Here is a 106,259-nt window from a genome sequence, read left to right on the forward strand (position 1 = left end):
TAAAATCAAGGAAATTTGAGATCGATAGAAAAAGAAGACTTACAGAAGTATGACGGTACTCTTCAGATAGTGTACAAGTCCAACCAGATTCAAATCATACGCGTCAATAATTGTAAGCGCGAAAATGATGAAATCGAGCGGTTCAAACAGGTACTTATACTCCCCCTTAGGTTCCCCAAATGTAACTGCCTGCTCATAAAGGCAAAAGATCATGCCGTTGAAAGTGGAAAACGTGGTGCCACCAAAATTTAATGTGGGCACCCATTAAGTCTTGAAACGCTAAAAACGCGCATCGGGTAGTCAAAAAGCCGCCAGCGTTAGCACAAACCGAAGTGGGGCGACTCGTCTAGAGAGCTCGCAGGTATCAAAACCCTCCTCCCCATCCGAGGAAACGTGCAGCAGGGTTTTGAGGGGCTATTGTAGGGCCCGTGGGCCCGATAGCCTCAGCCCATCAGGTATTAGGCCCAAGGCCAACACCGAGGAGGACTGACCAGCCAAGGCTAAGTTAGACAAAGCCTCTTTTGTGACCCACGCCGAGGACCTGTTCGTCCTCGGCATTCTAAGGATAATCTTTGGGAGGGGATAAGCTCAGAGCAAGCTGTCACATTCGCACTTAATGCATTCACCTAACCTCTCTGGCTGCATTAATGGGGATATAACCCCTTAGCAGGGCAACGTTGGTCAGAGTGAACCACTTGAGTACTGATAAGGCCTCTGATGGGACAGACGGCCAGGAGAGAGGCAAATGGATGATCAACAGATGGAATAAGGAGATAAGCAGATGAAAACTATATAAGAAAAGCAAGTAAAGTAAAAGAGGGGGGGGGGAAAAAAAGAAGGAGAGAGAACAAAAAGGCCTCCTCGGCCACAGGCCGAGAAGCATTCCCCCATTTGTAAAGAAACTCTTAATATTTTTTGTAAAGAAAGTTCATGCTTGGTGATCGACGGCCAGCGCCTAAACCTTTAACCCACTCTCTAAAAATTTATTGTTTGGGCTTGATTGGGCTGAAAACCCATTCGTACTCAGGGTCAATCCAAATTGAGTCCCTACAATAAGACTGACTTCCCTTGAATGTGTTTTTATTGTGTAGATTTACTTGTTATTGTAAAAAAATTAGATGATGATGTATCTCATTGTATAATTAAAAATTTGGACAAATTTGAAGTTGGAAGGGATGCCGCAATGTGGAAGGCTGAAGATCTCCTTTTGCGTAGCAAGACTACTGTTGTTGGTGCTGCCAAGCGTGAATTATCCACTGGATTTAGGCCACTCAGTCTTGTTATTGGAGTTGTGATCATGATTGATTCTCACTAGAGTGGTCAGCGAATGGAAGAAAAGATGTCTAATGTGGTTGGGGTTGTGGCTGTGTTGTCGAATAATGTGAAAGTAGCTCTAGATGGACACTCCAATCTTGGAGATGAAGTAGCAAAGCTTGTAATGGAAGTTTCAAAGCTTTCTACACTCATTTTGAAGGAGTCGCCCAATGCAGAGGTGGAGAAAAAAATGGATGCTATTCTGGCTACAATCAACAAACTGGTTTCTAAGCATGCTAAGAAAAATGAGTAGAAGAAGACATATGGCTTGGGGAAGATCATGCATGATATTGTCACCTAGTTATTTGATGACTACGTGGCAACCATTATGTTAAAGCTTAAATTGTGTGGCCTCTCTTGTACCTCTCTAGGATGCTTTTCTTATATGCTGTTGAATTTTGATTACATTTTGTGAATAATAAACCTGTTAACTAGATAATCATAAGTTAGGTTAATTGAAAAGCTAATTGCTTAAATTTAAAGCTTGACTAACTAAATATCTGTTTGGGAAATGGTTTTTTTTTTTTTTTGTATTTTTTATTTAAATGTATTACAAAAACTAAAAGTTAGATTATTTGCAAAAAAGTTGAGACAAAAAGCAAACAACTTTTAGCAAGGTGCAGATTTGGGTTCACGTGCAGGCATGGGTGTGGTGCAGCGACTTGGCAATTTTTGAAAAAGTAGGGTGTGGGTGTGGTGGGATACGTTTATTACTAAATTATTAAATATGTTTTTATTTATATTTTCTATATATTTCAAAGCATATTTTTTCATATAATGGTAAATATATATCAATTTAAGAGCAATAGTAGATAATAAAGTGAAAAAAATTTAGGGTTTGAAATGACTTTAGGAATTTTTCTTTAAACTAGGATGTCAAAATGGTTTGGACCGTATCGGGTTGAATCAGAAAACAAGAAAAAAAAAAACTCGGTCACGAACGCGTGTCCAGCCGCGTCCGTGCATATTAAACTCGGGTGCACTGACCTTCATCTCGAAAGAGGTCTTGGCATTTGCGTTTGAGTTTAGGAATGTAGTATTTGTTGAAGTTTTCTAGACCTACGACCCCATCTCTGCATTGTTTAAGTGCAAGGGACATATAAATATTGATGAAATTGGCTGCACCTGTTACCAATATAAGGTTTTTTCATATGGGTTTAGTTTCGATAGCAGTTGGGTGGGGAGGGGGTGGGGGAGTAGGAGATGAGGGTTTGTAGAGGAGTGGCCAACCGATTTTTTTTTTTTGGAAGACAATTCCAGAATCAAAGTTGATAGTTGTTTTTTTTTTTAGGGTTATTATTGGGTACTCTAGGAGTATACTCCTCTCTCACACAGGGGTAAGTCCCACCTACCATGGGGCCCACCTTGTATACTCCCAGGCTACTTAATAAATTTCCTTCCATGTTAGGTGTGTTTTTCTTGCTATGTGTGAATGGTAGTCAATAGGAAGGAATTAACGGACTAGGTAGTAAAGAAGCAGAAAGGTGCATGGCTTGTAAAAAACCTATTTGTAAAGGAAAAAAAAATTATTTTTCACACTCCCAGACACATACTTCATACGCACTGTGTAAAAAATAGGAACTAAGGTGTCAAATTTTTTTCATAATATCTATATTTAACACATAATGTATACAGAAAATTGTATACCAAGAATGTAATATAATCAAAGCCCTTTGTAAGTGGCATGGGCCCCAATTGTGTACCAATATGGCTTGTTATGATACAAAGAGCATACTAATCATAGTTACCTCAAAATTCTATTAAGAATTAATTTTCTAAATAGATTTTTTTTTACGTGGAAGAAAAGTTATAACTTTAGTTAATTAACTAGAATATTTTTTTTGAGGTTTTCTTTGAGAAAGTAATGCATTCATTATTAAATTAAGAATATTAGTCGCAGACACGCATAATGCGTGGAAAAATTTGATATGAATATGTTTTATTGGATAATTATAGAATTAATATATTAGATTGTATATTTTTAAAAGTCAATATGTGTTATTTGAAATTATTTTTTATATTAAAAGTTTTTGTGTGTGTGCGCGTGTGTGTGTGTGGTGTAACAACTAACAAAATTACTACACTGAATACTTTTTGACTTTTTGACACTCTACAAATAAGCACAAAAAATGTTCATTATAAATATGTTTCATATCAACATTAGGAATTTCCTCAACAATGATAGGCCAAATAAAACTACATTAACAATTCTAAGTCAATTAAAAATAACAAAAGTCAATATCATTGAAAATTTTGGAAAGGAAAACAACAGAATCACTTCAGAAAATGCTAGAATACTAAAAAGAAAGGAAAACGAAAAAAAAAAAAAAGATTATTTTTTATTGTGCATTTTGTTTACCTCAATGGCGTTCCTATTATTGGCTTAACTTTGAAAGTTTTAGACAAATATAATTGATGTTTTCTCAAAATGGTGAAAACTAAAGCTTGATTGAAAAATATGGAGAACAATTAGTATTGTGCTAATTTTTCTTGTTGTAGATGATGGGTGATTGTATCTAGAAAGTGCATTGGTATATATATTGTAAAACTTAAATAAATAATCAATGTATGAGTGAGAGAGAGATAAGGTTGTGAAAAACAGAAATTTTGAAAGAGAAAACACTATAACGGTAGATAAATGAAGAGACACTTAATGCTTGATGTCTTCTCAAAATGGTGAAAACTAAAACTTGATTGAAAAATATGGAAAATAATTAGTATTGTGCTAAATTTTTTGTTTTAGATGATGGATGATTGTATCTAAAATGTGTATTGGTATATATATAACATTATAAAACTTAAATAAATAATCAAGAGAGGTGCTACGTCCACAACATTTTTACAACATTTTCACAACAAATCATAGGTAGTTAGTTGTTATTGGTTCAAATTTGAACCTAACACCAAGATTACTTTTTTTCCCCAATAATTACAACCAGTAACAACCTACCACTTAAGATTTGTTGTAAAAATGTTGTAAAAATGTTGTGGACATATCATTTCTCAATAATCAATGTATGAGTGAGTGAGAGATAAGGTTGTGAAAAACTGAAATTTTGGAAGAGGAAACACTATAACGGTATATAAATGAAGGGACACTTGAAATGTTAATTTTATCCACTAAAAAGATAATGAATTATTCAATTTAAAAAAAAATTACTTGAAATTAGAAAGAAGAAAACAAAAAGTTGAAATCAATTTAGGTAGCTAAATAGTCAAATATTTGTATCTAATGAATAATAATGTTTGTCCATGATTTGTATTTAATTTTTTATATAAAAAAATTAAAAAATCATAAATAGAAAAATGATTTAAAAAGAAAAAGAAGAAGAGTATGAGGTGGCTAATGAGGTGGCTCAACAAGAGCATAGCAACGTTAAATACTAATTCTTTGCATTTAGATATATATATATATATAGATAAGATATGAAATCTGACATATAATACACTATTTGATTGCTTTAGTCCAAGGGTCATGGAATGAGTTTTTACGAATTATAGGGTCAGTTTGTTACTGTTGTTTAAACAATAGTTTTCAGTGTTTAAACAACATTACATGTTGTTGAGGTTCAAAATATTACAAGTATTGAAATCCAAAACTAATGAGCCCTCAAGGATAGGAAAGGCATAATCCATGAGCCAAGGCCCATTTAAAATGGGTAAAAGGAAGCCCAAGCTCATGAATGGGCAAGACCCAGGCCTTAGAAAAAAAGAAGAAAAGGTAGAGAAAGCTCAGCCCAGCTTTTGCAAGGAGAGTTTCCTAGGGAGCCTAGAAAAGGACTAGACCAGGACACCTGGGATTACCAGAACCATGGGATCCTTGGGAAATGTAGGAAGGGATCAGCTGGGATTTGGATAGCTAAGGGAAGCATGCTCATACACATAAGGAACGAGGAAAGACATGTCCCATCAACCGCCTGCAACTCAGAAGAAAAGACTTTGGAAATAGCTGATGACTTAGGAACCAGCACCTATGAAAGAAAGTCTGGTACCTCGGGAAGAGCAATAAGGTGAACCATAAAGAAAGGTGGCTGGAGATCTTTTAACTTGACTGGGGGGGAATTTGTCTATCTAGAGAAAAAAGACAAAGGATGAGGTAGCCAAAAGGGGGATTCTAAAAAGCCTCTCTAGAAGCCTTGGAAAAAGAAGAAGGTTAGTTAGGGACTTTTTGGAGGGAAACATCAAAAGAAGACTATAGTGAGAAAATGAGGAAAGGACCAGCCACCAATATTGCTGACGCAACATTGGTTTTAGTACCTAGAGCAGCAAGAAAAGGGATCTTGGTCAAGCCAGAGGACATGTAGTAAGAAGAATCAACATCAAGGCCCTAGGACCTTGATGTGTCTTTTTGAAGCCTTGAGAAGAGGACCTTAGCTGACACATGGAAAAGCCAAGATGTATGTTCAGATTTCCAGTAAAAGCCATTAAAAAATCCAGCAAAACCAAGTATTATCTTTGTAACCCATAGTCTAAGCCCATGGGATCCCGAGTTAGTCGTAAGGGAGAAGTGGTTTGGTCGGTAGGAGAGTGATTTCTGGTGAAAGGAGGATCCCGAAGGTTTCTCTTGGTTTATATATTTGCTTGAAATGCATGAACCAATGAAAAACTCAGTTCCTCCATGTGCATAACATCTCCCCGCAATTTCTTCTTAATTGTCATTTTCAATCAAAGCTGTCATCCATTACATTAAGCATTCCACCCACTCCTTTGACTTTCCAAGAAGGAATCTTTCATTTGTAGCTAAAGCCAAACATTCTTTTTGAGTTATAATTGCCTAATTAAGCTAAACCTTTACCCAATGTACTTTTTTAGATTCCAAAGGACATAGTTTTACCCAACAACTAAGGACGTCCTCACCCAAGGTACCAGACCATGTCCATTATAAAAGGAACACTAAAGCATAGGAGAAAAGACAGGGGGGAGGGGGAAGGAGGACTCGGAGGGAGGAAAAGGGGGAGAGTTCAGAGGTTCAAAAAAATAATTCTTAGAGCTTTAAAAGCCCAGTAAGGGAGAGAGGAGAGAAAAGGAACGAAATAAGAGAGCCAAAGAGGAGGAATTCGTCTCATATCCTTGAAATCATTCAAAATATCACTTAACCTTCAAAGAAATATATACCAAAACATGCACACATCAAATATCACTCTGTCCCATAAAATCCTTCTCACCTAACTATCTTGGAAGGCAATTTACAAGCAAAGCTACTTGGACTTGAGTTCCAAATCTCATAAGTCTTGTGTAAAAGCACTAAGTCTGTGAGAATTAGGGCCAGGATCCGCATGGCTGACTCATTCCCATGAAATTCATTTATATATATGTAAATGTTTTAGAATGTATATCCTAATTTGAGGAACTAACTATTATATAAAGATATGTATATTGTATAGTTGTTCTTGTGTAGGACCTATAGAGGTAAAGGGAAAGGACGAAACTCCATTGCATAATAAGCATGGAGAGAGGTCCTATAGTTCAAGGAATTAGAGATTCTGGGTTCCATGGATTACAGACCTAGTATACCTAGGAGCCATGACATCACGTTTGGGGTACCACGACATCGCATTCGGGGTACCACAACATCGCACTTGGGGAACCAAGCGAAGGAACTCTTTTAAATGTTCACACAATAAAAGATAAGCCCTAAACCTTCTATTTCAATCCCCTTCTCATTGTGAATATTATGAATATTTATTTTACTTATTTTGTAAGAGTAAAGGGTCATTTTATGACACTAAAACACTTATAATGGTATTTTATTACTTAAAAGGAAATCACATTTTTGCCTTGAGGAGTTTTATGTAACTTGCGCACAAACCGGATCATATAATGACCCCAATAAGCCGCAAAGAACCGGACCCAGTCCAACCATCCATCCTTGGAGGCCCAAGATCCCTTGTCATCAATGGACTTGGGTACTTTCCAAAAAAGGAACCCACACATGTATTTTTACACATTTTTTCACCTACACATATTTTCAAAAAATACAAACAACGTTACTAGAAATCTCTTACCAAATGGGCCCATAGTTTGATGTTCTTTTGGGCTTAAAAAGATACATATATGTGAGAGTTAAGTAACAGATGTTCAGTGTTTTAGTCCTTATTTAGTACATCAGATTTTATTTTCCGCTTCGTAGATGTAAGCAATCTGCCTAATCAAATGAATTCTTGTATTCTTTGTTGATTTATTTTTACCATTACTGTTGTTTGTTGGAATCTTGGGAGTGTCATAAGTGGCAGCAGATGAGTTGGTTATATATATACACAAGGCTGTGGAGTAAATAGCAAAATAATGATATAAAATGGCCTCAAAATTATGAATGTGCTCACAAATATAGCCCTTCCCTGCTTGCCAAATTCAGGACTCAGGAGGCAAGTAGGGAAGGGCTATATTTGTGTCTGTAGCATTACTCTTACTAAATGCAACATTTAAAAGATATTTTTGGCTGACATGATAGAAAAATAAAAGGATGAAAAATATGGGAAGATCTTCTTATGTTTGTTGGAGAAGATAAAATTAATACTTGATAGGAAAAAATGTAATTAATGTAACTAGATAATGTCCAGCGTGATGCACTGACACTTCACAATTTTATTTGGAAATAATTTTTATGTTTTCTTTTTAAGATCCATATATAATATTCATTTTGTTGTATATAGTATTTATGTTTTCCCAAACTATTGTTGAATGCTTTAAACCTCCATTTTCTTAATTCATATGTATAATTTTTCTTATTCTAGAAGTAGTTCCAAACTATTGATTGGCTTTTGTTTACTAATATTGATATTTGAGATTGAAATTGTACAGTTTTTAGGCATTCCTAGGAGACCATACCATATTATAAATAATATGTAGAAAAACTGGAACTAAATCATAGTTAAAGTATGTACAATAAGGTATAATGAAAATACTTACTTTTCAAACTGATGGTATGCCCTTTTCTTTAATTAGCTTTGTTAGAGTATCCGTGCAATTATCCTCAATGTTCATATTCAAAATATTTTTAGTATTTAATAGATTTGAGAAGCGAGCTCCCAAGCATTCAAATATAGCATAAGGAAATTCAGCAATATATATATATATATATAAGATTTTGTACCATTTTTTAAATTCATATAAAATAACTTCATAATAAATATTAACAAATTTTCGCAAATCATTTAAATTATAAACCTCATTCATTTTAAATACAATTCTAATAGTTCACACTAATAAGGGAAAAAATTATTTCATTTATGCATATACAATTCAATACATTAGTATCAAAGTAAAAAAAAGAAAAAAAAAGAAGACAAACGTAGAGAATAAATAAATAAATAAGTGAAATAAGGGTTAAAGGTTGATAGAATAGTATACAGTGACATATATATCTATCAAATCAAAAAGTCTCAAAGCCTATAAAAGGTTCTTTGTGGCTTCAACCTGTTGGAAAAAATCTAGTCACACATCATCGTAAACCTAGCACAAAAACTCCAACACCAAAAATCTCAAACAACAAAAGATCCATATCCAATCACAACTCTCACAAAACCCACAATGACCTCTGACCTCCGCATCAAAACCACAAGTCATTTACATCCTTTCTAGTTTGTAGAATCTCATATGTGCATTTGAGTTAGGATGACGTAAAAGACTATGGGTAGGGATATATAAAGAAGTAGAAGTGTAAGAGGTGAAAACCTAAAGAGAAAAAAAAAAATAGTCTTGAAACGATGTATCTAAGAAAATAAAGAGTCATCATCTTTTAATTTGTGTTTATTTAGTAAACAAAGAGTACTTATCTTGGTGAGAGAGAGCGGAATAGTCTTGAAACGATAAACCAAAGAAAACAAAAAGTCCATATCTTTTATTACAAGAGAATCCTCAAGGAGAGCGCTACTTGGCAAAACCTCATGCTCTCTCAAATGAGGTCTCTCATTTTATATATATATATTGATGACTAGTTTTTTTTTTTTAGAGGAATTAATGTAATTAATTAAATTAGTAAAGATGACACCACATAAAAGTGAACCTATCACATTCTTTATATTATTTGATTATTTTATCTATCTATCTATTTAATATATGATTGTGGGTTCCAATTAGCTCAACTGATAAAGTCTCTGATGGTTGAATAAGAGATCTAGGGTTCAATCCCCACCTACACCGAAAAACCGATTGGTATTTTAGTCAGATAATAAAGAACTATCATCAGAAGCAGACACCATAGGTTAAAATTCTCTCAAAAAAAAAATAATTAAATGAATTTGATTAAATGAATTAGTTAAAACCATACTTTGGTTCTCAAAAAATATATGAGGGGATAAAATCTTAAAGAACAGTGTTTATTACATACTGCCCTATTACACACAATTCAATTTTTGAACTAATAATGTGTTTTAAAACCTAGATTTCAGTTCAAAAAATAATGTGTGTATGGTATGTGTAGCAATGTGTGTAATAACAATTAGCGAAATTATAAATTTGCCTTTTTTTTAATAGGGAAAGTTTTCTTTTTTTAGTTTTCTCTCAACTTTAGAGAGAGAAAATTTTGTAGACTAGGGAAGAAAAGACTTCCAAACTCCTTTTTAACCGTTGAGCACTATTCTCCAACAAAGAAAATAAAATCATAATCACTAACCATAAAATTGTTAGCTCAATTGAAGGTACTACTACAAGGACAAGAAGAAGGCAGTGTTTCTATATTCAAAAACCAAATTAAAAATCTTTATGGGCCACAAGTAGTTAGTACATCAAGTGTCATGTGATATTTTTTGGGGAAAAAAAAACAACAACAAACGAAAAGAGAGAGAAAAAAAAGGTTGTGCAACAATCAATGTACTCTCTTAATTCCCATATAGGCCTTCCAAAAGCTACCTAATACTAATGGATTACAACTTTACAAGATAGGTTTTAATCAAAGATACGGAAGCTATAGCCTATATCATCATATATGAAGATGTCATGACTCATGAGTATGACTAAGCACATGCTTTATGCCCAACTGAACTGATCTTAGTCCAAATACAGAATATGACGCTTTATTCTAGTTCGTTCTAGTTTTAAACATATCTCTCTCTCTCTCTCTCTCTCTCTCTCTCACATCATGGTCATCCATGCACGTCTCTTTTTGGTTTTACGCATGCAAGAGGACGCGAGTCTTAATGAGGATGCCGATGTATCCCATACATAGAAACAAAACTGAATACTGAGAAAGAGAATCAGTACAAAAGGAAAAATGCATCGATCCCACAAAAACCCCCCCTCACCGGCTCACCGCAGCTTTCCTTTAAAACTACAAAACATGTCACTTTTTCCAATGCTCACTGCACCCCTAAACAAGGACAAGCTGCCGTCTCTCTTTACCAAGAAGATGAAGCTGAAATACATTTGTATGTGAGAGAACGAGGTTTGATTTCATTAGGTATTTTATATTATAGCCAATAATTAGTATACGTGTTCATCCATGGAAGTGCATGTAAGGGTAAGGGGGGGTTAACTAGAGGCTTTAAACTCCTAACTTGGTGAAAATCTTTGTCAGCTAACTCATATCACGAGATCAAAAGAACGCATCCAAAACAAGTGTATTTGTGAAATAATTTCATTAAGTATGTGTTGGATTGATTCTGGTGCATGCTCATCACTTGATTTTATGACTGACTCCAGCTAGTAGTATCTAGCTGTTTCGCTAGACAAAAGAATACAGAGGAAATGGTACAAGATTCTAGAGTGACCAATCATTGGTTCATTTTGGTACATTACGCCAAAAAATTTCTAACTTGGTTCATCTAAAAACAATTTTAACTAGGACCATCTAGTTTTCATTTTGAAAGGGACAATTTCTAACTTGGTTCATCTAAAAAAAAAAATTAACTAGGACCATCTAGTTTTCATTTTGAAAGGGACAATTTTTATTCGCGGAAAAAGTCTAAAATTATAACTAGATGATGCCTAAAAGTTGAGATTTAGTCTGATAGCCCAATGCATGCGCGATAAGGACAAGGATGGAACATTAAGTAAATGCATGTGAGAGAAGGATATAAACCCAAATTCTTTACCGTTTAAAAATTAAGTATAAATACTATTGATCGCCAGAAAGCTTTTTAACTAGTAAGATCATTTGAATGGGAATAGCTAAAATTTTAGCTAAATTTATTTCTAGAAGTTACTTATAAAAAAAATAAAAAATTCCTAGTCCAGTTACTCTATTCAAATGTATTAAAATGGAGGACTCTCTAAATAAAATGGTAAGCTTTATTCCTAGGGCTGGCTCGATATAGTTATAGGGGCTTAAAGATGAAAATTTTAAATGGAATCTTTATTTAAATATCAATTAAATAAATGTATGTAATACTAACGAAACTAAAGTTAATTTGATGAATTAAAAAAATAATTTTGTGAACTAATACTAGCCAAACTAAAGTTAATTTCATATAAAGAATCAAATATCATCATTTAAAAAAAAAATTTAAAAAAATTATTATTCGTTTAGAAAGGAGGTTTTCTTGACTTTATATATGGCGGATTTTGGTGTTAAAAAATAGATAAGGATTGTTGTGTGTGCGGCCACGTGAAAGATTAGGTAGATAATATTGACAATTTATTCTATAGAATATTGGCTTACGAAAATTAAAGTATATTAAAAAAAATCCCTCAAAAATTTTATGGTTTATCAATTGGGTAGCTTTTTTGTTGGTATATACTTTAAAAACATTTTTAGAGGTGAGAAAAATGGTACACACACTTATATATATATATATATATACACCCACACACATATATAAAACACTTATTATCGTACAATTTTAGAAAATATTAAAAGTATTACAAATTTTACTATATAAAACACATAAATTAATGTGACAATAAATATAATTGGTGAGATTTAACCACCTAAAAAATGAATGTTTAAATTTTTTTTTTTAGATTAGTGATACAAAAATTTGTAATATCACTAAGACCAATACTCTTCAACTTTGGGCCATTTTATAATGAGAGGGACTTTGTTTTTATAAAAGGTGAAATCATTAAAAACCTTTAAGTTACAAGCATGCTCTATTATGTGTGTGTGTGTGTGTGTGTGTGTGTGTGAGAGAGAGAGAGAGAGAGAGAGAGAGAGAGATGAGAAACTGACGCGTGGAGGTGGTTATTACTGAACCGGTATGATGAGAGGCATGTGTGATCCGAGTGGTTCATTTAATCAAAACGGTACCGTTTTTCCTATCTCACATAAACAAATTAAACAGTCTGTCTTGTTCAAAGCTTTAACATCATCCCAATATTTGATGCTTCATAGGTTGAATGAGAAAATGACTAAAAGTTTTCTCTAGTTTCCTTTCATCTTTCTAAATTATTTATCTATTCCATTTTTTATTCATCGAAAATTAATCGGACGGTTGGGGTTTCATTAGCATGATCCGAAGGAAAGGCCAACTGAAAGCCATCCATAACCAAACCCATTGAGTCCAAATGGACCCATTATCATTAATTACTCTCGGGAAAAGCTTTAACATGGCAGTCCTATTCCAGCCCTCAATAGTTCTTAAATCCAATCCACCTGCCTCCTTCGGTCTACATTGGACTAGCTGATTGTATAGATCTTATAGGTGGGTTCGGGGCTTGACTGAAAGAAATCCCAAATGCTCAATGAAATGGATTTCAAGATCTTCTCTGGAAGCCATAAAGCGGAAAAAAGGCAAACGCCTAAAAATACAAATATTTTGTATCACATTTTGTATTTTACTTTATGTTCTATCAATCACAACTTGTTATGTATTTGTTTAATTTTTCTTATAAAATAGCCAAAGTTTAAAATAGAAAAAAAAATAAATAAATAAACATATGATAAGTTGTGATTGATAAAACATAAAGTGAAACACAAAATATAATACAGAAGATTTGTATTCAACACACAACTCCAACAGTAAAGATCAGCCACTTTTAAGCCCGTTTGGTTTGTGTTTTCAAACAACATTTTTTAGTTTTTAAACAGCATTTCACGCATTTCAATACACTTTTTCACCCACACGTATTTCAAAAAATTACAAACAACAATTTTCAAACTACTCTACCAAACACCCCCTTTACCTACATCCTTTATAGCCAAGATTGTCCACCTCAAACTCAAAGCCCAACAGCATTGTGTCAAATCACTAATTCACAAAAAAAAAAAAAAAAAAAAAAAAAAAAAAAACCCCTAACCCCTAACCCCTCAACCCTCAACCCTCAACCCTCAACCCTCAACCCTAACCCCTAACCCCTAAACCCTAAACCCCTAAAACCTAGACCCTAAAACCCGAAGACCCTAAGACCCTAAGACCGTAAAACCCGAAACCCCGAACCCCAAGCCCCAAGCCCCAAGCCCTAAAACAAAAAAACAAAAAAACAAAAAAACAAAAAAACAAAAAAACAAAAAAACAAAAAAAAAAAAAAAGTACTTACATTTTTGGAAACTAGACGTTCCTTTGTGCTTATAAATCTGCCCTCCATGCCTTGTGGTCGTGTGGTGAACTAGATGTAGTTTGGGAGGACTTAACCTTATGGAGTTGCCATAATTCACTCACCTTCTTCACCTTCAAAGAGCTGTTGTCATGGCTGATTAAAAAACAGCACCACGTGGAGCTCTTTTCGGTCACGTTGTGGTCCATCTAGACTCAACGGAACCAGGTCAGGCTTAATAAACCCAGCTGCAATCTGTATTAAATCACCCAACTCGCAAAGGAACGTCTGCAAGAATTCGTTATAGTTAATATGCACCCTCCTTCAAATCAGACTGTATCTCCCACGGTGCAAAAATGGAAACCACCTAAGCATGGTTTGGTGAAGGTTAACTGTGATGGGGCCAGGTTCACAAAGGAAAAGAGAGCTGGGATTGGGGTGGTCATTCGGAATAGTGAAGGCTTGGTTTTAGGCTTAATGTCAAAGCTGGTTCTCCAAGCTTATACCCCTCTGGAAATTGTGGTGATGGCTATTGCAACCACTTTGGAGTCGCTTCTAACCTGGGTTTTCAAAGTGCAATCCTTGAAATTGACTCACTTGTGTTGGTGAAGGCTTTACGGGAAGGTACGGAGTTCCTTTCAGTCGTGGGCTTAGTGTTGGATGAGATTAGACATAAGGTTAATTTTTTTAATGAATTACACTACTCTCATGTAAAGAGAGAGAGTAATATTGTTACTCATAAGTTAGCTCGTCATGCTATTTATGTTTCAGATGTTGTAGTGTGGATGGAGGATGTTCCACCACTTTTATTTCCAATTGTATTGGTTGACATAGCCGGTTTTTCTTAAATAGAATGAGTTATGTTCTTCCTCAAAAAAAAAAAAAAAAAAAAAAAAAAATGACGAAAATATAATTTAGAAAATGTTTACTTTATTTCACAAAATCATTTATAGTTAAAATTAGATTAAATTTGCCGTACTCATTTCACACACTTTAAAACAAAACCATGTCATTTTGGTTAATTTGGAAGAGGAAATAATGTGTATGTTTGTAACTTTATGTGTCTGTGTGTAAGTGTAAGAGAGAGAAGAAATGGCTTAGTGGGTTTAGAAGTTGAGAGCTGTGGAGGTGATGAGGAAGCCAACGACTTTGTCCAGCCTCTTGATTAGGTGGTATTAGTGATGGGTTTGTTGATGTTGAATTAGAATGTACAACATCTTCTTCATTTAAATTTGCTGGGCCTACCACTAAAATGTGATCACCACCCAATGTTTGTTGTCTTTGTCTAGAGTAATTAGCATGGCATGTTGCCAATCGAATATTTCAACTTTCATTGTCTTCTCATTATCCTCTCAAGCAAGCATAATATCTCCATCGTTCTCGATGGCGTTCTATGTCATCGGTATTCACCATTGCTGTATTTTACGAGCTCATTTCTACATAAAATTAAATTAAATTTATAATGGTCGTTGTGCATACATACACAATAATCAATAGATTTTTCCTTGTCACAAATAGGGTGTATTAAAACCTCAATAAAGTGAACTAATTTTGAACAAATTAATCACATGTAAGAATTGTAATAATATGTGTAATTGTAATAAATTTTCAGTAAAATAGGAGAAATAAGTTACACTTCTTAAAATTATTAAATTATTATTTTGAGGAGAAGTTTTGAGAATATAGTTAAATTTAGGTTATGATTTGTTAGATCAATATGACGAAAATATAATTTAGAAAATGTTTACTTTATTTCACAAAATCATTTATAGTTAAAATTAGATTAAATTTGCCGTACTCATTTCACACACTTTAAAACAAAATCATGTCATTTTGGTTAATTTGGATGAGAAAATAATGTGTATGTTTGTAACTTTATGTGTCTGTGTGTAAGTGTAAGAGAGAGAAGAAGTGCTTAGTGAGTTTAGAAGTTGAGAGTTGTGGAGATGATGAGAAAGATGAAAGTCTTTGAGGGTATTTAAAGGATTTGAGTGTACATTTAATTTCTCACTTTACCAGATATAAATATAATATCAAACAAATATGCAAAGAGGCACCGAAGTTTGAAAAGAAAAATATTGTTGTTTTACGTTAAAACTTTTTTAATCTCTTCTTTATTAAAGTACCCTTAATTATCCATAAAAAAAATACCCTTAATTACATGGGACATACTAATACATGGCTTGCATTTTTGGATTGGGATTTGGATGCTTCTACTAATTTTTACATTAGTGAGTATCCAATATGTTTTAAATTGACAGACTATCATTATCAATACTTATATTGTCTTTTATAAGGTACGTAACGTTTTTTATGGAGTAGTAAATTAATAAGATTTTTACTAAAGGAAATACTTCTAAAAAGATCCTAAAATTTAGTAACTACCCATCCATGTTTGTTTTTTGTTTGTTTGTTTTTTTTCTTCGTTTTTGGTGTTATTGATGTTGTTCTTTTTTTCAAATTTTATGTATGACAATTGTCATTTTTTCTCTGATCCTTTTTTCTTTTCTTTTTTTGGAGCGAAACGGTAGAAAATATGTATTGCAAAAAGGAATAAAGGTTACAGATACACAAAGCAAGATGTCGTGCTAGCAGTCAACTCAGCTTATACTATCTAGGCTGAGTATGCAATAATACAACGTCAAACCTGATAAAACAAAGGAGTGAAAAAATTAAAGACCCTATATCCCTAAAAGGTGTTGACGCATTGTCATGTACTCGTGGATGTTCTACAAAGTCTCTGGTACTCCTGTAGCAGAGTCATCGCTCCCTGTAGAATATTGCTGGGCGTGCTTTGCTTCTTCTCAAATGTTGTCTAACACTAAAATGTAGTTTTTTTAATCTTAAAATTTAGCTAATTACTACATATCCATAACATAAGTAAATAAAAGCTTCAATTGAAAATTTTATGGCAAGGGATCCATGTTAATGGTGTTCAATAAATTTCACAATTTTATAAATATTATTAAATAGCAATAGAGTAATAAAAACGCATTCACATGTTCTGTTTTATGTTAAAAAAAAATAATTAATATTGAATCATTGGATGCGTGAGTTTTTTTTCCCCTTAGAAGTATAAGATTTCTGAGATTATTGATTCAAAAAACAAAGGAATAGAATTCTGAGATTAGAGTGAATTTGGTTGAAACTGTAGTAATATGGGTTTGATTTGATTTAAGTTGTTGGGGCTTGTAGTGGTTGTTTATTGCCATAGATTTCATAGAAAATAACTAAGAATGAAATGCACAACATGGTCTTAGTATTGTTTATGGTCATAGATTCTAGGATTCAACCAATTTTCTTAAAATTGTCAAACTGGAATTGTAGATGAATTGCATTTAAGAAATGTGTGCGCTTTTCAATCTGCTAGAGTTTTTATGTCTAATTGCAAGGTGGTCTGTAAATGATTTACCAACTTTTCCTGAATGCTGTGAAATCAAGATTTCTGTGAATTGACTCTAACAACTGTATGCATCTCCATTGCGTTTTAGAGATGTTACAATTGTTTTTGAAATATATAATGCTGGGTTAGCAATTAAAAGTATTGTTATATGGTGCTGGTGCATTTATTCATGTTTCTAAAAATGCATATCTAAATAGAAGACAAAGTGATACCCACTAGAATGTCATATGGATCAGAAGTGCTTAAGTTTAGATATGTTTTCAACACTCATGTATTGGTCTAAATTCTGAGTTTTATCAACTTTTTGTGACTATAGTGATTAGCTTGTGATAAGTTAATCGTTTTTCTTTTTTTTCTTTTTTTTTTGGTCTCAGTTGTTACATATTTTTGACTTATTCAATGTTTCTGCTATTTACTCTCAGATTGAAGTTGAACTGAAAACAGCCCCTGCTGATTTTCGATTCCCTACAACAAATCAAACCAGACATTGTTTCACACGCTACGTTGAGTTTCACAAGTACATTTTACTAACTTTCAATTGGGTTCAACAAAACACTTACTGGAAGAGTTCTTTTTATTTATGAAAAACAATTTCAACTGCAGGAGCTTGGCAGCAAAAGGTGAAGAGTCTGGTGCATGTGAGAAATTTGCCAAGTATTATCGTTCTCTTTGCCCAGGTGACTGGGTAAGTAGTCTAGCTTTGCAACTGGCAAAAACATTTCTTAATTGTGCACTTATTAAATACCAGAATTTATGGCAACATTTTTAATAAAGAGATTAGATTTTTTGAAGTCATGAAGCGTGTTATAAAGCATAAATTATATAATCACACTCTTTCTGAACATTTCTGCTCTGGTTCATCTTAGATTGTCCAATAACGAGACCATATTCAGTTAGCAGTTGGTGTTACATTCAACTTACTGAATTGTAAGAATCTGGCATGTTTGAATATGAGATCAAACATCCCAGATAAAAATAACTTATTGATAAAGGAGCAAGGGTCTCTTGACCCTCAAAATAAGATTAAAGCATTAAGGGTCACAAAAGCTTTTCGATGATATATGTTTCGAAAGTTATCAAGGGTCAATTGGTATATGGACTTAGGCCCAAAAAGCCCAAAACAATAAATTTGTAGAGAATGAGTTGGAAAACTGGACTTTAATGAATTAAGCAACAAACAAACAAATCTTGATGACAAAGAAAGGAAAATAACAAACTTTCACTAAGGAAAAAGGTCCTCGGCGGAGTCCGAGGAGACTGATTCTTATGTATTGCTTTTGAAATTTGATTACAAATCTGGTTCTAGATTGGTACAGTGTTTCTTTCCTAATTTTCCAATCTCCTTTCCTTCAGGGGTCTCTTATATTATATATCTTCCTCCTAGTGATTTTGGCCTTCCACTTGTTGATCATCCAAGCCATTACTTGAGTTTCACTACCTGAGTGCCTGTCCCATCAAATACTCCCTTTGGCTTTTTGTGAGTTGCGGTGGGAGTCTGGGATTCCTTCGTATGGGTTTCTGGAGTTCGAGATGAGGGAGGGATCTAACACAATGGAGGCGGGGAAGTGAGGAGCAAAAAATGAGAGGCGAAGTGAGGGTTTAGAGAGCTGAAGATCGATGGTGATAGAGTGGAGACTATGCTGTGGTGTGTCTGAAGTTGGGGACAGAGTGTTTTGTTGTGGAAAGGGTGTGAAGAGGAGAGAGAGAGAGAGACAACGCAGGTAGGCTTGGTGACCGTTCTGTTCACCTAATTTGCAATTGATTTTTGTGGGACCCAATGAGTGACATAAAGGTGAGTGTTGGAATTGAAAAACCCACTGCGATATTCCACCCAAACAACCTACCAGACTGAGTTATAAGAAATTGGGGTATTTTTGAGTGATGAGTTATGAGTGATGAGTGTCGAAAATTGAGTGAAGAGTGATGAAAAAAAAACCAAACAGGTCCTAAGACGTGACAATTTTATTAGGTAGACTGTCTCGAAGTTATCGAACCTCTGGTTTTGTCACACTAACACATATTATATAATATAATTCTGTGTTTGGGCATGTTGGGATCAGCAAGCAAGATCTCTTACGAGAGATAGCGGCATCGGCTGCTAGAGAAGTTATGCTCATTGAAGAAATTAGTTGGAGACAAAAATCCAGAGTGTTGTGTAAGGGAGGGAAATCAAAACACTAAATTTTTTCATTGAATGGCAAATTCTCACCGCAGAAATAATTTCATCGGTTCTATTTCTATGGAGGGAACAATAGCCACAACTCTAGAGGCCATACGTGCAGGTATCGTTTAGGTATTGTTCAGTTATATGAAAAACTTTATTTTGAATCTACCCTGTGGAGATCAATGCTAGATGGGATGCATTTTGATGCTCTTGATGTGGGTAAGGCAGAAGTGACCAGTTGATCACATAATATTTCCACATATATAAATAAAATAATATACAAATAATGACTGATATTAGTAGATGTTTAAGAAATTTAGCTTGATTTAATTCTTTTCAAAGGCATCTTCAATCCAATTTTATCCAATAGAGTTCTAAGAAAACATCTTCATGTAAAGAATCTAAAGATAGATGATTGATTGATTTCCTCAAAATTTTGGCTTAAGCCTTTAAGGTTGCAGCAATTTGATTTAAACAAAATTATTTGGGTGATTGTTAAATAATTATTTAAAGAAAGCATGCAAATCAGTAATTGAAATCCATTTTTAATTCTTGAAAAAAGTTAAATTTACTATCAATTTATCATTAAAAGTTCACAAAGAGATAATAAATGTAATTAATATCACATCAAAAACATATAAGAAATTTTTTTATCAGTTTTAAGAAATTGATATTTATCAATTTGTAAAACCTATAAAACAAAATTGATATTCTTAACATTCAGGTTTATTTAATTAACTTTATTAAGGTTGAGCACTGTGTTAAAAAGGACATGGACCCTAAAGTTACTATGCATACTGATCACGGGGTACAAAACAATTATCCCTCCCGTACTACATATGGCTCTAGATTCTTGTTCCATACGAGAGAAGTTAAAAATATACTGTTTATTATAAAATAATTTTTTTTTAAAAAAAAGAAAAAGAAAGGATAAAGAAACATTTTGCTACGATATGATTAATTACCTTGGCACTGATAGAGTAGAGGACCAATGGGTCCATAGTGGCCACATTGAGGTGAAGGATGGTGAGGTGAAGAGTCTGAAATCCAGCAACCAACTTTGAGAGCTGTCTAGGGCTTTTTCGCCACAGAATTCGAAGGTTTGCATGGGTTTCGATCAAAGTGACCTCGATATCAGCTATAGCAGCCAGTGTCTTAGATGTATACTTGTTAGGGATCTGTGACCAGGTGTACTGTGGATACGCAAAAAATTGTGCAAATGGGGGTGGCATAAACTTTGAGGCTGTGCCTGTGGTGTCTTCATTTACATTTAGTCCTCCTCCTCCTGCAGGTTGTAGAATTTGGAGTTTTTGAGCTTCAAGGGTCTGCAAGAGGTGCTCAAGTTCCTTCACAAATTCTATAGCACCACCTACTATAGAGGCCTGGTCACCCTACGTACACGGTACACAAACAAATTTTTAACATTAAAGAGTATTCGTTTTTAGTCTTACATCCAATTAATCCAAAGTATAATATGAGGTAGAACAAGTTGAAGATTGACGGAATATTGATTTACAAAGTTTATATAATGATGATGATGAAGAAAATTGAGAAACTAACCAACCACAATATCTTTGTATATTAAACATTATACATATAAATTTTTAACATTAGGTGGTGTAATCATTTTTATTCTTACATCCAATCCTAGTAGGAGATGTACTAAGTTATATAATGATGATGACGAAAATTGAGAAACTAACAACGTCTTTGTATATTAGACCTTATTAGGAAAGCTCTAACCCTCAGGTTATTCTTTAGAATATATGTTATCCAAGAATATATTAGCAGTTCATCCATATTTCTTTTTCAGATTGAGCTAGACCGCTCACCTAATACTTCCTTTTTCACGAGTGAAACAAACGAAAGGAAAAATCTAAAGAATGACAAATGAAGTAATAGTGGAATAAAAAATGACAAATTTCTGCTCAACTTTTACTTGACTGGTGTCTGAACCTTGTTGTATTACCCAACTTTACGCTGAACTTTTCCAGATGAATAATTTCTAACTTTGAACTCATTCAGTCCGACTTTTCAGAAACTTTACCAAAAGTTTCAAATTTTCTTCCTAGCCATGAAATTTTTTTTGATGTATAGATTTTTCTTAGACAATGATGTGTCAATTAGTGGAGCAAAAGTGTAATCGCATGGAATACTTGAACCATATATATTATAGACAGTTAGCCAAATTTTCCCATAAAGCTTAAACAGAAATTACACATCGAAAGTGACTCAGGGAGATATGAGAAGAAAGAAAACACACCCTTTGGACATAGGATTCAGGCATGAGGGAGCGTAGGACAGCGAGGTGCTCATTCATCTGTTTGCGGCGGTTTCTCTCAACAGCAATATGTGTCATCCTTTGTGTCTCAGCTTCTTCTTTGTTCTTACATACCCTCGGCTTTCTTCTCCTCTTCTTTATCCCTTGCACCCCCAAATTCTGCTTCCTCTCCACAGATTCTGAGCTTCCGGGGTGTCGTTTTCGGGTCATCGATGAAGAGTTCTTCAAAGGACTACCTTGGTGATCTTGGGGTGTAGTCATTCCATTCTCTAATAAGAAACTATTCTCATGATTGTCATATGGGGTTGCTGAGATAGTGTCATAGATTATGAAGTTGAATAGCTCACTGGAAGAAAGAGCTTCTAAAGCCATTTTTTACCAACTATTTTGTGTTAACCGAATCTTTTTTCTTCAACTAGCTCCAACACTACTGTCAACTTGTTCCAATTCAAACACAACAATCATTTTATTGCAGAACCCTATCCTTGAACTTCTGAGAGAGAGAGAGAGAGAGAGAGAGAGAGAGAGAAGGTCTAAAATGATAGGAGGGTACTGTATAGAGAAGGATATGATGCACGTGACTCGTGAGAGGGAAGAGAGAAGGAGTTGTGCTTTTCTGCTTCTCAAAAAGTGAAGAAAAAAGAAAGAGGTTCCTCTCTCATCCTTTTTTTGGTTTCCTTCCCGATTTCAATAGATGCTGTCAAAGACTGGCACAGTTTCTGCTATGAAGAAGAGGTGTGGGGGGCCCAAATCTATATAGAAATATGCATACAAACAACATAACAAGCTGTGCAAAAGCTACCGCTCACATTCAAATCTGTGTTGGGGTTTGCAGGAAATGACTGGTTCACGCACCCTAGATTCTCATTTATACAATTTAGACAGTAACTGTAATATACGAGCTGCACTACACATTGTACACTCGGTTTATCTAGATTTTTTAATGTTGGGAGCATAAATAATGTTTTTAATCAGAATCTAGGCCATATAACAATGGTTAAATTTTATTACCGCATACACCATCATCCATATTCCTTTGAAATAATGTTTTAAAAACATGATTTGAAAGAAGCGTGCACGGAATATGTGCAACAGTGTGTAATAATCATTCCTCTATAATAATATGGTTTAGAAGGCATATATACTAACAAAAACTAAGTATTTAGCAATTCCGTGATCAAGATCATCAAAGCCCTTCATTGTCAACACTAGCTGAAAATGGGTTATCTAAAGCGTTGAAGCACCGAAAAATATAAAGACTGCTTAATATAGCAATTGGAATGGCTGAATGCGTTATGTACAAGCAAGTTTGCTTATCAACTAGTCATCGTAGGCAAGGACGCAGTCCCTTTCTACCATAATAGGAAAGCAATGTCAGCGCTAGGGTAATCACTAATTGGGTAGTATTATCCCTGCCCATTATTATGATTGGAATTGCTATATCACTAGAAGAATTACAAGCAAAACAACAATTACTAGGTAACCTTAATCCAAAAGGGTACGCTACCCTTTAAGCAAAGCTTAAGCTACAATATTCATGTGCGCTTTTTTTTTTTTTTTTAAATGACAGTCGCAATTACACCCTCAAAAGTCTACGACTTATTATGTTGCATCTCTGATCGAGCAAGCATTAGGCCTACCATTTTGTTTTTAGGCTTGTCTTTTTGTTTTACTTTATATGTAATAATCACAGGGCTCTGATATATGTATATCATATGTGAGAGAGAGAGAGAGAGAGCGAGAGAGCATATACATCATGAGAGTGAGATTACAAATATGGTGAACTGTTGCCTAATCTGATGACGAGGACATAAAAGAAGGGCTGTCGACCTTGGACCACGGTCCAGACTGTCAGATTCTGAGAAAATCCATGTGACCATCAGTTTCGCCCCTAGAAAAAGCACATTTTTGTATAAATTAAACCCATCTGCAAATCTCATACTCAATTTCCAACCTAATTTTTGTTTTGGCTTTAGTTGATTTTAAGTTGATTTTTTTTTTCGTAAGTTATCCAGGGACAACTTTTTAAACAACATAACCTATTGCAATTGAAACATCATTTCACCTAGATTTACCACCTACTTCATTTATTTTATGCACTAATCACAACGAATCATGTCTATTGAAAAAATATATATTATATGCCTATATTTATCATTTTCTTTTCCTCAAATTGTTTCTCTATGTATACGATGCAAGGTTCATCATCACAATTAAATTATATATATATATATATAAACGAGGGAAAAAAAATGCATGCATACACCAAAGTATGAGTTATAGATTGTTTCATTCTTTTGAGAATAAATAGGATATGGACAATGTTTATTACACACAAATTTTATGCGTATTTCCAAAAACCAATTGAAATCATGACTTTAAGTCACAATTTCCAAGTGTCAAATTGTGAAAAACAATTTGTATACAGTAAGTATAACCCATGGGGCATATGATGATGTTATGAGTATTGGTGTGCCTGATATCTGGTGTTGCAATCCAAATATTTTATGATTATGATCTTGGCAATGGTAACCCAGGTAAGAATTTCCGATAAGAATATAAACGGGGGAGTGGGGTGACGTTAAACAGTATGATCTTAGACATTGCCCTCAAGCACAGCAGCACACTAGATGTGATGTGCGTGCTTGCGTGCCTCAACTCTCAAGGATCAGTTTCAATATTTGTTATCAGGCGCATGGATCTACATTAAGAATTTTGATCATTTCAACGAATAACTTGAACCAGAAAAAGAAAAAGAATTACACTACAGACTATAGTTAAAACCTACCAAAATTTTAGCCTAATGCCACAAAAATCCGCAATTCCAACAACAGTTGATAAAGTAGAGGCATAGACAACCAAGACAAAAAGAGCTGTGACAGATGATGCAGACAAGGTATCCACAGACAAGTTTACCAGCCCTGTAAGCACATTAGCCTGCAAATTAAAACGAGACAAATTGTTAGTTTGAGCTTGAGGAATAAGGTTTGTATAATGAGTGAATGGATCTACAGTGTATATTTCTTACCAGAAGAAATGCACCCAATAAGTTCCGGTTAAATGCTTCTTCAAGTATTGATGTTTTACTTCCAGGAATGTAATCAGAAAGCATTAGTATTGCCAGCACCTGTCAAGCAGGAGACATTTTTATTGGGAACAATATCATATTTAAAATTGAAAACTACATTACATAGCAGTTGTCTTAGCAGAACTAAAATAAATGAGTGCACAATAGGCATCTACTGATCTACTTGCCATACTAAGAGTATGACACTTGAAAAATAGTAGTCAGCTAAGGGCATGGATCATCTCCAGTATTTTATTCACCAGCAGCTTCCAGTTTACATTCAACTATGGACACATACACATGAATTAATCAAAGGTCATATAAGAAGCCTTCTTAAACAACACCTTTGTACATCTTCTACTATCTGAAAAAAGGTTCCATGATAGGGTGAATTTTAACTCATTTTCGATGTTGATCTCTATCTCCAACCACTCTTGCAGACCATTTATTCAAGCCCCAACAATAGCGATCATCTGGATTCATGAGTGCAATTTGCTATATATTGTTGCTAAATAATTATCGATCATACACAAGGAAAAATGAAGCAATTCAATCTTTTGAAAGAGGAAGACAATGGAAACTTCAAAAATAATAGATTAATTGCAAAATAAAACAGAAAAATGAATGTTTGTGTTTTACTTCAACTTTCCTTTCTTTTATTTTCTCACTTAATCTCTCAAGAAAAAATAAATTAAATTGAGAGAGAATCCAGTACCCCCAAAAAGTGTTACAAGGGAAGGAAAGAACTCTAACCCGATTATTTTTCCCTAATGTCTGACACTGTTTGTGGCTTTTATGTTTGCAAAAGTCATTCAAGTTTAATCCAGGCCTCCCTTCACTACTACAGAAAAATTGTTATATTATTTTATTTAGCTAAAATTTTCTGTAATACATAGGCAAAATTCTCAGCTACAAGCACAAAGAGAGAGGAAGTGGGAAAATGGTGTTTTCTTTTTTGGGTCTTCATAGGGTACAACTTTGAATGAGGTAAGAGCCACTATATCTACTTCATGAGCAACGAATAACATGGCATATTATCAGTCATGCAGCTTGCTTTTCAATATGTGGTGCACTGTCAACCATATAACCTGGAAGCTACTAATGACAAAATACCAGAGAGGATCTGAGCCCATCAGTTAAAGCCACTGGGATGTCTAACTCAATTTCAAAATTCTTTCCTAATGCAAAAACCTGAATTAAGAGGCAATCTCTCTTACAACCTTACCAGATTAAAAAACTTACCCACCCCCCTCCGTAAAAAGTCTTCAATTCAATACTAAGTGAAAACAATCATGAAGTAAACAATCTATAACATATGCATGGGTCACACTAACGCGCACACTTTAATGACAGAAAATGAAAAATTGTCAGATTTCTGACTCCTTTTGATGGATATCTTTAGAAGAAAACCACGACCTCTGTATGTGGTCCATTAAACCCTGGATGCATGATTGTACCAGTAAGAATTGCGCAGCAGGTGAGGTCCCTTATTGCCAAACATCAAGAGATGTTGAAAGAAGTTAGAGCTTTGAAGTCTCATTTTTAACTGGCTTACCCTAGAAGCTAGCTACCATTATTATTATTATTATTATTATTATTATTATTATTGATAAGTAACAAGATTTTATTAAAACCCCAAAAATATGAGTCACCCAAAGTATACAGGATGTTAGATGTATACAACTAGAGACAAGACAATCAAAGCCTCAAGTTACAAATATCCAACAAATCACAAATACAAGATGAGAAAATAATACAGACCCTAGTGGACTCTGGAATACTGACCCAAGTATTCCAGAGTTCTTAAAAAGAACAGTTTAAAATCTGGTTTCTTTTGATATCTTCAAAACTTTGAGCATTCCTCTCCCTCCAAATACACCACATAACCCAATGCAGAGCAGCTTTCCAAATAATACCATTTCTATGCTTTTCAAAGCACCAATGCCAAGCAGCAAGCAAATCAGCAACAGATTCAGGCATGACCCAATACACCCCCAAAACAGCCCAAACACCATAGACCATAATTCCGAGGCAATTGGGCAGTGACGCAATAAATGATCCACCGTTTCTGTTTTACCTTTACACAAATAACACCAACCCAACACCCCAATGCCTCTCTTACGCATATTGTCAATAGTCAATAATTTTCCTAGGGCTGCTGTCCAACAGAAGAAAGCTAATCCGGGCAGGATCTTTACCTTCCAAAGGCTCTTCCATGGGAAAGACATGTCACTGGGAGAGGCCAAAGCACAATAATTTGCTCCAATTCTCAAAGCACGAAAATTTGCTCTTCCATGGGAAAGAAATTTTACTGTCATAAGGACTTGTTCCAATCCAGTCATTCCCAGTCGCACCTTTCTTCCCACAGCCTGCCTAATTTGCTCCATTTCAACAATGCTGGGGTTCAACCCAAAGATAAGAAAAGACCTTTGGTCTCTAAAACCATATAAGACTCCTAAACAGCTAAACCAGATAGCTTTCAAGCAAGCTTCTTCCAGGAGAAGGTTTGGATGTGGTAGGCAGTTTGCTTTACTACCTGATTAACCTGATTAAGCATATACTCTACCTGCACTATCCCCTCTAACTTGAACAGAACACATTTACGTCATCCCAAAATGCTAGAAACCTGAGAACATAGGGCAGGCTGGCCAAAAGGGCTCTATGACACTGTATACAAAGTGGTCTCCAAAATTTGTCTGGACTGTCTTAGGCCAACCCTGGATGCCCCCGTTTGAGCCCTTCAAACCGGCTGCATCCCAGGACAAAAACAAATCCTTGTACAAAAAAGTGTGCATAAAATGATGAGTGTACAAGGAACAGCTGACATGGTAGTCAAGATCAACCTTAAGAAATCCAATAATAGCTTGAATGGTGCTTTCTCAAACAAAAACTCATTTGCACTTTAATTCTTGTGAGAGTTGGATTAAACTCATCATGTCCTGCCTATCCACCATTCCTCCTCATCCTTTTTTTTAAATTTATAATAAATGGAATTAAGAAGAAAAAAAGCTTAAGCACACAGGAAGTATTTTAAATTTATAATAAATGGAATTAAGAAGAAAAAAAGCTTAAGCACCACAGGATGTATAGCAAGCTTTCCTAAAAACAGAGAAAAATTAGGATAAAAAGGAAATAGAGCCTATAAAATCCAGAACTGAATGCTCTTTACTGTTTCCACAAGTACAAGACCACTCAAACAACACTCTCAAACAAATTCTTCAACTCCATAATCGAAAGCTCCACACCATTAAAACTGCAATTATTCCTCTCCTCCATATAGCCCACATTAGACACAGTGAACTATATTCCAAGCAAAAAGGTTACCTGAATACCAACACAAATCTACCACCCAGACAGTACATACACATCTTGCTCAGGTAGCACTACAATACAATGAATTGGTATCTGGCCCACCATTTCACCACCTCATTTCCACATACACCATCTAATCATCAAAGGTATACCCATTCTCATAAGGTTATTGTTAGTATTATGATTAAATGATTAAATTCATCATTTCCTAACAACTTAAACATTTAAGACAATCGGTAATTTATCATAGTATCAGAGTAGGAGATCCTAAGTTCGATCCCTATCTCCACTCTACCTCCCAATTGAAATGTTAAGAGTGAGTTTAGACCCACACGTGAGGGGAGTGTTATAATTATGGTTAAAAAATTATTAAATTCATCATTTCCTAACTATTAAACTTTTGAGACAATCGGTAATTTATTAGTTATCAAACTTATCATATGCAAGTATTTTGCTCCATGCTGCTATCTGGGCAAAGAATACCACATTACCACCACCTTTTTAGTAGCCTGTGTACGCCATGCATTTCTCTATGGAAAAACCACTCAATTGGTGCCTCTTAAAAACCTCATGTTAGGAACAAACATCAAACTTACCATTACTTTTTAATCTTCATCTCAACCGATTAGGGCCCATACCTCTTGTGATGTTAAAATACAAGGTTTCCAAGAACAAATAAACTCATTCCAATTCCCAATCATTAAAATCACATACAAAATTAATGCTCCATGAACGTGTCATCCCCTCATTGAATATCTCCAAGTAAGAATAAACAAAAGCATCCTTCTTCGTTGCTAAAGAGTATAGATTCAGTTATAGCACTGTTAAAGGCAGAGCTGAGTCCCATACCAAGCATCAAGCCAAAACCGTACCCATGACCATCTCCAATCACATATTGAACATGGCTTGCACTTTCCCAAGCAGCCTTAAACTCCTCCATAGACTACATCCATTGAACCCCTTAAACCCTGCAACAGACTCTAATTTTAGCTAGTGTCCTAAAAAAATCAGCAACTAGAATTCTGAAAACTTATCCCCTATTTTGCTTTTAGACCTCAACGGCTCATCCTCTGTCATATCTAATCAAGCTTAAAACCTCAATCCTTTCCTTCACCATCCTAACATCATAATTTTCGGGCAAACTTTAACCACAACAGCCCTATTAAGCTCTAGTCACATCTAAAAGTCCTTGAAACCATAGACATAGTTTTACATAAAATTAGCAATCCTCTTGCCTACAGTATTCACATGCAAACATTTTTTTTATATATAAGTAATGAGTTTTATTGATATCAAAAAAGTGACACCCTAGTACACTTCGGGTCAACAAATCAAGTACAAAGATTACATAAATAAAGTAAATCAAGAAGAGAAGAAAGTGATTGGTTACGCAAAGCGGACAACCAATCCAATAAGGTTCTAAAGAAAAATAACTTGAGGTCTGGCATGGATCTCTCATTATTTTCAAAACACCTGCTATTTCTTTCCTCCCAAAGACACCACATCAACAATGGGGAACAATAATCCAAATATGTCCATTTCGATGCCGACCAAACTAACCTTGCCAGAAAGGTAGAAGCCCAACAACTAACTTTGGCATAACCCAACTTACTCCAAATAAACCAAAAACCATAGACCACAAATCCATAGCAGCCGGAAAATGAAGGAAAAGATGGTCAACCAATTCACCATTACACTTACAAATATAACACCAATCCAAAATCCAAACCTTCCTTTTTCTTAAATTGTCTATTGTCAGACATTTCCCCAAATCAACAGTCCAACAAAGAAAGCCACTCGAGAAGGGATCTTCTACTTCCATATGCTTTTCCAAGGGAAAAAAGAATCATTAGGGCCAACTAAATGATAGTAATAAGCACTAACCATAAACCCATTATTTCTATCTAGTTTCCAGTACATTTTATCATCCCAAAACCCCCATATAGAAGAGCCGTAAATGGTATCCAAGAAGCTCGACCAAGCCTCCAATTCCCAAACATGGACAGCCCTAAAAAAACTTACATCCAATGAAGTACCCCATTAGTGAACTTCATAAGCTTAGCCACACTTGCCTCCCTATCTCGGCAAATTCTAAATAATTCAGGATAGTTAATAGGAAGAGAAACCGATCTATTCTAGATGCTGAGGAAGAATTAGACCATGGGTAACGGCCCCCTTCCAAAGGGGTATCCATCAGCCCATGAATTGAGATGAAATTAGAAAAGTCATACATAGATTGAGTATAGCTTACAGCTCCTAACCGCTCTGATGGAAAACAGATTACATTAAAGTCGCCTCCTAGACAGCATGGCAAATTCCACCAACTGATAAGTCCTAGCAGTTCCTCCCACATTTTCCGACACTTCCTGTTCAAATTAGGGCTGTATGCACCTATGAAAGCCCACTCAAACTGATCACTAACATTTTTAAATCTGCAAGAGACCGAAAAATGTCCCACCACTTCCTCCACCTTTTCTACAACCCTTTGATCCCACATAAGCAAAATACTGCCAAAAGCACCTTCAGGACCCAGATACAACCAATCTATATAAGGACAACTCTAGATACTTTGAACAATTCCTCTTGTAATCCACTCCAGCTTAGTCTCAGGCAAACAAACAATATCAGCCCTCCAAGTACGTAGCAAATTACGTATCTGAAGCCGCTTTTCCAACACATTCAAACCTCTGACATTCCAAGATAACAACTTCAATTTCATTGAGAAACAAGCAAAGACCTATATTCCAACTATTACCACTACACCTTACCGATGTAGAACCATAATTAATAGAGCTTAAATGTCCCTTTAGCTCCCTCAACCCTTTCATTCCTGAACTCTTCAAATTTTGTGCATTCTTTTCCTTAGCAGCCCTCTGGTGTAACTCAGCTTCAACAGCCAACAGAAAATTGGTTGCTTGCTCTTCCTATCCTTCATAATAGTTATCCATGGCACCCAAGGGCATAGGGAAAGCCAGTGGTTCAACAGATAGAGGCAACAAACGCCCCTCATTTGAGGATTCGGCATCCTCTGAAAAGGTATCTGACACCCAATCCTCCACAACAACTTCATCCCCACAACCTGGGCCTTCATCCCTTCACATGCAAACAATTGGACTTAAATCAGTGGAGTCTCTTAACAAATTTCTAGTAACTACAGGTAGCTCTCTTCACTTGGAATTCTTCAATTTTGATGGATGCATTCCCCACAACTGTGAAGACTAATTTTGTAAAGAGACACCTTTCAACTTCTCTATCTGTTGTATGATCGTAAGTTAATATATTAGAAAAAAATGCCCTACTCAATGCACAAGGCTCTCGCTTCTACAGGGTGTGGGAGAAGTGATTGGTAGGCAACCTTACCTCCAAAGATGCACCTTCCAAGAAACTTCCCACTTTACTCGCACAAGTCTCCCCCAGCACATGTGAAATCATCTTTCCCTAGGAGTATTGATTAGCTTTACTTTTACCACCCTTCTTTCTTAATAACCGTGAGTCCTCTTCTCAATAAAAAATTACTATCATCTCCATCTTCTTTCTATTTCTCTCTCACAGACCATAGCATCCACTCCTCTGTGTCTCTCCGTTCTCTTTTTTTTTTTTTTTTTACTAGCAGATATGATACACTCTTTTCCTTCTAACAACATTGACATAGTTGGCAAGTAAGGTACTCATCTTTTCCTTATACTTAGAAAACATATTTTGTTTGAGGTTTAAGGAGAAGAATACCCAAAACTCCATCCTGGCCAAATCTTCCATGTCGGCCGCTATTGGCCAAAACTCACCAGAACAGCCCAAAATTAGTCGACAGAGGCACCCGCATCCCGACCGTATCGGATTTTTTTTTTTATATATATAAAAAAATAATAATAAAAAAAAACGTATGGGACGGGCGTGCAGCCGCATCCAAGCCACACCCCGCGTCGCATACGAGTCCAACACGGGTACGGCTACCATTTAGCCGCACCCGTGCTTTCCTGGTATTAATAGACAACCACAATATGTGGTGACTTCAACACTAGATGGAAAGTGAAAATGTCATCAAACTATTAATATAAGTAAAAGGCAAGTTGGATTACCTGCAAGTTCAAAGCCAAGACCATGGTAACATATGTCAGGTTGCACTGCATAATGTGGTTATATTAGTTTTCTTCACACAATAATTAATATAGTTACTTTAACACACAAAAAAAAGAACTTTTAAAAGAGTCAGGATATCACACCATTCTACGGGAAACTCTTTCAACATGTCTGTCAAGAAGAACAGTTATTATCCTAAAACAGGAATTTAGAGAAAGTGTTAGGAAGTTTTTTTTTTTTTTTTTTTTTTGATAAATAACGAAAATTTTATTAAAAAATGAAAAACAGCCAACCTGAGTACATTGAGAATGTACTATGGGGGCAGAAATCAAAAACCAAGATTACAACGATCAAGTAAAACAGGAAGGGAAGAACAAGAAAAATGACAAAAGACCACACTCCAATCGAGGAGAGTGTGTAAAAAGAAAGACTTAATCTCTAACATAGAGCATTCAGAAAGTGTTAGGAAGTCACCTTCAAAGTGTTTTTAATAAGGATACTAGCAATTTTTTTTTATTTTTTATAAGTAAAACAATATTATTGAAAAGAGACTACATCGTGAAAATTAACATGAAATAGTACTAGCAATACTTACCAGAACAGAATAGAAAGAATCAAGGCTCTTATCCCTGCCCATCTGTTGCCTCTCAACATAGCAGATGAATTATTTCCGAAAAATAGATAGTAGCCCAACTGGACACCAAGAAGGTACATACCCCAATATCCTGGGAAGAAAAACAATAAATACTCAACTAAAATTTTGTATTAAATGCAGCGAGAATAAGTAAGAGCTACTAAAAAAGACTAAGTTTCAAATATGTTCTATGTAGTACAAATAACTGGTTTTGTTTACAGTAAAGGGATATGTTGTTGAAGTGATTGTTTTAAGGCATCAGTTACAATTTTCAAAGGATTTTGGATCTCAGCTTTTCAATCCTATTTGTAATCTTTCTTCAGTGGAATCCAAGTGAGTTTTGTACGGCATCATACTAACATCTCCCAGGGTTTTACTCCCAATTTTTATCACTAGTACAATTATGGTTACCATGGCTTTACTCTTTAACATTTTTGTATTTTCTTGGCAAAACTTAGGTACAATTACTTAAGTGCAGTACATTGGATTCTCCAATTAAATTCAGAAACATATCTGTATTGACCAATACAGCCCACACAGTAGTATCTTTTCCAAGGAGAATTACATTCAATCCAGTTATGTGTTTGAATTTAATTGAGGAATCACATATACTGCACCTAAGGAACTACACTTAAGTTTTTTTCCCATTTTCAATATTATTGGTAAGTTACAAATGCATCCAGTGGGTACCCTCAACCTTGCTCTTACAAGGGGAGGTGCCAATTTGAGCTAAAGATTATTGGCAACATTTTTGCAACTATAAATGATGACAAAGTACTATCCTTCTTTGGTTGGAAGAGCAGTCTTGAATACAGAACATGTGTTTAGGATCATCAGATTCAAACTTGATTTAGAATTCAGAACAAGACAGACGTTCATATAATAAGTGATCTTTATTGAAAAGCAGAATTCTAAGGTACAATAGAACCTAGCTGATGCAGCAAGCACTGCAATTATTGCTAGGATTGAAAAAATAAACAGTCCTTGGCAGCTCAAGAGTCCGTCAAAATGAATAAATAAATCAAGCCAATCTCTGCTGTTAAAATAAAAAGTGAGTCATTGAATCAAAAGTCCTAACGACATCTTATTCTTATTTGTAAAAAAGAGTATAATGTATGTGCTATCTTCTGTGCACTTAGAAATAGAAGTTAGAACTCCAGAACTGCTCACAGAGGTATTGTTCTTGAGAGATTAAATCTAGTTTGAGTTATTTTTGTTAGAGGCACAAGTTATTAATTTTCTAGAAANTCATTGAATCAAAAGTCCTAACGACATCTTATTCTTATTTGTAAAAAAGAGTATAATGTATGTGCTATCTTCTGTGCACTTAGAAATAGAAGTTAGAACTCCAGAACTGCTCACAGAGGTATTGTTCTTGAGAGATTAAATCTAGTTTGAGTTATTTTTGTTAGAGGCACAAGTTATTAATTTTCTAGAAATGTATGTTTGTGTATTCATCCATAGGCCTAATCTCATACGTAATAATTAGGGTAGAAAAAATTTTCTTCTGTCATTAATATGCTCTTGGTTATTGTAGCAAATCAGTTGAAGATTGGAGCAACAAATTTTTAGGTTGCATTATTTAATGAGAATAAATTTGTGAAACTATAGTAGATTATGAAATTTTCTAACATATTGTCCTTCAGATGGAAGGTTTCAATTTGAAGCTAATAACTCAAGGATGATATTAATTTAAGGGATCTTACGAAGAACATCATACGCATCATTTGGAGATTTTTACTATCAATTTCTTGTAATTTTCGAAAATTTTCTAGAATAAACTTTTTTTCTCTTGTTTTTAAGAGTTTAGAAATATTTTAGTCAAATATTGAGTCTTCTAATTTGGGCTCAATACTACCATCACTTTTTTACCCACCAATAATAGCTTGTCACATAAGACTTCTTGTGAAAATGCTACGAATGTAGCAATATTCCAAAAATAATTATGCCCCCTAAACATAATCCTTAACCCCTTAAACAAAAAAAAAAAAAAAAAAAAAAAGGTTCAAATAACAACAATAAAAATTAGATAACAGCAAAAATAACTCAAACAAAAACAAAACTAGGCCAAACAACAATAAGTGAACAAATTATTCAACAAAAAGCCTATTCAAAAACAAAAAATTAAAATCCATAATCATTCAAATCTATGACTCTTTCAACTCATTCCATGACAATATTCCCTAATTTCATTTTTCCTTAAAAAAAAGATCAAAAGAAATATTGTGATCGTGAGTTCTCCTTAGCAAAGTTGGCTCTTCTCGGCTCACAGTTGTAGCAAGTATCATCCATTACTCTCTCCCTCTCTCTTTTTGTCTTTCTCCATTTTTTTCTTCTCTATCATCATTTTAGACTCTCTCTCTCACTTTATTACCCTCATCTCAGCATTCTCAATTCCCATTTTATCTCTTGTCAGTCCCTATTTTCTTTTTCTCTTTTTTAGTAAAATGACATTGTAATACTTCATGTATTTATTTTTTTTATGAAATCAATTTATTCAAGTTCTCTCTTTATTAAATTTTATATAATTTAAGTTTCTTAGTGACTATCATAGAAAAAATTTCTAGAGCCACCATTGTGTAAAACCCCATGCCTGAGGCCAATCAAATAGAGTATGGATCAGTAAGGACTTCAATCGATCAATAGGTCTCACAAAATCCTCAAATGTGCGCTATTTCGTTCCTTCCACACTAATCACATCAAGCACGCCGGCACCAAATTCCATACATCAGAGAAAGGTTTCCAAAACCAGTTTCACCATCTAAATAGAAAGGATGCTATTGTTTCCTACATCACCCACTAAATCCCAAACATCAAAAACACTTCACTTCATAACTCATATGGGATCTCAAAATGGAGCAAAAGATGATTCACAGTTTCCCCACAACACCAAGTTACAATGGATAAACCCCTCTTGATGAGGTTATCAACTAAAAGAATCCTACCCCATGTTGCTGGCCACAAAAAGAACGACACCCTCTTTGGGGGCTGAACACTTTTAGGAATATTTTTACTTGGGAATTAAGTCTTCTAGAGCCCTTAAAAGAGTGATCAATAAAATTTTAGTCTACTCTCCTTTTTCTTGGTGGATGCCAGATCCCAATCTTGTGGATTCATGTGCACCATGTGCTCTAAGTAGTTTACACCTTAACCTAGATAGTTGGACCTCTTATACTCTTGGAAAAACTTCAGATTCGTGTGAAATCAAGCATCATGTGGGGTTTACATGCAGGCTGCAGGCCTGTCCATTTTCATGTTCCATGTCCATCTTGGCATAATGTGTTTACCACAAAACTTCCCAGACTATTCTAACTGACATGACTCACTAAAATTTCTTGATTTATATGTTAAAGGCACCTTTTTCCCTTTTTTTTCATTTTCAAATACCGATATTCTTAACAACATATTTAACATCTTTCCAAACTACTCAAAAATCACAGAATTTCTATAAAAGCTCCACATTCTGAACCATCAACACATCTAAAAACAGAACAAAATATATCCATGTCAAGAACTGTAAATTGTAAGGTGGAAATTGGTGACCTTCACTCCACTCCACCACTAATAAAAAACAATGACCAAATCATTAGGAAATAAACCCATCAATAATTTAACTATAAACCAGCAGTACTAACTAATTTGTTGATATACAATAAAGAATATAAATCATCACACCATTGTAAGCATTTCTACTTGATCCTCACCGAATATGCTAAAAATTCCCTCCTTGTTCTGGCTGATGATATCCATTCCCCTTTCATTAGAAAGTAGATATAAATTCAACCCACGCATCAAGCAAATTTCATAACCTGAACAATCAAGAACTTAATAAGGCTAAAAAATGATCTCTCCAAAGGAATAGATACAAACAAACATATTCAATTGAAAGCATACCTACTAGAACTAATGAACCAAGCATTCCCGAATATCGTGGGGGAACATTAATTATGGATGTAAGGATCGATGTGGCAGCAAGTGTGAAAAAAAAATTCCAGTGCACACCATATTCTCCAACATGGACCTAGAAGGAAAATGAGAAGACAAGCCTCATTTACAAGCATAAAAGATTAAATAATTGAGCTATTAATCTTTTATTTTCATGTATAAACAGTATGATGTGGCCAATTTATAAAACTATGAATGAACCATGTATCGAAATCATTAAAAATAAAATAAAATAAAAATTCACGTGAATTGGGTAGAATTTAATATCTAAATGACAATTCATATCAATAGGATCTTAGCGTAGTTGGTTCCACAAATTCTAATTACAAATAGCTCGATCTCTATGACTATGAAAATTACCACAACGAGAACACACATTTTAAGATATGTTGATTGAAGTAATAATACAAAAGGAAAATTTTTCTCATCAATAGAAAGTTACTTCTAATTTCTTCCCAGCATCAACCTCCATTTTCCTGAATTGGAACGATGTAGCAACTACCAGTCATAAATAAATAAGGGTGAACTAAGGTTAGCAAATCCCACCTGGACCCACTTCCACAAAAAGTACCTCAACAACATGTTGATGCAGCCATGGAAGTCTAATTTGTTGCTACTTCAAAATTTTGTTCATTTAATATCATTTATAATATATATATATATATATAAGGAAGTGGTGTCTAAATAAGGGTGAACTAAGGTTAGCAAATCTCACCTGGACCTACTTCTACAAAAAGTACCTCAATAGCATGTTGATGCAGCCATGGAAGTTTAATTTGTTGCTACTTCAAAAAATAAATAAATAATATATATACATACATATATATATATATATATATTTTGTGTCCCAATCTTTGGCCAGACTATTCCAAACCTACATGAGACATACCGAAAACCCCATGGACTGATAATGTGGTGAATTTGACCTAAGACCTCTGGCCAAGGAAGCACGGACATGGATACAGGTACGGGTAAAACACAACAACACGGAAATTTCTGAAAAATTAGGACACAGGTACAGCAGGGATACATATATTAATTAAATATTGAATATATTTTTATATATTGTTAAAGATTTATTTTTCATATAATATTAAACATATTTCAATTTAAGAGCAATAATGGACATTATATTTAATTAAAGTCTAAGAGTCTTTAATAATACATACACACACACACACACACACACATATATATTTATATATATTTTATAGAGATCTAAAATATTACATCCTTTAATAATTTAAGCTCATGTCCTAATTATATTTAAGCCCACGTCCCAACTATATTAAAGCCCATTATGTGAGTTTCATGTCCAAGTAGTTTCATAATACATTGAATACACGTTGATATGTGAATTGAAAAAAAAAAAAAAAAAGAGAGATGCGTGGATGAGAGAGGGGAAGTGGCTAACAGCTAGGCGCTCAAAAGTCAAATTGAAAGTTAAAAGAAGAGGCAGTAGGCCACACAACTCTAAAAAATAAAAAGATAAGTCTTGAAAACAAAAAATGAGAGAGAAAGTTAAGAAAAATGAAGAGACAATGTGGGAGAAGCTGAAGAAGCATGAGAAAGACTGAAGACGGAGATGCAAGGTTACACATCTCTTTTTTTCCCTTTTTTTTTTCTCTTTTTTCGGCATGAGCCATGTCCCTCCCGTGTCCTGGCCATGTCCGGTCTTTTTTTTTTTTTAAAAGGCTGCAACACGCGTGCAGCCATGTCACACACGTGTCCTGTGTCCAGTACGTGTCGGACACCAGTACAGCACTCAAATGCCATGTCCGCGTTTTCCAGCCTCCGGGCTTAAGTTACATCCCAGACTAATGAACCCCCCACCCTGATCTATGTAATCAAGTCAATTTGTAAAGCTCAATTGAAGCAAAAGTAGTATAAACATCTAATAAGTATTCCAGGGTTAAATAGTTTTAAATTTGGGCTTTTATTTTTAAAATTTTGCCAATTTTGTATTCAATGGCAGAACTTTATTTCTACAACTCCTGCAAATTAAAGGTATTTTAGTAATTTAGTGGAGTTTAGAATTTTGAGGAGATTCTAAGTATCTTACGCTTATTTCCTCAGAGACCAAGTTAGTCTTTTATTACCTTATTAGGATTTTAGTCTATTAGTCAAATTATCAGTCCCAACACTGCTAGTGCAAGAAATAGTCCTTGTATATATTTGTGCTAAAAGAATAGATAGAGTTGATTAACAGAAAAGTGGAGTATTTTCAGTATTCAAACACATCAGCCTTACTGTGTTATTTTTCTCCTTTTGTCCTATCTTTTTATCCTTATTGATATTCCATCATTCACATCATTGTTCAGGTGTAAGATCACCTTACTGAGATATTTTTCACCTTTTCCCCTATCTTTTTATCCTCATTGATATTCCGTCATTCACATCATTGTTCACGTGTAAGATCACATGCTAAACATTGAGCAAATTCTATTTCAAATTCTTCCCTCCTTTTTTGCAACCTAAGTGCCAATTCAATATTTCAGATAGGCTTTAAAATGAAAATATGACAGAGCTACAGCTTTTGAAGGCCTCACATTTTTCTAGGTACAGTTGAACTTTTACACAAAATATTTTTAAACAAAATAAACCAATGAAAATAAGCTATTCTTAACACACACTAAATTAGATCTTTTTCCTTGCACTAAAACCTTAGTTATTCTTGTACCATAAGCCTTCTTTCTAAAAGTTCTAAACCTTAAATTCACAAATCCTCCTAACTCTCAACCTACGATAAGCGCACACAGACAAATTCCTCAATTTATTCCATGTCACATGCTTTGTAGCAAACATATGTCAAAAACTAGCTTTTATAATGCAGCATATATCTGTTACTATATTAGCGGCAAACTGATAAATTTAGATAAAAAGTTCTACCTGATAGTCCACACCTGCTGTAGAAATAAGACGAACAAATCCTAGAATCATTAGTGGACTAGTAGATTGAAGTGCAGTCTTCCACCTCCTAAGAAAAAAAAAAACCAATTGTCATTATTACTTCTCAATCATTGAATTTTTTATAGGTAATTTACACGCACCCAATGGGTCATAGACCCACTACCCCACCCACCCTCCACCCCATTCAATATGGAGGGAAGAAATGCCTTCTAAGCTAGAGTTCATTAACTTCACAACCACTGAATTTTTTATCTTTTCATAATTACAATATTCCCTTTTTTATTTTTATTATTATTGGTTAGGTACACACCGGTGGGTCTTGAACACACCACCTCACCCTCCACCTTGCTCTTACAAAAGGAGGTATCATTTGAGTTAGAAGTCATAGAGAGGTTTAGATTAAATCTTCCATTTCAGGATATTCCATTAAGCTAAAAGTATGTGTGGTGTGTAGCCAGAAATGATAAACAGTCTATTATGTTTTCCCTTATCTTTCAACAGTTGGCAAGTATATTTGTAAACTATTGTGACCAAGATATTGTTAATCCATCCTTGCGATCAGTTCATCCTTTTATTCTACTCCTCTAACTTTATGAGTTTTTGGATTCTAAATCTCTAGTTCTCCCTTTAATGATAGCAACTGTTGTCTTAGCAAACTTGGCTCAACCAAACAAAACACAACCATCACAACAGTTTCTTGGCATCCAAACAAACAACCCCCTTATAAATAGAGCACCAAACAATTTCTCAACTCACCTAATCAAACCCCAAAATCACTGCACCCAAACACAAAAAAATTGCAAAACCCAATTCATTTGAATGGCACAAACCAAACCAAAAGATCCCTAATTAACACCACCAATGACCAACCTCCATCCACACCACCAACCAAACTAAAAATCCCATCCAATTCATACATGAACACCCAAAATCAAGTGGGACTGTTGCCCAGTCAACCATGCCCAAACACTACCAAATCCACCACAATATCCTAAATTGTCCAAATGCCCCACAACCAAACACAAAAACCCCCTGCCACCAATGACAAGGAAGATGGCACAAACAGTGGCCCAAATCTAGCCACAATTGAGCCCCAGACTCTCCTAAGCTAGTCCAACAACGATGGCGTTGACAGTGGCCCCTCATCTTCATCATCATTGTTGGCCTTACAAGCCCACTTCAAGAAGATGATAGGGGACACTCAGGACAATATGTGCAAAGCGATCACGGGCAACAAACAAGACGGAAAGTAAAAATAAGAAATAAAAAGCTTTTTTTTTAATATAAGTTTTCATTAATCAAACTAGAAAAGTGCCCCCCCTGTACACAGGAGGTATACAATAGGAACACTAAATTAAGCATGGAAAGTACTACAATCAAGCAAGTCATGAAAAGTAGAAAAAGAAGAAACACCCAAAGCATTTATCCACTAGAGGTATTACATAATTACAACAAACATGACACGGCAACAACGATTCTGACTAGTCTATTAAAGATTTATAACTAACCTCAAAATTTTGGAAACAATGCTCAGTTGTTGTTATTGTTATTGTAGGGAATTGCAACAAACAAAAGGGAAAGTAACAAGAAAAGAAAACATAAAAATTAAATTAAATTTAAAAAACAAAAACAAAAAAAAACAAAAAAAAAAAAAAAACAAAGAAAGAAAGAGATCTAACACAAAATTGATAGTACATGGAGGTGGAGTCAATATGCAATTGGCCCAAACTCCAAGGGTCTTTTTCAATATTACCTACTTAAACTAAAAGACAACCCATGGAAGTGGTTTTATGCATGATCAATCTCCCCATTCCTTTACTTCCCCCCTTTTTTTTAAATTATGGCAACTCAACTCAACTGGTAATCATATTCATATCCCCAACAAAATAAAATAAAATAAGACAATCACAATATCTCTCTTCCTCAGTAATTCATCATCTTTAACAAGCAACCCCCTCCTTTTCTCCCAGAGAAAATTTCCTTACTTTTTCTTTCTAATGATGGTTTAGAAACCCTGCACAGCAGAAGCCTCAACTGTTATCAGTGGAAGTTGTTACTTGATCTCAGACTATGTAGCTACCAAACATAACATACAAGATATTTATTCACTAGTCAGGGATAATAATAAAGCATCAGTTTTTTAACAAAGAAAAACAATAACTTCCAAAAGCATATTAGTTTACTAGCCTATACCACGACATAATGTTTAACATATTCTATAACCATTAAAATTGGTTTTTCAAATCAAACAGCATTTTTTCCCCTTTGGTTATCAAGTTTCACTTGTAAAGAATAGTATAAACCAACCAAAGAGTATCTTTCTGCCAAATTATGCTTATTCACTTAATCAAAATGAGAGTCATAGCAGCATTATAAAAAGGAAAGTTGCAAAACCAACACAAACATCTTTCTTCTAGAATCTTGAATAATTAAATTAAAAATTATACTTTGCTCAAACAAATGTGCGCACACACACCTCAAATTATCTTTCTGCCAAATTTTGCTCCTTCAATCAATTCAAATGAGACAAAATCATAGCAACGTAACAAAAAGCCAATTGCAGAACCAAACAAATTCCTCTTTCTACTACAAATCTTATGTAACTAAAATGGTCATTGTATTTTTTTTCATATAAATTCCCTTGGAAAAAAAAAAAAAAAAAAGGTTCACTAACATCATAGTCATACATCAATTTTTTTTCCATCCTTTTGGCTAATAAGTATCACTTCAATTCAATAAAATATATGCTTAAAGACGTATAATGCCTAGACATTTTCTTTTAAGATGGCCAACTTCCTCCTTCATTTGCCAAAATGTTTGAGGAAGAAAAGCATAATAGAACTTACACAGATGAGACATTTCGTGCTTGTCGTGAAACTAATGAATTTACCAGTACAAAACTGCCAACTCCAATATCCATCTGACATGAAATCAAATTTGAAGTTTATTAGTTCAAATGAACAAATTCAGATTTGTAAAAGTCCTCAACACAATAAATAAACTTACATATCAAGTAAAAAGAAATTCACCGCAACATTTTGAAAGAGAGAATCTACAACCTAATCTTTGTAAGCACTACTAATATAAGAATCTAAACTATATATTCCAAAACCAAAATATTTACTTATAAAAAATAAAGTATGAGGATTTCTCCTCTTATGTCTTTCCTACTTTCACTGTAATTGATTCATTCACTCAATTTAGAAAGATAAATACAAACCAATATTAATGCATGAGAGAATTTTCAGACAAGTAAATTGAAAGGTATAAAATATAAGACATAGCAACTGAAGAGTGCAAAGAACTTTAGATGCAGCAGGTGTTTAGACCCAATTCAAATTGTATCATCAGAATGTCCAATGCAAAGAATAACATTTATTCACATGCTAGACTTAATAAAACACATGGTTTCTACTTCTAACAAAATCCTGAAATCTAGGTGGTACATGTGTCAGCCCTTAGACTTGGCTGGCCTTGTGCCATGTCATCATCATCTATTTCATGCATTATACTCTTGCATCACTTGCCACCACCAGGGGAGGAATGCCATTTGGGCTACAGCCCATTGGCTATGAAAACATATAGTTCAACTCCAAAACCAAAGCAATTGAATAAATTTTAATAATAAGAAAACAAAAATAACGGTAATCAACATCTTACCAAACTAGTACCATAAGTCTCAGTCTTAGCATACTTTCTAGGAAATATTCTGAAGTCAACAGCCAAGATACACAAGCATGTTAAAATCATCTGCAGCAAATGGTTTCAATAACATGAGTAACAAGTTTTTTTTTTTTTTTTTGATAGGTAACATGAGTAACAAGTTAATGTGAAAACTTTAACATAGTTAACCATATTATACACGTAATAAACTATTTATTGATTGTGAGACAGCATACCATAGAAACCCTGTATGATGAGATAATTTCTTTAGTATAATGGACCCTTCTTTCCAAAGAAGGAGAAGGAAAATCAGATCTGTATCAAAGAATAAACAAGCTTGTCTTAGCTATATCCTATAGAAGTCAATTAGATGCTTATGGCCACTCATGCAATATCCTAAAGCATATATGCCTATATGGTCACATGTTAATGACATTGCCAATGAAAAATAAACAAAACAAGAGAACCATGTGTTTCAAGTGTTACCTTTTCAATGCAATAATAAAAAGCAGTACCATGATCAGCAAAATTGCCCATAAATATGTCCAATCAGCAAGAACCTGTCACAAATAATGATTACAAAACAGAATACAAAACTTACATGTGTTGAAGGTAAATTTTCTGAGATGATCCGATATCAACAAGCACAAATCCAAGCTAAAGAATAGTCGGTATAATAGAACGACACTCCTCAAATGCACATTGGTTAGCTTAGAGCAATGGTACTCACAAGTAGAAGCAAACACTTACAGTGAAAAATAAGATGTTAGGGAGAACAAGGACAAGAAAATCAACAGCCATTGTAGCCATGTAAGCCCTCCAATCCTTAGAACCAAGGATTTCATTATCATTTTTCTTCAATGACATGTCTACGAAAAAAAAAAAAAAAAAACCCGAAAAAACAAATTAACAATAAAACAAGAAACAACAACATCTGCATTGCATATCACATCAATTTCCACACTCAAAACTCACAGAATCGAATAGCCCAACAGAGAAATCATTGAATAGTTTGTGAACAAAACTTTAAAATTGCTAAATTAGTATAATAAAGTTGTGGTATAATTTAGAGTTAAAGGACTAAAGAACAGAGTGTAGGCATTACCGAAAAGGCGATTGGAGGAAAATGAGTGGCGAAGAATAACGAGAATCTGTGAGAACAACAAGAGCAATATGAAAAAATTGAAAGGACATAAAAATATATGTGTGTGTGTGTGTGTGTGTACATATTGGGATATAATGAAAAGGTAAAAAAGAAATAAGATGTGGGACTTACAGAGGATATAGTTAAAAGGGCAGAGACTTCGAGCATGGAAGACCCAGTCAAATTGGTCACGAATCTGAAATACCCAGATTAGAAGAAGAAGAAAAAAAAAAATGAGAAGAAGGTATATATATAGAATGAAAAATGAAAGAGGGTGAGAGAGAAAGACAAACTCTTCTTTAAGACGCTTGTTGGGATTGAAGGGGTTTGGAAGTGAATCCATTGATTCCGTTTCAACAAAAGCAGAAAGAATTGAGGGTGTGAGTGTGAGTGTGAGGGGAGTGTTGCACTGTAAATTCCCAAAAAGGGTAAGTAAGAGAGAGAGAGAGAGAGAGAGAGAGGAAACCACTCTGCCTCTTCGCCGATCACTCTCCATACCCCGTCGTCTTCCTCATTCTCACAGCCTATGTGGGTAAAAACCACTAGTTTCGTCGCCGGAGGCTAGTGAATTTGTGGCTTGCTGGTGAATCGGCTTGGGAAGGTGATGAAGAATGTGAGAATTGGGTTTTGAAGATTTTGCATAATATTTTTCCGAAAATGGCAAATTAACTTTATTTATTTACTTATTTATTTAGAGTTTAATGTAATTTTCCGATTTGAATTTATAATGCGAGGTTACATTGAAATTAATATTTAAAAAATTAAAATTTGAAATTTGAAATTGAGTAAACTATTAATAAGGTTACACTGAAAGGAATATTTAAAAAACTAAAATTTAGGATTTGAAATTGAGTAAACTGATGGGTTTAGTATGTGCTAGTTTTTAGGAAAAAAATGTATCAAATGTGTGTGAAATATATTTAAAGAGAAATGTTTATAAAAAAATGATATGTCCAGAATATTTTCACAATATTTTTACAACAAATTCTATGTGGCAAGTTGTTACAGGTTATTGGTGGGATAAAAAAGTAATTTCAATGATAGTTCAAATTATAATTAATAACAACTAATCAACTGTAATTTATTATAAAAATGTTGTGAAAATATTATAAACATAGCATCTCTCATACTTAAATAGAGAGGGTACTAATTTTTAGGAACAAAGTTTCTTGAGTTTTTTTTTTTTTTGAATTTTATTGAATTACAATTTTAACCCCATTTTTTTTAAAGAATAAGGATTATTTAATTAGATTATGAGTATTTTTGATATTTTTTTAAGTCATAATTAACTTTCTAAATCTTCTTAATATATACAAATATATATATATATATATAAATGGCAAATTATCCCTATAAATGCGACTGCAATTTAAGGTGTCTACTTATAATTTTTTTTTTTTTTAAAGCTCTTGTGGTTTAAAATCTCATTATGCAAATATTCCATTAAATTTTTTTTTCTTATTTGATCTTATATTTTTATGTTTTTTTGTGTTTTGGGAGAGAAACATAAAAATGAAACAAAATTACATATTTAGCATTGTTTTTAACATAAGTAAGTTACAGAAATCTAGTTGAGCTAACTTTATGGGGTAAAGTATCAAATTTCAAACAATAAATAGGTAACTTAAATTTTAGTCAAACCACAAGTGAATAAGTTGTAATTTGTCATTTGGAAAATGTTTCAAGTATTTGTTTTGCATGTAAAATGTGGTTAAACTTGTAAAATATTTTTCATTAACCATAAAATCCTTTTATAAAAAGTTGTAAAATGTTTTACCTTTAAAATATTGGTAAATATTTTACAAAAACATAGCCACCAAATCTAGTGGCTAGGTCATCGATGCCAGCAATCCGATGGCCATACTTGCCACTCCAATGACTCATGCCGGTGGTTCAATGGCCAAAGCTGCTGTTCCAAAGACCTATTTTTAGTGGTTCGACCAGAGACTCCACTCCAGTGGCAGTTGCTAGCCATTCAATTGCCAAAGCTACCATTTTGTTGGTCTGGTCACTGGACCTTTGACACCAGTGATACCAATGGCTAGGTCTTCAGTGGCCAAAATCGCCACCCTAGTGATCCGATGATCAGAGCTATTGTTCTAACAATCCAAAAGCTGGAATTGCCATTCCGATCGATGCTAGTGGTCGAGTCACTAGAGACACCACTCCATCGATAGTTGTTGGCAATCTGGTCACTATGCCTCCAACACCAATGTAAGTCATGCAAAGTAACAAAAGAAGATACATCTAAAGCATTTATTCATTATAGGTATTACAAAATTGCAACAAACATGTAGTCGATTCTGACTAATCTATTAAAGATCCAATACCAACTTCAAAATTTTGAAAACAATGCTTGGCTGTTGTTGTTGTTATTGCAGGAAAAAATTATGCTAATTCAATTCAATTCGTAATCATATTCATATCCCCTAAAAAATTAAATAAGATAAAAATGCAGTCACAATATCTCTCTTCCTCAGTAATTCTTCATCTTTAACAAGCATGCGCCCACCCACCACCACCCCCCCCCCCTCTCTCTTTCACCCCAAGCATATTTCCTTACTTTCTTTTTTCTTTCTTCTAATGATAGTTTATAAAGTCCGCACAGCAAAAACTTCAACTGTTATGAACCTAACTACAAATGACAATTGTTACTTAATCTTAGATTATGTAGCAGCTAAATATAACAATGCAACTAATTATTCACTAGTTTGGGATAATAAGAAATCATCAGATTGTTAACAAAACAAGAGTTTCCAACGGCATATTAGTTTACTAGCTTTTATGACAATATAAGGTACAGCATAATTTATAATCATTAAAATTGGTTTTACAACATAATCTATAACCATTAAAATTGGTTTTTCAAATCAAATAGCATTTTTTGTCCATTTGGTTATCAAATTTCACTTATAAAGAATAGTATAGACCTACATAAGAGTATCTTTCTGTCAAATTATGCTTATTCTCTCGGTTAAAATGAGACAAAATCATAGCAGCATTATAAAAAGGAAAATTGCAAAACCAAACAAATATCTTCTTTCTTCCATAATCTTGAATAATAAAATTAAAAATTATATTTTGTTCAAACATGCGCACACACACCTCCAAGTAGGTATCTTTTTTCCAAAGTTTAATCATTCTCTCAATTCAAAATGAGACATGATGATGCTGAAAATGTCACCAGTGAGCCACACAATGCTTGTACACTCGATACATCACCTGCACAAAGAAAAATAGAAGACCTAACGAAGAACACTAGTGTGATGTCGGTCAAATACCCTTCGAAGGTCAAGTTAGAACTTCTTACAACTCTAGAGTGCTAGAGAAGGTTTAATAATGCATACCTTGATTTGTAAGAGTATCGGAGCTTTTATAGTAGTAGAGGGTTGACCATCTCTTCCTTGGGCTAGGAGTTCTTTCCTTATAGGAATCCTAATGAGCATATATTACGAAATCCTTTCCTTGTAGGATACTAACATTAAGAGTGGGATACAAGTCTTTTCCTTATATACTCATGCATGGCGACCAAACCAAGGTTTTACTAAGACTGTCAGCTTTAGGATCGTCAACTTGCATTATTCCCTTCAGCCATAACGACGTCAGCTTCTTGATGGTGTCACCTCCTAGGCGAGTTGACTTTCTTCCTGTCAAGTCACTGTCTGTCAATTTTTTTTGGGTCTTCAATTTCTCATGGTTTACCCCGTCAGCTTAAGCAGTAGAACCTATTCCCCTAGCAAAACCTAACTGTTTAAATCTCGGAACGCTTCGCATGTTATAATTTCACTTTTCAAGACACAATCATTGCAACATAACAAAAAGCCAATTGCAAAACCAAACAAATTCCTCTTTCTACTAGCCTACTAGAAATCTTATGTAACTGAAATGGCCATTGTATTTTTTTCATATATATTTCCTTGCAAACCAAAAAAAAAAAAGTTTTCTAACATCATAACCATACATCATTTTTTTTTCCGTCATTTTGGCTAATAAGTACCTTTTCAGTTCTAATAAAATATATGCTTAAAGAAATATGATGACTAACATTTTCTTTTAAGAAGAGCAAATTCTTCCTTCATGTGCCAAAATGTTTAAAACTTTTTGATAGAGTCTTCCTTTCAAACTTAAATGTCTTCATATGCCAAATTTTATGTTCTAACGATGGAAATATAATAGGGTAATTAATTTATTTCTGAGGCCTTATAACAGTAAAGGAACTCGTCCACTGTGATAGTATAGTTCCCTTCCAATGCCTCACGCCATAACACTTGCATGGCAACTACCGTCCTCCATCCATTGGGGTTGAGCTAGTTAGGACCAATGCCCAACCTATGAAGAAGACCTCTACAAAAAGAATTTAGGGGAAACCTAAGACCAGCTAAAAGATAAGATTAGTATACTCCCAAACCAGAAGAAGAAGAACAACACCACTCTCCTTCCTTGAGTAGACGAGGTTCAAACTCCCTAGGGATTTGGTATCTATCTACTAATGTTTTTAACTTAGGGGCATCTAGGGTAAACGCTATTTCAGGGGCACAGCTGTATATTACATTTTCCTCTTCCTCTTCTTCGTCTTGAGAAGGGCTAGGTGGCGCACTGGACAAGCTAGCCCCAACTCCAGAGGCCATCCTGCGTTGCATCTCTTGAAATTCCTCTATGGAAATACCAGGAACCCCAGACGAATAATGCTCGCCTGAGAAACTACTGCTATAACTTGTGCTACCCTCACCACTCTCATAACTCCCAAACGAGACGTCCTGATACTCATTTATCTCCCTCTCTGTACTACTAGACGAAGACATAGCTAAAATAAAGATCAAGATGAAAACCTAAAAAGGAAGAGGAAATACCTGACAGAACTAGGATGAAGGCTAGACGAGAATCTTGGACGAGATGGCAGAGATTATGAGAAAGGTGAAGGGCAAGAAAGAGAATGTGCCTATTTATAGGGCCCAGAAGTAGGGTTAGCGAAGCGACACCGTCCATTAAGAAAATGACACGTGGCAGTCACTTGGGAAATGTAATCGACGCAACAGGTCAACAAATTAAATCATGACACGTGGTCACATAAAGGCATGGATCAAATCCCAGTGTCCTTGGACGACCCCTGGACAAGGGGGCAACTGATGAGAGAGCAAAAATCACCTAATATCTATGGCTCGTCTAGAGGAATCGTCCATGATCACCAATTAGCCAAATGACCAAACCATCTCTGGTTTGTCTAAAGATGTCGTCCGTGAGCATTAATTAGCCAAATGACCACAGACCGTCTGGACAAGTCATCCATGTGCAAAGCCCATGGACGACTATACAACAGAAGTCTATATACAAGGAGTCGTCTATGGGCAAAGCACATGGACGACTATATAACACTTGACAAATTCTAGAGTGGTTAATCAACCCATGTTCATTGCCACCAATTTCTCCTACGTAAATAACTTCCATTAACGATTACAACTTCTAGAGCCGTTGAGAAAGTTATTTTCGGAATTCCTGACTTCCACAAATCTTGGGGAAGTTATTAAGCCAAATAACTGCTCTCAGGTTCCCTATATAAGGACCGGTCTGAATTAAACAAGAGTATGAGAGCATTCTGACATTACTCCAATACAGTTGGAACTCCATTTGTGAGAAGATACTAACTTAGTCATCGAAGGGTCTTAGACCAGTCCACCCCGGTCTCAGACCGGTCCACCCCGGTCTCCTTCTTTGATATTGTGTTCTTTTTCAGGCCTTCGCTACCACCTTCAGCCCATCAAAGCTGAGTTGTACAGCCTACTGATTCTGTTCAATATCAATCTTCATTATTCTTCTTAGGACTTTTGCATTGCCTCCTAAAGTGACCCATTTTTCCACAATTCCAGTATTGTACTTGTTGGCCTGATCTAGATTTACTTCTGTTCTTATTAGAATTTCTGGATTTTGATCTGCCCCGATTTGAATTTTTGTCATTACCTCTACCTCTTGTCTCAAGGTTTAGGACAAAATCAAATCACGAGGTTTCACCTACATCTCTTCTGCGAATCTCCTCAGCTAGAATAAAATCACATATGTCATTGTACTTCAGTTTTTCCTTTCCTGTAGAATTGCTTACTACTATCCTCATTGCCTCCTAACTATTTGGCAAAGAAGCCAAAACGATCAGTGCACGGATCTCATCATCAAAATCAATTTCTATAGATGACAGTTAATTTATAATAGTGTTAAATTCGTTCAGATGTTATGCTACTTATGCATTATCTGCCATCTTCAAATTGAACAGTTTCTTTATTAGATGCACCTTGTCATTTGCTAATAACTTTTCATACATACCAAACAAAGCCTTCATCAGATCTGTTGTGGTCCTCTCCTTTACAACATTATATGCAACAGACTTAGACAGAGTTAACCTAACGACTCCCAATACCTGTCTGTTAAAAAGAGCTCATTCCTCATCCTTCATAGTTGCAGGTTTTTCTCCTAGAAGCGACAAACGCAACTTCTTCCCATAAAGATAATCCTTGATTTGCATCCTCCAAATTCCAAAGTCTGTGCCATCGAACTTTTTTATTCCAGACACCTTTCCTACTTTCTCTGCCATTGCTCCCACTCAAACCTAACCCTAGGCTCTGATACCAGTTGTAGGGAATTAATACGAAATTCCCAAACCTATGAGAAACAAAATAGAGAAAACACATGCCTAAGAAAAATAATCATACGCACAAAACAGTATTTACGTGGTTCGGCAATTTGCTTACATCCACGAAATTGTAGGGATTTCACTATTATCAGGGAAAAATACAAAGAGCAGCAATACAGTTTTTCTCCGCTCTATGGACTAAGTCTCTGAAAATCTCTTATTAAAAACCACACAACATTATTTCAGGTCTGGTCGTCATCCAGATCAAACACAACTAGGCTTCACAAAACCCAACAATTCGAATCTTGGACATCTTTGTTGGAAATACTCAGAAATGCCAGTTAAGATACAAGACTCTCTTGATTGTATTAGGATATGCTATCGCTACTATATTAGGAAATGATGCAATTGCAAAAAAAATATGATGTAGCATTCACTTAAATTCTACTTAAGTACATGTGAGAGTGATATATTCTATATATAAACAAGATATCACCCCAACTAAGAAAAATATATATATGATTTTCCAAGAGTCTTGTAAGTTGTAACTCAATTGGCACTTTCTAGAATTTCCAATAAAAATATTCATGGTTTGAATCCTCTTATCTCTAACCCCTTATGGAATTATCAAAAAATAAAAAGAAAAAAAAGTAAAGAAAGATATACGGTCAAAACTCCAAATTCTCTCCTTTACAGCCAATGAGATGCTATGCAATTAAGAAATCCGTACTACACATAACTTGAAAATATATCAAAAAATAAAAAGATAGATAGATATATGATCAAAACTCCAAGTTCTCTCATATATCCTCGGCCAAGGAGATGCTATGCAATTAAGAAACTCGTACTACAAATAGGACTTAGAGATATATCAAAAAAGAAAGAGATATAATCAGAACTCCAATTTTTCTTGATTCTCAAAAAAAAACAAAAAAAAACAAAACAAAACAAAACAAAAAAAACAACAAAAAACTCCAAATTCTCTCTCTCATCTACAGCCAAGGAGATGCTATCAATTAAGAAATCCGTACTACACATGGGACTTGAAAATATATTTGCAAAGCTTAATTTCATTTTGTATTGGAAAAGCTGTTGTGAGCAGGTATTTAAAGTTGAAGAAATCACTAAAGATAATCAATAATGACAATATCATTAATAAATAGAGTTGCAACTAATCATGGTTAATCAGTGTTAGAGGATACAACAGTGTGCAAAATTAACAAATTAAAATAAAACCTTGTAAGACCTATAAATTCAACCAAAAAAAAACATGGAAGTAATATTCTTCTATATTTATATACTGAAATTTCCAGATATAATGTTAAATATGGAGTGTAGCAAAATCAAAGTTGATGTAATGTTGCAAAAACTCGAAGTTTTTGTACAGAGAAAAAGAAAACACAAATACAAAAAATTAAACTTTGTTGAAGTTTTCCCCAGACTCCTACACCTCGGCAAGGAATCCATTGTTTGTTGTTGTATGTTTTGAGAATTCCCCAAATGTTGTACAACTTTTTGTGCAGTTGTCTCCTCTTATAAGTCTTATCTTTACATGCTCTGGCAATCTGAGTGTATACCTATCCAAGCTATCCTGCCCTTCTCTTGTTCTAACCATAGAATGCCCCGTTGTGTGTGACCTTGCAATTCTTTCCACTTTTTTATCTTCATCCATTTGTTTCCTCTGTAAAGCATGTTCATCTTGGCTTTCTTCTCCATGTTCATCTTCTTTGATATCAATGCGTACAACATCTTCTAATGACTGATTATTATTTTCATGATGACTATCATGCATGCGATTGAGGTTATAAATGAGCTCCTTGGAATATTTATCCAATGCGTCCGGTGGCAAATCCAGGTCCCTGCGACAAACCGGGCACGTTTTGTGAGATTCAAGCCAAAGGTCGATGCACTCTTGATGAAAAACATGGTAACAAACCGGCAAAAGGCGAAGCAAACTATCATCCTCAAACTCCAACAAGCAAATTGCACATTCTAGAGCGTATTCCTCTTTGCGGAAATCTTTGACGCTTGAATATAAAAATGTTGGAAATGACTGTATTAAAGAAGGATCAAGGCCAGTTTTAGCAGCTGCGCCAATGACATTGCCAGAGGGTGTTCCTTGGATTTGCAATGTGCCGGTAACGTTTTGAATGAAACACCTGCAGAAGTATACAGAGAGGAAACCTAGTAAAAAGAAAACAAGGAGGATTGCTGTTAGAAGTGCGGCTACAGGCGGTGCCGCCGTTGGATTTACTATTGGTGAGGAGGGATCTGTCGCCATTGCCTAAATGACCGGTTGGCCGGCCAGAGATGGGACTATTCCGGCCTTGGTTTTTTGCATGGACGAGAGGAGTTTTGTTAGTAACTTCTGTCGGTTGTATAGATTTTTTTGTTGGGTTGGATGACTTGTTTTGTGGGATTAAAAAGAGAGAAACAAGAACGCATGTCAATGCGTTTTGTTTGCATATAAAATGGTTTCTTAATTTGGGAGGGTGATGTGGGGTGTTAATGTTTAACTATTGAACGAGTCCTTGCGATTTGTGAGGAGGATACAAGGAGTTCCTTCTCAAGTTTAACAACTTGCGGCTCAAGTCTCAACAAATTGCTCTCCTTTATTTGTTGTTTTAAAATGTATTTTCTAATTACATGGACCATCTTTCTTTCCTTTTATATTATCATTATTATCTCTCTTTATGATAAGAACATGTGGCCATATAACTTTTTTTCCCCTTAAATTAAGTGAGGAGGAGGGTTCAAACCCAAGTTTTCCTTGCAGGAGAATTGAACAATACCACTATTTATTTTTTATTTTTTATTTTTTGATGGAGGAACAATATCACTTATTACAACACTCTCGGCCATGAAAACATATAACTGGTACCAAGGTGCAGCACCTTTTCATATGTGAAGGAGTGACATTTTATTTTAGGCGTTGAATGACAATAATAAGTTCAAATTCAATAATTAATGGACTATCCGTACTTTACTTTAAGGCTTAATGGACGTTGAATGACAGTTCTTTTTTGGCTTGGTAATTTAATGAACACCCGGTTGGTTCTTGAACTACAAATTCAATATCTATCAATTAAGAGAGAACTCAATGATGAGGATGCTCCATACCTTATCAAATAATTGAGTACACAAATCACTAATTTCTGAATAAAATGAAGGAAAATTATGTAAAATATTCTTCATCTTCGTCTTATGTGTCAGTAATTTTATTCAACAACAACAGCTACAAAACAATAGCACAAGTAACCAAGAGATACAACTCTAGAACCTACTAGTTAACCAGTTATTTTACAAAAATAGGTTTTAGTTGAAAATATAGTCAATATTCTTGTAGGATACCAGTGACTACAACCATTCTTATTACTTAATAGAAAGTTTAGTCATTAATAAAATGAGTCATGTGCCATCTAGAATCAGGCCATCTTAAATTCTTAATACGCGGAAGAGAGAAGCTCTTTCTTTTTACGGTTTTGTAAGCTCAAGCTAATTTAAGTATTTAACAAAGCCCTGAGATCTAGATCTTTCACCAAATGCATTTTGAAAATCTACAAACATAAAAAATAAATATTTCTGGTTTCTAGAATTGACAAAGGTCATCTTTCCATAAACAATTCAAGGTAGTTAGGCTATCAATGGCGGCTCTAAGAATTTTTTTCTAGAGAAGTCATTGAGAAATTTAAATTAAACAAAATTAAAAAAAAAAAAAAAAACTTGAATATATTAAGTTATCGAAAAAAAAAACACACACATAAATACATGAAGTTTTACTATTTCTTTCTACGATTTTTCATATTTTAAAATCATCTCATAATAGTTTATTGTTAGTTGTCATTATCTATTGTCAATGTAAATATGACCATTTTATTTTGTTAATTTTGTATAATATTTTGGTTTTATGCAATTGTGGTTATATATTTGCCATTTTTTTTATAAAAATATTTTAAACTAAATGACAAAACTCAACTCTACTTGTACTGTATAATTATTAACTCACACAATTACACTCATCTATACATAAATAATAAATTAAGTTGTTGTTTGATTGTGAGATAAACTGATATGTGATCAGAGTGTGCAAGATTTAAAACAGGGGGTGCAAAAATATTTTTAAGAATAAATTAAATTAGTAAAGCAATATTTTATATAAATAAATAATATTTTATTTCAAGTCAAGGGGTTCAAAGAACCCCCTAAAGTATATGTGCAGCCACCCCTATAGCAGTGGCGACTCCACATGCAAGTCAGGATGGTCACAAGACCACCCTGACTTGCAAAAAATTGCATATATATACTTGCTAAAAAATATTATATGCTAAACTAATTTATTGTAACCACCCTAATAAAAATATTGAATACTCTGACGTGAGAATTACAAAAATTTGTGTTCAACAAAAATAAGAGTAATGCTACTACTTTCATAACAAATCTAATGTGGTAAGCTGTTACTGATTCTAATTTAGGTCCAATATTGATATTATTTTTACCCATCAATAATGGTTTTTTGCATAAGATTTATTGGAAAAATGCTATAGACATAGCATTACTCCAAAATTAAATCTGCCCCAAACATAATCTTAATCTTTTTTTTAAGCTTAAATAACAACAATCAATATTAACCCAAATAACAATAAATATATACCAAACAAAAACAAGACAATACCAAACAACAAGAAGTGAACAAAATATTCAACAAAAAGCCTATTATAAAACCAAAAGATAAAATTTTTAGTTCGATGAACCTATTCAATAAAAATAATCTCTAATTTGATTTTTCTTTAAAAAATAGTACCAAGAAAAATATTGTGTGAGTTCTCCTTGAAGGTGACGACAATTATACTCTTTTTGGTTTGTAATCACAACAATTTTGCTCTTCTTAGTGACTCGACTCATAATTGTAACAAATATTTAAGTTATCGCCTTATTAAATTTTGTATAATTTAAATATCTTAGTGACCACCATAAAAAGAATTCCTAGAGCTACAACTGTCCTGTAGCCTGTAGGCTATAGAACCATACTATGAATGGATTTACAAGAAGCATTGTTTTTCCCACATTCTTGCTTGACTTGCTTCATTTTCTATAAGGCTTTGTTTCATTTTGATGGAAACAATATTAAGCGAAAATTCAAACAAAAAATAACAAAACCAAGCATTCCATGCATGCCCATGGACAATACATATCCTGCCCAGACAATTTGAAAGTAATAACTAATAATTTTCATGCAAATTCCACGTACACAAGAGACACACTTTTATACGATCACGGGTACATGTACATACCTTTACTTTGTTGCTTCCAACACAATCACAAACCTTTCCTTCTAGTTATTTATAGGAGCAGAACAAGCACTATTATTGTCAGCAACGAAGAATCTTCTTTAATTAATTACACACATTAAGTTCAACAAGCTGGGAGACAATTATTGTACATCTAAGAAGGTGACTTATACCGCCGCATACTCTTGATGCGGTGGTCATTCTATAAGTATATAAGTGTTTGTGGAGTGTGGGAGGTAAGGGTCAGGATTCAAGGGAGCTTTACACATATATACATTTAGATTATACTGTAGTAGAATTTTTATCTTGTTAAAAATAAAATAAAGGAAGAAGAAGAAGAAGAAGAAGGCCACTTATAACTGCCAAAGATTGGAGCTAATCCATGATTTTTATATTCATATAAAAGATATGAAAAGCAATCTATAACAAAAAGAAAGTATAGAGACACTTGTTTGGGGAAGGAAAAAAATGTACATAAGGATGTGTAATAAAGCAATATAAAAATGGTACAAGATTTCAAGTGCAGATAACAAAAATTCTCCCACCAAAAACTATGCATATGCATATGTGTGTAAAGACACGTTTGGTAGACTGTAATAGGCACTGTAATGTAATAGTTATTCCTATGATTTAGTTATTCAATAGTTTGGTTATGTTTTTATTACAGGGAATAATAATTTTTTATGAATAGCTATTCTTTAAAATGAAGAATAATTATTCCTCTCTAAGAGCATTCTTATCAAGGATTGCAAATCCTAAAAGATGCTTTTTTTAGCATTTATAACCCAAAAATTTGCTCCATCAAAGATTGTAAATGCTAAAAGAATTATAATACTGCTACAGTGCACTCTCATTTTTGAGACCGCACTGTAGCACAATGCTATCAATTTTTTTATTAATTTCTCTCTCTCTCTTCCATGCACTCTCATTTTTTTTTTCTTTCTTCCTTTTCACTTTCCTTTTCACTCTCTCTTGTGCTCTCCGTTCCTCTCTCCTTCTAGTGCTCTCTGTCACATGCAGCCGCCGATCTCATGCTATTCGTTCACTCCTTCTTACTCTTTCTTTCATTTTCTCTCTGCCTCTCTGTTTCCTTTTCTCTCTGCATCTCGAGTTCATGGGTCTTGGGTGTGGCCGGGATGCGATGCTGGGTGTGGTTGGGTTGCGATGGTTTTTCGTGGATCGTGTATCTCTACGGTGGTTTGTGGTGGGTCTCTGCGGTGGTTCGGTGAGTGGGTTTTGCAATTTAATTTTGGTGAGTTTTAATTTCAGTGGTTTTGATTGATTTTGGTGGGTTCTTGATTTCCGTAGCTTGGTTCATGGGTTGATCGGGGTGGCTTTGAGTGCTGGGTGTGGGTTGATCAGGGTGGTTGAAAGGTGGGTGCGGATTGATCGGGGTTGTTTTGAGTCTTTGTTATGATTTTATGGCTATAGATGTGGAGGTTTTTTTTTTTTTTTAATATGCTATTGTTTGTGGTTGTGACGATGGTGGGTGGATATGGTAATTGTGAAATGGGTGGGTGGATATGATGGCCAGTGGCGCTGGGTTGTGAAAGAAAGACACAGAGGAGAGAGTCAGAGAAAGAAACTGGAAAAATAAAAAAAGAATAAAAAATGATAAAGAAAGAATATTTAAATGAAGTGTAAAAAAAAAAAATAGAAGTTTTGATGGAAAGGCTGTTGTAAAGTAGTGTATTATGTGTTATAAAATTGGGTTTTGACATGGTAAATGTTAAATTTTTTGCAATCCTTGATAAGAATGCTCTAAAATGATTGTAATAGCTATTCCTTAGTAGATGTAATAATTTTTAACATTAATATATTTTCAAATAAATAAACTTTCCATATCTACCTAACAATTATGGAAATAAAAAATCATCAAAAAATAACCCATCTCTTTAAAATTTAAAATATATTATTTTCTAAGGATTATAATTGTATGAATAAGATATTTTCTAAAATAAATCATAAGTTTTATTTTAATATTACAACTCACAACCAAACTAATGAATATGTTTAGTTATTTCATTACAACACATTTTAGTCCCGATAATAAAGACTACTATCCTGTTGTAATCCACATTCAATGTACCAAACGTATAGCATAACAGTGAGAGAGAATAAGGGTAAGAACTTAGTTTGTAAATCTAACAAAATGGTACATGATCACTGTCATTTCTTTGGATGAAAAGGGTCATCTAGTAATTGTATAAGGTAACAAAGATAAAACTACAAAAGAAATACAAGCTTCAAATTTCCTAACCTGAAAATGAACCAAAAGACAAGGCTTCTACAGAAACTTGAAGCAAACAAAAAATAATCTTCTTTAACCCATAAGCTGAAGCTACATGTTGCCATCATGCCCTCCCTGTGGAGATTTAATTACTCCAAAACATCAATTTCTTACTGTCCATCTTCATCATTTGCAGACAATTTCTATTCAATGTCATCAATCCAGTCACCATATATCCTACTGATTTTGTCAGGACCTTTCCATTTCTGATGAGTTCTCTGCTCTGGCTTCTGAATTACAATAGATGACCTTCGTGATGGAACTCCCATATGATAAACATCAGAATGAGGAACTGAAGCTACCACACTATCTGCCGGAGTTTTAGAAGGTACGGGCATTGAATCGGGAGGAGCAGAAGAAGAATCTCTAGCCTCCCCCTCTACAAGCCCACCACCATACCGGTGCAATTCTGTGGTCAGAAACAGAGATTAGGTATGACATCAAGCTAAACATAGGCAATGCCCACGGGTAGTTAAACAAAAATATTTATCTCAGATGATTAATGAGGTACACTACTCTTCAATAGCATAACGATCCAAACCAAACAGCAGATATGTGCCAACATGAGAGCAATTTTCCTAAATGCAATGATGTGGACAATAAAGAGTTTGAGGAGAAAGAAGATTAAACATTGAAGGATTCAAGATTTGAGGTCTAGTTTTAATATGGGACTTTCTTGGCACCCTTCGTAGGTTACTTCAGTTATTATTGAGTCTAATAAGTTTCTTTAGATTAGAAAGGTGTGGGCTCAGTTTTGGTTAAGTTTACTAGAATAAGGGCAATTAGATATTTCAAGATTTTCGAGTGGGCTGTCCTTCGCTGTACCAAAGGCACTTAATTTTCAAAAGAACTTAAACAACAAACTGAAATGTCTAGACAACCTGAAGATGATTCAAAACAGCAATCTGAAAGGTTGATGGAGGAAACCTTCACGAAGTAGGAAACTATTCAGTTGCTTGACGAGGAGAATTTGAACAAGAACATGAGAGCTACGAAAAAGTCTTTTGAGTTTGCAACCATGGGAAAAGAAATTGACAAACTAGCTACTATTCAGGCTGCCATTGTGCCAAATCCATCTCAGCCAACAACAAATATTATTCCACAACAAGCCAAGATTGAACAAAAGAAGATTGTGTGATGAAAGAAGAGATAAAAGAGACGGAGAATCCAATTCCCATACTTTAACATGGCCATCAAGTTATAATTGTGTCACTTGCAATAATTCCCATTATTAATTTTGTAATTCCTGAAAAGTTTAATGTTCATATTGGAGAGAACAATGTTCCACTGTCCACATGGTTTCAAGCAACGAAAAGAGGAAAGAAAACCCATACTCAGGCTTTTTACCCTATCTCAAGATGCTATTCAAGAGGCCATGAATTATGCTACAACATTTCAATACTCAAGGTTGAGTTTTTATTTCCAACTAAGGGAGATTGATGGGGACAATAATGAGTTTGATGTAAAAAAAAGATACAATAGCAATAGATTCAACATTTGTGGTCTAGTTTTGATGGGGGACTTTCTTCATAGGTTACTTTAGTTATTATTGAGTCTTACTCTCAAGTTTCTTTAAGTTAGAAAGTTTGAATACAATTTGATTAAGTTTACTAGAATAAGGGAAATTTGGTAATTTCTAGATTTTCAAGAATAAGTTGTCCTTGGCTATACGCCTATACCAAAGGCCCATGATTCTTATTTTATTTTTTTTATTCATTTTCCAATTTAGTAGAAGTTCTTAAGTACTTTTTATTTTTGTTGTTAGTAAGCCTAATCTTTCTATGACTAGGTTATTTAAGAGTCCTAGTCCTTCTAGGAAGGGAATTAGCAATAGCCTTATAAAGGTTTTATCATAGTCAATAATATTCATAGTGAGATTGGTTTTAAAATTTTAAACTTTGAGGTTGTGATTGCCTTCTCCTACCTAAGTGTGATTGCTTAGAAAAACATAGGTGAGATTGCCTAGTATTTATCTTTCTTTATATATCATTCTATTCACTGTTTAGCACCAAATAACCATCAAATATATTCAAGATTCAATCTTTGAATCCACTAAACCTTCCTATACCTTTTCTCATCAAGAAATCTAATTTGGTGTTGAATTCCTAAAGATACTACTTCAAAATTAGTATCAGAGCTCATTCAAGCTTCTGGCCTGCATCATTTAAAGGCATAAGGCCAAGCAATTCACTTGCCCAGTATAAGGGCTAACCTAGCAAGCATGCTTACAGATATCTTTCATAATTTGCAACAGTGATACCCAAGACATAGCAATCAAAATTACCCAAAAAAAACTTGTTAGACATACAAAGGTTACAGTTATCAGAGCATTGCTTAGCCTTTTCTAAATGTATAAAAGCTAATGCACTTTATCAAATAGGCTTAAGCTTTATGTCTTCAGGTGCAAACTCCATGATTACCTCTCCGAATAATGGTGTATGCTTCTCTCAAACCTATAACAACAATTCAAAGCTCCCATGAGCAAGCAATATCTAAAAGACTCAAATTGGGAGTGGCCACACTTCTATCTCAAAATTGAGGCAAAGAGGCTTGGATTGTGGATAATGTAATTTGGTTAGAAAATCAAAAGCCTTTGACGTCACTATAATGAAATAGAATAAATAAATAAAAGAGGAATTTTCCTCAAACAGCTTGGGAATTTCTAAAACATCTTGCTTTGAGGCAACAAAAGGTTTGAAAAGGATATCCTCCAAAACTTTTTCTAAGCTGCTAGGAGGCATTATCTAAAACAATTCACATGCTTTTTGTCATGTGACTTTCAGGTGACCTTTTATCAACTCAACTCAACCTTTATCTAACCATCTGTTAAGCATTTCTTTTGGCTTCTCAACCAGTTTTTTATCATCATCATCATCATCTTCTTCTTCTTTTTCTTTTTTTGGGGGGGGAAAACCGAAGTTTATGTAAGGAGAGAAAAAGAAAACACAAATACTAAAAATTAAGCTTTGTTGAAGTTTTGCCGGACTCCCACATCTCGCCAAGTCATCCATTGTTTGGTGCTGTATGTTTTGAGAATTACCCAAATGTTTTACAACTTTTTGACCAAATGTGTCCTCTTATAAGTCTTTCCTTTACATTCTTTGGCAATCTCAGCGTATACCTATCCACGCAATCCTCCTCTTCTCTTGTTTTAGCTATAGAATGCCCTGTTGTGTGTGACCTTGCAATTATTTCCACTTTTTTATCATCATCCATTTGTTTCCTCTTAAAGCATGTTCATCTTGGCTTTCTCCTCCATGTTCATCTTCTTTGATATCAATGCGTACATCTTCTAATGACTGATTATTATTTTCATGATGACTATCGTGCATGTGATTGTGGTTATAAATGAGCTCCTTAGAATATTTATCCAATAAGTCCGGTGGCAAATCAAGGTCCCTACGACAAACCGGGCACGTTTTGTGAGATTCAAGCCAAAGGTCGATGCATTCTTGATGAAAAACATGGTGACAAACCGGCAAAAAGCGAAGCAAACTATCATCCTCAAACTCCAACAAGCAAATTGCACATTCTAGACCATATTCCTCTTTGTGGAATTCTTTGACACTTGAATATAAAAATGTTGGAAATGACTGTATTAAAGAAGGATCAAGGCCAGTTTTAGCAGCTGCGCCAATGACATTGCCCGAGGGCGTTCGTTGGATTTGCAATGTGTCAGTAACGTCTTGAAGGCAACACCTGCAGAAGTACATAAAGAAGAAACATAGTAAAAAGAAAGCTATGAGAATTGCTGTTAGAACTGCGGCTATAGGCGGTACTGAGGTTGGATAGAATGTTGTGAGGAGGGATCTGTCGCCATTGCCTAAATGACTGGTTGGACAAGAGGAATTTTGTTAGGAACTTAAAGGTGAATAGGTTTTTTTTTTTGTTGGGTTGGGTAACTTGTTTTTGAGGGATTAAAAAGATTAAAAGAGAGAAACAAGGACGCATGTCAATGCGTTTGTAAGCATGCATATAAAATGGCTTCTTAATTTGGGAGGGTGAGGTGGAATGCTAATGTTTAACTATTGAACGAGTCCTTGTGACTTTGAGAAGGGTAAGGAGTTCCTTCTCAAGTTTGACTATTTGGAGCTCAAGTCTCAACTAATTGCTCTCCTTTATTTGTTGTTTCAAAATATTTTCCAATTACACGGACCATCTTTCTTTCCATTTATATTATTATTATTGTTATTATCTCTCTTTATAATAGGAACATGTGACCATATAACTTTTTTTTTNAGGAAATAACACTGTGCAAAATTAACAAATTAAGATAAAACCTTGTCAGACCTACAATTCAAAAAAAAAAAAAAAAAGCATGGAAGTAATATTCGTCTATATTTATATACTGAAATTTCCGGAAATAATGTTAAATATGGAGTGTGCAAAATCAAAATTAATGTAAAGTCAATGCTACAAAACCGAAGTTTATGTAAGGAGAGAAAAAGAAAACACAAATACTAAAAATTAAGCTTTGTTGAAGTTTTGCCGGACTCCCACATCTCGCCAAGTCATCCATTGTTTGGTGCTGTATGTTTTGAGAATTACCCAAATGTTTTACAACTTTTTGACCAAATGTGTCCTCTTATAAGTCTTTCCTTTACATTCTTTGGCAATCTCAGCGTATACCTATCCACGCAATCCTCCTCTTCTCTTGTTTTAGCTATAGAATGCCCTGTTGTGTGTGACCTTGCAATTATTTCCACTTTTTTATCATCATCCATTTGTTTCCTCTTTAAAGCATGTTCATCTTGGCTTTCTCCTCCATGTTCATCTTCTTTGATATCAATGCGTACATCTTCTAATGACTGATTATTATTTTCATGATGACTATCGTGCATGTGATTGTGGTTATAAATGAGCTCCTTAGAATATTTATCCAATAAGTCCGGTGGCAAATCAAGGTCCCTACGACAAACCGGGCACGTTTTGTGAGATTCAAGCCAAAGGTCGATGCATTCTTGATGAAAAACATGGTGACAAACCGGCAAAAAGCGAAGCAAACTATCATCCTCAAACTCCAACAAGCAAATTGCACATTCTAGACCATATTCCTCTTTGTGGAATTCTTTGACACTTGAATATAAAAATGTTGGAAATGACTGTATTAAAGAAGGATCAAGGCCAGTTTTAGCAGCTGCGCCAATGACATTGCCCGAGGGCGTTCGTTGGATTTGCAATGTGTCAGTAACGTCTTGAAGGCAACACCTGCAGAAGTACATAAAGAAGAAACATAGTAAAAAGAAAGCTATGAGAATTGCTGTTAGAACTGCGGCTATAGGCGGTACTGAGGTTGGATAGAATGTTGGTGAGGAGGGATCTGTCGCCATTGCCTAAATGACTGGTTGGACAAGAGGAATTTTGTTAGGAACTTAAAGGTGAATAGGTTTTTTTTTTTGTTGGGTTGGGTAACTTGTTTTTGAGGGATTAAAAAGATTAAAAGAGAGAAACAAGGACGCATGTCAATGCGTTTGTAAGCATGCATATAAAATGGCTTCTTAATTTGGGAGGGTGAGGTGGAATGCTAATGTTTAACTATTGAACGAGTCCTTGTGACTTTGAGAAGGGTAAGGAGTTCCTTCTCAAGTTTGACTATTTGGAGCTCAAGTCTCAACTAATTGCTCTCCTTTATTTGTTGTTTCAAAATATTTTCCAATTACACGGACCATCTTTCTTTCCATTTATATTATTATTATTGTTATTATCTCTCTTTATAATAGGAACATGTGACCATATAACTTTTTTTTTTCCCTTAAATAAAGTGAGGGAGGAGGGTTCAAACCCAAGTTTTCCTCCGCGGGAGAGTTGAACAATACCACTATTTATTTATTATTATTATTATTTTTTTTTGAAGGAACAATATCACTTTTTTATTTTTTTGGATAAACTGGAACAATATCACTTATCATAACACTGTCAGCAATGAAACTATATAACTGGTACCAATGTGGAGCACCTTTTCATATGAGAAGGAGTGACATTTTAGGCGTTGGATGACAATAATTTCAAATTCAATAATGGACTATCCGTACTTTACTTTAAGGCTTAAGCGGTCCTGGCCTCCATGGCCCAACACATTTCCATTTGTCTTGGTAATTTAATGAACACTCGGTTGGTTCTTTGAACTACAAATTCAATATCTATCAATTGAGCGTGAACTCAATGAATACTTTTTTTTTTTTTTTTGATAAGTATTCATTGATAAAGTATTATTTGATAAAGTATTATTTTTTTTTGTACTTAATTATTTGATAAAGTATTCATTGAACTCAATGAATACTTTATCAAATTATTAAGTACACAAATCTCTTATTTCTGAATAAAAAGAAGGCAAATTATTCAAAATATTTATCTTCTTCTTCTTCTTCTTCTTCTTATTCTTCTTCTTCTTATGTGTCCATTATTTTATTCAATAACAACAGCTACAACCTTCTAGTTAACTAGTTATTTTCCAAAAATAGGTTTTAGTTGAAAATAGTCAATATTCTTGCAGTATAACAACCATTCTTATTCCTTAACAGAGAGTTTACTCGTTCATAAAATGAATCGTGTGCCATCCAGAATTAGACCATCTTAATACGCGTAAGAGAGAAGCTCTTTCTTTTTACAGTTTTGTAAGCCCAAGCTAATTTAAGTATTTAACAAAGCCCTGAGATCTAGATCTTTCACCAAATTGCACTTTGAAAATCCACAAACATAAAAATAAATATCTCTAGTTTCTAGAATTGACAAAGGTAATCTTCCTCGATAGCTCTTATCTTTTGTTGATAAACAATTTAAGGTAGCTAGGCCATAGAACCATGCTATGAATGGATTTACAGAAAGCATTGAGTTTCCCACATTCTTGCTTGGCCTGCTTCATTCTCTTTCTATGAGGCTTTATTTCATTTTGATGGAAACTATATTAAGTGAAAATTAAAAATAAAAAAATAAAAACAAAACAAAACCAAGCATTCCATGCATGCCCATGGACAATAAATATCCTAGACTATTTAAAAATAAGGGTAGCAAAATTTGATACGACTAACCCATTTATAAACAGGTCAAGAGTTGAGGCTAAATAAGTTCAAGTCATATTCGAATTGACACAACTAACTTGTTTAATAAACAAGTCTTGTTCATGTTTAACATGCATACTCGTCTGGCCCATTTGACCCATTTAGCTTATAAAGTTATTAGTTATCTTGATATTATTGCTTAATTTATGATTGTTTTTATATGTTTATTAATATATTTATGGTCGTAATTGTATTTTAAAGTTAGATATATGGGAGTTGATAAAAATTATATAGGTTAGATATGACCTATTAATCAAACAAATTATTAAACAGGTCTTTACATTGACCTCTACATGACTTGTTAATTAAAAAAGTTAATCGTGTTGGGTAAACAGGTTGTGTTCAAGTTGAGAATTCTTGACACGTTTACTAAACAAGTTGGGTTCGGTTTGGTTCAGGTCAACTCATATAGCTAAATACACGTGGCTTGACATGACACAAACCTGATCCGTGAACACAAGTTGCCCCATTATTTGAAAGTAATAACTAATAATTTTCATGCAAATTCCAAATAGGAGACTCACTTTTATACGATCACGGGTACATGTACCTTTACTCTGTTGCTTCCAGCACAAACCTCTCCTTCTAGTTATTTATAGGAGCAGAACAAGCACCATTACTGTCAGCAACAAAGAATCTTCTTTAATGAATAACACATTAAGTTCAACGAGTTGGGAGACAGTTATTGTACAGCTAAGAGGGTGACTTAAATATGCCTGAGATTGGAGCTAATCCATGATATTTATATTCATATAAAGATATGAAAAGCAATATATAACAAAAAGAAACAACCGCGCATGCTTGGTGCGGTGGTCACTCTATAAGTATAAGTACTTGTAAGATGTGGGGGCAAAGGCCGGAGTTCAAGTCTCCAGGAGGGAGTTTCATACATATATATATTTAGATTAAACTAGAGTAAAATTTCTATCTTGTATAAAAAAAAAATTAAAAAACAAAACAAAACAACAACAAAAAAAAAAAAAACAAAAAGAAAGCACAAAGATTCTCCGTTTGGGGAGAGAAAAGAAATGTACATAAGGATGTGTAGTAAGCAATGTAAAAAGGGTACTAGATTGCAGGTGCAGACTAACACTTCCTAAATAAAAATAAAAATAAAATTCTACCACCGAAAACAATGCATATGCATGCGACTGTGTAAGAAACAGCACAACAGAGAGAGAGAGAATAAGGTTAAGAACTTAGTTTGTAAATCTAACAAAGTGGTACATGATCACTGTCATTTCCTTGATGAAAAGGGTCATCTAGTAATTGTATAAGGTAACAAAGATAAAACTACAAAAGAAATACAAGCTTCAAATTTCCTAACCTGAAAATGAACCAAAAGACAAGGCTTCTACAGAAACTTGAAGCAAACAAAGATAATCTTCTTTAACCCATAAGCTGAAGCTACATGTTCCATCATGCCCTCCCTATGGAGATTTAATTACTCCATAACATCAATTTCTTACTGTCCATCTTCATCATTTGCAGACAATTCCTATTCAATGTCATCAATCCAGTCACCATATATCCTACTGATTTTGTCAGGACCTTTCCATTTCTGATGAGTTCTCTGCCCTGGCCTCTGAATTACAATAGATGACCTTTGTGATGGAACTCCCATATGATAGACATCGGAATGAGGAACTGGAGCGACTGAAACTACCACACTATCTGCCGGAGTTTTTGAAGGTACTCCTCCCTGCTTTGAGTCTGGAGGAGCAGAAGAAGAATCTCTAGTCTCCCCCTCTACAAGCCCACCACCATACCGGTGCAATTCTGTGGTCAGAAACAGAGATTAGGTATGACATCAAGCTAAACATGGGCAATGCCCAAGAGTACTTAAAGAAAGATATTTATCTCTGACGATTAATTAGGTACACTATTCTTCAATAGCATAACGATCCAAACCAAACAGCAGATAAGTGCCAACATGAGAGCAATCTTCCTAAATGTAATGATGCGGACAATAAAGAATTTGAGGAAAAATAAGATTAAGCGTTAAAGGATTCAAGATTTGAGGTCTAGTTTTAATATGGGACTTTCTTGGCACCTTTTGTAGGTTACTTTAGTTATTATTGAGTATTAGTATTAAGTTTCTTTAGATTAGAAAGCTGTGGGCTCAGTTTTGGTTAAGTTTACTAGAATAAGGGCAATTTGATATTTCAAGATTTTGGAATGGGCCATCCTTCGCTGTAACAAAGGCCCTTAATTTCTGTGCTGAATCCTTTTCCTTCTCCTCCTTTTTTTGCTGAAAGAGTTATTTTCCTATTTGTTTCGAAGTTCTTAAGTACTTTTTCCTAGTATTTCTAGGAATAGGTTTTAGGAATCCTAGTCCATCTAAGAAAGGATTTAACAAATTGCTTATAAAAAGGCTTTATTGCAGTCAGTAAATTCATAGTAGGAAAACCTAAGTGAGGTTTCCTAGTGTGTATCTTTTTTCATTTCTCATTCTGTTCATTGTTTTAACACCAAACAGCCATCCAACATATTTAAGATTTTTTTTCTTCTTCTTTTTTCAATAATCCTTCCTAAACTCTTAAACACAAACCCTATTTAAAAACCCTTCAAGATCTCATCAAGAAATGAAATTAGTGCTGAATTCCTAAAGATCCTACCTCAGAATGGGTATGGCAAAGACAAAGGTTATGACAGGGATGGAGGCCTAAGAGCTGGTGGTGACAGGTATGGAAGTGGATAGCCGGGCCATTTTGAAAGGGGAAGCTAGAAATAGGCATGGTCCTTATGACCACGCTAAAGGGAGTGGTCCTCCAGCTTATGATCGGTGCTAATATAGGTTAAAAAAAAAAAAAAAAAAAAAAAAAAAAAAAAAAAAACAAAAAAAAAAAAAAAAAAAAACAAAACAAAACAAAACCAAGCATTCCATGCATGCCCATGGACAATAAATATCCTAGACTATTTAAAAGTAGGGGGTAGCAAAATTTGATACGACTGACCCATTTATAAACAGGTCAAGAGTTGAGGCTAAATAAGTTCAAGTCATATTCAAATTGACACAACTAACTTGTTTAATAAACAAGTCTTGTTCATGTTTAACATGCAAACTCGTCTGATCCGTTTGACCCATTTAACTTATAAAGTTATTAGTTATCTTGATATTATTGCTTAATTTATGATTGTTTTTATATGTTTATTAATATATTTATGGTTGTAATTGTATTTTAAAGTTAGATATATGGGAGTTGATAAAAATTATATAGGTTAGATATGACCAATTAATCAAACAAATTATTAAACAGGTCTTTACATTGACTTTACATGACTTGTTAATTAAAAAAGTTAATCGTGTTGGGTAAACAGGTTCTGGTTGTGTTCGGGTTAAGAATTCTTGACACGTTTACTAAACAAGTTGAGTTCGGGTCAACTCATATAGCTAAAGACACATGGCTTGACTTAAGAATGGCAACGGGTCGAATTCGGACCGGGTTTTTTCATACCCGGACCCAACCCGCGGCCCGTTTACTAAGCGGGTTTTTTTTTTGGGCCCGGACCCGCCTAAGCCAGGACTCGTGGGCCTTGCGAGCCTCATTAAACACTGCCAAATTTGGGCCCATCCGTGGCCCAACCAAAAAAAATAAATTAAAAATATTCCTCAGCTTTTCTTGAATGTTCTGGGCAACCAAACACTACAATCCAGAACAATACAAGCTCATAAACACTGCAACGCAGCCGAGCCCTCTCTCTACCGATTACAGAAACCCTTTAATTTAGAATTCTTCTACCGATTTCAGTTAATTTTTTTATCAAAACTCTTTCTCTCTCTCAACCTTAGAATCGGAACTCCATGGCCAGGCTTTCATGCTTCGCAACTCGCTGTTCACCACTGTTCCCCACTTTTCTTTCTCTTTGCAACTCGCAACTCGTCGTTCCCCACCGTTTAAAATCGAAACTCCACGGCCAGCTTTTCTTTCTCTTCTCTCCATTTCACATTTCAAGCTCTCTGTCGGTTAACACCCATTAATTGTGACCGCCACTTGCCACTACCATCTACCGCCATCTAGACTCAATCTTCATCAACGATTCACACACACACACTCTCTCTCTCTCTCTCTCTCTCTCACAAACGGTTCGACCAATCTGACCGAAACTCATTTCAGCTGATTTCAGAGTAGTGGGTTTAATTGACTCAGTGGGAGTTCATTTGGATTTGTTGTTAAGTTGATTTCAATGGTGGTGAAAAGGCGAGGTGTGAGGCAGTGACTGAGAGTGAGTGAGCTGAAATGAGAGAGTGAGGGTGAGGAAGGACTGAGGGAGCTCAGGGAGGCGTGAAATGAGGGATTTAGGGTTAGATAGCTATATATATATATATAGGGGGTATTTTTGTAATTTCAGAAAAAACCAGGTTTTATCCGGGCCGGTTTCGAATTTTTTTAATAAAACCCGGACCCGACCCGGACCCGCTTCGAGTTTTTTTTTTAAAAACCCATACCCGGCCCTATTCCTAATCGGACCAGGTAAAATCTGGCCCATTAGGGTCGAGCCGGGCCGGGTACCCACGGGTCGGGCAAAAATTGCCATCCCTAGCTTGACACGACACAAACCCGATCCGTGAACACAAATTGCCCCATTATTTGAAAGTAATAACTAATAGTTTTCATGCAAATTCCAAATAGGAGACTCACTTTTATACGATCACGGGTACATGTACCTTTACTCTGTTGCTTCCAGCACAAACCTCTCCTTCTAGTTATTTATAGGAGCAGAACAAGCACCATTACTGTCAGCAACGAAGAATCTTCTTTAATGAATAACACATTAAGTTCAACGAGTTGGGAGACAGTTATTGTACAGCTAAGAGGGTGACTTAAATGTGCCTGAGGTTGGAGCTAATCCATGATATTTATATTCATATAAAGATATGAAAAGTAATATATAACAAAAAGAAACAACCGCGCACCCTTGGTGCAGTGGTCACTCCACAAGTATAAGTACTTGTGAGATGTGAGGGCAAAGGCCGGGGTTCAAGTCTCCAGGAGAAAGTTTCACACACATATATACTTAGATTAGACTAGAGTAAAAATTTTATCTTGTAAAAAAAAAAACAAAAACAAAAACAAAAACAAAAAGAAAGCACAAAGATTCTCCATTTGGGGAGGGAAAAGAAATGTACATAAGGATGTGTAGTAAGCAATGTAAAAAGGGTACTAGATTGCAGGTGCAGACTCAACACTTCCTAAATAAAAATAAAAATAAAATTCTACCACCAAAAACAATGCATATGCATGCGACTGTGTAAGAAACAACACAACAGAGAGAGAGAATAAGGTTAAGAACTTAGTTTGTAAATCTAACAAAGTGGTACATGATCACTGTCATTTCTTTGATGAAAAAGGTCATCTAGTAATTGTATAAGGTAACAAAGATAAAACTACAAAAGAAATACAAGCTTCAAATTTCCTAACCTGAAAATGAACCAAAAGACAAGGCTTCTACAGAAACTTGAAGCAAACAAAGATAATCTTCTTTAACCCATAAGCTGAAGCTACATGTTGCCATCATGCCCTCCCTGTGGAGATTTAATTACTCCATAACATCAATTTCTTACTGTCCATCTTCATCGTTTGCAGACAATTCCTATTCAATGTCATCAATCCAGTCACCATATATCCTACTGATTTTGTCAGGACCTTTCCATTTCTGATGAGTTCTCTGCCCTGGCCTCTGAATTACAATAGATGACCTTTGAGATGGAACTCCCATATGATAGACATCGGAATGAGGAACTGGAGCGACTGAAACTACCACACTATCTGCCAGAGTTTTTGAAGGTACTCCTCCCTGCTTTGAGTCTGGAGGAGCAGAAGAAGAATCTCTAGTCTCCCCCTCTACAAGCCCACCACCATACCGGTGCAATTCTGTGGTCAGAAACAGAGATTAGGTATGACATCAAGCTAAACATGGGCAATGCCCAAGGGTAGTTAAAGAAAGATATTTATCTCAGATGATTAATTAGGTACACTATTCTTCAATAGCATAACGATCCAAACCAAACAGCAGATAAGTGCCAACATGAGAGCAATCGTCCTAAATGCAATGATGTGGACAATAAAGAATTTGAGGAAAAACAAGATTAAATGTTAAAGGATTCAAGATTTGAGGTCTAGTTTTAATATGGGACTTTCTTGGCACCTTTTGTAGGTTACTTTAGTTATTATTGAGTATTAGTATTAAGTTTCTTTAGATTAGAAAGTTGTGGGCTCAGTTTTGGTTAAGTTTACTAGAATAAGGGCAATTTGATATTTCAAGATTTTGGAGTGGGCCATCCTTCGCTGTAACAAAGGCCCATAATTTCTGAGCTGAATCCTTTTCCTTTTCCTTCTTTTTTTTGCTGAAAGAGTTATTTTCCTATTTGTTTAGAAGTTCTTAAGTACTTTTTCCTAGTATTTCTAGGAATAGGTTTTAGGAATCCTAGTCCATCTAAGAAAGGATTTAACAAATTGCTTATAAAAAGGCTTTATTGCAGTCAGTAAATTCATAGTAGGAAAACCTAAGTGAGGTTTCCTAGTGTGTATCTTTTTTCATTTCTCATTCTGTTCATTGTTTTAACACCAAACAGCCATCCAACATATTTAAGATCTTTTTTCTTCTTCTTTTTTCAATAATCCTTCCTAAACTCTTAAACACAAACCCTATTTAAAAACCCTTCAAGATCTCATCAAGAAATGAAATTAGTGCTGAATTCCTAAAGATCCTACCTCAGAATGGGTATGGCAAAGACAAAGGTTATGACAGGGATGGAGGCCTAAGAGCTGGTGGTGACAGGTATGGAAGTGGATAGCCGGGCCATTTTGAAAGGGGAAGCTAGAAATAGGCATGGTCCTTATGACCACGCTAAAGGGAGTGGTCCTCCAGCTTATGATCGGTGCTAATATAGGTTCTGATTCAATAATCCTTCCTAAACTCTTAAACACAAACCCTATTTAAAAACCCTTCAAGATCTCATCAAGAAATGAAATTAGTGCTGAATTCCTAAAGATCCTACCTCAGAATGGGTATGGCAAAGACAAAGGTTATGACAGGGATGGAGGCCTAAGAGCTGGTGGTGACAGGTATGGAAGTGGATAGCCGGGCCATTTTGAAAGGGGAAGCTAGAAATAGGCATGGTCCTTATGACCACGCTAAAGGGAGTGGTCCTCCAGCTTATGATCGGTGCTAATATAGGTTCTGCCATGATGTTTTAATATCATTAGAGATCCTATACAAGTGATTTGACTTGGCAGAATGGTCAGAAAAACAGACAAAAGAGCTTAAACAACAAACTGAAATGTCTAGACAACCTGAAGATGATTCAAAACAGCAATCAGAAATGTTGATGGAGGAAACCTTCATGAAGTAGGAAACTCTTCAGTTGCTTGATGAGGAGAATTTGAACAAGAACATGAGAGCTACGAAAAAGGCTTTGAGTTTGCTGCTGTGGGAAAAGAAATTGACAACCTAGCTACTATTCAGGCAGCCATTGTGCCAAATTCATCTCAGCCAACAACAAATATTATTCTACAACAAGCCAAGATTGAACAAAAGAAGATTGTGTGATGAAAGAAGAGACAAAAGAGATAGAGAATCCAATTCCCATACTTTAACATGGGCATCAAGTTAAAATTGTGTCACTTGCAATGATTCTCATTATTGATTTTGTAATTCCTGAAAAGTTTAATGTTCATATTGGAGAGAACAATGTTCCACTGTCCACATGGTTTCAAGCAACGAAAAGAGGAAAGAAAACCCATACTCGGGCTTTTTACCCTATCTCAAGATGCTATTCAAGAGGCCATGAATTATACTACAACATTTCAATACTCAAGGTTGAGTTTTTTTTTTTTTCCAACTAACGGAGATTGATGTGGACAATAATGAGTTTGATTAAAAAAAAAGATACAATAACAAAAGACTAAACATTTGTGGTCCAGTTTTGATGTGGGACTTTCTTCATAGGTTACTTTAGTTATTATTGAGTCTTAGTGTTTGTTTGGCTAGCTTATTTTTTGCCAATTTATTTTATTATTCAGCTTATTTTTGTTACTATTCATGGGTTCCACTATACTATTCCAACTAACATTTACCCTTATCTACAGTACTTTCAGCAAAATAAGCGGATCCCAAACAGACTCTTACTCTCAAGTTTCTTTACGTTAGAAAGTTGTGAATACAATTTAATTAAGTTTACTAGAATAAGGGATTTTTGGTAATTTCTAGATTTTCAAGAATAAGTTGTCTTTTGGCTATACGCCTATACCAAAGGTTCATGGGTCTTTTTTTATTTTATTTTTCCTTTTCCTATTTAGTAGAAGTTCTTAAGTACTTTTTATTTTTGTTGTTAGTAAGCCCAGTCTTTCTATGACTAGGTTATTTAAGAGTCCTAGTCCTTCTAAGAAAGGATTTAGCAATAGCCTTATAAAGGTTTTATCATAGTCAATAATATTCACAGTGAGATTGGTTTTAAAATTTTAAACTTTGAGGTTGTGATTGCCTTCTCCTACCTAAGTGTGATTGCTTAGAAAAACATAGGTGAGATTGCCTAGTATTTATCTTTCTTTATTTATCATTCTATTCACTGTTTAGCACCAAATAACCATCAAATATATTCAAGATTCAATCTTTGAATAGACTAAACCTTCCTAAACCTATAAACACAAACCCTATTCAAGAACTGTTCAATATCTCATCAAGAAATCTAATTTGGTGTTGAATTCCTAAAGATACTACTTCAAAATTAGTATCAGAGCTCATTCAAGCTTCTGTCCTGGATCATTTAAAGGCATAAGGCCAAGCAATTCGCTTGCCCAGTATAAGGACTAACCTAGCAAGCATCCTTACAGAAATCTTTCATGATTTGCAATAGTGATACCCAAGATATAGCAATCAAAATAAGCCACAAAAAATAAAATAATAATAAAATAAAAAATAAAAAAACTTTTTAAACATACAAAGGTTACAGTTATCAGAGCATTGCTTAGCCTTTTCTAAATGTATAAAAGCTTGTGCACTTTATCAAATAGGCTTAAGATTTATGTCTTCAGGTGCAAACTCCATGATTACCTCCCCGAATTATGGTGTATGCTTCTCTCAAACCTACAACAACAATTCAAAGCTCCCGTGAGCAAGCAATATCTAAAGACTCAAATTGGTAGTGGCCATACTTCTATCTCAAAATTGAGGCAAAGAGGCTTGGATTGTGGATAATGTAATTTGGTTAGACAATCAAAAGCCTTTGATGACACTATAATGAAATAGAATAAAAAATGAAGGAGGAATTTTCCTCAAACAGCTTGGGAATTTCTTAAACATCTTGCTTTGAGGCAACAAATGGTTTGAAAAGGATATCCTCTAAAACTTTCTCCACACTGCTAGGTGGCATTATCTAAAACAATTCACATGTTTTTTGTCATGTGACTTTCAGGTGACCTTTTATCAACTCAACTCAACCTTTATCTAACCATCAGTTAAGCATTTCTTTTGGCTTCTCAACCTGTATTTTATCATCATCATATTCTTCTTCTTTTGGGGAGAGAGAGAGAGAGAGAGAGTTGCTCTCCTTATATGATCAGTAAGAACCTTACATAATAACTGAATACAAGAGGTGAATGTTACATATTAATTTTACTGCCTAGAATGTCATAATGCATCTTTTTTTTCATTTTCTTTTTTTGATAGGTAATAAGACTTTTATTGAAAGAAATGAACATCATGTTCACAATGATGAAAACTCGGAACATGAAACAAATACAAAAGGCTCAAAGCTAAAGCTAGCAGATTGGGGGAAATTAGAAATGGAAATGCATTGCGTAAAACCCAAAATACAAGCCCACTAAAACAACGTACCAAAAAGAAGAGATTTTAAGAGATCTAAGGGTCTCTCATTATCTTCAAAGATATGGTTATTACGTTCTTGACAAACTAACCACATTAGACAAGCTGGAACCATATTCCAGGTAATTGGCAGATGCTTCCCAAACCAATTCCTCTATGCAAAAAGAAGGTACATAAACATCTTCTGCATCACCCATTAGACCCCAAACACCTGAAAAACTTCACTCCATAAAGCATGAACAGATTTACAGTGAAGTAAAACTTGGTCCACAGATTCCCCATCATACCGACACAGGAAACACCAAATAACCAGGGACCTCTCTTAACAAGATTATCAATGGTAAATATCTCATCCCTAGCTGCTGTCCATAAAAAGAAAGACACCCCTTTAGGCACCTCTACACACCAAATGCTCTTCCAAAGGAAAAGCATCAATAAGTGTACCAGACAACCAAATGTAATAGGAGCGCACATCAAACACACTAGTCCAAGTCAACTTCCAAGATAGCTTATCATCACCCTCACCTCTCGGCATGTAGGAATAAAGTAGCTCAAAAAAAGAACAAATACCCTCCAACTCCCAATCAAAATAACCATCAAATATATTCAAGATTCAATCTTTGAATAGACTAAACCTTCCTAAACCTATAAACACAAACCCTATTCAAGAACTGTTCAATATCTCATCAAGAAATCTAATTTGGTGTTGAATTCCTAAAGATACTACTTCAAAATTAGTATCAGAGCTCATTCAAGCTTCTGTCCTGGATCATTCAAAGGCGTAAGGCCAAGCAATTCACTTGCCCAGTATTAGGACTAACCTAGCAAGCATCCTTACAGAAATCTTTCATGATTTGCAATAGTGATACCCAAGATATAGCAATCAAAATAAGCCACAAAAAATAAAATAATAATAAAATAAAAAATAAAAAACTTTTTAAACATACAAAGGTTACAGTTATCAGAGCATTGCTTAGCCTTTTCTAAATGTATAAAAGCTTGTGCACTTTATCAAATAGGCTTAAGATTTATGTCTTCAGGTGCAAACTCCATGATTACCTCCCCGAATTATGGTGTATGCTTCTCTCAAACCTACAACAACAATTCAAAGCTCCTGTGAGCAAGCAATATCTAAAGACTCAAATTGGGAGTGGCCATACTTCTATCTCAAAATTGAGGCAAAGAGGCTTGGATTGTGGATAATGTAATTTGGTTAGACAATCAAAAGCCTTTGATGACACTATAATGAAATAGAATAAAAAATGAAGGAGGAATTTTCCTCAAACAGCTTGGGAATTTCTTAAACATCTTGCTTTGAGGCAACAAATGGTTTGAAAAGGATATTCTCCAAAACTTTCTCCACACTGCTAGGTGGCATTATCTAAAAAAATTCACATGTTTTTTGTCATGAGACTTTCAGGTGACCTTTTATCAACTCAACTCAACCTTTATCTAACCATCAGTTAAGCATTTCTTTTGGCTTCTCAACCTGTATTTTATCATCATCATATTCTTCTTCTTTTGGGGAGAGAGAGAGAGAGAGAGAGTTGCTCTCCTTATATGATCAGTAAGAACCTTACATAATAACTGAATACAAGAGGTGAACGTTACATATTAATTTTACTGCCTAGAATGTCATAATGCATCTTTTTTTCTTTTTCTTTTTTTGATAGGTAATAAGACTTTTATTGAAAGAAATGAACATCATGTTCACAATGATGAAAACTCGGAACATGAAACAAATACAAAAGGCTCAAAGCTAAAGCTAGCAGATTGTGGGAAATTAGAAATGGAAATACATTGCGTAAAACCCCAAATACAAGCCCACTAAAACAACGTACCAAAAAGAAGAGATTTTAAGAGATCTAAGGGTCTCTCATTATCTTCAAAGATACGGTTATTACATTCTTGACAAACTAACCACATTAGACAAGCTGGAACCATATTCCAGGTAATTGACAGATGCTTCCCAAACCAATTCCTCTATGCAAAAAGAAGGTACATAAACATCTTCTGCATCACCCATTAGACCCCAAACACCTGAAAAACTTCACTCCATAAAGCATGAACAGATTTACAGTGAAGTAAAACTTGGTCCACAGATACCCCATCATACCAACACAGGAAACACCAAATAACCAGGGACCTCTCTTAACAAGATTATCAATGGTAAATATCTCATCCCTAGCTGCTGTCCATAAAAAGAAAGACACCCCTTTAGGCACCTCTACACACCAAATGCTCTTCCAAAGGAAAAGCATCAATAAGTGTACCAGACAACCAAATGTAATAGGAGCGCACATCAAACACACTAGTCCAAGTCAACTTCCAAGATAGCTTATCATCACCCTCACCTCTCGGCATGTAGGAATAAAGTAGCTCAAAAAAAGAACAAATACCCTCCAACTCCCAATCGTGAAAAACTCGCCGGAATTGTAAATTCCAACTCCTCTCTCCCCCTTCTGATGCAGAAACAACCAGGTCAGATATCCAAGCTTATTTGGACAGAGAACAAGCATACAGATCTGGAAAAAGATCCTTTTAGAGGTGTGTATGTACACTCCAAGGGTCATGTCATATTGCATCTTTTATTGAGGACAACTATCTCAGAGTCCCCTAATGCCTTATATTTGGTGGTTAAGCTAGGTGAGCTACGGTTTAGGTTGCTTGGACCTGCCTAGCTTTCAAACCCTTCCTAAAAATAGTTAAAGGAAATAACAAAAAATCCCTTAAATTAAAGTAATTAACAGGTATACACAAGAACTCAGTGCATATCAAAAGAAGTTGAAACATTTGTGCTTAAACATGTACAAAAATTAGAAGGAACAATGCTCCAGTTTACAGTATTAAAGAATTTACGTAGAATTGTCCTACACTTGAAGAATTTTCTAGTAAAAAAGAAAGTTAATACAATGATTATTGTTTGGGAACTAAAACGTCCAGGTATTCAAATGATTAAAGCAAAGTCTCTATCCTTGGATGGAAAGTTGAAGCAAAAATGGAAAGTTACTAGCATATGAATTGAGTGTAAAACTGGCAATGCAATCACAGGGCTATGTTCAATTACACTAGAAGACGAACCACTTACAATTAAACCATTTCTACCAACTCTCTTTCTAGTTTCTACACCACTCAATAGCAGCACAAGTGTTATGATTTAAAACATAACAAATATACACAAACTCAAAATCCAATACTTTCCTTAAATCTTAACAAGATGAATGGGAAGGATAAATAAAAAAATAAAAAAAAGCAAACCATTGGTTACCTGCAGCACCATGAGCAAAATGGCATTTGCTTCCAAAGGGGCAATACCCTGTCAACTCCCACTTATTGCAAATCCTAGTTTTCCAATTCGAGGGCTTGGCATTGGGTCCACTCACAGGACTAGCTGCTGCACCACCATACCCGCCCGGTCCCAAGCTTATCGCCACACTTTCCCGGTTCTTGGATTGCTCATCATGAAGGAATGTGCAATTATCTCCATAAGGACAACCCTCCTCAGTATAAAACTTCTTGCAATGCCGGCCCTTATACGACCTCTGCGAGTCCCCAACAAAATTGGCTGAGCCCAATGAGGGTATCTGATACTCCTCCCTCGGCTCCGACGACACCCCCTTCTCCTCCTCGTGCTGCGCCACAATCTCCTGCCAATTGGGAGGCGGCCGACGAAGCTCCTCGATGCTGTGAGCGAAATTACAGTTAGTAACGTAGGGGCAAGTGCCTGCACGGAACTTGCAACAGAGTTTGGTCTTGAAAAACATTTTTCCTATGGCTTTGGATCGGTTGGACGAGGTGACATCCTGGGAATTCTTGGATTTTTTGTTCGGGGGTTCGCTTCCAGAGCGAGATTGAGATTGTCTCTGGTCATAATTCGAGTTAGACGGCGTGTCGTCGCCATTGTTGTTGCTCCAAGCTCGGTAATCGTCCTCTGTAGCCCACATGGCGTTGTCGTTGACAGACCAATTTTCCGGACCACTTCCGGTGATTACTTGGACCACGTTGCCACCAGAGAAATCCATTTGGGGCTGGAATTTTTTTGGGTACTTTTCAGTCACAAAAGGTTGAAAAGTTGAAACCCTAAAGTAAAGTGCTGATTTTTGGAGCTAGTGATGGCACATAACTTAGTTATAAACGATACCCAGAAAGTGAAATTCCCAGATTTGAAGTGGGGTTGAAGGTAAAGTGTTGAATTTTCAGTGGATTTGAGACAAATGGGTCTGAACTATGAACAGTAATAAATCCAACAGACAGATATTTTTAAGGTAACAGTTTCAGTTTCAAACAACAACGACAACAACAAAAGAAAGCTACTACAAGATACAGTATTAAAAATTTAAATAAAAAGTTACCAAATTGGGAGTTGGGTTAGATCTAGCATCGAGATATGAGGAAGAGAAAACCAGGAAAAGGAAAAGGACGGAGGGAAAAGGTTGTGAAGAAAAAGGAATATTTTTTTTTAAAGGAATGTGTAGTAGTAATAAAATTTAGTGGGAAATGGAAACAAATCAAACAAGGCAGTTTGAGTTAACTTTTTATATGTTGAGATTTATGAGAGATAGAGATAGTGGGAGTGAGAAAGAGATAGAGAACTGAGAAAATTTAAGAGAACCCCCAAAATGGGGGAGATAGATTTTCCGAAACACTTATTATAATTAATGATGAAGGTGTTGGAGGAGGAGGCTGTGTCCTTGCTCGGGCGGTGGTGGGTCCATTTCTTGCACTGTTTAATTGGTTTCTTTCATTTTAGTTTTTGTCCATTTTGTGTGGTGCTAGGAATTAATGAGAGGAATGGAGGATTGTGAATTTTGTGTGTTGTGTTGTGTTGTGTTGTGTGTGCATATTTTTTCTTTGGAAACAACTCGTGCTGCTGCTGAATGCTGATGGCTGATCTGATGCTATCTTTGTTTTCATTCATGACGTGAAGCCTACATTAGTGGAGGATTGTTCGGTTTGTCAGATTTGTGAAGTTAGTTGGTGCACAAACCCAAAAAAAAAACCCTAGTTCAATTTCTAAAGGGATGGGATGGCCCAACTACTCTGAGAGTAGAGGGCGAATGTGCATTTATGTCAAAAATAAAAAATTTATATAGTATTTTATTTTGTATGTGTGTTTATTTATCAAAAAAATAAAGGGTTAAGGACCCGTTTGATAAAGAATGTGTATTCTTAAAAAAATAACAGTCTTATTTTAAAAAAAAAATAAAAAATAAATAACAGTTTTAAAATTTGTATTTTGAAAATATATTTTCAAAAAATTACCATTAAAATGTATTTTTAGAAAGAATAGTAATTTTAAAATGTGCATTTTGTAAATAGAAATTTTTAAATCACCATTAATTGTTTAGTAAACTTGAGAAAAAAATTTTGTTTCTCTCTACTTAAGGTTTGTATAATATTGGGATAAAATTATTGTTTCAAAGTATAATTAGCAAAAAGGAATTAACTTTACTATCATGTTATTTGTCAATCTTTTTAAATGCATTCAATATTATTTAAAATATTATTTCAATAAAAAAAATATATATTATTTAAAATTGTGACTAACACTAGTTTTGAAATCACAGATAGTAAGACCTTCCCCACTACAAAGCTAAAATTCTTATAATAATACACTCGACAGAGTGTAGATTAAACTTTTATTATTATACTATGTTAAGTTTAATAATAGGGTCTTGTTAATATATAACCTTAGACCACATATTAACTATCTATTTTTTAAAAAAAAAATTATGGAAAATTGAAAAAACTAATAAAAAAATTTATCACTTTTTTTTTTTTGAGAGAGTTTTAACTTATAGCGTCCGCTCTTGATGAGCGCTCTTTATCACCAGACCAAGACACCAATCAGTTTTTGGTGTAGGCGGGGATTGAACCCCAGATCTCTTATTCAACCATTAGAGACTTTACCAGTTGAGCTAACTGAAACCCACCACTTTTTCATTTTCCTATAAAAATTTCCTAAAATAGTTTACTAATTTATACCCTAAGGGCATAAGTTAGTAAAACCCTTAATAATAACACATTATTTCCCCCAAATTCTAACTTTTGAAATATTTTTTATCTATCAAAGGGGGCAATTAGACTATCATAAATATCCTATTAATTAGTGTGCACAAATATTATTACTCTACAATCATGTGAATTTGATTCTTTCCGAGTAAATTATATGGATTCAATGAAGTTAAATTTAATATGGGGGCTACGTGTAGAAAAGACTCCATGAGATAGGCAATTAACTTGAAAGAGCAAATATTGTTTATTTGTCAAGGGGCCCTTAAACTAACATAATATGGAGTTTATAGTTTATATACTCTATGGAGTTTTTACTTTCAGAAAATTTAGTTACAAAATTAGTTGTAGTCTTAACCTACCATCTTACTCAATATCTTTTTATTGAAGTGAATTTTGATAAATCTTTAATTGGATTATATCTTCTTCTTATATCTTTATGATTGCAAAATTTCAAGAAAATTAAAGATCAATAACCAGTGGCGACTCTTGGAATTTTATTTAGGGTAGTTACTAAGAAATTTAAATTACCATAATATTTTTCTTAGTATCATTTTTTAAGAAAAATGAAATTAGAAATTATTTTTATTGAATAGGTTGAAGAGTTACAAATTTTATCTTTTTGTTTTATAATAGGTTTTTGTTGAATAATTTTTTCACTTCTTGTTGTTTGGTCTTGTATTGTTTTTGTTTGGTTTATGTTTGTTGTTATTTGGGCTAATATTTATTGTTGTTATTTAAGCTTTAAAAAAAAAAAAGGATTAAGAACTATGTTTGGGGGCAAAATTAATTCCGGAATAATGTTACGTCCACAACATTTTCACAATTAATTTTATACAAAAAACTGTTATTGGTGGGTAAAAAATAATATTAAAATTTGGCCCGAATTAGAATCAATAACATCTTACATATTAGATTTGTTGTGAAATTATTGTGAAAATGTTGTGAATGTAGTAGCACTACTCTTATTTTTGTTGAACCCAAATTTTTGTAATTCTCAAGTCAGGGTATTCAAAATTTTTATTAAGGTAGTCACAATAAGTTAGTTTAGCATTTAATATTTTTTTGGGCAAGTGTATATATACATTTTTTGCAAGTCAGGGTGATCTTGTGACCACCCTGGCTTGCATGTAAAGCCGCTACAGTCAATAGTTATGTTATCAATTAATTTTTTAAATTGCAAGTTTTTGTAATTTAAAATTATGTGTAAGATTTTTAAAATATGTACATTAAGAACGTAAAAAAAATACAATTCAACAGTAAGATTTTTAAAATATGTTGTAATATTTATTTTATTAAATGAATTTGTAACCTTATCTTACAACAAATTTTTAGCTAAACTTGGGCCTTTTACCTTTTAGGGAGGTCGGCCTGTGCTGTGATCATCAATGTCTCTCACTCTATAAAAGTTAAAAATTGAAATACATGTGGCTAGGCTGCTAGGATTATGTGCGTAGCACACGGAATACATAGATCAATGTCCTATCAAGCCATAATGCTTTGTTTTCTTTTGCTAAATAAACCATGTATCTAAACATGGATTTGACTTGTTCCACAAATAAATGATGGTGATCATTGCTTGAATGGTAGGTGAGCAATTCGATTAGTCTTTCATTTTTTTGTCTAACATAAAATATTTTCATTCTTCTACGTATTCAGCTGTTAGGTTGCTTGTAGAAGACTTATAAGAAAGAAGAAAAAAAAAAATTATATTGTAGATACCATATTTTTTTAATTATAAAATTTTAAACTGTTCTACGATAAATGCTATTTATTATCAATCCAAACACCAATTGATTTTTGTATAAATAGAATTCGAACCTCAAATATTTAATTTAATTACAAACGACTTTATTACTAGTTCTTATACAATATTGAGAGGATCATATAATCATATATACCAACATATGTGTGCATGGTTTGCATCATCATCTGTCATGTTATTATGGCTTGCGACCATTCATATAAAGAAAAGGAATTTTTTTTTTTATAAAAAAGAAAAAGAAATTAGAGATGTATACACCAACGTGGGAGAGTAGAGGAGGCAAATCTACCCAGGCAGTAGTAATCTTAACGAAAAGAGTTGTAATATGGATGAAGGAAGAAAGGATTCATGAATTTATTTCGGTATGATATTAATAATTAAGCATTCATACAAAACAAAATGCAAAAGAAAAAAGAAAAAAGAAAAAAAAAAAGACAGGATGGAAAACGATCTACAGGAGCCAAGCCATCCCGATTGATATGCTAATAATAATGTATGCTTTAATTTAATTTTAATCACGATGAGTTTTCATCACTTCCACCCTCGAAATTCACCATCAATTTGTTCAATTTCTTGTTGCTTATCCTCTGTTGGATGATCTTCATATCCTGCTCACCGCTGTACAGAGAATAAAAAGCATGTTATTATATATGCTAGTACAAACTGTACATCCAAGTTGCAACACAGCAACAAATGTGTACCATAAATTATGAATTGTATTACAGTCACGCCCTTAAAATAGTGGTATATTTATTCCAACAAATGTTAATCTAATCAATTTTAATACCCATGTTATGGAGAAGTAAAAAAAAAAAAAAAAAAAAGGTCAACAAATCATATTCTAATAGACATATTATTTAATCAATTTTAATACCCATGTTATGGAGAAGTAAAAAAAAAAAAAAAAAAAAGGTCAACAAATCATATTCTAATAGACATATTATTTGATGGCAAGTGTCCTTTTTTTTTTTCTCTCTCTCTTTTTAAAATGATGTCAAGTGTCACTATATTAAATTTAAATATACTCTAATTTCATGCCAAGTGCCATTTCATTTATATATATATATATATATATATTAGAGAGTATCTATAGCGTTTGTTCCTGGTGATTACTTTTTATCATAAAACTAAAACACCAATCGATTTTTTGTGTAGGTAAGGTTTGAACCCTAAATCTTTTATTTAGCCATCAAAGACTTTACCAGGTTAGCTAACTGGAACCAACTATTTCAATTATACTTTAGTTGTATATCAATTATGATTATATGCAAATTCATGTATTTAAGCTTAGACAATACCAAAAAAATTATTAATTTTAATTTTATTATTATTATTATCATTTGATAACCAATTAAAATTTATCATACTTCTATATCATAAATGTGTATTGTCTTTTATTTATTAGGTAGAAATGTTATTTGTATATGTTATTCACATACTCAACGATTAATATATACCTTTGAGGTAACATAGGGGCAGAAGAGGTCAACATCTGGGCAAGCTTAACTGCATCTTCATGTCGATTAATAACATGATTGAAAGATAAATAACGTCCATAAGATGAGATATCTTCGTAGACACAAATGTGGGCTTCCACTAAAGAATTGAGATCGACGGTCACCAACGCTCCATCTTCGTACATCTCAGCAGCTCCCTTCAAATATGGGTTAGTAATAGACAGATCAGGGCCCATTGTCAACCCTGCATTGATTGATACCATATTCACTCCCCTGTCCATTGCTAAGGCCCATGATGTCTTTTCTGCTAGTGTCTTTGATACCGCATGCCACAACTGGTTTTCCCATTTTAGGGGTCAACATGTACATTTGTTTTAGTTAGAAATTCAGAATTGGCAATATAAAGATGATATATTAATTATTAAATAATGGAAAAGCAATAATATATATAAATATATATATTTGTAAAAATTTCTATTTTTTGTTACAATCTCTCAATTATTTGAAAAATAAAATCATAATAATTAAATGAAAAAGTATATATATTTTTTTCTCCAACAATTAGTGGGTCTTGAGTCTTATCACAAAGTTGTTTTTTACTATTTGGGGGAGTTTTTATTTGGAAGAAGAGAGGGAGGTAAGTTGAGTGACATAGAGATTGAGAAGAGGGATTAGTTCTACTTACGTATTTTATTTTCTTACCTATTTTGGAAAAGGTAAAATTTAATTAGGTACGTTTTGTTTTTTTAGAATGAAGTACGACCTCTTTTTTTGACAAAAATGATGTACGATTTCTTAGTTACATTACATTAGGTTTTCCAATAAATTTTAAACACATAACTACATTGAATTTAATTATTTTAGAAAAATAATATTGTTTGTGTTTCATTGATCAATACAACAATATATTTGAACTTAATTAAAAAACTTAATGTATAAAATGTAAATAATTATACTTAAGTCTTGTCCTTCTGAAAAATTTCATATTGACCCCATATTTATATATTAAAAGTTGAGACAAATAAAAAAAAAAAAAATTTGAGAGAAAAAATTGTTCATGATAAAGATACTTCTGATATGGAAAAGGTGTAATCAGAATAAAATTAGATTAGATACCCTATCCAAAAAAAAAAAGAATAAAATGAGATACCAATTGCCTTAAGATTAACATTATTGAATTTATTATACCTTATATTTACGACAAAAATTAATGTCACTCCAGTGTCTCTCATCCAAATCAGAGGCTGTGGACTTACGATCATCTCTCCAAACGACGGCTGTGACCGAAGATGTGAAAACCACCTTCTCCATTGTTTCTGTTTGTGCACAAGCTTCCAGAACGTTGTGTGCTGCCCTCACCTCCACTTCCGCCATAAATTCCTACAACCCATATTCAATAATGGCTCTTTTAGACTTCGAAATTGACAGAATTTATTGAATGAAACGTAAATAAAATTACAAAGTAATTTTAAGCAAATAGGCTCACAAAGGTGAGTTCTCCTTATTGTCGGTGGAACAATTACAAAGTAAATAAAATTTGTAGGGTTTTTTTTTTTTTGTTTTTTTAAGCCAAATTATGAGCTAATAAAGTAAGTAAATAAAGACTACTTTTTTTTTTTTTAATTAAAAATAAAGACTACTTTTCTCTACCTTTTAGAACTGACTTTAAATTCCCCCTAAAGTGACAGCTTTTTAATTAAGGAAGGTTGCGGTGGACATCTCAGGTAGCCTTAATTATGAGTTTTGATCTCAACACTAATAATAAAGTAACGGTATACTTTTGTTGAAAAACTAGTAAAACTATAAATATACAAATTTTATTCCATAAATTTTATAAACTCATATATTATTAATTATAAAACATAATTTAAATATTACTTTATTCAATAACTAAAGTCTCACTAATTGAATTTATTATACTATCAATTTATAAATATTTTGTAAATTAAATAAGGTGGGCCTGGCCACATGGTGGGTCTTGGTTAATTTTGACATTATTAATTAAATAATGCCACGTTACTTAATTGCTTGGGAGACAATCTTGCACGTACTAGAGAGAAACCGATAACCGTTGCCTGAACTTTAATTGTGTGCGTATCCCAACGCACACGGGAGAGAGAGAGAGAGAGAGAGAGAGAGAGAGCTGGAATTGCACTGGCAAGGCAACAAATATATAGCAAGTTGGAAAGTAACAGGCAACTAATAAATATGCAACTGCGTTGTAGTAATAAATTACTTGACGTAACTTAGCTTCTGCTATAGTCACCGTACAAGCTTCCAGAACGTTGTGTGCTGCCCTCACCTCCACTTCCGCCATAAATTCCTACAACCCATATTCAATAATGGCTCTTTTAGACTTCGAAATTGACAGAATTTATTGAATGAAACGTAAATAAAATTACAAAGTAATTTTAAGCAAATAGGCTCACAAAGGTGAGTTCTCCTTATTGTCGGTGGAACAATTACAAAGTAAATAAAATTTGTAGGGTTTTTTTTTTTTTGTTTTTTTAAGCCAAATTATGAGCTAATAAAGTAAGTAAATAAAGACTACTTTTTTTTTTTTTAATTAAAAATAAAGACTACTTTTCTCTACCTTTTAGAACTGACTTTAAATTCCCCCTAAAGTGACAGCTTTTTAATTAAGGAAGGTTGCGGTGGACATCTCAGGTAGCCTTAATTATGAGTTTTGATCTCAACACTAATAATAAAGTAACGGTATACTTTTGTTGAAAAACTAGTAAAACTATAAATATACAAATTTTATTCCATAAATTTTATAAACTCATATATTATTAATTATAAAACATAATTTAAATATTACTTTATTCAATAACTAAAGTCTCACTAATTGAATTTATTATACTATCAATTTATAAATATTTTGTAAATTAAATAAGGTGGGCCTGGCCACATGGTGGGTCTTGGTTAATTTTGACATTATTAATTAAATAATGCCACGTTACTTAATTGCTTGGGAGACAATCTTGCACGTACTAGAGAGAAACCGATAACCGTTGCCTGAACTTTAATTGTGTGCGTATCCCAACGCACACGGGAGAGAGAGAGAGAGAGAGAGAGAGAGAGAGCTGGAATTGCACTGGCAAGGCAACAAATATATAGCAAGTTGGAAAGTAACAGGCAACTAATAAATATGCAACTGCGTTGTAGTAATAAATTACTTGACGTAACTTAGCTTCTGCTATAGTCACCGTATAAAGTGCCCGCATAATCGACTCTCCAAGAATACCACATATATAATCTTAAGCTAGCAATTTGTCAATACTCAATAGCATGAATCTTAATTGCCCCAACAAAGAAATAGTTACTCTTTATGTGTTGGCTAGAAAAAGTAAATTGAAGATGAGAAGGAACTTACATCATAGGAGGGCTGGTCTTTTGGGGGCTCAAATGTGTAAAACAAGCCAGAGCAGCCTTTCAAAGCATCAATTATGCTTTGATAGTCGTAGGGATCTGAGTGGAAAATCTTCAGCTTCTTGTTATCAGAAGCAAGCCCATTAAATTGCAATTCATCTGAACAATATTGCAAAAAACGACCAATATATAAGAAACAAATTAATTAAAAGAAGAAGAAGAAGAAGAAGAAGAAGAAGAAGATATGGTATTACTATAATCTAGCTATAGCTAGGTTGAGAGAGAGTTGAGCTAACCATGCTGTTGAACCGCAGCATGGACAGTGTAGCCTCTTTGGAGGAGACGCTCGACAAGGGTCGAGCCTAGGCGCCCTGAGGCATCCATAACACATACTGTATTTGAGGTGTGATGGAAAGAAGCTGGCGCCATTTGTGTGTTTATTGTCTGTGTAATTGTGAGAGAGAGAGAGAGAGAGAGAGAGAGAGAGAGAAAACTTATGGGCTTTTAATAAAGAGCAAGATAGCTAGCAAGAATACACATGAGATTGTACTGTTTGAAGAGAGAGATTGGTCGCGTAGTTATATAAATAAAGAAGGGTGGCTAGCATTGAAAGAGCGTGGTGAGTAGATTGGTTGGCAAGTAGTTGTTATTGCCTTATTGGAAGAGAGGTCGAGAGAGATAGAGAAAGTCATAAGAATCATAAGATACAGAGAATGATAAATGCGAGTTTGGTAGGAACATGTTTGTCTAGCTACACAGCCACGTGTTATCACTTCTCACACCTACTCACTTTGTGGCGAATAGGGGTCTTTACTTTTATGATTGTATCTCGCTAAGAACCGGACCACGTGGAGCAAAGATAAACTGTTTACACAAATGGTTAGGTTGTAGATTGTTGAGTGCGTTGGTAAATCTTTTATCAAAACATATCAAGTTTGATTTGTATTAACTATTTAGAGAATTATGATAGGGTTGAGTCTAGGTTAAAATTAAGTTACGAAAAGTGTTTGTATGTTGAATTGATGATTCTTTAAATTATAAAGAATTTTTAGAGTAACACGTTACAGTAAAAAGTAAATATAACATTTTTTTTAAAGGATTTTAACCTATGGCGTCTGGTCTTGATGATAACTCTTTATCATTAGATTAAGACATCAATCAATTTTTGGTGTAGGTGGGGATTGAATCTTAGATCTCTTATACAATCATCTGAGACTTTACCAATTGAACTAACTGGAACCCACAAAATATGGTCATTTGAACAATTGCACTATATCTAATTGATGCGGAGGCAAAAATATCTAAGTCCCAAGTCGTCCACACACCTCGTCCAAGGAATGGGGAAGGAAAAAGGTAGCTTAGGTTGTCTACAAATTCTCGTCCGTGGAAAAAGATGGAGCCTTCGCCAATCGAGTCAACATTCATCTTTGCCTCCATCGTCCTAAGGAACAAAGACGAGGCATAGTAAAAATGTCTCGTCCGTCCTTAACGACGGACGAGCCGGGCATTATAACCATCTCGTCTGAGGCGTTGCGTCCGTTCTCAACAGGTGCAATATCCATTAACCGTTCTACAGTAAATAATCAGTTCTAAGCATTGTAACTGTCGTGGCGGTTACCCCCGAGACCCGCAATGACTGGAGGGATTACAAGGTAACTGCTTTTGCCGAACACTATATAAAGGGCTTATTGGCAGAGAAGCGAGGTATGAAAAACATTCTGAAAACTTCTTGATAGCACTTTCTTTCTTTCGACGATTAGCAAAAAGATTAACTTTGCCATCGGAGGATCCTGGGCCGGCATCCACCGGTCTCCTCTGATCTTATTTTGTTTTTACAGGATTTAACCTTCAAGATTGTCGAAGTCCGAAGATTTTCAATCCATTGATTTTCTAGAATTATCACTAACAATTTCATTCAAGTGAAAATCAACTCACACGATCGAATCATCAAAGGTAAAAATGTTAAATAAAAAAATAAAAAATAAAAATTGATCTTACTTTGCCCAATGTTCACTCAAGTGAAATCATCACGTTTTGAATTTTGCATTTTGTTAGAAAAAGAATTATTTTTCAATTTTAACCCTACTTTGTCAACGTATATATAAAGCACATTATGCACAACTTCTTGACAGAAGAAAGATCCTCATATCAAAGCAAGATAGAGGAAATCTTGAGGCCTTCCTCTTGAGCGTAAACAAATAAGTCATCATTGTACTTTGTTTGAAAAATAAGAAAAACTCTTTTTTTTTTTTTTTTTTGAGAAACAAAAAATAAAAATTAATAAAAAAATCTTTGAACCGTTCTTAAAACCACAGAGTTTGATCCAATGAGTTCATTGTTGCCACAAATCTTTAAGGAGTTCTTTAGAGTGTTAGGGATTTTGATTTGTGCATATGAGGAGTTCGTGGAGGAAATCACTAACTTATAGGTTTTGGGGCTATTATAGGAAGAAGGGCAAGTCATGCTTTTGCATAGTTTACAGAGACTCTAGATGTACAAAGATTTTAGAAGTAGACCTTTGTAGTCGTTTGTTTGTACTGAATATTCTATGGAATTAAATCTCCAGAGTAGTTTTTTCATTGAAAAGGTTCTTCATTGATTTGTTTGTCCAATTGATTATCAAATTTATGTATTGTTAATGCTTTCATTATTATTATTGTCGTCTTAGATTTGGTATTTGATATACATGGCTAATATACGTACTTGTGTGGGGTGCATAATAAAGTTGTTGAATTAATTTGTTTATATTACTGCATAAATTACTTGGGGTTCAAGGCCAAATTGGTAAAATACCTTTTTTGCCGAAACTTTCCAGCAAAATACCATGTCTGAAATTATTTAGAGATATGCATCTGTTTTGAAACTCGATTTTTAGAAAATTGAGTTTCAATAAAAAACTCGATTTTCCGAAAATCGAGTCATTTGAAAAATCCTACATGGAACTCGAGTTCCATGAAGGATTTCTTTTTATTTTTTATTTATTTATTTTTTAAGTTTGATTGCCTATAACTCGATTTCGCCAAATTAAGTTTTTTATTGAAACTTGATTTTTAGAAAATCAAGTTTAAAACATAAGCATATTCCTAAATATAGTTTCAGACATAGGACATTTTGTTAGAAAGTTTCAATGAAAGGGATTTATCCCCATTTTGGCCCATTGTTTTTGTATTGGTTTATGAAGTGTGACTTCAAAAGTCCGTTAATGCTGCTAACTTTGTTACCACTGTTAGCATAGAACTCCTAAGTCCTCATTTCAAACCTTCTACAAATATAAATTATCATTATCTACATGTGTGGCAAGAAAATTTGGTCAAATACAAGTCATTCTTTATCTAAAGCAACACGTTAAGCCAATTGAACTTCCCAGCATTCTCCACAAGTGAATTCAATGGTGTCCTATGATTTCTCTTACTTCTACTTTTGTTCAATTATTCTTTTGAACATTCCTAACGGCCCGAAAACAAAAGGTGTGATGAGTCACAGCATATAATCAGGTACTTTGTTTTCCTATAAAGCTCCCACAAGTCAATTGTATCATTTTAGGTTGGCTAATAATTTTTGAACAAACAACTAGTCTAGTTTGCTAGGTGAACTAACTAAGGTTTATTCGTACTTCCTTCAACCACATTCCATCAAACTCATATTGATCCTTTAATCCTCAGAATCCTTCAACATTGTCCCACTATAAATACCCATGCAGTATATGGTTTTTTCAATCAATAACATCTAGCCAATACTAAAAGTGAAACAGCTTCTCAAATCTTCTCCTCAGACCAAACCATGGCATTTTCCAACTATTGTTATTTTTGAGAAACAAAAAATAAATAATAAAAATAAAAATTAATAAAAAAATCTTTGAACCGTTCTTAAAACCACAGAGTTTGATCCAATGAGTTAATTGTTGCCACAAATCTTTAAGGAGTTCTTTAGAGTGTTAGGGATTTTGATTTGTGCATATGAGGAGTTCGTGGAGGAAATCACTAACTTATAGGTTTTGGGGCTATTATAGGAAGAAGGGCAAGTCATGCTTTTGCATAGTTTACAGAGACTCTAGATGTACAAAGATTTTAGAAGTAGACCTTTGTAGTCGTTTGTTTGTACTGAATTTTCTATGGAATTAAATCTCCAGAGTAGTTTTTTCATTGAAAAGGTTCTTCATTGATTTGTTTGTCCAATTGATTATCAAATTTATGTATTGTTAATGCTTTCATTATTATTATTGTCGTCTTAGATTTGGTATTTGATATACATGGCTAATATACGTACTTGTGTGTGGGGTGCATAATAAAGTTGTTGAATTAATTTGTTTATATTACTGCATAAATTACTTGGGGTTCAAGGCCAAATTGGTAAAATACCCTTTTTGCCGAAACTTTCCAACAAAATACCATGTTTGAAATTATTTAGAGATATGCCTCTGTTTTGAAACTCGATTTTTAGAAAATTGAGTTTCAATAAAAAACTCGATTTTCCGAAAATCGAGTCATTTGAAAAATCTTACATGGAACTCGAGTTCCATGAAGGATTTCTTTTTATTTTTTATTTATTTATTTTTTAAGTTTGATTGCCTATAACTCGATTTCGCCAAATTAGGTTTTTTATTGAAACTCGATTTTTAGAAAATCAAGTTTAAAACATAAGCATATTCCTAAATATAGTTTCAGACATAGGACATTTTGTTAGAAAGTTTCAATGAAAGGGATTTATCCCCATTTTGGCCCATTGTTTTTGTATTGCTTTATGAAGTGTGACTTCAAAAGTCCGTTAATGCTGCTAACTTTGTTACCACTGTTAGCATAGAACTCCTAAGTCCTCATTTCAAACCTTCTACAAATATAAATTATCATTATCTACATGTGTGGCAAGAAAATTTGGTCAAATACAAGTCATTCTTTATCTAAAGCAACACGTTAAGCCAATTGAACTTCCCAGCATTCTCCACAAGTGAATTCAATGGTGTCCTATGATATCTCTTACTTCTACTTTTGTTCAATTATTCTTTTGAACATTCCTAACGGCCTGAAAACAAAAGGTGTGATGAGTCACAGCATATAATCAGGTAGCTTTGTTTTCCTATAAAGCTCCCACAAGTCAATTGTATCATTTTAGGTTGGCTAATAATTTTTGAACAAACAACTAGTCTAGTTTGCTAGGTGAACTAACTAAGGTTTATTCGTACTTCCTTCAACCACATTCCATCAAACTCATATTGATCCTTTAATCCTCAGAATCCTTCAACATTGTCCCACTATAAATACCCATGCAGTATATGGTTTTTTCAATCAATAACATCTAGCCAATACTAAAAGTGAAACAGCTTCTCAAATCTTCTCCTCAGACCAAACCATGGCATTTTCCAACTATTGTTTCGTTCTATCCTTGGTTGTAGCATTTTCGCTCACAACCACCAATGTAAGCCTTGCAGCCCGCCAGCTTTTGGACACAACAGCCTCTCCACCTCCAGCATCGACACTGCCTACAATCCCAAGTTTGCCCAAGTCCACATTGCCTCCATTGCCCTCAGTGCCAACACTGCCTCAAGCCACATTGCCACCACTGCCTAGCATGCCATTGCCAACTTTGCCAACTCCACCACCTCTACCCAAGCCCACATTGCCACCATTGCCAACTCTACCAAAGGCCACTTTGCCACCATTGCCAAGCACCCAGATTCCATCTTTGCCAAATCCATCCACCCCTACAGTTCCCATGGTGACACTACCTCCTCTACCTGCTGCTACTCCATTGCCCACCATCCCAACCACAATCCCTTCAATCCCCACCATTCCAACGACAATTCCAACAATTCCTTTCTTCTCCCCACCACCATCAAATTGAACCACTAGTCCCTGATATGCCAAATTTCCTTTTATCTTCCTTCTAGCTTCATCATTGGATGGTTCCCTGTACCACTATTTGAAGCGTTTTTTAAATGTGTGGTGGGAACCTGTTTGCCTTGTTTTTATAGATCTAAGAGTGCTTTTACAGGTGTGACTAGGTTTATGTGTATTTGTTTGTCTCAGGGAGGATTCTCATGTTTTATTTTCTATTATTCTATATTCATTCTTCGATCATATAATACTTTTCAGTGTCACTTGGAGTGTTATTCTTATAATTGCCTACATCATTATGTACATGATTTCTTTAAAATTAAAGTCTGGAGCTTCTCTTATAGCTATATGATAATCTGTGATATGGAATAATTGCATAAATCACTTAATATAAATCATTAATTAATTAAACTTTCGAACCAAAAAAAAAAAAAGGAGTGTCACCTATAATCTGACATCAGCTTTCCATCTTACATACATGGCACTGGTCGATTCTTTTTCTTTTATTTTTTCATTAGCACCCTTGTAGGGCCATATTACTACCCACAGTAATAAATGACACAGGTTAGACAAGATCTCGTCTAGTTTTTTTTTTTTTTTTTTTTTTTTTTTTTTTTTTTTTTTTTTTTAATACCAAATGGTTTGTTTGGTATAAAAATTGAACTATAATGTAGCCTCTTGACCTTCAAGAATTGAAGCCATTCGTCTAACTAGTTTATAAGTGGAACTCCAACTAATTAAGTGAGAGAGATTAACTATGCAACCAGTGCTTTTAAAGATTTTCCCGTGACAACTCATTAATTTAATTTCTCCGGGTCCTTAAAATTTTCAACTCGTATTTTCTCAATAAAAGTCCAATGGGTACATGCTGCCCTTCAAATTAAACATGCATGCTACAATTTGCCAATACTTGAAAGGGAAAATTATTGAATATTCTGAGAGTATCATAAATGCATACTCCCCCCTTTTACATGAATTACGAGTCCCACCATAAATTTAATTAGTGGAACCATAGTTATGTGAAATAAGGAAATACGTATTTACTTGCAATTATGTAAGTTTCTTGATTTGCCTCATAATGTACACACCAATTTTATTTGATTTGAAACTTATTATAATAACCAAGATAATATACACACCAATTTTATTTGATTGTGAAGAAATTATAGCCCAATAATGTACACACCAATTTTAGTATTTATTCCGATGCTACACCTTATGTTCTTTTTGTGCACGTGCTACACTTTCTCGAACACAAAATCTTATGATATGCACTAAGGTGTTCATGATTGGCTAATAAATAGTGATGAGATGGTTATTTATGTCTTTCTCATTAAATTCAAGTCCAACAATCAAAGGCATGTGACTTCAAGATCAAGATCATGTAATTAAAAATTATAAACAACTTCCACACAACATGCACTACAAAACTTAAACTAATAAAGTGCAATAAAATAAACTCATCTAAGCTAAACAAGGTACATAAACATGTTGTGTAAAGATAATATGGCCAACCTTGATTTCAAATCCAAGAAAAAGTAATGCAAAACACATTTTTCTTCCTCTTCTTCTTTTTTTTTTTTTGGAAAAGAAAAACAAAAACAACCTAGTATGGAATGCATGAATGTTAGGTAATGCAAATCCTAAAAAAAAAGAAAAGAAAGCAAAACAACAAAGAGGAATGGTCACAAAGAATAGAGAAATAAAGTACAAAGATCACATCAGAAAGACTCAATTAGATCGAGCCTTTTGCATCCAAAACTTTTTTGATGCAACTCTTGCATTAGAGTTATTATTCATATTAGAATGCTGAGCAACTCCAAGATTGGAATAAAGGTTTAAAGCATTTACCAATTCACTAATAAGTAACATGAGATTTTGTGCTTAAGGCACATGTACTTTTGGCTTATTTGTTCGCTTAGTAGCTTGCAGCTTGCAACTTGAAACAGTTTGGATGAATGTGCCCAGACTTTGCACAAAAATAAAACAAACCCATGTAGGTCTATCATGCAACTTGTCCTTAGGAGGGTTAGGAGTCTTAGGTTTAGACTCTTTGAGATCAACCCTGATAAGGGGAATTTTTAATTGAAAAAATAAAAGTTGATCTCCAAAGACCCGTCAGCTCTATTATGCAAGCTGAAGATAGTAAGCTGAAGGTAGTAAGCTGAAGGTAGTAAGCTGAAGGGTTGAAGGTAGTAAGCTGAAGGTGAAGGTAGTAAGCTGAAGATAGTAAGCTGAAGTAGTAAGCTGAAGGTAGTAAGCTGAAGGGTTGAAGGTAGTAAGCTGAAGATAGTAAGCTGAAGGTAGTAAGCTGAAAGGCAAGCTGAAGGCAGTAAGCTGAAGATAATAAAGCTGACGACCCTAAAGCTGACGACCCTAACGAGGTCGTAGGCAAAGCTGACGACCTTAAAGCTGACGACCCTAACGAGGTCGTAGGCAAAGCTGACGACCCTAAAGCTGACGACCCTAACGAGGTCGTAGGCAAAGCTGACGACCCTAAAGCTGACGACCCTAACGAGGTCGTAGGCAAAGCTGACGACCCTAAAGCTGACGACCCTAACGAGGTCGTAGGCAAAGCTGACGACCCTAAAGCTGACGACCCTAACGAGGTCGTAGGCAAAGCTGACGACCCTAAAGCTGACGACCCTAACGAGGTCGTAGGCAAAGCTGACGACCCTAAAGCTGACGACCCTAACGAGGTCGTAGGCAAAGCTGACGACCCTAAAGCTGACGACCCTAACGAGGTCGTAGGCAAAGCTGACGACCCTAAAGCTGACGACCCTAACGAGGTCGTAGGCAAAGCTGACGACCCTAAAGCTGACGACCCTAACGAGGTCGTAGGCAAAGCTGACGACCCTGACGAGGCAGTAGGCGAAGCTGATGACCCTAATGAGGGAGTAGGCAAAGCTGACGGCTCTAAAGCTGACGGCTCCAATGTATTCTTGACTTGATCACCACGCATGAATGATAAAAAGATGACTTGCTTTTCACGTTCAATATTAGAGTCCTATAAGGAAAGGATTCCGTAATCTACGCTCATAAGGATTCCTATAAGGAAAAGACTTCTACTCCAAGGAAGAGAGGTCCACCCTCTACTACTATAAAAACCCCAATACCCTCACAAGCCAAGGTACGAATAATTGACCCCGCTCTAGCGCTTTAGAGTTGTGAGAAGTTCTAACTTGACATTCGGAGGGTATTTGGCCGGTACCATACCGGTACTCTTCTTAAGGCCTTCAGCTTTTGTGTTGTGCAGATGCTGTTTCGAGTGTGCGAGGACCGTGTGGCTCACTGGTGGTTTTTTCGGCATCATCAAACCCTAATCTTTCTAGGAGGTGTAACTTCAGCTAGTTTGACAATCTCACTCATGGGAGGATCAGAAGAAGAAACAAAGTTTGTGGAATGATTCTTAGTCACAGAGATGCTATCTTCAAAATCTAGACCAGTTTTGTCTAAAGGAGACTTCTAAATACTCAACATGTGTTCAAGTTTAGAACTAGCAGACCTATTTGTTTGTTCTCTAGTAACAGATAATTCAAGTTCTAAATTTTTAACTTTATCAAGCAATAACATGTTCTCAGTCTTCACCTTATCAAGCAATTCATTAACATCAAATAATTTAATGAGCAAATTCTTCTTATCAAGTTTGAGAGAAGCAATTTTTTGTAAACCTAAATCAACATTCATAACATCTTTTGCAGCAACCTTGCAAAGTTTATTATAGACTTCTCGCAAATTAGAATTCTTTGAGAGTTTCTTGTCAAAAGGGTTCTCATCAACTATAACATTTTCATCAACTACAACAATAGCTGTGAAAGTAATGAAATTTCCATCCTCATCATTACCAAACTCATTATCAAAAACTTCATCATCACTAAGGGTTACAACTATAACCTTACCCTTTGATCTCAAGAATGTAGAACATTTTGATTTCACATGACCATACACTTGACAACCAAAACAGTGTTGACCCATAGAATTATTAAAGGTTTGACCTACTTTCTCTTTAGGTTTTTCATTATTGTTCACCTTAGTGGGTTCACTCCTCCTAAAATTTCTAGGTTCATTATTGTTTTTACCTCTTACCCTTCTGTTATTGTTCTGAAGAAAGTTTCTAAAGTTCTTGGCAAGGTAAGCAATCTCTATAGCAGAGAGTTCATCATCAAATACATTCCCATCAATAGACTTAAGAGCCATTGATTTGGATTTGTTTGTCTTAGGTAGGTCTAACTCATAGGACTAGAGAGATCCTACAAGTTCATCGGCAGGAATAGAGTCAACATCCTTTCTTTTAGTTATGGCAGTCACTTTGGGTCTAAAGTTCTCAGTCAAAGATCTAAGTATCTTCTTAACAATTTTAAGTTGATCATAGATTTCACCCAAATTATAAGCAGAGTTAACAATATCATTCAATTTAGCATAGAATTCATCAAAACATTCATCATTAGACATTCTAATACTTTTAAATCTAGTAATTAACTACTGCAGTTTGTTAATCTTAATTGCCTTTGTGCATTCATGCATAGTTTGGAGAATATTCCATGCAGTATGAGCAATCTCAACATTAGAGATTCTCTTGAATTCCTCCATAGAAATAACATTAAAAATAGCATTCATGACTTTACTATTAAAAGCGGCTGCTTTTTTCTAAGAATTTTGCCACTCACTAACTGAAGTAGTGGGCTTCTCCCATCTGTACTCAACAGAATTTCAAACTTTCTCATCAATAGATTTCAGAAATGTTTTTATTCTTACTTTCTAGTGTGCATAGTTATTCCCATCAAAGTGAGGTGGGATCACAACAGAGTAGCCGTGTTCCATGACAACATGGGTCAAGGATCAACTCTTAGATCAAAGGATTTAAATATTAGAACTAACCTGCTCTGATACCACTTGTACGTTTTTAGACCCTTTAAACACAAACAAATTAACTTAGTTATTTAGCCAAATGATTAACATAGGTAAATTATTCAGATCTAGGTTAACACAAGTAAATCATATCATTGAAACAATGCAGAAAATAAAGAATATAACGATATGATAACCTAGAAAAATCAAACCAGTAAAAAACATGGGGAGGATTTAACTTAACTATTGTCAAGATAAAATAGATTCACTATGAAAGAATTGAAGTTTTACAATAGCAATTTAGACCACTAACATCCTATTGCTACCTCGAGTAGAAAACTTAGTACCACGACCATGTGATAGCTCCGAGTCCACGGACTACTTCTTTCTTGGATTCACAGCAACCACAAGTACTCCCACTTGTGTTTTCTTTAAGCTCTTTATGCAGCAACTGAAGCGATTATCAAGCTCTCGACATCAATCTTGATCTTGATAACCCTAAGTATGTATGAAGGCAAACATCTCTAGATCTCACAAGAGATTCATACACACAGCATAAACAACAACAATAAAATGTGATTATGGGTTTTCCTTTTATACTTAAGGCAAAACATAAAACCCTACACGTTATATGAGCTTGGGCTGAGTTGGAAAAATTTGTAGAAAAACATTCTACACGAGCTTATATCGATCGAGTCTAATTTTTAATCAATCGAGCCTTGCAAAAAATGAACAGTAATTTTCTACAATTACTCGATTTCAACTCTATAATAAACATACTTTGAGCAGCCTAATTCTAAATTCTAAGTTTTGATCACAAATTGCTGACATTACACATTGAAGTTTTAAAACATTTATATCCTAAATTCTTAGAACCTAACAAATATGATTTGTGTTAAAGTGGCAGGGATGGATGCTTTGTTTTTTATTTTTATTTTTTTATTAATAATCTGTGTCTGTTTTTTTTTAAGTGACTTTTGGAAGTACATCTGATTTTGGTTGTGTGATTCATCTTCTTTCTCAGTGATTGTTGTGGGGGAAGCTTTGAGTAGATTGATGCAAATGGATTTTGTTCTTACTAATTAGAATTGCTTATTTTGTTGTGGTATTTGACCAAACATGTTCAGCTACTGTTTAATAAACAAACTGTTAAGCTAGTGTTTAATAAACAACGAAGTGTGTGTGTGGGTTTTTTTTTTTTTTTTTGGATTAATAGGAATGGATTTGCAGATGACACGAGGCACATCTTGCAGACCATGAGAAGGAGATGGGGCAAAATCATCTTCGGGAATAAAAAATTGCAATGGCAAAAATGAAAATGAAAATGAAAATGAAAACGGAACTGGAAATGGCAAAATAAAAAAGGACAATAAAATGAAAAAGTTGATATTGGAACATATATGATTGTTGGAAAATGTATTTAAAGTAGTAAGTAGGCCAAAAAAAAATAGTAAATTATATTTTCCAAATTGGGGGAAAATATTTCTATTTTACTAAAAATGCTTTTAAAATAAACCTTCCAACAGTTTAGCTGTCAAATATTCATTGTTCTAATTTTTTTACTGAATCTCAGCATACTAAGAGGGACAATTACGATATGAGATTGTCCCTCTTATAACAAATGTGAATTTCACATGTTTGTGTACGACTAATTTCTTAAGATGTCATCTTTGCCAAAAGAGCCACATTCATGTGTTTTTGTCCAATAAATTTACCATTCTTCCTCTATTTTATTTAAAGATTAAATAAATAATAAAAATAATTAAAACTGTGAGTTTTTATTTTTTTAAGCTCAATTATATATTTTGGAACCAGGTTGAAATTCTATGTGTGTATATATATATATATATATAATTAAAAAAAATAAAAAAAATAAAAAAAAAACTCACTTTCTCACAGTTTCTCTCCCAAAAACAAAACGCAAAAACTCTCTCTAAGATCTCTCAAAAGCAAAATCGCTGATCAAACTCTCTTTCTTCCATCTCCTTCTTCTTCTTCTTCACGCAGTCCCATCACAATTTTCTTTGTTGATTTTCCTAATTCCCCATCTCTCTTCTGTTCTCCCTCTCAACCTTCGATCTCTCTGACTCTGAACCCTGCTTTCACACCCAACACTCAACAGCGGCGTGAACACACTTCTCATCTACGTAAGTAGCTCAGTTTTGCTTTTTTTCTTTTTGGGGCTATTTTTTTTAATTGCTTTTTGAGAGATTGTTCAAAATGTGATATGTGGGTTTTGTTCTGTGTAAGCCTTTTGTTTGTTTCTTGGGAAAGTTTTATTCAGTTTTAGTAAATTTGATGTTTCTAATGTTCTTTCAAGATCAGGTTTTTATTATTGCAAGGGTCAGTTTCGAGTGTATGATTTTTTGAAATTGTGTTCTACCCCATGCATGACAGGAAATTTGATGGGTTTCTAAAGCTTTGATCTCAGAAATATGAATAAGACACATTTAAATTTGCTTGGATCAATGCACAAGAAAGAACCCCTATACGTTTATGCTCACTGAGTTCAAAGAACTGATATATAGTTGCATACATTCCTTTCACAACCAAATATTCTTTTTTGATAAATTCACAACTAAATATTCAATTCTTATATTATTAGTACTTATCAAAGTGCACTTTTATAGCAATGGATTTAACTATATATGAATTGTATTCACGTAGCCTAAGTAAACTAAATAAACTAAATAATTTGTACCTTCAAGTAAACTAAATAATTTGTGGGTTTCAAGTTAGTTGGTAAAGTCTCTAATGGTTGAATAAGATATCTAGTGATCAATTTTCGCTTACACCACAAACTGATTGGTGTCTTGGTCTGATGATAAAGAGTTATCATTAAGAGCGGACGCCGTAAGTTGAAACCCTCTTTTAAAAATAAAAAATAAAAAAAACGAAATAATTTCAATATTTATTTAACATAAAAAGAAGTATTTCCGAAATGTGAGGAGAGCATGTATTATACAGCACCAGCAACAATTTTGCAGGGGTATTGATAATAGTAAGGAATATCTTGAGTTTTCATTCATTTTTGCATAGTAACCTAAGGTATTTCAAGGGAAAAAGAAAAAAAAAAAGAGGGAATGAGCATCAATGTTGAAGCTGTGGCTTTCTGCAGAAATTTTTTGTTTTGTTTGTTTGATTGTTAAATCCATAGTTATTGCTGCTTCTCAACTAAATAAATGTTTTGTAGCTCTGTTTTATTGTAGGAATTAAAATTATATATAGAATATATTTTTTTTAGCAGCTAAAACACATTGGCATGACAACAATCTAAATTCTGATTGGCATGTATAAGGCTTGCATTTTTGTTCTTCAAAAAGAAGTTTATGACTGCATGTGTAGTTCTTTTCCAGTTGTAGTTACTTTTTATTCAATATGTTTTCTTCTATTAATGTTTACTGAATGTTTGTTGAAAATTGGATTCTTATTGTTTTTAATTGTTTTGCCAATGGTGTAATTTGTTTTCATAAATATTGTAGCAAAAAAAAAAAAAAAATGTTTGCAAAAGCATAACTATGTGTTTTCAGATATAAGAGTCGTGGATACTGGATCTGGATCCCTCCAAAAAATGATAGGTGAGGCCCGAAAGACGACCGGACTGGTGGTATCCACCACAGAACTCATCCGATCATTCCTCTCTACAGCCTCAGAAGACCCGCACCTCTCTCCGGAGCTCCAACAGATTGCTTCGGATCTCTTGTCCCAACATAACGTGCCGTACAAGTCACTCCGAGCTCTCTGGTTCGCTTCTCAACCCACAACCCGACCCACCCTCATCCAACTCTTCTCAGGCTCTGACTTCGTCTTCACCACCCCCAAACCTAGACACAAGGTAACTCATTTTCTCATTTCTTCATTTTTAAGCTGTGTTTGGTTGATGGGAAAATTTAGAAAAGAAAACGTATTATATTACTGCACATAATGTTTTAGTTTTGTCCAATTTGAAAAATCTTAGTTCAATTTGGTTAGATATAGCTGTATATTGTATAGATGTTATGCATAGTTTAGTGGAGCTCTTTTATTTTTTATATTTCCACAATAATTTTGAGATTTAAACTAGAATATCATCCTAATTCTATGTATCAAAATTATTTTTCTTTTTTTTCTTTTTTATGAGTTTGGGATTTAGTAATTTTGATTTTTGTTAAAGCAACCAAAATTTTAGTAATTGAATGAGTTTGTAAGCCGTGTTTGGTTGCTGAGAAAAATTAGAAAAGAAAATGAATTATTATATTATTGCACTTAATGTTTTAGTTTGTTGATTTTGAAAAATTTTAGTTAAAAAATGATTATTTTATGTGTTTGGGGGTTGTTTTGAATTTCAGAGTGAAGAATTGAAGGCAAGGCTGAAAAAGCTTGAGGAATTAGCAGAAAAGAAAGCATATGCAGAGCTCGTTAAGGATATTACACCAAAGGAGGATGACTCTGAGCCTTTCTCTTCTTACAAGGATCAACTAGGCTTTGGTAAGATTTCTTTTCTTTTTCTTTATTTGTCATTTAATTCTTGTGCTAGTCAAGGGTTTATATATCCGCAATAGGAAATTTGAATGTAGAGAAACATTGAGTTTCACATTGAATTCAATTATAAAAGCACAAATATATGAGTTTATTGAAGTTGTGATGTTATTTTTGCAGAATTTGCCCAAACCTGGTCGCTTTGACATTATTGATGAATTAGCATAAACTTTTGGTTTTGGGTGACATTTTGTACTTATCAAAAAAATATAAACACTTGGTTGTCCACTTTGAATCTTTGGTATAATTATTTAAATTCCATTTCAATTTGCATGGCCCTTTTTTCCTCTTGTCTTACTTTTGAATTCAGCCATATTTTATTCTGCAACTATCCCAAATCGTAGAGCCAAATTCTGATTGTTAGAAAGATCTTTGATTTTTTTTTTTTTTTTTGGGGGGGGGGGGGGGACTTATAATGCTAATTTAGTCTATAGTAACTCTTTGCATTTGCCTAACTCTAGCTTTGATTAGGAATCATGAATGTATATGTAAACCGAAACTTTCAGAGAGATTATGATGCAGGGTTGATGAAAGTTGCTGGGTTATGCAAGGCCCTTTTGATCCACTCTGTTGTAGGCCCTTAATCCTGAGATTTGAACTTTGAAGAGCTGCATTGTTGTGTTCTATGAGGCTATACCGTATACAATAAACATTTTTCCTAGACATTTTGACACGTGAAATAAAATTTGGGTGAACTTTTCATCTAGTATATTTTCCACCTCTTTTTTTATTTTTATATTTATTCCTTGGCATGTTATTCACCCCTTATATGTAGAAGACCCAAATGGTGTAATAAAAGTATGAAGTTTAGGTTGTGTTTACTAGGAATTGGAATTAATGTAGAAAACCCCAGAAAGGGAATGATGTGAACTAATGTAGAAAACCCCAGAGATGTTGGATGATCCGGAAATCCTCCTCATTTTTTTACTTCTTTTTTTCTTAATTCGTATATTGCCTCCAATGATTATTAACATTAAAAAAAAAAAAAAAAAAAAAAGTGTGTAAAGTGGGATTGCTTGTTGGAGTGGAGATTCACAATTTGGGTCGCTAGTCACCGATTGAGGGTGGAGATTTCACTGTTGAACTTGGCGTTGGGGTTTCAACTTTTACGTTGGAGATTTTGATTTTCGCCTAAAGGATAATGAGTTTCCATGTGAGGGGTATTCTGGTTTGATTAAAATATCTATATATAGAGGAAGGAAAATGCTAACGAATGCCCTTAGAGTATTGATTAATAATTCATTTAAAAAAGTTTTTATAGAAAAAAAAAGTAATTAATATTTTGATAACTTTTTTTATTTTTCATAGAAGTGATATTAAAATTTTCTTAAAATAAATTATTAACGAGTGCCCCAAGGGCACTTGTTAGCATGACCTATAGAGGAATAGTTAGCCTCTTTTAAGAGTTTTTGACATTCACAATAGCCAAAAAAAAAAAAAAAACCCTTGTATTTGTTTCATCCCTTCGATGTTGCATACCTGTTGATCACAATTTAACCCAACCATGTGTGTTATGAAGTCCAAAGACAATCAGATAATGACCCCCACTATATTAATAAGTCCAATAAATTTATAAACACAATGAAAATCAGACAATGACCCCACCATATTAATAATAAGTCCAATAACTTTATAAGCACAATTTTATTCAGTGTTTCGCCCCTCCTCTCAAGTCTTGGGTTGACGAGTTATAAATGATAGATAATAAATAAGTGTGAGTATTTGTTTGGATTTGGCTATTGCATTTTGTGTTTGCGTTTTTTTTTTTTTTTTTTTTTAGCACGTGTTTTAGAGGACAAATGGCTACTGTTTATGAATAGTAGCCATATATTTTTTATTTTTCAGTCACTTTTCATCACACTTGTGTGTCCTGTGTACTGTTTACAAGACTCACAAACTTCACTTTTTAGCAATTTTTTTCATTAAAAATAGGTCTCACAGCACTATTCACACATTTAAAAATTATTTTGCTACAGTGTTTTCATTTTTTAATTTCAGCAAAATAAGTTATATCCAAACGAACCTTAAGTTTTTTTTTTTGGAGAAAGAAATAGTGTAAGTAAAGAACTCGTATGAAAATTAATAACAACTGATATGTGAGCTCATATGAAAATCAATAACAACTTATAACCTGAACAAATTATGAAAAATGTTGTAAATTTTGGGTCAGGCTTAGGTCTAGTGTTCAGTAATACCGAACCCGTTGAGATAATGACAAATGTTTACTTTTAGACACATGTCATCATTTGACCGGGTCCAGTGCACTAATGCATCTGACCTAAACCAAATCCGTAAATTTTTTTATTGTAATGACTTGAGAAATTACAAAGATTTAAAACTTGTAAAATAATGATTATTGGTAATCCCAAATACTAAAATAGGCATGTTTTGAAATAGACACCACGAGCAGATGGCTTAAAGTATCCACATTATCTTCATAAATTTTGTTTATTTCTAATAGAGACAAATTTGATCACAACAGAGTTGATTAATTTTGCTGTGGGTCTTTCTAGTTTCTTTATCATAAGATGATTTTGATGATTTTTAGAAGATAAGATACTTCTTGCTGAAAGAAGATAAGATTTCAAAGTGAAATATCTAGGATTATATATATCGGCACTAAAAGTTAGAAAGTCAATCAAGATCTCTCGTCTTTTCTTTTGGAGATTACGGCAAGAGTTCTTCTCAAGGGTGTCTACCAACCCATTAAAAGAAGAGAGTTTTAACCCTTTAGACTCGTCATGTAGGAGAAAATAGGAACCTGATTTGGCATAATATATATATATATATATATCATGGAAGATATCTCTAACACATGTTACCAAGAACTCCAAATAATGAAAGTTTGGGGATCGAGTGTAAAGATCTCGTGTCGAGATTATTCCATGAAGCTAATGGCATAATCTTAGACCCATGTTTGGGGATGTGTTTTATGAGAGTGATTTTGATCTACAAAATGGTATTGATTTCTCGCAAGTATATTGAGGGCGTTTGGCCTCTGCGTTTTCAGTGTGCGTCCACGTTTGAGTTTTTCCTTTTTTTTTTTTT

At 34.3% G+C, this 106,259-nt stretch overlaps 8 protein-coding genes and 1 pseudogene across 13 annotated transcripts; 1 reads left to right on the top strand and 8 right to left on the bottom strand.

Moving 5' to 3' along the window:
• LOC112012325 (UDP-glucuronate 4-epimerase 3-like) overlaps positions 1-2,446 on the bottom strand; it is a 10,184-nt pseudogene extending 7,738 nt beyond the window's left edge.
• A 17,754-nt stretch (positions 2,447-20,200) lies between these two features.
• Positions 20,201-22,408, bottom strand: LOC112034586 (transcription factor bHLH71). The gene is made up of 2 exons (XM_065779184.1): positions 21,556-22,408; positions 20,201-20,683 (listed from the first exon to the last, which is right to left on the bottom strand). Exons 1-2 carry the CDS (start codon positions 21,943-21,945, stop codon positions 20,201-20,203), a joined length of 873 nt encoding a protein of 290 aa, XP_065635256.1. The 5' UTR covers positions 21,946-22,408.
• A 780-nt stretch (positions 22,409-23,188) lies between these two features.
• LOC112034595 (uncharacterized protein At4g17910) lies at positions 23,189-44,999 on the bottom strand. 3 transcript variants are annotated; one of them, XM_065779162.1, is made up of 17 exons: positions 44,619-44,999; positions 44,458-44,521; positions 44,287-44,332; positions 43,932-44,050; positions 43,668-43,741; positions 43,418-43,496; positions 43,179-43,268; positions 42,365-42,438; positions 39,498-39,585; positions 36,558-36,684; positions 36,368-36,472; positions 32,625-32,754; positions 32,173-32,224; positions 32,029-32,073; positions 24,602-24,700; positions 24,362-24,510; positions 23,189-23,464 (listed from the first exon to the last, which is right to left on the bottom strand). In XM_065779162.1, exons 1-17 carry the CDS (start codon positions 44,819-44,821, stop codon positions 23,425-23,427), a joined length of 1,584 nt encoding a protein of 527 aa, XP_065635234.1. In that variant the 5' UTR covers positions 44,822-44,999; the 3' UTR covers positions 23,189-23,424. The 3 variants fall into 3 exon arrangements, with proteins under 3 accessions (XP_065635234.1, XP_065635235.1, XP_023923177.2); XM_065779163.1 differs by lacking the exon at positions 23,189-23,464 and adding an exon at positions 24,093-24,274; XM_024067409.2 differs by lacking the exon at positions 23,189-23,464 and having other exon boundaries at positions 24,093-24,510; positions 44,619-44,998.
• A 7,240-nt stretch (positions 45,000-52,239) lies between these two features.
• On the bottom strand, positions 52,240-53,367 carry LOC112034465 (RING-H2 finger protein ATL29). Its single transcript, XM_024067286.2, has one exon. It carries the CDS (start codon positions 53,223-53,225, stop codon positions 52,389-52,391), a length of 837 nt encoding a protein of 278 aa, XP_023923054.1. The 5' UTR covers positions 53,226-53,367; the 3' UTR covers positions 52,240-52,388.
• An 8,089-nt stretch (positions 53,368-61,456) lies between these two features.
• Positions 61,457-62,291, bottom strand: LOC112034544 (RING-H2 finger protein ATL29). The gene is given in 2 exon segments (XM_024067359.2): positions 61,457-61,752; positions 61,755-62,291. Coding segments are annotated over 2 exon segments (675 nt in total). The 5' UTR covers positions 62,236-62,291; the 3' UTR covers positions 61,457-61,558.
• Positions 62,292-62,883: 592 nt separating this feature from the next.
• On the bottom strand, positions 62,884-64,137 carry LOC136069979 (RING-H2 finger protein ATL29-like). The gene has a single exon (XM_065779160.1). The coding sequence runs from the start codon at positions 63,850-63,852 to the stop codon at positions 63,067-63,069; it is 786 nt and encodes a 261-aa protein (XP_065635232.1). The 5' UTR covers positions 63,853-64,137; the 3' UTR covers positions 62,884-63,066.
• A 6,725-nt stretch (positions 64,138-70,862) lies between these two features.
• On the bottom strand, positions 70,863-80,340 carry LOC112020767 (zinc finger CCCH domain-containing protein 12). Of its 4 annotated transcripts, none has more exons than XM_065779165.1 (3): positions 78,677-80,335; positions 74,638-74,670; positions 70,863-71,456 (listed from the first exon to the last, which is right to left on the bottom strand). In XM_065779165.1, the coding sequence occupies exons 1-3, from the start codon at positions 79,428-79,430 to the stop codon at positions 71,176-71,178; spliced, it is 1,068 nt and encodes a 355-aa protein (XP_065635237.1). In that variant the 5' UTR covers positions 79,431-80,335; the 3' UTR covers positions 70,863-71,175. The 4 variants fall into 4 exon arrangements, with proteins under 4 accessions (XP_065635237.1, XP_065635236.1, XP_065635238.1 ...); XM_065779164.1 differs by lacking the exon at positions 74,638-74,670 and adding an exon at positions 76,468-76,500; XM_065779166.1 differs by lacking the exon at positions 74,638-74,670 and having other exon boundaries at positions 78,677-80,327.
• A 3,171-nt stretch (positions 80,341-83,511) lies between these two features.
• LOC112034715 (cinnamoyl-CoA reductase-like SNL6) lies at positions 83,512-88,611 on the bottom strand. The gene is made up of 5 exons (XM_065779168.1): positions 88,311-88,611; positions 88,019-88,173; positions 85,831-86,022; positions 84,643-84,977; positions 83,512-83,803 (listed from the first exon to the last, which is right to left on the bottom strand). Exons 1-5 carry the CDS (start codon positions 88,441-88,443, stop codon positions 83,701-83,703), a joined length of 918 nt encoding a protein of 305 aa, XP_065635240.1. The 5' UTR covers positions 88,444-88,611; the 3' UTR covers positions 83,512-83,700.
• An 11,943-nt stretch (positions 88,612-100,554) lies between these two features.
• LOC112034475 (uncharacterized) lies at positions 100,555-103,160 on the top strand (the record flags this gene model as incomplete). Its single annotated transcript, XM_024067295.2, is given in 3 exon segments — positions 100,555-100,840; positions 102,224-102,528; positions 103,022-103,160. Coding segments are annotated over 2 exon segments (403 nt in total), but the record flags the coding sequence as incomplete, so codon positions are not given.
• Between the last annotated feature and the right edge of the window lie 3,099 nt (positions 103,161-106,259).

This window comes from Quercus suber, unplaced genomic scaffold (assembly GCF_002906115.3).
Source record: "Quercus suber isolate HL8 unplaced genomic scaffold, Cork oak 2.0 scaffold_201, whole genome shotgun sequence".
Classification (NCBI taxonomy): Eukaryota; Viridiplantae; Streptophyta; class Magnoliopsida; order Fagales; family Fagaceae; genus Quercus; species Quercus suber.

Excerpts from the sequence above, each read along its gene's own strand:
- LOC112034586 (XM_065779184.1), bottom strand. The coding sequence starts at position 21,945 with ATGGCTTTAGAAGCTCTTTCTTCCAGTGAGCTATTCAACTTCATAATC. Across the intron at positions 20,684-21,555 it reads CTGAATCCTATGTCCAAAGG|GGTGACCAGGCCTCTATAGT; the intron begins GTGTGTTTTCTT and ends CCGTGTACGTAG.
- LOC112034595 (XM_065779162.1), bottom strand. The coding sequence starts at position 44,821 with ATGGAGAGTGATCGGCGAAGAGGCAGAGTGGTTTCCTCTCTCTCTCTC. Across the intron at positions 43,497-43,667 it reads TTTATTATTGCATTGAAAAG|ATCTGATTTTCCTTCTCCTT; the intron begins GTAACACTTGAA and ends TCTTTGATACAG. Across the intron at positions 32,755-36,367 it reads GGGAATTTTTAGCATATTCG|GATATTGGGGTATGTACCTT; the intron begins GTGAGGATCAAG and ends TTTTCTTCCCAG.
- LOC112020767 (XM_065779165.1), bottom strand. The coding sequence starts at position 79,430 with ATGGATTTCTCTGGTGGCAACGTGGTCCAAGTAATCACCGGAAGTGGT. Across the intron at positions 74,671-78,676 it reads TTTTGCTCATGGTGCTGCAG|GTTTGAGAGAAGCATACACC; the intron begins GTAACCAATGGT and ends TTGTTGTTGTAG. Across the intron at positions 71,457-74,637 it reads ATACACCATAATTCGGGGAG|AATTGCACCGGTATGGTGGT; the intron begins GTAATCATGGAG and ends TTCTGACCACAG.
- LOC112034715 (XM_065779168.1), bottom strand. The coding sequence starts at position 88,443 with ATGGCGCCAGCTTCTTTCCATCACACCTCAAATACAGTATGTGTTATG. Across the intron at positions 84,978-85,830 it reads ATTTTTGTCGTAAATATAAG|TTGTGGCATGCGGTATCAAA; the intron begins GTATAATAAATT and ends TGGGAAAACCAG. Across the intron at positions 83,804-84,642 it reads GCCCCTATGTTACCTCAAAG|CGGTGAGCAGGATATGAAGA; the intron begins GTATATATTAAT and ends TTCTCTGTACAG.
- LOC112034465 (XM_024067286.2), bottom strand. The coding sequence starts at position 53,225 with ATGGCGACAGATCCCTCCTCACCAATAGTAAATCCAACGGCGGCACCG.
- LOC136069979 (XM_065779160.1), bottom strand. The coding sequence starts at position 63,852 with ATGGCGACAGATCCCTCCTCACCAACATTCTATCCAACCTCAGTACCG.